Below are 144179 nucleotides of genomic sequence, written 5' to 3' on the forward strand. Positions count from 1 at the left end.
AAGCATGGAGGAAGAGCAGCTTTCTGCAACAATACCATCAGGCATTCTACTGAAGAAAAGTTTCTGATCACTGACTCATGTTGAGGTTGGATGAATTGGTGGGAAGCTGGCTGGGTTAGGAGGAAAGTCAGTGATAGACGTCCCCATTATTCCCAACAGCTCTGAGCAAAAGTAATCCTGGGATTAAATGGTTCCACCAGCAGCTGAGCTCTAAGGAAGCTTGGTCTGTGCTTGCTGTACACCCCTGTGCCCCTCCAGCAATCCCAACTGCTCTGTGACACTTCCATAAAACTGGGCCTTCTCCACATCATTCCCTAGTCCCTCATCTCGTGCCACACTGACATGGGCTGGCAGAGGAGCAGCAGTGTCTGCCCACCCCGTCCCACCATCCAGAGGCAGCTGGGGCAGGAGGGAAGGGGCTGGCAAACAGGCAGAAATAGCCCTGGCAGTCAGCACTGGCAACTGAGGACGGCTGTGAGTAAATCCAGAGTGAGCCGCGCTACGTCAGATGTTAGAGACACTTAACTGATCTCCCAATATCCTGCTAAGTCTCTCAGGAAATGCTCAGTAAACCCAACTGCCTGTGCACTGGAAATGACAGTCTTCTGCAATTAAAAATGTCTGGAAATGGCACTCCACTCCTCTGCACAAATAATCCAGACTACAAGCAAATAAACAAAATAAAATTGCTTTCTCGGAAGCAGCTGTGGGGCATCTGGAAAAAAGATGCTTAGGAAGCCCAAGCAGAAACCAGTGACCCAGACTCGCTCCTCTTGGCAGTTCCTACCCCACTGCCTGTCTCCTGCTTTCTGGAGCAAACTCTCCTGCTTATCCCTTGTACTGAGCTGCTCTGAAAAGGTCAAAAGATGCAAAAAATGCACCTTTACCTACCAGCATCCCTCTGCTCACATGGGTGCTTGCTGTGCTGGTGATGGTAGAAATAAAGCCAATTAAAACCGAACACCAGAAGTCAATCAAATTTTTTGCCCTTCATCCCTTTGTTGTGAGGGAACACTGCATGTTCTCCTCAAGTTACCTCCCCAAGCAACAATCCCATTTACTTTTTGACCTCTGTAAATTAAAACAAGTTTGGAGCTCTCTTGGTTCAGAGCTGTGACTCCATTTACTTGTGAAATTGTTTATTCAAGCAATTCCCACTCTGTAGCATCAAAGTTTGTTGTTAATAGTTGCAGACCACTAATCTACACGATGAGTATAACAAAGCTTGTGGGAGAATCCCAAATGGACGGGCATGATAAGAGATGGGAGAAAGAGGCTGGCAAAGCTCCAGGTACGCGATATTTTTGTGCCTGACCTCTTTAATTACTTAAACACCAAACTGACTGGCAGATGAGCTTCAGAGCTACTCCAGTGACTACCAAGGACTTTCATTTCTCTTGAAAAGATGAGGCTTAATTTTTATTCCACAGTATGGAGGTACCTCCATCCAGAACAATACACCACAGCACAAAGAGGAAATTATTTTAAAATTAAAAAAAAAAAAAAGAACTTCACAGCAAATGTGCACATAAACCCCTTCTGAGTGCCACTGCCAGAGAAATATCCCATTGCTGACAGGAGATTAGGGGTTGCATTGCCACCTCGAGGTCCCAGATGCAGGAAACTGAGGATGAGGATGCTGGAATGATGTTCTGGCTGCTTGTTTCAGCCCCTCATCCTAAGGGACCATCATGGGGACCACGTCTGCAGCCACTGTTCCCAGCCCTGGGGAGACCAGTGGCAACAATGTCTGGGTAAAAGGTTATTGGTAAATGAAGGCTCTACCATGTCAGAGCTTAGATTCTTGAATCTGGAGAGATCCTGACTTCTGGACCTTCTCCCTAAGTAGCTGGGATTTTGCCTTTCCTCTCCCAGCTCTTCAGGAGCCTGTCTCCACTCCCCACATCTTGGTGTACTCTATCATGCTGAAGTTTTAAAATTTCTCAATAATTTTCATCTGTAACTCCCTTCACCCTGGAATTGGAAATTGGAGAGGGAAAAAAGATTTTTCAGTTGCAACTTGTCTCAAATCATGAAGCCAAGACAGAATCCTTCACTAGTTTTTGTGCTATATACCCTCTATTAAAATTAGCAATATCTATTTCTCCAGAAATTCACATTTTGGAAGCAAAAAAAATTAACAAATCACGATGTAATACTATCTTGCACTTCACAATTGAAAAGATCTTGCAAGAGTGAATTAAATGTCACAAAGTACAAAAAGTTGTCATTAGCATGCACATTTACTGAAGAAAAACATTCAAATGACTGGACTAATGTTACTCTGTTAAATGGCAAGAAAATCACAAGAGTTTCTGAAGCAGAGATCCCTCCCAAAATCACTGAAAACTGCCTGGTTCAATGTTACTGATTTGGGTGAGCAACTTGGGTTTGACTGATGCTCATCATTTTTTTCACTGCAAAGTGGAGTTCTTACTGACCCTCCAGGCTGAACTGGAAAATTAATTCTTTATTGAAGTCTCATCAGTCCAGAAAGTATCAAGACCTGAGTCTGAAATTTCACTCTGAACCTGAGATATGGAAGAAAACTACTGCTGGTGAGAGATCCACAAGATGGATTAGGAAGAATTTTGCTTTTGGTTTGATGTTCAAATTAGATTACTAATTCACAGAGTCCTTTTACTGTTTAATAAATTCAGATGAAAAGGAAAGATACAAATTCTCACAGTTCTCTTGCTACTTAATACATTCAGATGAAAAGGAAAGATAGAGCATAATCAACACGTGTTAATTTATGCAGATCTTTCTGTAGCTCCATGTTTTAAAATGTCTTTTTTAGATAAAAGGCCAATAATACTCAGCATTTTTCATCTTCAAAGTGCTTTGAAAATATTAACTAGTGAATCGGCACAGCACAACCATCAGGGTCCATGAAGATTAGAATCCCTGTTTAAAGAGCAATTCCAGGCAGAAAGGTTATGGGATTTCCTCACTAACCAGAAGCCTGTGCCAAGGATAGGTGCTAATTAGCAAATTACTAACTTGAGGTGCAGCACTTAGATTACAGCCCGTGCTCTAAATCCTTCAGCACATGTGATGTGTCTGCTAAATCTTGATAACGCCACACTACTTGAAGCTTAAAAGATGCAAAAAATGGGCATCTTGTAGAAAAAAGGTGCATGGGGGGGATGTTTCAGCAGTGCATCATTTTGTTCAGGAGCAGTGCTGCGAGATAAGAGAGACTGTCACCAACGGGGGGCTACATGCAGCTCTTACACTGGATCCAGCGGCTCGCACTGGGCTGCTGCCAGCTCCTTGGAGCTGTCCATACCCTTGTCATACATGAAATCCCTATTTGTGCTTGGTCTTTGCATATTAAGTGCTTTAATTAATTAATTTTGAGTTAATTATTTTAAAATTGAATGTTACAATAAACCCATCAGCCCAGGTACAAAAATCCAGTTCCATTATCAGTGTTTTCATTTGTTTAAAGTAGTTTATTAATAGAGTTGCACCCTTCCCAGTTAAAATTTTCCCAGTTAAAAATCACAAACTTGCCCCTTCTCAAACTTCAAACCACCTACACACCATAAGAGTTACCTTTCCTGTGTTTACTGTATACTTTTACAAGTGTTTTGAGGTGTGTTGGATGTATTTTAATACTTTTTGTAGGTGTTTCACTTGCATTTTGATTCCAAGGCCAAAACCCCCACCCAGTCTTAATAGCCAGCAGCTATTTTTAGCTACAGAGCCATTACTCTGCAGGCAAGTTCCATGGCAGCCTGAATACCTGAATTTTAATGAAGGTATTGTATTCCCTTATCAAAAACTGATACCACCCCCCCCCCCCCGACAACGATAAGCCATTGGTAGACAGAGATGATCCATCAAAGGGAAAGCACCAATCGCTTTGGACCGAAGGGGCGGGCTGTGGGCGGGCTATGGGCAGACGGGGGGCGGAGCAAAAACTATAAAAAGGACGAAGCCGAGAGGCGGGCTCTCTTCTCTTTTCCCCTCTTGCTCTCTCCAGACTAGCTGTGGGAGACATCGGTGCTGGGCATTCAAAGCCTTACCCCTTTTAAGGGGCTTTTGGTAATTTTTTTAAAAGTCAGCCCAGCACTGCAAGTTCTTTTTCTCTACCTGAGGTCTAGTGCTGTCTCAGCCAGAAGATCTCATATCCCTGCGCTCCTGGGGCATACCATCTACTGAGCCATAGGATCCCGAATTTTTATATTTTTCTGATTTCTGTAATTTTTCAATTTTTCTGTTTTCAATAAATTAATCTTTTTAAGAGTTGTCTCATTTCTCACACCCTGCTGCCACACCTCGCAGGGATGAGGTCCGGGCAGGGCACCCCACACTGCCCTGAGCACGGAGCTCAGGCAGCAGGCCCAGGTGAAGCCCTCGAGGAGCTCAGCGAGTGCCGGGCAGCACACCGAGCTCCGCGCCGCTCCCTCGCAGCCCTCCCGGAGCACGGCTGGTAAGCAGGTTCAGACTTCTGATCAGCGCCCAGGGTTACGTGAACAGATGCCTGTCCCTCAGAGAGGGCATAAACACACTGCAGCGAGGAGTTTCAGCAGCTTGTTTGCAAAGGAAGAACACTTTCTAGCTCTCCCACTGGCAGGTCCTTTCTGTCGCTGTGGCTGAATCAGAGCTATGCTGCTGGAAAAACTTTCACTAGGAGCAGTTTCAACACTTCTCCTTTCAAGTTCATGATTTCCTTCCTGTTCATTATTTTCTGTCTGTAAAACGAAGGCACTTTCCCGAAGATCATCAGTAAGGAAACAGAGACAGAGGTGCACGAAGATGGGTGTGCATTAGAGCCACCTCAGCTGCTAAGGGCAGGGAGTGTGAGAACTGGGAATGCCCCACAGAAAGGCAAAATAACAAAGACACGCAAGAGCAGGCCAACGTGAAAATCATAGTGACAGTGGGATTTATGCAAGGACGTAATCCACAGCTATAGAGAAGCCTTCTTTTTGTGCCTTTTGATTTTCTTTCCTTTTTAAAAATGGAGAGTGCAGGGGAAAGCATGGATCTCTAGGTGAAAAAAAGCAAAACTGAAAACATTCCCAGGCTGTAAGTGGGTTACATGCAACACCAAATCTTGCTGTAACATCAGCATACCGAGGGCTCTGCGAATTCATGCAGTGCCTGGTTTTTTTTAGACACAGGGTGTTGTTGTGAGTTGTTTTGGGGAGTGCCCCCGGCAGCAGCAGATCTGTAATGGCACTTTCTCCAGTCATTCATAACACGGCTCAGTTATGCAAGGGTAGACACCGGCATCGCGATGGGCTGCGGGCCAGGAGGTGAAATGCCACAGCAATGTTCTAGCCCAGGGCCTCTAAGACAAACAGCCGAGTGAGAAAGACGAGTTGGCCAGAGTTCAGCGCTCAGCAGCCGCCGGCCCGGCCTGTCCTTCCCCACAGCCTCAAGGGCCGGGGTCGCGCCTCCGCCTTCAAAGCCTCTCCAAACCATCAGGAGACCTCCGAGAACGGTGCCAGAGGTACGGCTGGCAGTGCTGGAACTGCTGCTGAGGGCTTGGGTCCCCGATAACCCCAACCCTTCCTGGCCGAGGAGCCTCCTTCCTCTGCCTCTTGGGCCGTACCTCCCATCAGATGCGAAACCTCTGCAGCAACAGCAGCTCTGGCAGGAGGTGTCTGCTCAGCCCCCAGCGCACCAGGATCCGGGATAAAGGATGGGGCTCTCTTCTGCCATGGTGCCCCACCCCACAGCCACACCTTCCCACCTCCCGTGCCTCCTCTGCCCCTCAACCCTTCCGACAGAAGGAAGCCGCACACCAGACCCAAGCACCGGGGTTCTGAAAGAGCTCAGGACTGAATCAAAGGCTGAATGTTGTGTGTCAGCACTGTCTGTAGTTATAACTGTTTCTCACTGTGTCTCTGAGAGTAAAATGCTCATCTGTTACAAAGAAACAGGCCCACCACCAAACATTTAAATGCTTTCTGAATACAGTGCCTGGCTTACAAAACACTTTATTAAAGGTCTGGGCTACCAAAAGGAGGTTGCATACTCCACGGGAAAAGTAATATCCTCTTTAGCTTTTAAATATTTTGGCTTTTTTTATTAAAAATCTGTACAACAAAAGCCTTACACTGTTGTCATATACAAAAGAGATAACAAATGGCACATACAAAGCAGATAAAAAATGCTAAGAAGTGGAACTCTGTCAGCTATTAATATCAAAAGGCCACACAGACAGTGAAAGGCATGAAAAATTTTTCCCTACATGAGCAAACCATGTTACTGTGTTTTCCAAGCAGCATGCGAGGGGACAGCCATTCCTACAGAACTGTGCAGGACAGAGGTGTTATCTCAGCTGACATCTGGGAAAAGTGACACCAGAGCCAGCACAGTGTCGAGGAAAGAGTTCTGTCCACTCCCACAACTGAAAACGGGGGAGCCCCTATACCCCACATCTGGCAAATATTCACCAACTCCCAGCACCAGAGTGAAAACTACCCCCCTGAAAGATGTGGCCAGCAGCAGGGCAAAGCTGGCAGCCACAGGGAAGCCATAGCCACAGATCCCTTCCTCCTCCACTCCCTCCCTGCTCCCGGATCCAGCCGCAGCTGTGAGGTGCCGACCCCAGAGAGGCAACGCTGGGCAGCACCTCCCCTCTTAGGGAGGCATGTCCCAACTTCCACAAGGTTATTCTGGCTCTGTAAGCTCTAAACTGGTGCAGCAACTTTGAACAGTTCACTGGTTTCAGTGCTGTAAAATCCCACACACCCACTGTCAGATGGCATTAGACTGATCGGCTTCTGACTCCAGTCATTTGCTCTTGTACATACAAAGGCAGAAATGTCTGTCTCTGGTGATTCCAGACGTGCAGAAAAACAGAAATCTCCACAAATTGCAGTAATTGAAGGTACCAGGGGATTTAATTAGTCTTACAATAGGGGAAGGCTTTGGGCAGCATGAAAGTTTGTTGGGGGAAAAAAAAACTTTAAGTCTGGGGCTAGTGCTTTAATTTCTAATAACAAAAATGAAAGAAAACAAACAAACTGGCAGCAAACAGAAATTTGCTTTAACTTTGCATTTCAGGTAGGGTAGAAGAGTGATGTATCATTGCCTCTCCAGCCCAAGTTAAACCTACATGTTGTTTAAGTCTCTATTTTTCTAAAGACACTGCTTTTCACGTAGCACATCTGTACACATTACTTGCAATTTAAAGCAAAGCATGAGAACAGAAGTGGAAAGCATTTTTTTTAATAGGAATGAAACACTCTGAAAGAGGAAACTACCAACACAGGCTGTGTATAGAATTGATCAGATTTTTTTCCCATGGACAGGAAACTACATCGGGAGGAAGGAGGAATGGGATTCACAGCTCTGGAAGCAACCAAGGCAACGAGTTTAAGAAACCTTTGCCACAAAACTTCTCCATTTCCAGGTCCCTGGTGAAAGGAAGGCAAGTTCTTTTCTGAAAGGGTTTTGTGAGCTGTGAGCACACAAGCACAGAATAACCATCACTTTTAGATTATTTTACAGGAAGATTATTTTTCCCCGTCATTCAGAAAGATAGATACAATTTTTTTGTATCATTTCACAGTTAAGCTGGGTTTGGAGCTTGAAATTACCCTTTTTTTCTCATTAAAAAAATCTGATGAGGCCACAAAGAATCAGACTTCATCAGGCATCTATGAAAAATATTTCCTACCTTTTGTTCATCTCTATTCCTGTGTAAAGGACTTATGTTTTCACACTTCAGGATCCTTTAAAAGGTAAATTACTTTTGACAACCTATGCTTCTTTTTTGTTAGGGAAAAGATTGATGTCTGCTGGTTTACATCACTATCATGGACGATTTGGAGGCCTATAAAGATAGAAAATGAAATTATGTTTGTTGTTTTTTTTCCCCTAAACTGATATTAAACTTTCCTTCCTTTGACCTTTTGGACTGGCTTGCACGTGACACCATTTCATTTGCATTCCAGCCAAGCTAACACTATCAGTGTCATATCAGGTGGAACAAAGTCAGGCAAACTCAGAAAAATAGGTGGTTTGGATTTTCAACCACTGGCAGTGACATCAAGGTTGAAAGGATGTCATTTGTTTAGGACAGCACTCGTGTCACAGCCACTGTGAAAACAGCGACTGAAGGAGCCAGGCACTGGAAAGCTCTCAGCAGAACCAGCTATTGACAGAGAAGACTGATCCAAATGAACATTTCACCAGTTTCCATCTTTCTGCTGGGAAAGTTCAAAGATGAATTTCTTTGTATTTGGGTAGAGAGTTTGCTCAGCAAGTTTGCTCAGCTTGTTAAAGCACTGAAAGGGGAAGTACACAACAAAACGTGCTCCTGTGCAGCGATGTGAATTTTGTGGGCAGAAAGGAGGAAGGAAGAATAAAGCTGGAGAAGACTCAAACTAGAAGCATGGGCCATTGCATTCAGAGTCCAAATATTTGGCATTTATAGAGCAATAACTGACCTATGAACAGGACGATATTTAGAAATTAAGAAGGGCTGTGTACGAAACGTCAGTCTCAGACGAGCCAATTAGTACCATATCTGGTGAAATGAAATATAGAAGCTCATGGCTTTGGGAACCAACATACATGGAACATCTTTAAAAAAAATTTTACGTGCCACTGCTTCCCTGAAACAAAGGTAAATTCTGCATCAGGTATTTGTCATCCTTAGTCACCAACATAAAGTTCAATTAGTGACACTGCAGCCACACAACTCCAGCAACCAAAGCTCAGGGTGTCCTTTGCTACCACAAGCATCCCAGCACCCACCAGAACGTCACAGGAAGGCTTGCCTCATCTCCCAGGGCACCTGGGGGGAAACTGAGCACATGCCCACAGTGTTCACATTCTGGCCACCTCCTCCCAAGCCCTTTCCCTGTAGTCAAGCCTGCATCACTTTGGTTTCATTGATGGCCACCCCTTTCTCTCTCTGTCTCTCCAGAGAGTGACATTTTAATTGCGAGTGTCCTTTCTTTAGTCCGTCTGCTCCCACTCTCAGCTAAACAGCTGGGTAACTTTGGCTGGAGTCCAGAATTAACATAAGTTGTTTTTAACCTCTCCATGCAAAGGCATTTCACATGGTTCCCCCGTGTGACTCCGGGCACAAGGATCTGCTATTAAAAAATGCCACCACATGCAAACCACCAATGTCTCAAGACAGCTGTGCAGAGCCTTGGCCATGGCCTGGGCCTGGGTGGCATCTGGCCACTGTCATGGAGCAGAAAATTATTCTCACCACTTCCGAGCCAAACACACCCTAGTACAGCACTGGAGACATCTCCAAAGGACCCCCCCACACACACATTTAAACACTGTTCAAGTTTTAGTTTTTACCAGTTTAGTGCCCAAACCCCCTTCCAGTGCCAGACAATCAGGTTTCCTGTCTAAAGGGGGACTGTACTGCTGTGCAAGGCAGGCAGGGCTGCTGCAGGGTGAGAGGAGGGTTTGAAGCACAGCTATGAACTTCACCATTTAAGAGCTTGGCCATGATTATCAAACACAAGCTGCCAATGATCAGTGGCTCCTCTTTGCTCAGCAGCAGCAAATCCCTGCTCCCAAGCACTCAGGCACAGCTGGGCCAGAGCTGTGTGGAATTTGCTGATGAAAGGACTTCAAGACTAAAAGTTAGTCTACTTTTCCCAACTTTCCAGCTCTCAAAAGGAGGTATTACTGCTTTCTACAAACCCTTGAAACATCAGGACATCTCTGCTTGAGAGGTTAGTTGAGGACTCGGGTACAGCTCCGCAAATGTTGACTTACATAACTCCCTGAGCGAAAGCACGAAGCGTGGTGTGCACGGGCTGTCAGAGGGATCCAGGTGCTGTGCCACTGGCACAGGAGGCATTAGTAAGGGCTTAGCAATGCAGGGTAGGCTGCTCCTCTTTAATTGCAGGGAGGCGCAAAGCATGAGTAGTTATTTGCTCGCATGAGCAGCTCTGTCGGCAAATGGTTATCCAGGGAGCAGCAATCCAGCCTGCCCCACTCTCGGAGCCTGCTCTCCCTGCTTTGGCCATCAGGACACAGAACATGAGAAAACTACACCCACTTGAGCCTGCATGCTTGACAGGGCCCCCAAATATTTGTGTTGACTCAGTAATTCAAGAGTTATAATCCCATCGCTAAATATCAGCTGGGCCTCGTCATTTCTCATTTGGAGAGGACAGAATGAGAAACCATTAGTTTGCTTTTGGCTTCACTACAAAACAGTGCATTCTCCCAGGCAGCAGCCACCCATTCCATCAATGTTAGCAGAGCACTCACAGCAGTGAGGTCCTGGTCCAGGACGGGGGTTGCTAAGCAATATGGAAATACAAATAATAAACTAATAACAGCCACCTGCAAAAGATTACATACCAAGCTGTACCTTCCCGTGAAAGCCCACGTTTCAAACCTCATCTCATTTGGATTCAAATTTGCCAAAATCAAATTTATAAAGAAGGAATGATTATTGTACAGAATGTTTTGAGAGATGTAAACACTTCCTCTTCCATTACTGCGATTCACTTTGGGTTGTTCTCCACTGTTAGGCATTTAAAGCATGCAGCTCTGTGGAATACAATGCCTGGTTTAGTTATTACAGCACGCACTGGAAACTGCTCAAATATATTTTTCTGTCAGCACGTATTTGTGATTCCCATATTTAAGGAGTGACTGCTACTCTGTGTACACGTGTCGTCAGCGTGATTGATGTCAGAACAGTGTTTGCACACCTCCACATCGGCGAAGATTAAAAGCTGCTCCTAAGAAATCCTCTTTACAGTGCCCAGCTATGCAAACAGCCCATACTAGGATATGTCACCACAGAAACTTCCTCTCAAGGCCACCTCGCACTCACTGTATCTGCCCTGAGCCTGAGCAATAGTTCTGCTACTGTGCAGAGGGCAGATTCCTTCCCCGTAGGCTTGGTTTGTGACCCATTGGAAAGGTTCCCGTTGCCTGTAATAGGAATTTGGAGCTGCTCTGCACCACATCCCACGCCGAGGGCTGGTCAGGGCGGTGGCGGAACCGCTGAGAACATGCAGAGATCAGTGCATGCAACAAGATCCTCAGATAGGGGTTCAGGATTCAATTATGCCTTTGGAATGTGATGCAGAGAGTTAAAAAACAAAAGATGCACCCTCCTGTCAGGTTTTCATTGCCCAAGGACCTGTGAACCAGCACAGGTATGTGATTCTGTGTATTCCCACAAACAGAGCTAATTTGGGGCTTTTCTGGTTTCGAGTGAAACAATGGGAAATGAGGAAAAAAAACCCACTTTTTGCCAGGGGAAACCCTGCAACACAATTCACTCTAAACCTTGGCATCCAGCTCAGCCACAGCAGCAGTCAGAATCCTGTTCTGGCCATGTGGGAGCCACAGTGACACCTTTTGTGCACTTCCACAGCAAAACCCTGGGGTAGTTTGACTTCTTTTGCTTACGGAGAGAGGGTTTAGGTTTGCAGCCGCTGTAGACCAGTTGCTCTCACACACAAACACAAAGCTATGATTTGCTTAGCTGCAACAATTTAACTGAAAATTTGAACCTCTGTCATCAAAAGATTATCCTATCTGGCGCTAAATGCTCTTCTCAGCCTTTGTACACAACTGGTATAGTCTTACCCTGTACCCAAAACAAAAAAACAAAAGGTAATTTGCCCAGTTTTGGTGGGGTTTTGGTTTTTTTTTTTTTTAAAGTTAGGAAGCTTCCAGCTGAGCTTCCTCCCTGGCCTGGGGGCAGGAGGGCGGCTGCAGAGGATGGACAGGTAAACCCGTGTGCAAATCCCAAAGGGGCAGCTTCTGTGGGAACATGTATGGTGTGTGGGATCCCGGAGAAGTGAAGCAAGGGAAGGCGGTGCTGAGGCAGCAGGGGGAATTAGACTAATCCCGGCTACCAGGGAGGTGCCGTGTTACACAGCCGGATGCAAAGCTCAGCGATCGCTTTCTCAGGAATGTGCTCCCTGTAACTCGGTTACCGAGGAGATTTCACTCCACATTATTGCTTAAGCTCACAATCACTCCATGCTTCGAGATTAATCTGCACAATAAACACAACAACAAGTAGAATTGGGGGCATCAGGGAGCAACATGGACATTTGGGGAGGGCTTTTTCAGAGATACCGTGCATGCAGCTCAAGAGTTAGAAAGTTCAAAATGCATCTTGCCACGAGTCCTCAAGGTAAGTGCCACTGAAACAGCAAATACAGATGAGTGTGGCATTACATACTATCAGCTCAACTGAGCTACTCATCTTTAATAAATACATAAAGAAAAACAATGATGAAGCTCAGTCTGGTATTGCAACAGTGTCCAGGAGAAGTGCAGGTACAGTACCCAAAGAAATCAGATCCATCAAAATATCAGTGGCTAGAATATCCAGGCTTCACTGTTTGAAGTTACCCAAGAACCTTGAAAAGTCAGTTCCCATTACATTTATCTTCCAGAAGGCTTTCCAGATCCCAGCCTCAAGTTTGCACTGACATTCCCCATTTTATAAAAGCCTTTGGATGGCTTCCTGATAAAGAGCATACAGTGTTATTTCACTTCTAGAGCAGAGGACTTGGGATTGTGTCATCAGTGCTCATTTCGGACTAAAGGCATGATGCTGAACAAGTCACCAGCTCCCTGTTTCTGAGAACTATCAGTCATTTAGTGGAAGGAAAACTACCTGCCCCACTGGGAAAACATGAGGCTTCATTAAATGTTTACAAAGAGTTTTAGAATGGGTACAAATCTATATAAAAGCAAAGGCATTTTTCATTTATGCACTGGTTAAGGACAGACCTGAGAGAGACAAACTAATGGCACCATACTGGGAGGTAATATCAGTATGATGTGGCAACAGACAAATATCAGATGGGAAGTAGAGATCCCTCCAGATGACTTTCAGAAGCGGAATAATGGAGGTGAGATTAAGTTTGACAGCAAGTTCCTACAGTGATAGGAAGTCTGGTATACATTAACTCAAAGGAAGGATAACAACCTCAGCAGAGCCATTGATTGCAGCTGAATTATGAGCCCTCAGCATGACAAAGCCATGAAGATATTTCTAGAGAAAGGCATTTCTGGAAAGATAATGTCTCTGTAAAATGTACTGTTACCACCCAAGATAAAACTCAGCACAAAAGCATCACTGATGGAGAAAGATCAGACAAGTGCAGGAGACACAGAGCAGGATAACAGCAGATGAATTGGTGAGTGTATCTCCCAAGAAAAATTTAAAAGACAGGTCAGCCTAGCAAAGGTAAAGTGGATATGATCTCACATAAACTCTTCAAAGATAGGAAAAAAAGCTGCTCAAACTTGGCAGCAACATTTGCTCAAGAACAAATAAATAGACTGCTGCTCATGAATAAATTCAAACTGGAAGCTGGGTGGGGGGAAACAAAATAATCAAGTCCTGGAGAACAATGTTCTCACTTTATCTGCCATTGTGTAGAGAAAGCAAAACTGGAACAGATGAACCTGTGGAACATTGGGACTTCAACAGCACAGGACCAGTAACTTCAATCCCATGTTACCAGTCCAGCAGCAGGTCCAGACACTTCCAGTGCTACAGAATGATGGAACAGGTATTCTTGGAGGACTTTCCAAAATGAGCAAGAAGACCTTACATCTTATAAATGCTTCCTTTCGTAGCAGACTGTAATGTTTACTTTAACTCACCCGAAATATCATCATCTCACTCCTCCACTAGCCCAAGCCTTCCAAATTAAACTGAACTATCTGACATATTCATGCAGTTTGATTTGACCTGCAGCAAGGCAATCCAGGCTACAGCTGGAATGATTATTTCACTGTTTATTCCCTCTTTCAAGAAAAACCACATATATATGATGATGTATGAATTCCTGACTTGATAAGGTGCTCTTTTTAACACATCCTTCTCTGGGTTTCAGTGTAATAACACACCCAGTATCCATAATGCTCATGACACCACTCACATTTTCTATCATCATCTTTAATACAGAAAATTCATTTGTATCCTTCTACAGGCAAAATAATGTCAGATGAATTTAGGCAAACAAGAGATTGTCACATAGCTTCCAGCACTGGGAGACAGCGAGGGATTAGCAACAACAGGACTTCCTATCCTGTGCTCAGGCTCCACTAACCAGTGCCGAGGGATTCACGGCTCTGCAAGGATGTAGGTCATGCCAAAGGGGACACACACAGTCCTGCAGGAGCCTGCAGGCAATTAAAAGTGGTGATGCAGCTGAGCATCACCACAGGCAGTAAAAAGGGACTTCCCCTGAGACTGGAAATCGCAGGCAGGAACGATCTATTCATCTTCCATGTCCCTGACAAGAAGGGATGACTTGGTTATAAAGCCTTTAAAATGCAATGAGTCACTTCTCAAAAGAGGTCACCGGTTACTGAAATTTTGCTGAAGTATTTAATACAGAGAAAACCCTTGAATAACAAATATGAATTCCTTTAATCATACCATATCTGATTCTTCCAGTAATTACATTCGGGGTACCTGACAGTGCAAGTAGGTGATTCTCACATGCAGAGCAGAGGCAATACTGGCCAATAAAGCATCCCTCTGTTAAAAAACTCCACTAAAGTTTGTTTCCCAGACCAGAAATGGGTTTATTACTCAGCAATAAAAGATCCCAAAATTCTGCAGAATTGCCTGTATATTCCTTGCTCAAGGAAGAGAAGGTGCCATGCCTGAGGTGTGGGCGAGAGGGGCTGCTCACAAAGTACCACGCACCCTGGGTGCATTTACCACACTCTGCAGCCTGATCAGCTGCTGCAGCTGAGCTGCCCTCGGGAGTAGAGCCAGTGGGGCTCTCTGCATCTCAGCACAGGTCAGGCATTGATGAGAAGCAGATTTCTCACACACGAAGGATGAAAATCCAGCAACATCTTGCACCACAGAGGTGAAACCTCTCAGGTACAGGTTCTACCTGAGCTCCAGAACAGGAAATCGGATCAGTCAGGTAAACAAGGAGACCTCGAGAGCAACTTCTGCACCACCGATAACCCTGCAAAACATCACCAAGGCCTTGCCCAGAGTGTTTAATAATCCTGCAGCACTGGGATAAGGGCATCAACTGGTTTCTACCCTTGGTATTACAACATGCACTTAAATTGCTCTGATCTTACTCCTCCCATCATTAAGTCACTAGCTAGTTAAAACCTACACAACCCCTCCCAAAGCAGGTGGGAAAGGGCCACCTTCCACCAGCCCCAGAGAGGGAGGAAGCCCAGACTAGGCAGAACTTTGCCAGTTTTTTTTTTTTTTGAGGTCATCGGATGAGAGTCATCATTTTAACTAGATCAGCTCAGCAATGCTGTCCTGTCCATTCTTTGAAAGCTGGACAGACCAGCATGTGAGCTTTAAATTGGCAGAGATACTAATTTCAAATCAATAGGAAGCCCAAAAATATCAATAGGCATTTAGGAGTGAAACATTAATTACTTTTCAAAGGGTGCAGTACACAAATTTCCTGGTGCATTTACAGATAGAAATAAGTCAATAACATGATTTCATAACACTTATAAATGGCTAAGTTAATTAACAGGGAATCTTCAGAGAGACGATGAAGGAAATTTAGAAGAACCTTGTCTGGTACTATTCAAAATTCTCAAAGGAAGGAAGCGACTTCCTAGAAGAGATTAATTGTAAGTTTTTTTACTTTACCTTGATAGAATATCTGTTTACATATTTAAGCTGGTTTTGACCTTCAAAATTCTGGCAAAGAACAATTTTCATTAAACCATCTCAGTGGAGAAACTTGGCAGTTCCTCATCTTATCTGTGAGGTCAAGAGAGGATATTAATCATTTAGCAGGAATGTTCAAACAAAATGTGTGTAAGTCCTACCCAAAGCAACCTTTAATTTATCACAGCAGACACAGCAAGGGCTGATGCACAGCAAGCTCTTCTGTCAGGTCTGATGCCTTCATAGGATTTGGTTGGAGGCTCCAGAGTGAAGTAATTCCACAAAAGTTGAAGTTTCTCCCTAAGGATATCCTACCCAGTTCTGAGAATGTATCACAGCATAATGGTGATATCTCTTCACCATCCTTTGGCAATTCAAAGGCATCCTCAACCAAGGAAACTCTGCAAGCATCTGGAAGATACATTCCACAGGAGTAAAATGGCTCTGGCTTCCCTTTCTTCTAAGTTTTATTACTTCAGTGTCCTATTTTCTGTGAAACTCTGTTCACCTGCTGCCCTTCACAGCCCGGTTGGACTCCATCACCCACCTGCCTGGCCCAGCTGTGAGTACAGGAATAAGCAGCTGGAAAAGCAGCAAGAACGTGCTCTGTCTCCTCACTGGCATGTGAGTAGTGCAGAGTCAAAGAGGAAAGTGTAGTAGAGATAAACAGTGATTTGAAGAACAATATTTCCAGGACAGAGCTATACGTAGTAATAGCGTAAAAAGGGAAATACACTGGGACACCGAGTGGTTAAGAATCAAGTAATATCAGGGGTTTTTTCCAGAAAATTAAATTAAGGTTGGCCCACAAAATGAAATTACTATTGTATAACACATTCTAATACAAAGTGATATGTGTCCTAAACCACCAGATCGTATCACATTAACTAAACCAAACACTTCTATAGAAAGTATTTCCACAAAATTAAAATGCGTTTGGGTAGACATAAAGGAAAAGTATTACAAAAATGAGTTAGTCATGACCTAGAAAATCTGTGGTGGTAGGAGAGTGAAGGCACTCAGTCTATTGAGGTGTTCATGAGCTGCAGAAATACTGGGGGAAGATATTAAGACAGGCAAATCAAGAACCAGAAATAAGAAGTTAAGCCAGAAAAACTCACTGAGAAGTAAGGCACAAGTCAAGCAGTAAGGGTAGCGCTAAGCACTGGAATAAACTACTCAAGGAAAAGATGGATTTCACACTTTGATGGATTTTCAAGAATGCTTGATATTCTGAACAGCATTGCTGTGGTCCAGCCAAGGCTTCTCTTCAAGGGAGCAGCTGAACTAAGTTTTGTGATGTGTTCTGCAGGGAGCCACACCAGCTCATGTAATGGCCCAGCAGCTGCCACAGCCTGCACAGCTTTAGGCACAGCTAAAAACGTCCTTACCAAGAACCACACTTAGATCATAGAACTGGAAACGGCTCTTTCTTCCCCAGTTCACCAGGTGACTGTTTTCACACAGCAGCTGGGAAAAGGAAGTAACAGAGGGCAGATTAAAGCCATAGATCAGAATAAATCTGTCAAAGTGCCCAGTGCTTTCTGCCACTCACCTGAGCACTGCCATTAGGTGGGAAACTTCCAGGCCACTGACCCTCTGCAAAAGCAGGGGAACTTCTGAGAAATGAATGTTTTTAAGAGATAGTGCTGAAAGATTTACTTATTCCATCTTACCACTTCAAGACCTTCACATAAGAGTGAAATTTTCTTTGCTACCGTCTAAGCATTGGCAGTGCAAGAAAAAAACCCAAGAAAATGCTGCTGTGTGAAGTCCCTGAATGGCAAAGTCTGCCTTACGGTGACAGCAGCACTACCAGATCTCCCAAGGAAATGCTCTGGTTCTGTGTCAGTCACCCCCAGGAATAACAAGCAGGTATTTCACTTCAGAGCCCTGCTGACAATCTGCAAGGCAGGAATCATGAAACGCTCCCGTCTCATCCCTCTGAGGCAGACACAGAGGACAGACTCCCATTTGCAGAAGGAACAGCACTGAGAAAGGAAGACCAGGAAAACAGGCAGGGCTGGGCACCATCAGGAACATTATCAAGTTGTGGATTTACATGGCACAGACAGATTTACACCGAAAACCGGCACATCACATCTGTACACATACAGCTGTGTACATGCACCAGAGAGAGGTCCTTGGCTGCAGAAGAAAATGCTGATTTTGCTACTTGTTAAAGGTTAGATTCTGGGAACATTAAGAGTGATTGGACTTTTTTAATTAATAAAATTTCTCACTGATTGAAACCTTAAATGCCAGTTAAAACTTCTTGGGATTTTGCTGTTCAGCTACTGACTTCACCTAACCTGCACATACTCTGTGGGAAAGGGGAAAAGGCCTATGTGACCCCTCCACAACCTCTTCCTTGGCTTCCTGCACCATCAGACTTAGGATACTCCTCCATATTAGGCTGGATGAGTGAATCTCAGCTACTCTGTAAGTTCAGGAAAGCCACAGAGTGGAAGTTTCACATATTCACCAGTGTGGCAATAAACAACCTTTGTTGGATGAGCTGCATTAGGGGACAATACCTAAAAAGAAGCCAACCCTCGAGGCTGTCCTTCCCAAGGGTGGCTCCTTGCATTGTCCTCCAAAGCAGAGATGATCCTACAACAGCACCTTCAGCCTTGTTTAACCCCAAATTCCACACGCTTGATTGCTTATTCCTGTAAGGATCTACAGCAAAAAGCAGAAATGGGTCCTGGAAGATGAAAGTGCCCTTGCAAACGCAAAGAAACCAACGAGTGTCAAAGAATTTTAATATAAAGTGCAGGGAAAAAAAAGCAAAATCCTACTTCACAGAGTTTTAGTTTTTCATAAGCTAAGACTCTTAATGAAATGAAAACACAGAACATTAACTTGGAAGCAATGCTTTGACCCATCCACCTCCCATCCTACACATTTTGAGAATTATTCTCTAAAGATACTTCCATAAATCCTGCAGAGGCCTCTGTAAGGAAAGGTAAAACCATAGTTCATCTGGCTCACAAATCCAAAATGTCCAAATGGACTATTTTCAAGCATCAGTGGCTTAATACCCCAACTTAAACATGGAGAAAGATATCTCCCAGAACACTGATACCCGGTTAATGCAAGAAAAACGGGAAACACATGAAAGTACATTTTTTTTTAACTAAACTACAATTCAGTAAGATTTACATAAACATTTGGGCAGACATTAAAGATATATTTGAGTATGAAAGAATGTGAAATTCCCACGGAAGCTTTTTCATCTGAGTCTCCTGCAGAAGGGGCTGGTACCAGTGTGATATGGCACTATCAAGGCACATTCCCTCTGCTGCTGTCCCAGGACATCGCTCACCAAAGGGTGTTCACAGCCAATTCTGATAATCAGCCTGTCCCGTGAAACCTGCACCCCTCTCCACTCCAAAAGCATGAAAGCTCATGCCAACTATAAAGGATACACAAGCACCAACACACATCGTTTCTTATCTTCTATTTCGCAGAACTTTCAGCAATTATTACACTACAGTAAAAGCTAAGTCACCCCCAGCCTACCCCTCTCTTGGGTTGTTCAGGAAATTTTCTGCAACTCTTTAATTTCAAATCACCAAAGACCAAAATTCAGCATGACAGTAGGTAGCCTGATGCAATAAACATACATATCCATAAAGACTTTAGTTCCATTAAGGCTTTACTACCAATAAACAAGGAACATAAAGTTGATATTCTGCTAAATGTGGAGGAAACAATTTCCTTTGTAGGAAGAAGTTTTCTAGCCAGAAGGCAGCACAGAAAAAAATCCTTCAGGCTCAGCTTCTTCCTCCCCTCCCAGACTCACTTTCACCTTTGTTCTGATCCAGCCATAATATAACTTCATCTGATGCCATAAGTGAGGTATTTTCTTCTTTATAGTAAACAAATGATCTCACAGCCACAGGACCATGATTTCACTGCAGGACAAGGGGGCATCTGACGCACGGAATGGAAGTTATTGTTCAAACATAAACAGGAGAAATAATTGTAAAACAAATGAACAACCACATAAATTAATTCCTTTTTGAATCACTGTTCCTGTTTTCCAAGTCCAAATGATTCTCTTTTCCTGTTTAGGAACCCTGAGGGGATGAAAAAATATCCAAGATGGTGAAATTAAAAATTAGCTATTGAGCATGAAACATGCAATGATTGCACTTCATAACACTTTTATTGCCTCGGTGTTGTATGAATCACTTCAGAGTTCCACACTGTTATGATGAAAAAAATGACACCAATAAAGTCAGAGCAATTGATGTTATGACTTCATCAATCCGAGACTAAAGGCACACACAGAATCACAAATATTTCCAAGAGTATGGAGAAAGCTGCCACCTCATTCTGAGGAAGCACAAGTTGTGTCTGTCTCTTTCACAAGACTGGTTATTCTCATGTCAAAAAGATGGAATATTGAAATAATCCTTAGTACAGCTCCATGTGACACAACCTTGCTTTCCCTTTCTGAAACCAGCCAGATTTGGTGTTCTGAAGAGCTATGAACACAGCTAACACACAGTGAAGCTACAGCTAATACACAATGTTCCCAGCTCACACAATTCTCACTCCTCTGAGGGTCTGCATCAAGATTGTATCATTTTAACAATGACCTGCACTTAGCTTTAATTTTTTAACAGTCTATAGATTCTGGAAGTAGGAAGTAGAATTATCTTCACAATTTCACTAAATCCCAAAAAATTCAATTTATTGCTACTTAAAACTTTCAAGAGGACAATAATCTCTGCTTAAGACAACAAAGCGGCATCACAGTAATCTCTCAGATACAACATCAAAGGTAGGGTGCAAAGAAGTGACCTCCCACAGGGAGAATGCACCTGCTTTTGACAGCCAACAACAGCTAGCCAACGCAGCCTTGAATTCCTACTTAGAGTTCAACTTTGACATAACTATTTTACTATTTAAAAAAAACCCTCCCATCTCTATAAAGCATCAGGAAATCCAAATCTGTTCTGGAACAGCAGAAACTAACAATCTTTCCCCCTCTCTAATAAATACAAGCTTTCTTTTTTGAATTGAGTGGCCAGACTTCCTGACTCAGGTATTAAAGTCCTTGGTAGGATTCTTTCCTTTAACACAACAGCTCACATCCCTTACAAAATCACTGATAGAAAATAAAGCCCTTTTTGTTAACACTAATCTTGCTTCCTTGCAAGTGTGCCAGAGGCACTTTAATATGGATCAGATCATGAATATCACAAATTACAGCAGCAATGTGTGGCAACAGAAGATCAGATTATTCATATAACAGTAATACCTCCTTCCTGCTTTGATTAAAAAAAGAGTAAACAGTCACTTCCTCTTAAATCTGTGTCTTTCTGATCCTTAGAAATCCAGGTTTACAGTATGAGGTAATTGCACAGCACAGACCTTAGAATGACGAACGAGGGGTATTACAGGGTGTAATAAAACCTACTTCATTTTCTGCCAAAACTCCCTCCTGTTTCTCATGAGGTACATGTATGAAGTTACCCTAGAGTAGGAAGAAGTCAGTAGGGACTATTTTCTATAAAGTTTCCTATGGGAGATTCACAGCAGATGCAATATGAACAAAGCAAACTATGTACAGGCAGGCACGATTATGGAAGAATTAATGTACCAACAAGAACAGCCCTGGCCATAAATGCAGTGTAGGAAAATGAAATGAAACTCACAGTTAATTTATACATCAGTATTGCAACGCAGAAAAGCACACCCCATTAAAGTTCCTATTTTTCTTGGGCATTGCTGGAACACGTAACTGCAGCCTATTTCCCTCCTTCAAACATAGGGAAGCAATTGTACAACCTTGATACCGGCTCATGGGGAGGGAAATGAGTAATGACCAAATAGAAGTATAAAATGTTATTCGCACTCCCATTACCCTCCGCAGAGCCCCCAGCACGCTGCCACATAACCACAATGTGCAAAAATTGCTTATTCTTAGCAAAAACTTATTTCCAGTATCCAAAGATTTAATTCAAGTTGTAATATAATAAAGAGGTGTTCTGCCTTTAATATGTCCTATTCCTTTAACGTGACTCAACAAAGTTTCAAGTGACACATTAAATGCCACTTGTCCAGTCCAATGGACACATTTCTTAGCCCCCATTGGCACTACATTTCAAAGGGAACTGAACTTTTTTGTGCCACCGAAATGCCCGTATTGAACTCAAATAGAAACTAACCTGAGCTGATGAAATCTCCAGGAAAAAACTTATTGAAGCCTTCCAAGACACCTTGCCCAAGGACAACATTTAAATTCTTCAGCAAAATGCAGTATTAACATCTGATGGGACGAGCATGTCAAGGAGCCTTACAAAGGTGATGCTGGTTTTGCAGAAAGAATTAACACCTCTGATTTTTGGGACCAGGCTGGAGTGCTAACTCCAATTAAATTCTAATCTGCTTTTTCCAGGTTTCATAAAATGCTGTCTCAAATAGGCTTATCTTCTAAGTAGTACAGCGTGATCTTCTCATTAAAGAATCTGTTACAATGGAAACACATTAGTACTAAAGCCATAAAAGACTGAGGAAATTATGGACATTCTCCCCAAAATAGTGGGTTGCCTTAGTATCACTTAAAAAGAACCCCCTGTACATTCACAAGCCTGCTTGAGAAGTGGGAACTTGCTGTTTAAATGTTTCTTCAGTGTTATCTCTGTTTTGTTCTTTTTAATTAATAAAAGGATACATGCATTGACATTTTAAACACTAATTTGCTATTTAGCATCCCAAATTGGGAAGCATAAACATTTATGCACTTCATTAAACACTACCTAAGAACACTTTTGATATTAGCAGGAGACAAGGGAGGCTGTTCAAAGAAACTTCAGGGCACACATAAGACACTGATAAAAGACGCTCCTGCTCCTTCCCTCCCTCACCAGGAAAGCTTGGGCTCCATCCTATGGGAAGCAGCTGTTGTGAAATGGACCCTGGAAATCACTGGGATCTGACACACCTGTGCAATCACAAATGCAGGGTTAAGGGAAGGGACAGGAATGTGGTGAAAGTGGGTGTTCCTGTTTGGCAGTGCAGCATTAGGCTGGTGCAAGGCAACTGTGAAAGTGGACTTTAGAAAGCATAAAGAAAACACACCCTGAGTTAAGATATTATTTACATACAGGTGACGTACAGGAAGAAACAACCCGGTGTTTTTCTCATCTCTTCCAAGAGAGGCATGGCAGTTCTAGCACACTTCCTCCTCCCCCCTCCTCTTCTTCTTCACCCACCCCAGCCCTTTAAAGAATTATGGAACCATTTAGGTTAGAAAATACCTTTAAGATCATCAAGTCCAGCCATTCACCCAGCACTGCCAATTCCACCACTAAACCACATCCCCAAGTGCCACATCTACACATCATTTAAATACTTCCAGGCATGGCGAGTCCACCCCAGCTGCCTGTTCCTTTCCAAACTATCTACATTTACAGGACACTGAAAGAGGCTTCATGTCAGGGTGAACCAGTGCTACAGGATGGTCAGAAGAAATAGGATGTCTTTCAAAGCTACAGGAAACAGAATTGCAGTGGTAGAAAAGAAACAAATCCTGACACTCAGGAACAGGCAGCCTGAAAGGCAGATAATGGCATCTGTGAGCACAGAATAAATGGAAGGTTAATCAAGATCAATAATATAACAAACGCTCAAAATTCATCAACCCAGACCTCAAGTTATCTCTAAATCCTTCATGAAGAGAGACTTCAGGTTATTTTGTTTCACTTACAGACAATAAGGTATAGTTCAGATGACGAATTATTTCTAAAAACTTTTCATCGCAAGTCTAACTTCAATGTAGAAAATTATTTTTATTTGTAATTAAAATTTGTGCTAAAAGTGTCTATTGTTAAATTATGGACTCAGACAAAATGGTACTAAATTTTCTACTGTACATAATCTTGCCATAGCATGGCAATTTTAAAATTGTTTGAAAATACAAATACACTAAAAAGATAGTATTTCAAGAACAATAGTATGGACACACTGAAGAGCTTTGTACCACAACCAGAAATCTGAAGTGTCTTGGTCCCTGAAAAAGAACTGCTTTTAGACGTATTTATTAAAATGAATTATGATGATTTTACAAATTACAGCTTTGGGTTCTTTGTTGTTTATTGGTTGATTTGTTTTCTTTTTAAACTGTGATGGTAAGAATGATCTACCTACAAGATAATTGAAAAAGAAACGTTCTTTGTGTATTTTTGATCAAATATATTGTTAGAGATCAAAACAAAGATTTATAAAAACAAACAATTGAAACTTCAGAAAAAACACTTTGTAAAATACAATAAAACCCTTTTCAATAGCAAAGTGGATTTTGTACAGTTCTTCCTTCTAAGCAGATGTTTTACTGCAGCTCAGATCCACTAACTCCAGTAAAACTCAACGTAGGGCAAATGTGTCGGTGTCCGCAGAATCACAACCTATGTACAGCCGCAGGTACCAAACTGCAACTTGCTGGAGAAACCTTGGAAACTTCAGTTTTCATTGTGAGTGAACTTACAATATATCTTACATTACTTAAAAGCAGTTTACACCATGACAGAGCTGCTCAAAAAACGCATCAGTTATAGGAAGAGAGCAACGCTTCAAGTCAGCTTCTCCCATCAGCAAAAATGCCACACAAATCAAAAAACAACACTTAGGTAAAACACTAAGACTTTATTAAAAATCCAAAATTTATTGCAAATTGTACTTTGCAATTTCCCTCCTTTCTTCATTTTTACATGATTTATTGATATCCATGATTTTTTCACAGATGTACTTGTTGACTTTGGAGAGTCTCTGTGCAATTTCAGTTTCATCCACAGTTTCTTGTGCTATTCTATCATACAAACATTCTGGGGAGAGAAAAGAAGGAAAGAGTCATTAGGATATTTTTAGAAAACAATATAGCCCTGAGTTGGGCTAACTACTCAAGAGACAGCAGTGAGTAAGCACTGTGTATATTTGTTGCAAGACAAGAGCAGCTTTCTTTGATTCACCGGCTATCTTGTTAAAGTCAAGATTTGTCACCAGGCTTGAATCAGTGGCATGACCAACTTCCAGTTATGCTGTGACTACATTAATAGGCTTCCCATACAGAAACAAGGCTAAACCCAACCTTTTACAGTGCCAGTCTTGCCTGCCTGACTCCTGCATTTGTCTGAATCTCCACAGCAGGTTTAGTCTCTTCCCAGGTGGACTGTCTCACCAGAGCTGTGTGCACAGTCACTCCCACCTGCACCCCTTCCAGAGGGTATGGAAATGATAATGCTTAGGAAGAGAAGCAGTAACCAGCAGGAGAACACTTTAACCCATTTATTTCATTTTTTACATCTCTTCCACATTCGTTAATGTCCGTGTCTTTATCAGCTGCCCTGTCCCTGGGCATATTTCACTTTTACTAGCGGATTATTCAGGACAATAGCCATCTCCTTGCATGTTTGAACAATAAATACACTTTGTGAAATACACGTTATCTGGAATACAAAAAGCAAGTGATAGCACTGCAAAAGCCATGTGGGCAGTGAAAGCTGAGATAATTTTTCTTCCCAGATGGGTAGTTTGGTGCCAGAATGCTGCAGAGGTCACTGAAATCTGAAGTGGTGCAACACACACAACTCCTTAGTGACAAGAGGTTTGGGGTTTTTTGGTTTTCATGAACAGACCGATGTATTTTGTTGTGTAGCCTTCCCAGACTGGTTAAACAAACTCTGTTCTGCTCTGCCTAGTGATCTATTCCATTAGCTGTTTATTGCTTCACATACAGAAAGCCATAGAGATTATTGCTTAATTAACATGGTTTACAACATTTCTAATGCACCATATTAAAAAGTTATGAAAATTAAGTACTATGCATGCTTTGTAGTTCATTTGGAAACCTCTGAGAAGTTTTATAAAAGGTTATTTTGCATTAACAAGGTTTATAACAGTGCACATCCATCATACTTTTTATCATTTCTTTATTACATACTACACAGTGGGGATTTTAAAGAAGCTATAGAGATATCAGACACATTAAGAGCTAATGTTGTCGTTCAAAAATCTATTTTAAATAAGTTAGTCTGTGTCCACAGAATGATGAGAACATCTAAAGCAATGTGAATTTTATGTTGTAAGACGTACTGAATACAAAATAAATGAAATTAACCAGCATGCAGCCTGATAGCTGAAATGCTGATCAGCAGTAAACTATGATTAGAAATACGACACCTAAGAAGAGGCACATCACTGAGAGCCTGAAGAAAGCCAATGTGTTTGCAGGACATAAGCTGGCCCTACAGCAGTGTCAGGAACACTCCCAGGCAGATACACCCAGTAAGGTGAACTCCCAATGAAAGACTGTGTTGCTCATTTAGCCACAAAGTCAAGCAAAGAATCACTTGACAGCACTCATTCAAAAGCTGTAATTTTAAAAGTCCATGGGACCCAGACAGATCCTTGCCCACAGTTTTTCCTCTCCATCTCTTCCAATTTCTGTGATGGGGGTGCAGAAATAGTAGTTTATTACTTGCATAAGGATACTGGCTTAGGGCTTCAAAGAGTACTTTGGGGGTTCTGCTCCTTTGTCTTTTGGCTTTACAGGAGCACACAGGCATCCCTTTGTACTGCTAAATACCAAAGATTCAAGTAGACCTCAAAGGCTAACCAGGAGCTTCACTACTTTTTGTGATGCCTGATCCAAATCATTTGAAAACTCCCTCATATTTCACCTATTTGTCCCCTTGCTGGTCATTGTTTTGTTTTGCTTTGCTTTCTCCATCACGGGGCAAGACCTGCTAACACTGACGCAAATGCAAAGGACGTGACAACATGGAAAATCATGGTTATGAGCTACGCTGTCCCACTGCTATGGGCAGCCTGACACCTGCAACACTGGCCGTGCAGTTTAACTGGTTCAAGAGGAGACTGTACAGGCTGGAGTCTAACAAAGGGGAGTCAGAGACAAGGTGAAAGAAACACTAAAAAGAGGAACATGGAAAACCAGGGCATGTAACAGTGGAATTCAAATGAGGGTTGAGGCTGGAACCAGAAGTATGACAGAAAACACAGAAAAATGAGGCAATAGGGAAGGGCTGAATTGCTGGTGAGTGTAAAGGTATGGAAGAGAAGAAAGGGAAGGGCCCCATCTGCCTCTCACCATGTACCTGTTGGAGCAGACGTCCAAACTCACTGTAGTCAAAACAAGGGAAATTTGAAGAAAGCTGTCATCTAAATGGCTCAAGCAACACAGAATAGCCCTGACAGAAGTAGAAGAGGAAATTCTCACAGAAGCAACCTCGCCAGCAGTGCTGAGGAGCAAGAGCCTCCAGGAGGGAAACTGGAAACCACTTTGCAATGGGCCAGTGGAAAATAACCCCTGTTTGCTGCGTGCTTGTAAGCGCACACCAGGGCAACCAATTCTGCTTCCCATCTGGAGCTGACAAGGGGAGCCACCGCCACAGAGTGGATTCCTTATGTGGCCAGTACATCATTACTCAGCTACATGTGTAAGGATTGTACCAAAGGCCCCAGACAGAACTAGAAAATCAGCATGGAACAGCTTCCACATCCACATATAACCTTGAAGCAGATTAGTAAAAAAAACCCATGTATTTTACTCATTTCTTATAAACTAAGAAAGATGACAGTACGGAGATAAGTTTCCAACTTTTCCCCACACAACACAGACACAGACACACGCACACACTCAGAGGAATCGTATTTCTTACTCCAAACATGGTACTTTCATGGCAGATTACAACGCCTCTTTATGAGTTCACAGTTAAGAGCAACTAAGAACAGGAAATGCAGAATAATGAAGCTCTACCAAATGGGGAGATTTCTTTCAACCCTACTACAATTTAGTATGGACACAAAACCTAAAAATCCAATTTCAGTATGTATTCCATGAGGAACCAACTCAGTTCTGACTTAAAAAGAAGCCTGAAATACCAAGAGAGACAGAAATGATGCAACACAGGCATGATGATACAAAGGGACTGAAATTCACCATTCAGTTTAAATAAAGGAGAAGGCTTTCTCTTTCTCAAGGTACTACACACATGGACTCAGGCTTGCAGTTACTGAAAGTGTCATTGCAATTTTCCCTACCAGATGAGGTCAGCGATTTACACCTCCTGTCCAAATTCCAAATCAAGTGCAACAATTAATTTTTACTATTTCCATTTTCTCCACTTAAAAGGGTAAAACTATTCTTTCTTGCCTTTGAAGGTATGCATATTTTTATAGTCACAGCTATAATGGTTTCTGTGCCTCATGCCAGAGCTGGTTATGTTCTGGATGAAAGAATGTGGTAAAGCTACTCTCAGTCTTGTTTAAAGGAATATATGCACTTTAAAAAAATCATCATGTTTATAAATGAATTCTAGAACAACATGTTGTTCTCCAGGCTCAGAGTCCTACCCTGCAAGTGGTCTAAAGTGATCATCTTCTCAAACCTTACTGAAGTCAATGTACAACTCTTCAGCTGTGGAGGCCTGCACTGTGCACAGCTATTGCAATGTGTTTTACTGTTCCTGGGTACGTATGCACTTCACAATGCAATAGCAATCTGAATTACAGTTTTTAATCAGTTAATTTTAAATGAGCTGAAAAGAAGCATCTTTCAACTCGGTGATTAATGGTTAAACTCCAAAGCAGGAAGCAAAAGTTTTCAAATAACCTACCTCTGACAATGCTTAATTTGTGAGGTGAGAGAGGTGGCTTGGGAACGGCATCTTTCTTTTTTTTGGTTGCAACTCCTGTGACACTTCTGTTCTTGAGAACATCTGTTCCCCAAATCATAACCGCTAGATTTTTTGTATACTTTGAATCTCCTTGTGTTACTTGCAGCTGGTGCCATTTCTCCTCATCTACCCAAATTCCACTGCCAAGATGGACCTAGAAGGTAGTAATAATAACAACTTATCTATGGTATGTAGCACACAACAGTATCCAAGTGCTGTAGGAACATTAATATTAGGAACTAAAATAACAGTAATTAGGGCTGAACAAATCCATTTTGCCTAACTCTGAAAGTTCTCCAACTTTGTGGGTCAAGGAGTTCAAGTCAACCTCAATATATATTTCCTTTTAGTAATCTCTACTTTTCCCCCCCACATAACCTCTCTCCTGAAAGACTGTGGTCAGGAACAGAGATTGAAGAAGGAAACGGTGAACACATTCAGTATTATAAATTTATGCACAGCATATAAACCAAGCAGTTGCACCAGCCTAATTCAGGAGCAAGATGAAACGCTTCCCCTTGGCTAAAACAGACTTTACCCAAAGCATATTCCGGAGGCAGTAGAGAGGGAATTACTCCCTAAGTTGTATTCTGTACCTGTTGGCAAAACCCAGCCTGATTGTTTGAAGTAACTGGAAGGGAAGAAAGGCTTTTGAGAGCTCCAATTTCAATATAAGTCAGGAGAGTTTGGAAGCTTTGTAAAACTTCCAATTCTAACACAAAGTGTGTCTATCATGTACAATCAACGTACCACATGAATACTGCTTTGTGGTTAGGCAATGACCCATTGCAGCAACATCATAAACCTTCCATTATCCAAGCAATGGGAAGTCGAGGTATTTCACTGAAGTAGTAAAGCAGGATAATATGGGTACTGGGAAATGCAGTGTGAAGCCATTGGAGTCTCCAAAAGGAAGATGCTCAAGTCCAGTTTTGCTTATTAGTCTTGACTGTGCTGGCTTGTCTCCCACAGGGCTACCCCTATGTCTCTACCCCAAGATTCCCAGTGCTCCAGTCTTAAGCCAAATGCAGGACAAGAATCCGAGCACCATCCTAAGGCTGCCACTACGTGTTTGAGCTGATAGTCCTCACGCTCAGGACACCTTCAAGCAACAGCAAGGACGTAACTCTACAAGTAACCAGCACAACTCTGACACCAGAGCAACCAGAATGCACACGCTGGCCCTGTGCCCTGCATGGAACCACAAATGCTTTGTACCCTGTATGTCTGTGCTCCAGTTTCTGGAGTACAGTGCAGACTCCTGAACTACCTCTGCACACAGCAAGCTTTGTTCACGTGGTGATGAACTTCATTCAGTGGGACACACACTTTCTCATCATCATAACAAGCTAAGGTGTGACCTGCACCTCCCAACTGCTGATCAGAGCTCACTGCACTTACCTTCAGACCTTCAGACAATCTGGACAAGCGCAACATACCAAGCAGATCTATCAGTCGGACTGCTACATATCCAAATTTTACCTTTGATTAGATCTGGTCCAGTGGGGGGGTCTTTCTGTAACATTAACACTTACAAAAAACTTTCTGCCCCCTTATGGTTAAAAAAAAATCCCATCAACAAAATCCCATGGCAAAACTGCATCAGAAGGCTCTGTTTGCCTAAACTGTTGTGCCCTTAGTTTTCTGTGGTTTTACTCATTTCATCTGGCTTTACATAAACTCTCCCATACAAATCTGAGCAGTATCACTGAAGTCCCATTAAATGCAATGAAAATTGGACAAAGCTACTGTAAAATTTTATATACCCATAATTTTACTGCCTGTATTCAACTGAATACCATTTTTCCTTTAAATGGAAACCTGCTTTAATTATTAACGAGGACTATAACCTCAAGAAATTTTTTATTACAACGGCATCCTTCAAAAGCAACTAGATGTTTAAAAACTTAAATAGAGTAATATGAATGGTTTGGCTACAAGCTATGTTATAAAAAAAAATTAAAACTCCACCTTCCTTAAGGCATAAAACCATACAGCAAGCTGCCTCTCCTGCAGAATCTTCTACACTAAAGGGATTCTAAGAAGCTTTTCACAGGTCTGCATGGACAGAAATTAAACTAGTAATAACCACAATACAAACACTCCTTTTTTTTTCCCTTTTTCTCTGTTGTTGAGCCTCTTCATAAATGATTTTAAAAAGGCACGCTCTTTTGGTGCTTTCTACATATTTTGTAAAGCAACTTCAATCAGGAGTGAGCAGTCTGTACTCAGGAACTAACCACAGTACATTTTTTAATTCAGTTATTTCTGGTTAGATCTTGGTAAAGTTTTCAGGGAAAATGTCTGAAAGTTACCTAGAAAATCACTAAGATTAGGAATGTTGTGACATATCAAGTTTTGGGTGTCTGTATTACGTCAGTTGTAGAGACAGTTGTATTTGATCAAAAATCTGATTCCCCTCTGCCAAAATTAGGGTTTGCCTTTGCCAAAGATTATTTAGTCTCTTAAGATACTACATTATTCATTAGCTTGAAGTTACTCAAAAGAAAAGAACAGGTTACAGGAAGTATTTTTAATATTTATGCTTCAGACAGATCATCTCTTCTTTTAACATGCGCCATTTATTAAAAAAGCAATTGCTGGTATGAAACACCTATGGCAACAGCAACTATGTGACAGACAGCCACAGCCACAGCAATCTTACGTCTCCCTTTTTCTATTTCTAGCGCTGTTATGGTGCAGAATTCAATCTGCCCGTGTCTCAGTTTACCTCTCTACAACAGGCCCAGCACTGTTTCCTATCAGTCCCAAAGCTCTGGGAAGCTCACTGTACTCCACACTCAGAAGACATTCCCTTCTTGCTGAAGAGCTGCCCCATGAGCCAGACTCTTGTCTTGATGAAATCAATGGGAAATTTACTCCCAATTTCAGCAACTGCAGATCAACCTTCAAGCACAATGCAGCAGAGACAGCAGCGAATTCAAAGCAACGCGCAGCAGCGTGGCTGTGCTAACATCTGCAATAGATCTAAAACGTGGCTCAGAAGATGAACTCTGGGCTTTTTTTCTTTTTTTTCCCCCTCTTCTTTCTTTTCTTTAAATGAATGCCATAGGCTCTTTCTCAGTAACTCAGTTTTCCCTCTGGAGGGAAGAGATTTATCTGCTTTGAAAGAATCCTACTAAGATCAAATCTGGTGCCACAAAGGGTAAGATTTGTAAAAAAGTATTTCAACTACTCTAGTGGTGCATATCAATAAAGGAATACTGAAATAAAGCCATAAATAAGGAAAACTGAAGAAAACTACCCTCCAACACTCCAAATACATTGTTAGTTCACATTTCTGGCATCTGAGCTGGCTGTAGCCCCAGTAAATAGGCCAACCAAGAACCAAAATTACAAAAAGAAAATTAAAGAGATACTAATATCTGTAAAGACAGAGAAAACTTCAGCAAAAGAAGTGCCAAGAAGCTGACAGATGAAAAAAGGGTACAGGAAAAGCTGTATACAACTACTAAAGGATGTGCCCTATCCCACAGACCTTAAGTGGAAGAGAAGGAGGTAAAGGAAACTCACGCAATAATACACCTGAAGTTTTCATTGCACAAATATACACAAAATAATCAAGCAAATGACATCTTTAAATATATTAGGCAAGAAAAGCTATCTGAACCAAATACCTGTCACTGTCAAGATTCTACTATTTTTCATGTACATTCTGTCCTCAACGATTATGTTGAATTCATCTTCAAGAAGGACAGACATTGTGCAGTCAATCTTTTAACACAAATCTGAGAATGCAGTTTCATGCTATTCCATCAGTAACTCCACTGTATGGCAAAGCTGGAATGGATGTTTCCTCCCTAAGGTTTCTCAGATTAGAGTACCAAATGCATATATACACCAAGAAACAGGATCTGCACAGGCAGTTCTGAAGGACTTATAGTTTTGTATAAAGAAACATCACAGTTATTTAATGATAATGGAAACAGCTGTAAAAGCAGGCCTAGGTAGATGAGCAGTTAATGTGTTAAACATGCTGAAACCTGAAAAGCTCTCAGTCAGATTCTGGCAAACTAGAGCTAGATGGTGTTTCACCAGCTTCACAAAAGTCTCTGGAAAGTAGCACTACGTCAGCTCAATTCAGTGGCAATGCTCCTACCAGCACCAAGGGAGCCCATTTTCACTCCAGGGTTCATAATTACCTCCTGCACTCCACTTCAAACCAAACATGAGGGCTTCTCTGCAACATGACTACAGCACATTGTAAAAATTAAAAACCTTTTAAGAAAAAGTATTTTGGTTAAGTAGACTCATGTAACTTTATAGTGAGGGCTACCGACTTTGGTCAATATTTGGTGTATTTATGGATGTCACTAACTGAAGACTATGTCAATCTGCCTCTGCATGCATATTTAATAAATGCCTCATGTTGCACAGCATTCAATGCTCCCACCACTGAAGATATTTTTCTATGCTCTCCATACCTGTGTAACTTCACAATTTTCCTCAGCATAACAGCACACCTTCATGAAAACTGAGGAAGCTTGGATAAGCTGCTACCATGCAAAATCATGAAAATTCCACAAGAACATCACCTGATGGACATTTACACATTATTCATGCTATATTTAACATAAAATACCTTTCCATTCTCGAGAATATACTTGTCCATTACTGGAACAGGGGCAGGGTAGTATGTTGATGTATTTGCTTCCTCATTGAAGGTCTTCTGTACCTCAGGTTCAGGCTCAATTGATTCAGGTTTTACTTTTTCAACCTCAATGGCAGGTCCTAGACAGTTAAGAAAAGAGAGCTGTCTGCTATCCCAGAGAACATGAAATCAATCCCTTCATGACCCATGATTAGCATAAAATAACACATTAGTCATGCTCATTTTAAAGTTAGAAGTAATCTAAACCAAAATCCTACTTCTGAACATCAATACGTAACAGCAGGATAAGTATTCCTGCCTTATAAACATTAAAATGTTTAATTTTAATTTAAGTGTTTAATTTTATTCTTAAGGCATAAGGACAATTATAGATATGGGTAAGATTTCTCCAATGCACACTAAGGAAATTATGTTAAAATGACACTGAAATTATAAAACAAAAGCAACAATAGTAATTCTTCAAATAAGAATTGCTATATAGTTGCATAGGAATCTGCATAATTTACTGTGATAATTACATAAATTATCCACACCACATAGAATTACAAATTTTATAGAAATCTGAAATCTCTTTAGATATAATAGAGGTGTATAAAAATAGTGAGGATCTGCAGAAATGCTATGAAGGAAACAGGCTACTTATGCTAAAGTGTCATGCACAGAAAGAATATCAAAGGTTAAAAAAACCCACATAAATTAGAACTTTGATTGTCCAATCCATCCAACACTGATTTTTATTTTTAATGTAATCAACAAAAATTATGCACAGATTAAACAATGGAATACTACTAAGCATATGTTTGAGACTTCAAAGGAAGATAATTATTTTGTCAGTCATCAACTTTTCTTTTCCAGATCCAAGTTATAAAGTGTTCCTAAAAAGATAGAAGAACAAACTAAAAATAATTTGTGAACTGGATTTCATGACTCCATTCATTGCAGGGGTTCCACCAGAAGTCTAGGCTATGGCCCCAAGCCTATCAGTGCCCTGTGATGTCTGGCTCTAGGATCCCAAGAAGCTCCAGCAGGCACTGAAGTTTCATGCAGGGCCGGTGGCTCAACAGCACAGCAAGGTTTCCAGCTTAGACTCTGGACACCATGGAAATACCCCATGTCCAGAACCCTAAGGATAAACTCACCCACTTGTCAGTGCTAGATTGCATCAGGCTGGTGCTGAGAGCACTGCACCACTGTGCAACCCAACCCTGACATCTTCAGCCAGTGACAATTCAATCATCAGGTCACCCTTCAGCTCCCTGCTCAGTGTTTGCGCACACAGACTCAGCCTTGAACTGATCCAACTCTGCAAGTCACGCTGGCACCACAACTCAGGTCTTAGTCACACATCTTAAATAGTTCCTGTGCATTCATCCCTCCCACTTTGTGCAGTTTCATTTAGAGATTATTATACAGCGATAGCAGTGCTTCCTCCGTTGTCAGCATTTGACATTTATCCTATAGCTTACTCCACACCTACATAGCCGGCTAAATGTTCTCAGCTGGCTGCCACTCCACGCTCTGCAACGACTGAAAGTTGTCTTGGCAACTCAGACAATCCTACACTGCAGTGCCACCAACAAGAGGGTCTTAAGAGCCAGCCCCAATGCAAGCAGAATGCAAACAGAGAAATCACAAAAACATCCCATTTGCATTATAATTTCATAGTGATCTTAGTAAGCACCTCTAGTACCATGAATATACAACAGTAAAGCCAAGACAAACTAAACTTCCTAAGCTTGAGACTGTAAGGCTGATTCAGACTGGGAGAAGATCCAGACCGGTTAAAAACCCAAAGCCTGCCCACAGCATGGGCACACCTGAACAAGCAGCTGCAGGGGTGTAATTGCCAGTGGGACCTTAGGACGTCATCTCTGAAGCTGCTACTTTAAGAAAACATCCTTCAACAAAGGGCTATTTTCTTACACTTTGAAAGTCACTTCGAGGAAGACACCTAAGTATAACCACCTTCTTCCTAGCAGGAAACGTTTATTTCAGTTTAAACACTTTTGCTAGTCCCTATTTAGAAGTCTTTTACTGTTTTTAGTCATATATTGACACAGCTGGAATTTGGTTTCCAGGACTTTCCCAAGAAAAAAGCTGATTAAAGTCCACAGAAACCACAGCTCTCACAGGCCAGAATACCTCTGCTGCAATTCATGCTTTACTACTTGCTTAGAAGTCACCAAAAGAAAGCCTTTAAAATATCTTTTTTATATCCTGATTTTTGATTCCCAAACAGAAACCTGTCTCTAACCAGGCAGGCTCTACAGCCACTTCTACCAACCACTAAACTCTGTGTTTTCAACCCCGCATGCTGTGAATTGCACATGCGACCTGCACTCCTGCCTGCCTGCTAACGAGAGCTGTGTGCCCCATGCACTACACTCCAAGTTCCCCCTCTCTGCAGCTCTGGTGCTCTGCATCTTATTTTAAAGATGATGAATGGGATATATAAAAATATATACCTCTATCTAAAGGCTTAACAATGACAGCACTTACGTAATAAGGATCAGGGAAAAAAAAAATAGGCGATTTTCGGAATGCAAGAAGGAAACAAATGTTTTATTGCAAAATCTTTCTCCTTCTAACTGAAGTTTTTTCATAATATCCGAAAGGCTAGCAAGTTCAGATCAGGATGAAGAGGTAGAAGGCTTCCCTTTGCCATCCCTTTTCCTCAAAAATGTGTCTTAGACTACATGCTACTCCAAAAATTACTAAGAAAGTTAAAATAAATTGATTGGTCAAGTGGTCAGCATACATTTGTAAGCAGCAAGTTTTTCTACATGGTCTACCAGAATTTGAAAGAAAACAACACAAGTCTGACAATGACAAGTGGTAATATCGGTACTTTCTGTACTTGACAGAAACCTTGGGCCTTTAAAATTTTTTTTTAACATCCAAAAGCCAAACAAATCTAGAAAAGCTGAAAAGCAGTAATTCTTGACATGTGGTAAGACACAAATCCCATTTCATTCTCCCTACTCTGGTGTCAGTCCCAAGACACTATAAACTGGATCACTGAAATTGAACTGGGATTAAAAATAAAACCTTGGGGGTCTGTGTGCACGTGCTGATGAATCAATGTTTCTGAAGGAATGTGAATATACTCCCTGACTTTGGAGCAACACTAATTCTCAGCAACGTAACATGAAAATGAAGAAATTATCAGGGAGCTAAAAACACCCAAGCATTATCCCTATACAACTTCAGTACTGCTGACCATATTTCCAGCCACAGGAAACTACACAGATCTTGCCCGGCAGACAATTATTTTTTTAAGAAGTTATTGAAATTCTTCTTTTGCAATCCAAGGGCTATATAAAGTCCACAGAGGGGAGAGTCAGTTATTAATTCTTTAAATCATCCTACCCTCTACTGATAAAAAGAGGGCCAATTAGTGTTTTCAGGTGCAACAAAACAAACTGCAAAGCCCTACAACTGCTGGGGTTCCAGTTCCCCAAGTGGGCAAGGCAAGAGGCTGCACACTTTATTCCAGGAGCTCAAGAGGGACACCATAACCTTTTCCACAACAATCATCACATTTTTCCACAGCTCTGGTCCCTAGAGCCCTGGTGAAATGCCTGCCTCCTCTGGGAAGGGATCTGCTGGGAAATAACATACTAAAATCATAAAGAAGGTATTAAGCATTTCTCCATGGATCAGTACTGATTTCACTACTGTCATCTGCCAAAGCTGCCTCCAAGGCTCTTTTGTGACAAAGAGCAATTCGGTGTCACCATGAGGAAGAAGAACCTCCTCACTCCTGCCACAAGAGTGGCTGCAGTGTAGCAGCAGAGCTGAAGGCCTGAGTCTCAAGTAGAATCCATTGACTTCCAGCTCTTCACTGAATTCAACACATTGATGGGAAATTAGGAGACTGACTACTTGACTGCACGTTAGCTCAAGAGGCTGTTCTATATCTGATCTGCAAGTTTAAAATGGCAACAGGCACACATTTCCCACAGCTGCAATTCATCAGCACAAACCAGCTGTCATCTCATGCAAAGAAATCACAAGTCTCTAAGGTGAAACAGAAATGCAATTAGTTTGCATTAAGTCCAGCCTGCTAGAAGTGCAGTGTAACATAAATTACATGTAATTTGAAACTCTAGGTTTAAGAGATCACTGCAACTGCAGATGAATTCAGGATGTAATTTATTTTCAGAACAATTTCCAGAGATTATTCACATACCCAAACATACCTCATTTATAGCTGGAAAAGTAAGGAAGACTAAAAAAATCTTTTCAGATCTATTCTTGATTAAAAGTAGCACTTTTTCATACTGTCATCAGACTCTCTAATTTATAACATGCTGAAGATGTCTCCCTTGCTAATTATTCGTAAGTTTTGTATTGATCTTTTTAGAACATGGTTGTTTCTCTGCTGTGAATGAGACTACAAGGAAAAGCAACAGAGTAAGCAACAGTTAATACACTGAGTCTTGGGAAATACAAACCCTGTGAAGGACACAGCCAGCACAGCCAAATTCTACCTTTGTTACCAACAAATGTTCCTTACAAGTAATAATAAGGGATTTTTTTTTTTTTTTTGGAAGTGTCCTATAGCTGATATTTTTCCAGGTATGTGATTAAATTTCAAGAACTTGTCTTCAATGTAATTGGGATCTGTTTTCAGTTGTCAGACTGATACAATGAAAATTCATGCCCATATTTAGAGTCAGTATTTTTTTCCAGGGCTTCTTTTCCTCTTTTTTTTTTTCATTTTTTTCCTAAGGTTTCTTTTTTTGGCTCAAGTAAAAAACACATCTTCTTTTTCTTAAAGAAACAAGACAGAATGCAGTAGCTGTCTTCATTTCACTGCTGGTCTCACCACTCCAATTGCTGTCAAGTCTACAAACTAAATTGGTACTTTACACTGTTCAGCCCCATTGCCTACCAACATCTGGCTCGTGCTCCATTCCCATAAATTCCAGCTAACTACTTGCAGATGAAGAAACATCTTTCCATCCAAGGAAAATTTTAGAAAGCTCAGTGGAATCTCCTGCCAACCACATCGTGTTTCCCAGGCTGTGGCAACCTTGCCTATTTAGTTTTATTTAGAAAGTTAACTAGAATGTTTATGGTAAGTAACGACATTTTAATTATGCACAGTGTAACAGTGATGAGCATTCACAATCAGACACTCCGTTTAGGTTGTGGGACACTCCAAGAACCTGGCTCCAAGGGTGTGGGCACACCTTAACACATGCTACAGCACAGGCACATGCTCTCCCAGGTCCAGCTCTGTACGTGAGGGTAACTCAGACCCACATGCAAATTGCATGCACTCGTTCCAGTCCAGGAGAAGAGCCAATATCCAATTGACATGCAAAAATTAAGTTTCCAGATACACAAAGGCAGACGTAAGAATGGCATGCTAAGGGTTGGATGCACAGATTTCAACCAAGTTTCAGTCACCGAGCAAATCTTCAACACACCAGTACCACATTCTAATAGCAAATAAATGTAATCTGTCGAATTTTTGAAGGTATTCCAAAGGTACCATCTTCAATAAAAAGGATGAACTTTTTATTTTGTCTTTTTTCCCATTTATTCCAACATAATGCTTAAATAATTGTTATAAACCCAAACAAAGGAGCAATTGACCCAAGATATTTAAAATTGAAATCCAAATTACACAAACCTGCATTTTGTAACAAGCGTTGATAAACGGGACACTAATATAAAGTTTTTTTAATTACGCTTTAACAATGCATTGTTTTTCAAATAGCACGGCTGTTTAAAGCCACTGCTAGAAGTTCAGGAATATATCACATTCTAATAAGCTACTAGTGGGAAGAGGAGTCAGAAAATGGAAGGTAACATAGTCACATAACAATAAACAAAATCCCTAACTGCAAAGGATAAATTAGTTTTAGCCCAACTATTTGTTCCAGCGCCTTTTCTTTTTTTTTTTTTTTTAACTGTAACATATTGGTATATTTTGCAGATGATGCTTTATTAACTTTTTCAGCATATATTGGAAGGTCAGAGACTCTTTTTAATACAGCTGCTTAAAATGGAACTCTGATTCAGCCATACCAGCACAAAGACCTCTAGTTTTTAAAGAAAACCCCAGACGTACATAGCATACAAATTCGACACGTATTGTACAGCCACGGCAGAAAACCCTTTTAACATTCAATGTCCAGTTTAACAACCACCGTTATTCTTCAAATATGTCTCCATTACTATTGATCACACTTGCAAAATGCATTCAAACTAGTCCCACTTAAGTCCGGCACTTACCACTACCTAGTCTTAGGAGCAGTACATCCTGGAGCCTCCTGTTCAAGTCTCTGAGCTCTTTCATTTCTGACACGAGTGCCCCATACTCCTTTAGCTTCTTTGCCTGTTGCACAAGCTGTCTCCGTGTTCTCTCAAGCTCCTGTTGAATGTGTCTCATTTCTTCCTGTTGCTGCTGGTAACTCCTCAGCAATTCCTCATAGAGAATCCGAGGAACTACAGCATCGTCCATATTGTTCATGCCTTCTGTAGTCTCCATAAAAGCCTCCTCAGGGCTGGAAGTATTACTGAGACTCATCCCGTTCTGTTTTTCAAGGCGAGCAACAACTGCTTCAATGCTTTTGTGTGTACCTTCACTTTGTTTCCTCCCATCTTGTCTCTGCACGTTACAATAAAAAATAAATAAATTAGGAGAGCAGCAAGACAAAATAAAATCAAAATTCTACAGTCTTGGGAACTGTTAATATTCTTGTTTTCCAAAAAACCGAGACAAAGACAGTCTGCAAAAATATTTTGCCTAGCAGATTCTTATGGATATAATATACATCATAACTAACATGCAGTTGTAACTCAGCTAAATGCATGTACAAACTTCTGAGGCAGTTAAGGGCATTCGTGCAACACTTACAAAGCAGTGTACATGGGTCACCTGATTCCGTATCATTAATTTCTTTTTTAAAAAGTGGATCTAAATCTCTTTTTCTTTAAAGTTTACCCTTAACATTCAGATTTCTGACAGCAATTGATTTTCTGATAAGCAAGAGAAAGAACCAACTGTGTGCTCCATTTATCACCTGTGACGACATCACAGGTGAAAGCACCACAGGCACAAAGCTGTTCTGTGAACTGAGGGCTTGTCCTTCCCACACTTTGGGAGACAAAACCTTCTCTGACTCTCCCTACAGCATGTCCACCCAACTGCCTGATGCAAGTGACTAACGCTATCAGCAAACACTGAAAGGGATTTGAAAACACTAAAGCTGGAGACAGAATGTATCATCCAGCCTCATCTTCCTTATCAACTGATTCCTTCTATATTAGTGCTGCATTGCAGAGGCTTCAGGTCCTGGGAACTCTCAGTGGAATTTTACCTTCAGTCATCCGCACAAACCCTACAAATTAAATCACACCACTTTCCTGGGGCCTGGATAGTGGGATTGATATGTGACAGTACAGGTAAAGTCACTAAGCTTTACTGGCCAAATATCAAAAGGCATTTGAATTTCCAAGCAACTCCAAGGAAAGCAAATGCAGCTCGCAGATTAGAAGTGAGAAGCTGACACTATCAAATTCCCATACCACGATATCCATGAGTAATGTGGCAGAAAACAAAATTATCTGATGTTACACCTGCGGCATTCATGTTCTAAAAAAATTTTAACAATTAAAAAAACAGCTGGCCCACCACAAGGAAATGTACTAATATCACTCCTGCAGCTGCAAGACACATGAAGCCATAGAGCAATATCTTACTCTGAAGGTTGGCAGACTTTTAAAGAAATAATTTTATATCAAAAAATAAATACATTTCCATAGTGGGTTTCTGGCATTTGAACCTAAAAAGGCAGCTGGGAGTTATAATGGAGTGATACATTCCTGTCAATTCTTCTTGTCAGTCACTGCTGTATTTGGGCAGTCTCAGAGCACCCCCTCCAATTCCAAACAAGCAGTGAACAGTATGTCACAAGTGCCACCAAGAACAGCTGGTACTGTCAGGTACTGGTGACTTTTAAGGCATTCTGGGCCAAAGTGGAAGAGCATTGTTCCACCAATCTCAGATGGCTGTTACACTGTGCAGACAGTATACACAGGAGAACGTTTGATTGCACTTAAGTCAGGTTTTGAAAACCTATACCCCACCCCCACATACAATGTGACCCAATTTCACCAAACACAATGTTTTAAGGGGATCAAAAGCAAGCCTGGAATTCTTAAACTAAGACGTTTGTAATATGCCCGAAGCACTTGCAAAAAAAGATTAAAAAAAGGAAAGGAAGAAAAAAAACAAAACCAGAAAGACTTCAGTACCTTACTGTGTCTAAGCTCCACATCTTCTTCCCCATAATCTGTAACCTCCCCAGCTTCTTCTATGTGATTGAGAGAGAGTTTGGGGATTTTAATTTTCTTCTGCATCACACTGTTCTCAAGGTCAGTTTTGTCCTCTAAAATGCATATTAAAAGTAAGATTTTGTTACATTAATCAGCTTTTTTACTTCCAAATACTACATGACTTAGACAAGACCAGTTACAAAACCCCAGCCTCCCACGATCCAATCCCCTCATAATACCATGATCAAATTAGTCCATGGTGTAAATCCACTGATGCCCACTGGCAGTTCCAGAGTTTCAATCAGGGATCAATCTGCCCCAACACACGAATAAATACTGAAAAATGACAAGCTAAATTCAAGTGATCAAAGGTGTCAGAGAGTGGCTTGTACTATCACCAAAGTAAGAGCTGAAGAGGCTGTAAATCAAACTTCCTGAAAACCATCTGTATTGCTTTAAATTATGTTTACCACTGGTATTTTCATATTCATAATCCACTGCTGCAGTTCAAACTCTGCTTAGGGTTAAAGTGAAAATAAACTTGGTAATTCACCCCGTACTCTAAGCATCATCTGTCAGCAGCACAGATCTATTTGCACACATGGCAGACTCTGCTGTTCTGCAAAGGGCTGGAAAAAGGAATGTTGCTGGAGAGCTTCAAAGTGCATTACACAAAAGTTGCATAAGAACCAAATCTGTAACAAAATTACTGCACAACCCCTATTTCATGAATTAATAGTATTCGTCCTTTTCCTTTAGATACTATTGGCAAAGCCAATAAATATTTATATGAATCTTTGCATCTCATTAAAAAATTGAAGCAAAACATTTTCAAGTCTGTAACATTTTGACATATCTCAAAATTAGGTATTTAAAAATATTAATCTGAAAATACATTGAAAATATTTTAATATTCCTGAAAAGGTAGAGAGGGGTAGTGAACCAAGAGTACAGTCTCCCAAAATGTGCCTGTGACAGGTAAAATTCTTGTAGAACAGACAAGGTCTGAAAAGATTCCCCTGTTCCTGAGAGTGTCAAGGAGAAATGCATTTAAACTGTCAAGCATTGTCTTCGTACACTGAGAGATTATGAACAGGAAAACATTCTGAGTCTTCTTATCCACCTGCAAATTGTATTCTGCAAAGTGTCCCATGAATATTTTTGAAACTGCCAAGGAGAATGGCCCCTGTGAGTGCTTAGTTGCATTGACTTTTGCTTCCTCAAATTAGCATCTCTCCACAGGACCTCAAAATGGTTTGTGTTGACAGTGTAGGAAAGGGAAACAAAGGTAAATCACTGTTTAATGAGGAGCAAGGCATTCATTAGAAATGAATTACACAGATGAATGCAATTCATTTTGTTACAGATAGAAATGGATCTCTTGTAGGCAAATGGTGATATTACAGCCCAAGGCTATGTAAAAAGAATAGGCAAAGAACATGCAGAGTAAGACATTAGACAACCTGAAATGAAACGCAGATGGTAGCAATAAATACTAAGACAGATGCAAAAAGAAACAGATAAACAACAAAAAACAGCTAGGCTTATTTTAGATCATTCTCCATTCCCCAGAGCATTGTGGATGCTTATCCCAGTCAAACAAAAAGGCAATCCAACCGTTTCAGTTTTGAAAAATAAACCCCTATGTTTTCATTTATTTGGAAAATGTAGATTCATCAGAAAAGTGAGATAAGCAAATTCTAATGCCAAAGAGATGAGAAGAAAATAAGGGAGCCCTTCCCAAAAAAACCCAAATAACACAAACTTCCAGACTAAAGGATAGACTGATGGGTATTGGTATTTTCTTGGAATTTAAGAATAAATGAATCCATATTGAATGGGGCAAAAAAAGAAAACCACCAACTTTTTCTGTGTTCATGTATTTCAGGGTACTGGCTAGATTGAGGAATCCTTTGCTAAAATATGTTCTTTCAATTCCTTGGAGGAAGAGCAGCACATGGATACTGCAGAGCCAACTGCTCCAGACTGCTTTGCCAAAGCACCTTCCACAGGACATGCAGATGACCTCCTCTATTTGAAGAATTCAGATCAGTTTCTATCCTCTGAAATAACCCTTGGCTTCACAACCAGATGGACACAATCCATTACTTGACAGAGTTAACAAAGTTGTCTGCTGACAGCTCGCTGAGGTCACCAGAAGCCAGAACCCCACACTGAGTAGACAGGGACATGAGCCATCCTTCCCATGGCGGGGAAAAGTGACTCTTGGAGCAACCACAGACAGGGGTCACAGAGGAGTACGTGCCTGTGCAGACTACAGAAGTCAGCGAATACTTTGCAGTGAATAAACCAACATTCAAACAAAAACTATTTAGAAGAACAGTAATATTTATCTTTGATTTTGGCTTTTAAAGTCAATTCATAAAGGTTAATAACACATTCTGTGCACTTAACACTGAAAATGAAAGAAAATACTTAGTTTGGGGTCAAAGAAAACAAATGCAAATTATCTGAATTCTTCATTCTCTTCACTCTCCACTCAATTCCAGTTTGCCTATGAAATCTATGTTTGCAAAATTTCACTGGTTTTGAAGTTTGTTTATACATCTCCTTACAAATGCTTAGTTTGTACATTGCTGGCATGTAACTATCAACACAGTTCTCTTTCTGTTCATTTGACTTTTTGGTTTTACTGCTTATCTATACATGAACCAGTAAGCTGAAAAAAGGAACTCTTTTCTCCACACACAAAATTTGAAGAAACAATGAGTTTATGTAAGTTAAAGCTCAGGAACTTTAAATGTAATCAGTAAGCAAATAAATGTTCCTCTGCCTTCCAACAACAATACATTTAATATTTTTTTACATATGCTCTGGTCTTTGAAAGCTTATTTCTACCTAACACAATCCATTCAGTGTGTTGAATATGAAAAGGCCTTTTGTTCTTTTTTTTTTTTAAGTGCATTTCTAACCTCTGTTGTCTTCTGCATTAGCTGCAGACAGAGCCAGAAAAATCTCATTCTGAATTTGAGATTAATGCTGGAGTTCTGGCTCTTGTTCTGTTAATATTAATGGAATTTGGGAAGGGGTGGGAGGGAGAGAGTGGAGACATGGGGGAAGGGTAGGAGAAACATGAACATGCATTTATAAGCAGTTCTCCTTAGGATTCTCTGTCTGCTGTTGTGCCATCAAACAAAAGATAGGTACGAAATAAAAATCCAGCAAAAAACAACACACCTGTGATTTTGAGCCAGAAGAAAACCAGGATAGGAACCAAATATATGGACAAGCTGCAATTCAGTGCCTGGGGCTACAGAAGAGAGAGAGGGGCAGCCTAAAAGCATTGTAGCTCAGAGCCTCATTTTGAAATGACCCAAATCACTTATCTGGACTTTGTTCCCAGCCATTTAAACCTTGCTAGAAGTTAAAAATTACACCTTCCCCTAGGTGGCTATGATCAGCTTGTTATAAAGTTGTGTCTATGGTTTTCCTTAGATATGCAATGAGTTCAGTGATATCAATTACTGAGAACTAGCACTTAACATACTTAATTAGGTACTTGTAACAAAATATGCAGGGTGGATGCTCGATACAAGAATGGATTCCCTCTGTTCTTTAGGAAGGGACATTCTGAAAGACACATGTATATTAGGAAAAATTGCTTTTGTTCACAGAGAACCTGGTATTCTGTGATTCAAGATAAAGAGTAAAGCATGCTGGAAATAACTGTACTCCAAGAAAAGGTCAGACTTGGAGAGATCTTGGCAGTCAACTCCTCACCATAGTGAAGCGCAGGCCTCAAGAGCCAGGGCACGTGACAGCGTCTCTCCCCATCCAGGCTTCTCCCAAAGCTGAACAGGCCGTCAGAAAAAAAGTGCCTGGGGAGATTTTTGGCCTCAGCAGTGCTCAAAGAAAGAAAAGCCAAAAAAGCAACCCTGCATTAGAGAATCTATCAACTAGCAAATGATAAACTGATCCTGGAATGCTTTCTTCAATGAGGCCCTCATTTCAGTGTCAGGATAGGTGGATCCAGACCAATAGGTAACAGCTTCAAGTCTAGAGGGGCAGGGAACTGAGGCAGAGAAAGCAACTTCAACAGGGCAGGGATTTGGTTAAATCCAAGGAGAAATATGTTAGTGCTCTAAAACTGAAAACCCTATTGTGGGATGTAAAATAAAACTATGAAAATCTTAAAGTCTCCTTAAAGCACTCCTTACTTTCTAATTTAGAAATAAGGACTGAACAAACTAATCCCTTCAAAAAAGAGTTCAAATGCTGATTTTTTTTTCCATCTTTGGAATAAAAGCTGGAAAAATAAAGGAAGAGCGATCTGCACTCCAAATGGATGAGGGATGGCAGGTCTGGTATCAGTCCAAAGAAGGGGCTTGGCAATGCTATAAATCTTACAGTAATAAAATGAAAGAACCTTGAACAGAATTCGTCCTTCCCCTAAGCCTTCAAAAAAATTCCACTCCTTGTGAAAAATGATATGCTGACAGATGAAAAAACTTACCATCAGCCTTCCCATTTCCAGGCATGTACCCAGCACATATGGACAACACCTGCACAAGATTCCCCACACACTGCTGCACTGAACTGGTTTGCTACTGATTCAGTCAGGTTGCTCCTACAGAGGAGCTAAGTTCACCTGCCTTTGCAGGCTGTGCACTGGTTACAGGTCAGAAGAAGTAAAAGATGCAAAAGAACCAAAGCACAGATCCCATAACCAAAGGTGTATGTGGTGTTTTAAAGCAAACACACCAAGCACAACAGGGCATGGATTCCTAAGTGCCACTTACACACAAATAAACAATATTCAATACTGCTGTGACTGAGAAGGAAAACAGCATGATAATAATAATAATAATAATAAAAAAAACCCACCTAGCTTATTTGAAGCTGGGAAAAAAAAAAGAAATATAAATTACTTTCTTACTTAATTTAATGCACACATTAAAGGAGGACTTGAACAGGAAGAAGATTTCAGAAAATGTAATGATCCTGCAGGCTCAGAAGATATTCAGGATACAAAGCAAAAAGAAGTGTGCCTCATATAAAACATGTCTGATCTAGGAGTACACTGAGATTACAACCACTACCAAAGAAGAAACTGAGAATGACAGTAACAAACACAGGGCAACAGACAGCAGTGGAAATGCAGCAGTCATTTGAAGAGGACAGGTGCCACCAAACTCAATGCAGCTAAAAAAGGGAAGAATGTGCAAAAGAGGGTCAAGCAGGTGCTGGCACAGTCAATTCAGGATTTGGATAGTAAAATTTACTATACTGTTTTGCTTTTTTTTTTTTTTTTTTAAGACTAGAAGAGAGCTTTGTTGGAAGGACAGAGAAAAAGATTCCATAAATAAACACTGGGCACAGTGAAAGCACTTCAGAAGTATATTTAGTTGGACAGAAAGGTAGAGATGAGTGTAAGCAACAAAGCAGATGAGGAGCATGTAAGAGACAGCCAGATTTTGGGTTGGGAATGATAAACGAGATTATTCCTCCTCTTGACTCCAAATTCAAGATAAATGGACAAAAATTGTAGGAAAATATGTTGGGACATCCTAAGCATAAGCTGAAAAAGTTTTCTGCTAAGGGTGTCAGAAAGGGAAGCTGACAAAAAAATATAAGTGAGAAAAGTTAGCAATAAAAAGGCAGAGCTGAGAGATGCCATAATCTGGGCTTGTATCACTCCCAAAAACTGAAGAACTAAGCAGTTCTGCAGCACTTTGCCAGAAAGAGAAAATGACAGCAACACACAAATAAGTGACTGGAAGGTTGTCTTCAGAGCATAAAGAAGAGTGAGCAAAGAAGTCAGGGAAGAACAACACATCAAGCAGCAGTGTGACAGGCAGGGCCGATAAGCACAGGAAGGTGAAGACATGCACTTGAGGAACTGGCCCAAAAGCCTGCTAAATCTTGTGAAGTGAATTTCAATAAAGTCTAAAGAATTGGAAACAGAGTGAAAATAATTCTTAATCAAACTGGGGAAAAGCAAGATAGAAAGGTCCTAAACCACTGCTTGACAGGTTTAGAGATGATGGGTAAGAAGGATGATGTGCCAGGAGCCTGAACCAAGAGTGCTCACTGATGATGGAGAGAAAGCCACACCTGCTTTGTACAAAGGCACTAAAGAAGGGAGAGAAAGATTAAGGAGCCAAAATCCTACAGAAGCAGAGCACAGATTACATAAACCTCTTAAATTCTCTCTGAAGTCCTAGATCAAGACTGGCTCTTGTCCATTAATATTTAATACGAGTAAATGCACAGAGCATGGACTTGCTGCTGCTCTCACAAAACCCAAAACAAACGAAAACTAAAAAAAACCTATCATGCCAGCTACTGAAGCAAATAATGTTGAGGTGTCAATGAGATACCCAGTTTAATTCTGGTAGGAGTGAGAGCTATTGATATGGCCACCTATTTGTAGTCAAATTTCTAGTGCACATGAAGAAACTCAAGTATTTTCTAACATTCTCCTTTTTCATGTGCTCACTCATCAGCAGATTGTTCAGATCTACAGTCTTGAATATCAGCCCAGATATGTCAGACCTGTGCTGCAAGAAAAACTTACATGTATTTTCTTCCTTAATTTCCATTATTAATATGAAATCTATTTTTCAGTTCAGAAGTGAACACAAAGTCTCATCAAAAATAATTAACCAAAGGCAACATGACTCAAACTAATACAACTAAAAACAGTCGTCATTCTTTGTCAGCAAAACTCTGCCTTTCATTTAACTTTTAGTGGTACTAGAACTTGGCTGCAGCACAAACAGATGGAGCTGGACAATCAAGTTAAGAAAAGACTATGCTGAGAAACAGGAAATCATGCTCTCTACAAGACTGAGGACAGTTTTAATCTTGGATCCAATATTTACTTAAATACTGACCTTGAATAATTCAAACTTTTCATCTTACTGTCCCCATCTAGCCCACTGAAGTGTTGTACGGATTGTTAGTATTTGTACAATACTCTGCACATGTCAAACACAAAGGATTACAGCTCTTACCAAACAACTCTCTTAATCCTTTCTGAAACAAGTACACTAGTACAGCATTACCATTAAATTAAAAAGAAACCCTGAAAACAAGCAGGATGTGAAAATGCCATCCTTTACCATCCTTTAAATCTTTCTTCTGCACCTACACATGAAACCTAACTATGGAAATTACTTTTCAAAAACTGGAACATGATAAATACTTCACAAAAAATCTTTTATAGCAAATGCTATATATTTCTTCAGAAGTTCAAAAGTTCATTCAAAGAGATCATCAGTCTCAATGACAGCTACAATTCATCAATCTGGCTGCCCTCACCAGTCCATCTGTATTAGACTGTACAATTATATTAGGACCAAACCCTGTGATGATTTCATGATCACACAGGCCACAAAGCCACAGAGATGCTGCCCACAAGCTGTCCAGCAGATAAAGCAGAAGCCTACAGAGATCACTCAAGGAAGCCTCCACAAGTATTTCTGCCCAAGGAATAAGCTTACTATGGAAATAGTGGGTAGATTTATGCATTTTTTCAGTTTACATACAAAAATTACAATGTGGTTCAGCCTCTACTATTTCTAAAGGAATTCTTTAAAAACGCATATAATTGACTGACTGGCACTTACACAATAGACTGGAAAAAAAATGTTTTACTGTTAAATTATGAAAACAAAAACATTAACTTACATTTTTCTCCTTTTTCACTCCCCTGCAAATTTTAGCATATTTTAATTAGTTTTAGTTACCATAGCTACCATAACCATATTATCTTTGAAGACAATTTTGTTAAAATTCTGAAGTTCATGTTTTTACTGTACGCTAGCTAAGCTTATACAACATTTACAAGCATAACTAGTGTTAAGTGGTGCAACATAAGGTACTAAGACCAAGAAAAACAATAGTGTAGGTCACCTGTATGTCTTTATGTTATAAAAATAAATTAGATGATGACTTCTGACTATTAAGGTGAAGCAAAAAGCAAATGTGACTGAGGAACAAGCAGGTCAGTTGAGAAGGGTTAAAGACAAACAAACAAACAAACAAACAATGTACATTCAGAATAAGCAGGGTAATACAGGAAAGGAAGAAATTAAATGTAAGTGCAACATCTTCTTCCACAGAAAAATCCCAGCTTTTATATTAATTTTTACTGGCATTTTAGCCTGCTGATGACATCACCACTCTCATAAGGGTTACTCCAAACCACTACTTAGCAGCTACAGTTTTAAAAGTTCCAAAATCTTTTTGCTGCTGCCATTTAAGCTTTGTGTCAATGTGGCATACTAAGACTCCAACACTAAACAAACAGAAACTACACCCAAAAGACCCCACAAAATTGTGCCTTTGTACAAGTCCTTCATATCTCACGTATGCTCCTACACTAGGATTTAGAAAAAGGGAAAAAAAACTCCACCCTTCATCTTACATGAGTTAAAAATAAACCAGAAATGGATCAAATACAAAATGAGTGTGAAATCTAGCTTTAAATATTTTTCATGAATACTGCCACACTTGTGTTCAGGACTATATTTAGGAGTGTGAAGTAGTTAGTTACTCTGTTATACAAAATGATTTGCTGAACCTCTGCCTACAGCCAGCTCTTTTACCTGCTGAGAAGGTAACACAGCAGTAGCACATCAGCTAAGTATGTGACAAAGTAGGCCATGCACGTCAAATATCACAGTAAAAATTTAAAAAAAAAAAAAAAAAAAAAAAAAGCTATTATGAGCAAGGTTACTTCAGCACTGCCTAAACTGCTGAGCTTAGTTCCTGTCAACAACTGGAGTGGGCCCTTGGCATGGCAAGACCTGATGCACAGGCACAGGAGGTGACACCACCATTAGGGACAGCTGGACTTGCTGCTCAAGGGCAGTGACACCAAAGCTCTTCCCAAGTACTCCCAAAGCAGCCCAGGAAAAATCAAATACATTAAAAAGAGCCTGTGAGGAACCACTACCAGGACTGGGAGGTTTCCCACAGCCTCTTCCTGGCACTTCTTTACTCAGGGCAACCCTTGGGATCACCTGAGATGCAGCTGCAGGTGCTTTGACTTCTTTCCTGGTGCCATTTCTGCCCAGGTCCCTGTTGCACACCATCCAACTTATGCTGATAAGGGACAGACCCAGAGATTCCTGGGAACAAAAAGTCAGCTGTCCCTCCTACCACAATGGTTCATTCACCCTACTGACTGCCCTGGGAAAGGAAATGGGACACACGGAGTGAGCAGGAACATGGGAGGGAACATGGGTACAACGGCCACGGCTATGACCTGCTTTATGTACTCCAACTCCCCAAGCTGTTGGAATGATGCAAGGAGAAAATCCATGGAGAAGCCCAAGATTACAGAAATACCAATAAAAGCTTGGACTTAAATATTACGCATCAAGACAACTTCCTGACCTGAATTTTGTAAATTCTTGATATAATCAAAAATCTTGTATTGCACATTTTTCACCTATTCCAGAATTTGACAAAGGGTCTTTCCTCCATGAATGATCCATAGCAAAGAAGCTTGGATACGCAGTAAGAAGCTGAAACATTCTTAACCTTACTCAAAACTCAGTCCTAGAAACAATTTAAATTTTTTCTATGAATAGAGATTTTACATCCTTCTGAAATACACAATAACTTATCCCACCGTGAGCTGCACAGGCTCTTAAAACTAAAAAAAAACCAAATCACCTAACCTACTCCAATAAAAAGTGGAGCATAACATTTTATAAAGGGGCAAGAAATTACAGGGATGCACACAGGTATTGACACATTTGCTGTGGCAGCTAAGGAATTGCTGATGAGAATCTGATGGAGATATGTTTGCTATGATAGTGTGCGTGGGAAATGTTGAGGGCAGCAGCTAGAGAGCACAATTATTTACTGTAGTCAGGAAAGAACACCTCCTAGGAGAAGAGAGTCATTATCAACTTGTTAACAAACATAGCCTGAAGTAGGGAACTTTTAGAAGTCCCTGAAACTCAGTTCATTCCACCTAATATTCATCACTTTGAAAAGAAAGAAAAAGCTCCAGTGGAGTCATCTAAAGGCCATGCTCCTATAAGGTGCATATGCTCACAGACAACATTCTGCCAGTGACTACTGGACAAGTGTGGAAAAGCTGCAAGTGGCATAAGTGTGCAAAGAAGAGGGACCAGAAAAAACAGCTTTGGAGAATTTTGAGGAGAGGACAGAAAAGAAGAAAAAGGAAGGGTGTGGATGATCAGAAAGACAGACTCAAACTCTTCCTGGAAAGCTGCCTGCTATTTTTATATTCTCAACAAGACAGACCAGCTAACGTCACCTCAAGAAACTGCTCTGTAGTCAAACTCCAGTCTGCTGACTTCTATTTTCCATTCAAGAGGCAAGTAAAATTATTCCTTTATTACTACATAGCATCAGCTGCTGGTACCCAAACGGTGAACTTGTTAAGGCACAAGACATTCACTTTCATGTACCTTCTGTGGCTGGAAGGTCTAGAACTGAGTCAGGTCAACCTAGTCTTTGGCTAACTTCTGAAAAAGTGGAAGGTTCCCAGGCCAGCACATCCCAGCAGTCTCAGCAGTTCCCAGCCACGCACAGAGGGACACAAGGGAAGGCACAGCTGCTCAGAGCTCATCTACCACTCTTCTCTAACACTATCACATACTACTCACCACAGAATAAAAGACAACAGCATTTATGTCCACAACACACCAAGTCTCTCACAGTTACTTGATGCTCTGAGCATGTCCCAACACACTTCCCTCTTTTATTTTTCCTTTTTAAACTTAGGATGCCTTTTCAGCAGCTCTCTCTGCTCTGCAGCAACAATATCCCTCACAACTGCATTGCCTTCCAACCATCCAACCTCACCACAAAGGATCAAAGAATTGCTTCTAGACTCTCTCAAAGGAGGACAATTGTTTTATGAACTCTTGACACAACCAATGCTCCAATAAAGCTATGTATTATGGGCATAAACCTGTACTTAGGCCTGTGTGAATTCCTAAATTACAAGGGTAGAAGGTTGAAAGGTATCTAAATTTCTTCAGACATAATAGGAAAGAAAAACTATTTTCAAAAGAAAAAAAAAAAAAAGGACATTAATATGGGTCTTGTATCTGTGTTCTTTCTCTTCTCCTTTTTTTTTTAAGTTGCTAGAAAGGAAAAACAAATGGATCTGCTTCTCAAACTATGATTAATTTCCACTGCATGGAGAGTGTTTGATCATGAAAATATATATAAAAAGCTAGAACTTTTCTTACTTGAGCAGCCTTGGTAAGTGGAAGAAAATTGGTCACCATTCAAACTGTAAAAGAACAGGCTTAAAAAAAGCCATTTTCCCTTTTTATTCCTTCTTTGTTGTTTGTTTAATTTAATATCTGTAGCCTAAATTTGATCCTGAAACCTGTTCCTAACAGAGAATTCTTGGACCAAGGCAGTAAATCTTTAGTCATTGATGTATGATTTGTGCAGTTAAGGGTTCCTTCCGAAAAATTCAAAATCAACTATGTATATTTTAAATATAAAAGCAACTTTATATACATTATTTACCTTATTACTAAGATAGGCTGGAAACCTTTAGAATTAAAAGTTCTGTACTGGTATGTGAAAGGTTATTGCAGACTTGTGAAATTATTTTTAACTAAATAAGCAATTTGTATAACATAACACTTGCAATGTTTGCCATAAAAACTTATCTTAATCTGAGTTGGTCACTATAAAGCAAAAATTGTGCTATGATGTCTTCATGCAAGACCAAGTTTTTTCTCCAAAGTTTTTTAACCACAATAAAAACAAACACCAATATTAACATTTTGGGGAGAAATGACAACTTTAGAAGTAAGCAACCCTTTGTATACAACTTCTGTTGAATTCACCTAAGGTATTTTTACATGGTGCAGCATGGAAAGAAGCACAGAAGGATTCATTTGGTGTTCAGGTGAGAAGTTTTCCAAGCATGCAAAACACAGATCTAGTCAGAATATTGAGATGTGACAGCTGTAATAAAGATAGCTGTGTGTTTCCTTGTGTTCCTGGCTCAACAGGAGAGCTTCCTGCAGAAATTGGAATCTCTGGAGAGCAATTAGAGCAAATCACTAATACAGGTAACAAGTCCTGTTCTCTGGAGGAAACAGCATATATTGGTTTGTTCTGGTTCAAGAGACACGAAACAAAGAGAAACTGTACAGAAGAATTCAGGAGAGCACGTCTTGGGTAGACACAGGCTCTGCCTGGAACAAGGGAATTGGCAGAAAGAAGCACTTCCTGCTGGAAAACTGAGGCAACCTGGTTCAACATGTGACCCAAGTGTCTATTTCTAAGTATCTCTCTGAAGAACTTCAGCTGTGTTGAGATGGACACGAGGAACTGAAAGGGCACTGCTGCTGCAGTTCCCCACTGGGACAGAGGAAGGTGGAGTCCAATGGGATGCCGCCTTTGGGAAGAGGCCATGCAAACCCTGGATGCTGAGATCGTTGTCTTCCATGGATCTGACAGGAAACCTGCAAGAAACACTTCACATGCACTCCTCTGCCACACACAGGACAGACAAAACGTGGGCTGGCACAGCACAACAAAAACTTAGCAGGAGACTCCACTCCTCTGCTGGACTGCCTAACTGTTAAGTTCTCCCGAACTTCTGGAGTTGCAAATACTCAGAAACTGGAAAAGCGTTACAGAGAAACTCATGTTTGGCTGTTCCTTGTTCTTTTGGGGTATCAGTTTATGGCCAATACTAGAAACAGGATAATGGCAAAAGTGATTGGCTGAGCCAGGGACAAACTGGACCACCACCAGGCTAAACTGGCTTAGGAACTGTTAACTTTCAAAAGTAAAATTAGAGAAATAACAGTTTTGCATGACTTTAACACCAAGTTACTCTATTTAGATATCAGAATTCAGCACTGCCTTCCAAGAGCTCAATACTAAACAAAAGAGTTTTTAAGCCCATTCCATATTCGAGGAAACAGACATAACCAGTACTTCTCCCAAAGTGGAAAAGTCAGGATGAGAACCCAGTGTCCTCTTTGCTACCCAGGCTGACATTTCAAATGGTCATTGCTGTCCTTCAAAAGCCCATTGGGCAAACCCACACTAACCAGCAATTTGCTCCAACCACCGAACTTCCTTTCCATGTCAACTATGACTATGGCAGCAAGAAAACTACGCAAAGTCTTCAAGGAAACACTCCGCCAAAGAGTCACTGTCTAGGGACAATGTAACAACAGTACTATCTCACAAGGGCTGAACTCCTTCGAATGGCCAAAATAGGGGGTTCTTTCTTTAGTGTACGCTTTAATTGGTCCGCTTAGCGTGGAAACATTTGTTATCTTTAAACATGAAACAAACCAAATGCAGCAAGCCCACGCTTAACAAGAGCAGTACCTGGAGGTCTGGTTTCCACTACTGCCTTCCAATTTATGAAGTCACTTAAACTAACAAAGCGGACACAAAACAGCACCCCTCAAATTTGGCAAGAACTGCAAAGGTACACAAATGACTCCGTGCACTATAAATAAGCCGTGGACGAAAATCTCAACTTTTTTTCCTTTTTTTTTTTTTTTTTTTTGTTATGTTTCCACGGTCCCCTTCCCGGGTATCACGGAGGGCATCACGGGGCTCGCGGTTATTTTGGAAATCGACCCTTGGGCCCCCCCCCCCCGCCCGGGGGCCCCCGGGGGGGGCCCCCCCCCCCCCGCCCCGGCCCCCCCCCCCCCCGAGCCGCCCCCTCCCCTCCCACCCTCCCTCAGCGGGGAGGGGGCGGCATCGGGCCCCCCCCAGACCTGCGGCCCGGCCCGCCCTCACCTGCCAGCGCCAGGATCTGGGCCTTGTGCAGCAGCAGGCGGTCGCCCCACTCGCCGGGGCTCTCGTCGTCCTCGTCCGCCGCCTCCTCGGGGTTGCGGTACACGGTGTAGACCTTCTGGTTGTCGAAGTCCTGCTGGGAGGTGGGGCTGAAGTCCCTCACGCGGGACACGGGCAGCGCGTAGCACACGTTGTCCTCCAGGAACCGCACGAACGCGTACATGGTGCGGGGCGGCCGCGCGGCTCCGCGCCCGCCGCCGTATTGTTCCTGCGGCCGCCTCTGCGCTCGGCTGAGCGGGCCTGGCCGCGCCGCCCGCCGGGCCCCAGACGGCGCCGGCCAGGCGCGAGCAATCCAGCGCGGAGCGACGCGAGCGGGGCGGGCCCGGGCGGGGGGAGCGGGAGCGGCCGCGGCCCCGGCCCCGCTCGGTGCCCGGCGCAGCCATCGCCCCGCACGGATCCGCACGGATCCGCAGGGCACACAGCCCGCACGGCCCCGCACGGATCCGCACCGCCCCGCAGGGCACACAGCCTGCACGGCCCCGCACCGCCCCGCAGGGCACACAGCCCGCACTGCCCCGGCACCTGTGCCCGCGGGACGGGTCCCGGCTCCTCGATCCCGACCCTCGGCCTTGCTCAAGCTCGGCCCCAGGAAAGGCCTCGGGAAGCTCTTTTTGCCCCCAGGTTGCGAACACCGTACACGTGTGCCGCAGAAATAGGTTTTGTTCCAGAGAATCGTGGAGTGGCTTGTGTTGGAAGAGACCTTAAAGATCATCGTGTTCCAGCCCTGCTGCCATGGGCAGGGACACCTTCCACTGGACCAGGTTCCTCCAAGCTGTCCTTGAACAGTTCCAGGAATGGGGAGTGCATGACTTCCCTGGACAAACCTGTACCAGGGCCTCACCACCCTGACCACCCTAAGGAATTTTTTTCTAGTATCCAGTCTAAAGCTACTCTTTAAACCTGAAGCTGTTTCCCTTTGTCCTGTCACTACATGCTCTTGTAATAGTCTCTCCCCATCTTTTCTTTTAAGTTCCTTTCAGGTGCTGCAAGGCCACAATTAGGTTACCCTTAAGACTTTTTCAGGCTGAACAATCGCAATTCTCTCAGTCTTTCCTCATTGGAGGAGTGCTCCATCCCTCTGTTCAACTTGGTGGTCACCTTTAGAGGGGAAGCAAGAGGAGTGACACACAGTGAGATTTGTTCCGAGGGCCAGGACAGGGCCAGCGAGTGCAGGGAAAAGCGGCAGCAGGAGGGACCTGAGCCAGGAGAGCAGATCCTTCCTGGCCAGACAACACAACACAGAACCCCACACTCATCTGCCACTTGGCAACAGGACTTGAGCATCAGTTTTTACCTGAAGGTCCTCCTGGTAATGCAGAACCACCTGCACTCCATCATTTCGTGCCCTAGGGATTGCTGGAAGAGCACAAAGCTCCCTCATCCTCCCCCAAAAGAGCACAGAGAGCTGAAAAATGCTGTGCAGGTGTGTCAGAACAAGGGTTAGAGACGGCACAAATTTTAGCACAAATTCCCAAGCCTTTGCAGACTCTTAGATACCGAATATGGATGTTTTGAGCTTTATGTATGAAAAGCGTAACGTGGCAACATTGCTTATGGTTCAGAGCAAACTCTTACTGCTGTTTCTAGTCCTGAGGTCTGCTTTACCCAACCAGACTTAAGAACAGAACAATCATATGTGGAGAACTGTTTAAAGTAAAAATAAAAATTTAAAAAAAAAAAAAAAATCACAGAATGAGTACGAGAGAGGGGCATCACCAGTTTTTTGTTTGCGAAAAACCAACACAAAATGAAACCAAAACACATTGTCTTTTCTGTTTTTCATATCCCTAGGCGTTTGTAGTACTATCTGTGCCCATTGCACTGGGTAAAACCGCACTGTACTTGTTTTTCCTGGTTATCTTTTATAGACTTCCTCATACATGGGGACAGACCACAAGCTGGAAAACATGAAATTCAGTTTTGACCGAGCACTGGCACAGGTTCCCAGAGAGCTTGTGGGGTTTTCATCCTTGGAGATAACTCAAAAGCATCTGGATATGGTCCTGGGCAGCCCCTTGAGCAGGGGCTGTATAAGGTGAGCTCCTGAGGCCTCTTCCAACCTCAGCCATTCTGTGAAAGGGCCACAAACATTTGGTTGTGCCCAGCAGAAATGTATCTTAAACAGCACATGAAAACATAAGGAATCCATACAGGTGTAGTTAAGCCAATGTAAGTATTTCAGCAACAAGCTGTAAACTTCCCATACAGTAATGGCAGCTTTATTATTTTAGCAATTACAGAGTTTTGCAAATACTTCCGTTTAAGATGGGGGATTTAAATGGCAGTACTTTATGTTAACAATAAAGTATTGCCAGACTGGTGTGTAATTACAGGCAAATATAAGTCTGCTACAAAGTATGGATGACAAATGTATTCTAGTAGCACGTCTGCAAGGGAAATGAAATTCCAGCAAGGACTGTGTTCCTGATCAAACAATAACAGCTGCTGTAGCACTGCTGTCTCCTCTACCTCGTGTTTCAGTGGGGTACAGGGAGCGGCAGAGAGACAACAGGACAGGCTGATTGCTGGAATTACTCCATGGACACTGGTAAAATTATGCGAAGGACAGTTTTGTCCTGCTAAGTTCAGTGGGCAGTGAGGGATTGGGTACACTGCCTCCTGCCAGGAGTGCATTCCCTCCACAGCTGAATTCTATTAGTGGGGTGCAAGGCTGCTGTCAAGAGAAAGGAACTCAGAAAAAGGGTAAAAGTGGAAATAATGGGAAACAAAGAGAAGCTCAGGACTCAAAAATTAGGTTTAGTTGGAAGGGGAGAGATGTCTTTGAGTACCAAGGAGGCCTGGGTAATTTGTCCCAATGAAAGAAAACCAAAAGACTTCATGTGAAGGCAGCTAGCACCATAGTGAGTTTTTTTGGCTGGTTGGTTGGTTGGCGTTTTTTCAGGGAAAAGAAACACTCTAAACTGGTATTTGCAATATTTTACATTTGAATGTTCAATTACAGCAAAGACTGTAAAGGTCTTTGTATCAAAAGCAAAAAAATAGAAGGTCTCAAATCTTTTAGGCAGGCTGTTTCACAGTTCTCCACTGAAGGACGTTTTTGGGAACAGATAAGGGTCAGGATGATAAATGCATGTTTACTCTTGGTCCCTTGCACACACATTGAGCCAGAAGGCATTATAATGCTAAAGAATTAATAATGATCCCATACATTTCTCCTCTGCCTACAAGGAACAGTGTTAATTTCTGGCTTTAAAATCTATAAATAATCTGCACTGGTTAGCTGTGAAGCTGAGGAAAAAAACCATTAAAGCACCAAATGAAACACAAGTCACTTGTCACTCCTGTCTTTTGGACCTTTCCCATTTCTACTAATGGTTAGCCAGCTGCTTTAACATGGAGTTGAGCTTGAGGTTTAAAGGTGCAGAGCTATTTTAAAGGTGTGGATTTTTAAACTCATTGTTAAGGGAATTACTGGAACCTCACTGGATTTAAATCCTCGAGCCAGTCCAGCCTTTTAGAAACAGCACAGCGCTGCTGAGAAGTAAATTGTTGTACTTTCAAAATGCAAATGAAGCCTCAGCTTAGAAAGTAATATTATCATTCCAAGAGTGGAGAAACCACAAATCACAGTCCCAGCCCTTGTGGGACTCCTGAGTGGCTCTTTCTTGGAACACTACTTATGTTTTGCTGGTGTTATTTTTCTTGAAAAGTAAAAAAATGTTGAAGCAAAAGTTGATGCCCTCAGCTTTAATGTACACGCTGTGTTTTCACTTAAAGATACAAAATGAAAAGCTAAGAGTTCCAGTAAAAGTTATGCAGGTGCTAAATCTCTTTTCACAGCAAAACACTAAAATTAGGCTTGTCATTCACATTGTTCCATATTTAGTACCAAGTTCTCAAAGGACACCATATTGACTTTAAATCTACTAATGAAGAAATTCCCATGTTCTTTTACTGTTCCAGTGGAGGTGCTTCACTACTACCTGACTATTCAGCAGTAGCCATACATTGGACTATTACTAGAAATCCCTAGACATTGAATATGTGGCTTAGAAAACTATTGTTTTCTTGTGGATTTATTTGTCCTCCGAGTTCTGCAGTTCTTACACAGTTGTTTTCAAGCTTAAATATACCTTGTAGGAAAGATATGTTCACAGTTTTAAAAGTAACACCATACTGGAAAAATGGCATTAAAAGTCATAGAGGTTAAAGAAGAACTCAACTAACGGTGCACAACAACTGAAGACTCTTCAAAGGTTTATGTATGTCCAGGCATACAATATACTCACAATCTGGTTGGTTTTTAGCAAGAATATGATCAGTAGAGTGGTCAGAAGATAACTCCATTCCATGGTTCACATTTTTGATCTTACAATGAAGTTCAAGACAAAGACATTTCCATGTATAAATGAATCTCCCTCTGGACAAAGTCATGTACAGCTTCTAGGTGTTTTGAGAGAGAGGGTGGTTGGAAGGAGGGAGTCTACTATCCAGACAGAGCAGGGTAAGCACTCCAGAGGGCTGTTCCCCTTTGTATTTTAAAGTAAGTTTTAACTCTCAAGACACTGTTGCTACACTGTGCTTTCAGTGTCACAGTGATTACATATAAAAATACAAACAACAACAGAAAAAAAGAGGTCCTGTTCCTGTGTGATCCTAGAAGATGGATAAGAAAATATGTGTCCATATATAATTCTGAAGCACTCCGTTACGAAGAGTAAGGGAACCTAGATTACACAAATAAATTCTGAAGATTTAATCTTTTGAAATCTATGGCCTTAAACCATCCTCAGCCCCAATTCCTCAGAGTGATCTAACTTTTCTCAGGGCTGTGGATAATACTCAATCATCTTTTACAGTAAACTCTCACACCCTCACAGAATATTCTTTCAAAGAAATGAAACCCAAGGAACACTTTATGGATCCATCCGCATAGGAGACACTTATTTCCCAGCTGGTGCATTCTGTAGCATGAAAAGGTAATGATTAAGCCAAAGTGACCACAGGAGAAGGCACTTTTCTCACTGTTAATGACTGGCTGGAGGAACTGAGGACCAAAGAAAAAGCCAGACAGTCATTAACTGCTGAAAATTCCTGACCTAAAGGTCATTATTACTATTATAAAATTGGAAAATGAAAAAGTAATTATTTTCTTTGGGTTCTTATATGTATTAAAAATATAAAATTCCAGTCTCTGTTGCTGTGGATACTGGTCTGTAAGGTACTTATCTATCCCATTCTGGCAGGCTATGCAATGGATAGATCTGGGACTGGCAACCCTTCAGGAATGTGTGCCAGACTGTATTTTCCTTTTCCAAATTACAGGTTAAACGTGCCCACAGAAAGTCAACAGGAACCAGGAGACGCTGCCAGTCGGCACCATCTCTCCTCAGTGAGAGCAGCAATTCCCCCACCCTCACCCAGCCTTGTCTGGGAGCTGCAAATGACTCTCAAACATCGTGGCTTTCAGCTCCTACCCTGATGTACACCATTCCAGATCTTGCTAAATGCCACCTTCTGCACTCAGGCACTGTGCTGTTTTCCATGCTATAAACTCCTTTCCTGAGAGGAAAGTAGGGAAGGCTCTCTGTGAGCTGACTCGTGCATGGACTCACCTGTAAAACGCGTCCTTCAGGTGCCATTGCCACCGTCTGCAAAAACTGCTCTAGAGATGGCATTGCTCGTGCAGCCCAAATGATCTTTATTGCTGTTACCATCCACTGATGGCTTCAGCCTATATATTTTCACTCTAACTGGAAATTTTATTCGAGATTTGCCCTTTCGTTTTATAAACCAGACTTTCCCCTGTCTTTTGACAGGTGTTTTACTAATATGACTCTAAAAGTAGCTTTACATACATAGATTTTGCACCACCACAAAAATTTGATTCCTTTTGTACTTCAGATGAAAAAGTGACTTTCTTTTGGCAAAGACTAAAGTTTTTTTGTAACCTTTGGGCTTCAGTGTAAAATATCATTACTAGATACTGCCTGTGATTATGTTATGGTTTAGACAGATCCTCTAAGTAAGATAGTATTAATGACCCTTTTTCATAATATTATCATTTTGGTTTTCTATTTTCATGTCTGTAAAGCACTGTTCTGTCTTGAACCAGCATTTATCTGTCATACTGACAGGGAAAATGATCCTGCAGCCCTTTTCTGCAGAGATCTATGCTGCTTGAGAGGTTCACACAAGTAATGTGGGATAGACACAGAAGGAAAGGAGGTCAGCTACTAAAAATGCAGGACCGCATTTTTTCCAGAAAGGTACCTCCACATAGTCCCCCGTTCCTTTAGAAATCTGATTTTAGGAAGAGTCTGGACAGGCTCCAGAGATGCTTCTTGCTGTTTTGGAAGGTTCTGGACAATCAGCAGCTGCAGGAATGGGATTGAGTGATGACAGAGTCAAAACTTCTTAAAGAGATGTTTTCATGACGCAGTCCTTTTTAATTCATACTCCTGTCATATTCCTTCTAATCCCTTTCAAGGCTGGTTATATTTCAGTATAAAGTGAGTTTTTAGAAAATGTTCCCAGGACTTAGTGCTCACATCTCACTACTTCAGAAGGTAGAGTTTTCTACTTCTAATGAAAGTCACAATCAGAGATGGAGCAGCTGCTCTTCTGAAGAACATCAACTAGCATGAGCACATAAAATCCTGTTGTGGAAGGTGAAAGGGAGATAATGGAGCAGGAATAATCCTCAGAATATTTCAGAAAAGTGCCTTCCTCAGCTGTGTGTTGTTAATAATCATGTTTAAATTAAAAGAACAGAAAATGAATGCTGAAACTGCTGGCAAGTGAAAGTGCTCCCTGATCTAAAATCCTTCACTATGCTCTCTGAACCTCTCCACTCTAAGTAAAACCAGACATCCTTTATGAGTTACAAATGAAGCTGCACCTGGTTTGCTCTAGTAGGTGAATTAAAAAACAACAACAAAACCAACACCCCATAACAAGCAAATGTGAACTGGAAGGAGTTGCTGTGACCCAGCTCCCAAAAATTCTTACAAGGGGGTAACTGTGATAGACCTTTCCAAGAATTCTTTCAGTTTTTCAAAGCAGAATAACTCCTTTTATCTCACGCAGCATAGATGATTGGCATTCATCTTTGTCTCACTTACAAGGAAGGTGTTCCCTCAAAATACAAAATGGCATAGGAAACTGATAATCCAAGAGGTGTTTGAAACCTCAAGGGGCTTCTTGCTTTGCTGGTATTTTCCACAAAAGCCTGAGCAACATCTATTGTGCAATATTATTTAACATTCAGGGGAATCAGGATCTTTTTTAAAGTGTGATCAGGAAGAAGGGCTCTTCCTAGGCTGTCCCAGAATTCCACATAACAAAGAAAGCTTTGTTTCATAAAGAAATACCTTGCACTGGAATACCCTAGGGAAAGCAAGAGTTTTGGTTTTTTTAAACAAAGACTGGAATGTTCGAGCTGGGGTTCCCTTTAAGTACTCTTCTAACATGAATATTTTTAAGGATGTGCTATCAAGTTCATGCATGAAATGTCACCCAGCCGTTAGTATATTTCTATGCAAATACAGCTGTGAAAGCTAATAACTGAAATCTACATTTTTTCCACATTTCCAGCGTATTAAGCAACTTCTCATTCTTTCCTGTTTTGGAACTCACATTAGCCTCTTGTATCAATAAAACAAAGCTCAGGTTATATTGCTTCCTGCTCAAATTCCCTGCAAACATCAAAGGTGGACATTTGAATAAGCAATTTAATGTATACATTTTTATTCAGTTCAGTATACTGATTTTCTCCTGGTAGGAATAAGAATTCTGCAAGACAACTGCAGAGAAACACACCATTCAGAATATGAATTGGAATATTCTTGCAACGCTTTTCAGTGAGGATGGTGTGATATTATGATTAGAATCCTGCATATAATCAGATTTTGATGCTTGTACACACAGTCTGCTATTTCTTTTCCTTTACAAGGTTTGTATGCAAAAACACAGCAATCCAATATGTGGAACATGCACTGTCTGCATATACTACACAGTCCAAACTGATGAAAAAATAATGTCAAGAAAATAAGAAAGTGTCTGGGGCACTGCAGCATACAAACTTTGATAAATTCATCAGAAGTAGTTTTACTGTTCTGAAGACAGACAATATTGCAAAACCAGTCCTTCCAGAACAGCGAGAGTGAACAGGGCTTGTGTCCATCCCTATATTAAATGTTGGACTGGAGATTGACTCTTTGGGAGCTGTAAATATTTCTGTAATCTTTATGATACACACAGAATTTCTTCCAAATGGCCTATATTTTCCAAATTCCCTCTCATTATTTACCAGTATGTATAAGAGGTAATCAAATAGAAAAGATAAGATAGGTGGGGATTTTACTAGAAGTAAAAGGTGGCACTACTGAGAATATATCACAGTATTTAGGGAACATAAATATAAGGCAACCTTCAGTTTTTATCCAAAAATGCAAGAGAGGAAAACCCACGAAGCAAAGGAAGTCTGAATTTTGTTAAAGGGCTAAAAGGAATCAGCCCAGTGCAGTAGCTCAAGATTCTGCTTCAATAGTTAACTGATTGGGAAATAAGCTAATAGTGCTTTAGATAAATTTTCAGTGATGAGAAGTGATGAATTGACACATTTCTTAACAAGTAATGAGAGTTCAGTAGACACCATTATCTGTCCTGCCTCTGACCTGGAGGCACTATCTAGAATCACAGAATCATGGAATCATTTAGGTTGGAAAAGACCCTTAAAATCATCAATTCCAACCATTAGCCCAGCGCTGCCAAGCCCACCACTAAGCCATATCCCTGAGCACCACATCCACACCTCTTTTACATACCTCCAGGGATGGTGACTCACCACTTCCTTTGGCAGCCAGTTCCAGGGCTTAACAACCCTTTCAGGGAAGAATTTTTTCCTAATACCCAGTCTAAGCCTTCCCTGGTGCAGCTTGAGGCTGTTTGCTCTTGTTCTATTGCTTGTTACTTGGGAGGAGTGACCAACCCCCCCAGCTACAATCTCCTTTATTTTTTGGGAGTTTTAGGGATTGCTAAAGTCACTCCTGAACCTTCTTTTCTCCAGGCTGAGCCCCTCCAGCTCCCTCAGCTGCTTGCCACCAGACTAGTGCTCCAGACCCTGCCCCAGCTGTGTTGCCCTTCCCTGGACTCACTCCAGGCCCTCAATGTCTGTCTTGTCATGAGGGGCTCAGAACTGGACACAGCATTCGAGGTGTGGCCTCACCAGTGCCCAGCACAGGGGGACAGTCACTGCTGGCCACACTGTTGCTGGTACAGGCCAGGTGCCCTTGGCTTCATGCCCCCCTGGGCACAGTTGGCTCATGTTCAGCCCCTGTTGACCAGCACCCCAAGGGTATTTTCATGGTCTCTCCAAAACTCACTGAAATCACTCCTGACAGCTGTCATGGGTTTAGTTTGTTTTGGGTTTTTTTAGACTCTGTTAACCAAAAGAATAAGGACAATAGCCATTCTTGCCCTCAGATCATGTAGCCAAATGAACTCAAAGAGAGGTTGGACCTAGCAAGGTCTCCAGTGGACCTCAGATGCCTATATGCAGCTTTACAGTCCAAGAAATCCCACAGAGTTATTGCTTATCCTGCAGGGCTGTCTCAGAACAAGATCTCAAATACCATCTGTCCTCAGTGTGGAAGCTGCCAAAACCCCATCCACAGAACCCGAGGAGCACAGTGTTGTAACTCCCATCTTGTTCTGGAGCAAAGATTGAAAAAACACACCTCCATCTCACTTTTAACAGCCTGAAATTCTCACCCCTGGTAGGTGCAGATATAAAACTCCTTTCCAAACATAGGCCAAGGGAGATTTCTTTCAAAACCCACCAATAAGACCAGGAGGACATCACAGTGATGTCTCCCATTTTTCACTGATAAGCTCCTCGCTGGGACCCTTGCCTGGCAAGTGAGGTGCCTGGCTTTGGTTCTCCCATCTGCCTGAAGGGGTTCAGCCCTCCCACTCTGCACATCCACTTGTAAAATCATTTTCTTCACCTAAACACACATAATTTCCTCTAGTCAAAACCCCCAGGAGAGGAATGCATCTGTCTCCCCGTCTCATGCTCAAAGTATTACACTCCACATGAGTTCTTACTGGTCACTTGTAAAGGTAAAAGCACAGCAAGTAACCAAGCTACTGCAAGGTCATGTGTTTCTTCCACTGAGAGCAAACTACTTTGAACTTACTTGTGTTCATAGAATCCCAGGATGGTTTGGGTTGGAAGGAACCTTAAAGATTATCTAAAATCACCTCCCTCGACCTGCTGACCACGCTGCTCTTGATAGGTTTGGCTTTCTGGGCTGCAGGCACACATGGCTGGGTCATGTTGAGCTTCTCATTAACCAATACCCTCAAGTCCTTCTCTTCAGAGGTGCTCTTAATCCATTCTCTGCCCAGCCTGTATTTGTGCCTTGGATTGCCCCAATCCATGTGCAGGACCTTATTTTAAGAGCACATACGTAAGAGCAGTCACTGTATATCAGCAAATTTGCAGAACACTTGTTATTGCTCAGTAATTTCTTTAGGGGTCTGTATGCTAGAGAGAAAAGTGTTGCTGAAGTGGGAAGTAAAAAATATAAGTAGCAATTAGACTTACTCTTAAATAGTCAAATAGCTCCAAGGTTATGTTTTCTCTGAAAAATATTCTCAGTGAGTGTATCTGGTGCTCTTGCAACACATGACATATTTTAGCTTCTTCAGGGATTTAGTTTCTGAAACCTTCAGATTTTAAGACAAATGGAAGTGAAAAAAATGTTTAGATATGAATGCCTCACTTTAATTGTTTTGCATTTTGGGGTTTATTTGATTGTGGTCCTTTCTCAAATAGCAAGATCAATATAAATGGCATGCTTTGGAAGACTAAGAAGAAAACTAGAGTTCCCTCTGTCTTAAAATTTTGCCTAAAATGGCAGCTATGTCTTTGAGATGCTATTTAATTAACATCAGTGGAAGACTGTTAGTAATCAGTATTGCTGAGTGGTTTATTTACTTGGAAAAAAATATGGGTTTCAGTGTGTAACTTTCATCTTTTAAGTTTAGAAATTTTGGTACCAGTGATATAATTTGCCAAGTTATCTCTAGGCAATTAAAATGTATTCTATCGTTTAACCTTTGGATGATGTATAAATATGCATAGACACTCCTACAAGGCAATTTGTCTGCCAATCTGGAAAATGCTAACGCTGTAGTCAATAAGTCAACAGTCTGCAATGTTAAATTATGAAATCAGAAAGAAGGGCAGTTCGCATTCAATCCAGATATAAAGATCCTAAGGATTGCCAATTTTCTGTGTGGGACAATAAATTTCAGAGACGACTGTATTCTGCCCCAATAATCACGATCTGCACAGCGTGTTCAGGTATTGTTGGAGAGATTAAAACCACAAAAACAGAGCAGAACAGCTCAGCATCAGATAATCACAAGCAATTCTTTGTCAGCAACAGACAGCTGGAAACATATGCCAACAATATTGTAAAAGTGGGAAAATGGAGATTTCGTGACAGCAAGGACATGGGTTTCATACATTAAGCTAAATGTCAACCCAAAACATTGAAATTGTTGTTCACAAGTTACAGCTCTCTGTCACAGTGTTCAGAAAGTCCACCATTTATCATAAAAAAATATGTAAAGCAGAATTAAGCAGAAGAAAGTGTTTCTCTAATATTTTGCATGTTGAGCACCTATTTGATTTCAGTATTATTATCACGGACAAAGAGATCAGAATATTTTTTGCCAGATCAGCTGGAAGAGCTATCCAGTTATGGACCAGACTAATGATTTGTGAGAATCTTGTGTGAAAAAGCAGTTAGGTGGAATTTTATCCACAAATATTTGTCTAAAGATTTTTGCTTCCAAGTACAGTTTAAAAGAAAATGAACAAATCTTGACATAACTTGAGTTATTCTGTTTTTCCCTTTCCCTTGAGTTTCAAGTGTCCCTGTTCTTCCCTGATACTCATTCCTGTCTATCCCGGCTTTTGTCTTTCACTTTTTTAAATTAAACGTCTATTAAGAAGTAAGTCCAAGAATAAAGGCTGAAAAAATCCTATTATATTTATTGCTGTGAAGCAGAAGAGAGAACAGGGAAAATACTTAGACTTGTGCAGCAGAAATTAATCTACCTTTCCACTGTTTTCTGTCAGAGCCTCCCTTATAGACACATGAAAACCTTTTCTTTCTTTTTCCTGTAGTTGACCATGTAAAATCAAGATAAAAAATTCAAGGCTCTGAGCCCAAAAAACCCCAAGTTTCCTATTTTCACAAACAGTTCTCAGAAAACCCTTTGTGTGTTGGATTTCATATAAAAATGGGAAATGGCTTGAAAATATTAATGAGGAAGTAAAAACCATTCTGATGAGTGCACTTCCCCTGCATATGAAGAGCAGTTTCAAAGTGATGTTTTATAGAGGTGGTTGGGCCTGAACGTTTTCTGGTTTTACTGTTGAAGCCCTGCCTTGGTATCTCAAGTGTTTTGTCCTGGGATCTCACCATGATTCCTGAAACTGTGACTCTCAGGGAGGGTAATGGAGACAAGTGACTTGTGAAGGAACTCAGGCACAGGTCCCTGAGGTGTTTGTATTTTAGGACTCGGAGCCTGGCGCGGATTGAAGAGAGATGTGTAATGCTGGAGGCGCCGATGAAAGAGTTTGAAGAAACCAATGCAATAAGAGGCGTCAGCGGGGAATGGCAGATTGATTGCAGCAACTAATGCCAAAAAGTTCTGAAAAGAAGAAAAATGTAGTCTGAGTAAAAGAAATAAAGAAGAAAGGAGGGAAAGGATAGTAAGAGCTTGCACGCCTCTGGCAGCTTGCCAGCAGATCGATGTGTATCTGGGACAATTAATCGAGCAAAACCTGTGACTGGTTTTTTACATTAGTGTGTAAACCTTGATGATGCTGTTCAGTCCAGACCAGGAGGCTGGATTGACAGGATCTACCCTAAAACTTGACTTAGTAAAACTTGAGTGTCTTGGTGAAGCTCATCTTTTGGGTCAATGGAAGGCCAGCACCTCCAGATGAGAGAGAGATCGATCATCCATCGATTTAGGGGTAGGAAGGACCCTTCCCTCCTGAAGTGATTATTGGTTCCTCAAATATGTAGCACAGACTGGACATGTGGTATTGGTGTGCCTGAAGCAAGATAAGGGTAAGTTTTAACCTACACCTTCTCCTTCGCCCCCAGATTAATACCTGAGCTTATGTGGTAGCTTTTTTAAACAAACAGGAACAGAAATTCTAATTTTGGGGTGTAGTGAACCACTCTGAGCCACAAACCCATCTGAACAGAGGCCCAAAGCCAGCATACCCAACCCTGAGAGGCTCAGAGAGACACAAAGATGATACTCCAGCCCCACAGAGCCCATGCACAGCACCCATCTGCTGTCACAGTGGGATGTGGCTACAAAAATCCTACATCTGATGATTAAAACCTGCTTTAACTCGTGTTTGGGGTCACTACCATGCAAAATACATTACAGCAGCCTCCATGTTCCTCTCCAGCTGGAGAACAGCCCATCAGATCGACACTACTGGAGGAAAACTAAAGCCACGTCACAGTCTCACCTTACCCAGGCCAGAACACTGACTGCTGCAAAAAACATGAATCAGGAGTAAAACAGAGCTCTGAATACATTAATCAAAATGATCACCGTTGCAAGATCTGCTAAGAACAAAGAAAACAAATCCAAGGAAAGTTCACACTAGAAACCATTTGCAAGGCTGCACGAGTCAGCTAATGAAATAACTGTCAATTGTAGACATAAACCTTTTGTGCTTTCACACAATTTAAATATAAAGTAATTTGCATTCAGGTATCCAAGTCTCCCTGAAAAAAAGATTAACAATAGGATTCGCTTTCTTTCTACAACCTTTTTTCTCCCTCCCTTCCCCCCAGGGGTGGCTCTGATAAGGTCACCTTATTAATGCAGATCTCTGTTTTTCAGAAAGCAGCCAGGAGTTTAACTGTTTCACTGTGAAATGATCTATGAGATGAGAACAGTCCATTTTTTATCCTTGATTGATCATTTCAGCATGTATAACAGCAAATCCTAAGGGACACCACTCAAATCCCTGCCTCAGAATGACCTAGAGACTCAGCTCTAAAAAGTGTTGCGCTCCACTACACAATCCTTCAGTGTTTTTTCTTAACTTCACATTTTCCACTGAACATAATAAAGTTGCCTTGCATCATTACAGTTCTCTATAGAAAAAAAAACCATCTTATAAATAAGTTAAAAGTTTTAACAGCTGAGAGTTGGGTGCCACTACAGCCGGCTGAGGAACTGAGGCATCAAGCAGTTAATGCCTTTTCCCCAGACACAAAGGCAGGAGCAGGTCTATGATCTCAATTCAGGTGTCACGGCTTCTCATTTCCTTCCCTGGCCACCAGACACCTGTTTCCCTGCTCTTAATAGCCTGTGATGGGAACTGCCTGGTGCCAAAATCACAGGCTCTGGCTCCTATATGATGAGTTGAAAATAAAGCGATTGCCCTTTATTTTTTTTTAGTTATTTACTGTGTCTAAGCTCTATCTCAATTCCATTGTTGGGTTATTCTTCTCCATTCTGTGTGCTTCCAGCCAGCTAATCTTCATTTTGCTTTTTTTGATGACTTTATGCTGACATATACAGAGAACTTAAATAAATCATTACGAATATAAATAGCAATGGCTGGATTACAAAGGATTCTGGAACACTTGTGATAGTAAATTAGCAGGCAGGCAAACCTACAGCTGCCAGCAGGTGATGTAATATTTTAGAGAATTGTTTTCTAGATTGCGTAAGGGAGAATTGTCATCCTCTGAGCTTCATTCTTGGTTTCTTTCAATCTGTCAAACAGTTCAACAATGTGATGCTCACACAGAGTTCACAGAGAAATAACTCATAAATCCCAAATATGATATACAGAGACTGGGGAAAATGCAAGTCTGAGACACAAGTTAGAATTTAGGAAAAAACAAACAACTCCACAGGGATATCTCTCTATTGCTAACAGGACCCCTAAACAGATAGACATTATATCCACAGAAAGAGCTTCCACATCAAGGAACATTTGACACAAATTTCCTCCTTTTTCTTCCTATCCTTTCTTCGTAAACGTTAAACTCCAACAGGCTATTGTATTATAATGGCGCAGCCTGTAAATTCCTGTAATCAACTGATGGAGCAACATTAATTATGGAGACTTTGTACAGGCCACACGTATCTTTACGTCCCTTTATAAAATGCTGACACATTCCCCATCCAAAAGGGATTACAATCACAGAGGATGATCCTGCAAATGCCTACTATTGAATGTAGCATTTGCTATCATGAGTAAGCCCACTGAAGCTACCAGAAACTCACATGGCCGGACAAAAAGCTCTGATTCACATATATGACTAACAAAGATATTCAGACCACAACATTTTCTATCTGACCATGCTTTTGCAGACTGAGATTTAGAGGGTTGATGCTTTCAGACTTGAGAATCAGGTTGGGACAGCAGGCTGGCTGTGAGATGACGCAGGTAAGAGGTGCAAGAACAGGTAGTGGTCTCCCTCAGAAAGAAGCTTAAAGAAGGAAGACAAAATTTGGGAAGCTGAGTCAAGAAGGCATCGGGTATTTGTCTTTTAATGATGGTGAAGTTGAGATGGGAGGGGTACATGACATAGAAGGGATACAGGAGATAATAGCAGAGATGTACTAAAGACAAGATTTGGATTAGGTGGGATTTAGCCAGCAGGGACAGAAGGCTCAGCGCTAATATCGAAAAGATGGGGAAGCAATAAAAGGATTCAAAGAGCAAGAGGCTTAGTTGTGAGCAGCAGGAGGAGTGACTCTTAGCCAATCCATTGCACTTTGGTAGTAGCTGTTGCTCCAAAGGCAGCATACAGAAGGTGACGTCCACAAAAAGTCTCATAAAACTCCCTGATTACAGCCAAGAGTCGGGTTCCTGATCTTGTGCCGGTTTGGCAAGTGAGTCTGTGATGTGAGTCATGCAATGAAGCAACCTTACGAATATCATATAAAAGTAGCTCATGTAGTGAGCACCCTGAGCTGGAATGCCCTTGAATTGAAAGGAAAACTCTGTTCCCTGGCATAACATGTAACTGCCTTTCACTTGTCTCATTTGTAGAGAGTGATTTTAGTCTTTGGCAGCAATGAGTGGCACATGTTGGAGGTGTTTTGCCTAAGGTGTGCTGTTTCATTAGCTGAATGTTGCTTAACAAAGTCTCATCATTTCAGAAGGCACACTATAATGAATTATTTGCAGGTTATCATTGATGGGTACATAAAATCCACTGAAAGCATCAACTGTCACTCAGCAATGGCATGGCCTGAATATTTATCTCCTTTTATTTACTCTATGTCTATTCTATATCATGGACAGGTAAGAATTCTAAGACACGTTAAAAATCATTTCCTCTGATAAATATCCACAATGTTAAAATCAACCTCTTTTCATCCCCACCCAAAATAAAGCAACTCTCTCTCCTCCTATGCCCCTGTATTAGTAAAGGCCTGAGTTTAGGGAGAGTTCTTGCTGCAGTCCCTGGTGCTGGCCAACTCATATCCTTCCACATGCAATAAAAGCATCCCTAAAAACTCAGCATTAGCATGCAATGATCCAGGGACAGAATAAAGCAAGAAAGCAAGATTAGTGTAACAATGATTAGCTTTAGTGTAGAGCATTATAAGGTCAAATTTCTGGTTGCTGGTCTGGGTGACTATTTTTACAGCAGTGTAACTGAGAAAGGGGCTGCTGACTATTCTCAGGTTTGCGTTAAGGCTCTTGGTATGCCCAGTGGGAATGAGAGCCTTCCCAGCAGTGTGACACCACACAGGGCTGCTTTCCCTTAGTTTTCCAGAATAAATTCCTGCCTGTTTAATATTAAAGATATACCTTCAATTGCAGGCTATGTAAATATTGCTGACATTATTTTGAAAATCTTATACTTCCCAAAGTGATTTTTTAAAGGCTATTAGTCAATTACTGAGAGATGGGGGTCTTTGGGATTACACAGTCCATGCACAGCAACTTTGGGATGACACACCAGAGACAAGTATGTCTGGCAAATATATAAAAACAACGAAGACAAAAATATTTTTAAATTACTGCAAAATACAACTTGAACCACAAACATCCCTTTTAAGAGAAGGAATGAACGATTGTCTTCAATTTTTTTTTTTTTAAGAATAATCTGAATGAGAAAGGGATTAATTGAGATCTTAAGGTAGTTCAGAATAATTGTAACACTGCATTTAAAGGGTTCTTACTCTTCACTTTGCAGCAACATGAGTTTCCATAAGCTTGGGATCCTGACAGGTACAAACCCAGGAATGGCAACAGCCCAGAACACAACAAGGCTGCAAATGGGGAGTGCTCACAGCAAGCTTGGATCATGAAATATAAAGCCCTCCTGCAGAGACAAGGGAGCTGGAATAGTTGCACTTTTTGTAATAAAACACAACATCTGACTCACATTTCTATCATCAGGTTGTTTTTTGGTTTTGTTTGTAATTTGCATAAAATATCCTGAGTTGAGCCTGGATTTCATCGAAGTAAATAGACTGATTTTTTTAATGACCTTCACCTGCTGCTTATATACTGGTCTCTTAGGTCCAAAAGGGATTTGAGGATAAAGGAAAAAATAAAACCAAACCAAATCAAAAGAACAAGACTAACTGGATTAAAATAAATAAGCCTACATACACTGTCCTCAATTATTGACAACTCTTTGGATTATTACTTCTGAATTGAAGCTGACATGCCCCCATGTGATGCACTAAAGCAGTTTAAAGCTGATCCAGTAATTTAAGGGCTCAACTCCTTCCTTAACATAGAACTAGAGTGTTTTGATTTGTTGGAACTTGGGCAATTAGTAATGATACATTTGCTGACAGGTCTTGAGCAGGAACAATCACAAACACTGTACACTTGGTACAAGATTTATTTGTCAGAGTGCATGCTTTTTAAATCTGAGTAAAAATGGATTTTGTAACCTGATTGAGATTAATTAAAGGTGTAACTCGGGGAAGGAAAAAAATGACTCACTGCACATTTATTTTCAGATCATTTTTCACTGGAAAGTTTGCAGGTCTAACGAGCAGAAGCTACTGACACAGCGTGCAAATGGTTCTGCTTTCACATCAGAGAGAGAGAGGGATTTTTTTTCTCATTTTTCTTTTCTTAGCTTGTCTGAAACCAGGTGTCCAGTCTGTGAGATTCCTGCGAAGGCATCAGGGAAAAATGTATATTTTTGAGGAGACGCTGACCTTACCTACTTCAGAAAGAGTATGATTCTGGAAGGTCTGGGAAAATAGTCTCTGTATGAAATTTCTCAGAAGTCAGGAGGCAAATATAGAAGAGCTTAAAATATAAATTTGCTCATGTATTTTTTTAATGCTTGAGTCTATAAACACCAAAGAAGAAAAAGAAAGTGATGTAAATTATATGGGCTTCAGCAAGAGGTCACAGGCTGCAGTGTCTCAGTGCAAGCCTATGGCTTTAGCCACTTCCCAAAAAGGCTTTTTGTGCAACTGCAGCTTTTATTGTAATTTAAAACAAAACAAAAAAATAAACCCCAATATATTTGTATTTCAGATGATTCAGCTACCGTAAATTGATACTCCAGGAAGGGGCTGAAGTGACACCAGTTTACCCCATGCAGATCTGTCCCATATCACTGCTCCAGTACAGCCTGGTGCAGCTGGTGAGAAGGGTCCAGCCCTTTAATCCCTTACCCAAACCCCTGCTTTTTGCCTGGAGAAGCTGGGGAACAGCTTCCATACAGCAAACACCTTTCAGACAGATGGTCAAGACCCCTCAGCCCCAGAAGCAATAGTGCCATAATACCTTATAGCAGCAACAAGCTGATTTTTTTCCTGCAAGCAAGGGCAGATATTCCATCCCCTTCCTGAAGGAACATTTTCTGTGGGACAACATAGGGGAGTTCAGTGAGGTAACTTGGAGGGGTGGGATCAGGATCCCTGGGAGAGATGCAGTGGGAAGTGAGTACCAAACCAGCCAAACATGACTGGTTCTCTTATTATCCAGTGTGAAACCCAGCAGAGATTTCAGGGCTTGACATGATACTGTGAAACATCAAAATTATCCATTGTGTCCAGACCTAAGGACGAAATATTATTTGCCAAAATACTGGGCAGAGCTTCAATCTTAGAATGGGCAGCTGGAAACAAGGTAAAAGGACATCTTTTTAAATGCAATGTTACTCCAGGAGTTCCTTCAGGTATTTTCACTCAGTGTTTCAAAGAGCTTGTTAACAGAGAGACTTCTCAAAGTCTGCACCATTTCCATCCACACCACTGCCCCTGTCAAAGGGCCAAGTCCTCAAAGCAACACATCTGAACGACAGAAATTAATGGAAAATGAAAAGAAAGTTCAGTAGCCAGAGCTGCTGCTCATGCTTGGTTATTCTGGTACGGCTCTCCTGGGAACACTCTGCTCCCAGCCAGCATCTGCAGAACAGGACTCTTGCTACCTTCCAGCCAGGCCAGAAAGGATAATCTATCTGAGTGCCTGTGAAAATCACATAATCCTTTTCCATCAGGATTAATATCCAATGTCACACTAGTCTGATACATACAGGATGAAGTCTGACACTTCTTGTTATAAAGGTCACACAAAGAAACAATCTCTGCCATCCCCAGAGCAGAACCCATAAGTGACAAATTTCCACTCCCCCTCTGTGTCTGTTAGAGGCAATCTTCATCATCACCATTTTTATTTATTCCTGGGAACAATTTCTACCTGATGAGCCTAGAGCCTGAATCTGGGAAGGTTTGTTCCAGCTGCAGCAATGGTTTAATCGGAGTAAAGCTAACGGCAGCATCCCTCCTTCCCTGTGCGGTTCAGCTGCTGCCTGTCCCCCTGCAGAGATACCTGTTGTGATTCTTGCAGGAGAAAAATGACCCATTTTCAGGTACACACAAAGAAGCATTACAAAATAAACCAAACTGCTGCCTGCACTTCATCACAAGTTACAGCAACCTCATCACCTACAGAAAATGTGTTATTACATATATGAGACAGATCATAACTGGAAGTTGGAGGCTCAATAGTCATAAATTCAGGCACAACCAGTAAGGAAATGTATTTTTCCTCATTCATTTTTAGCCAACAGTATGTGAACAGCCGTTTGAAAAGCTAGTGAAGCAAGGAGGCTTGGAACAACTACAGCACATTCAATCGACATAAGGACGGGATCAGGTCTTGTTATGTATTCATCTTATTCTACCTTGTTAAAATCTAATCCAACTTGCACCAACTTCAAGACCTGGAGCAGACCCAGAAGAGCAAATCAAGATTTCCTAGATGGCATAGAGCAGGCAGGTCCTGCCTTTTGGGATTATTAAAAGATCCCATTTTACATCTTGACCCTGCAGGCAGGAACAAGTCTGCAAGTCACCTTACATGAAGAAATGAAGGAAGGTGCTACATCATTAAAAACTAGGCTAGTATTTCTAAGTGGAGACACACACATTAACTAATTGAATTACTATCTTCTTATCTTGGGGAGCCAAGCTGCTGTTACTCCAGATTAAAATGCGAATGTTCACCATCTTTCAAATAGTAATGAAAATTTGAAGTTGGGGACTAACCTTTCTGTAAGCTTTAACTGCTCTCACTGCTCTCCAGGCTTGCAAACAGACAGTGTTATTCTGATTGCTCAGACTTCTGAACTCAGAATGTCTATCCATACCAGTATTTTGCCAATTTTTGCCATCCTTAGCTTCAATGTTTTATAATTTTTCATAACAGTTCAATATTTCATAAACAATGTACCTTAGGAAATAATAGGTATACATACTGATCATATAGGAATCAGCTTACTAACAGCCTTTCATAGACACCAAACAATTCATAATAAATTACAGAATTAGGAAATAAGTCATCCAGACTGAGTATCCTGTTCCTCCCCCTTCATCATTTTCAGGGATTCTTTCACTGGTATCAAGCTGAAAATACCACCAAAAAATGTTGTAGGAGAGGATTAAAATTCAGAATGAGCATGACAAATTGGAGAAAGAGCCTGATGAAAAAATGGTGGCAGATCAATAAGGACAAGGTTATACATTAGGAATACCTAACTGAACAAATACAAGCTAGAAGATGACCTGAGAGAGAGATTTTGTAAGAAACTGTGACATATCTTAAATCAGAAACTCAACACAAGTCAACAGCATCAGACTTTACAAATGAGGCAAAGATGAAATACAGGATTTGATCTGCCCACTGTGTTCAGCTTTTATACGGCCTTAGCAGGAGCAGTGAAGAAATTGTTGTGCAGGGAGTCCAGGGCAGAGCAAGGACTTGTACAGGGGTGACACACGGGGAATGGCTGGAAGGAGTGAGGTTGTTTGATCTTAAAAAAAGCAAACTTCAGATGTTTAAAACCTGTTGTGGAAAAAGAAGGAAATGATTTATTCTGTGTTGTGGAAGGGGTAGAAGCAATGGACCTCTTAGTTCAGCAGGGTCAGTTTAGTTCAGACACCAGTAGGCTGCTCTGACCTGAGACTGCAGATGGGGATGGGGAGCGTCTGTCCCTCGAGGTTACAGAAGCATTCCCCGAGCACGGTGTGTGTTTCCTTGGCTTGGGTTGGACCAGACAGCAATCCAGGAATCTCCTGGGAGAACTGTCCGAGGCTTTGTGGCACAGTCTCTGGTTAGGATAACATAAAGGTGCTAACACAAAGGAAACAACTTCCAGTTACACTCTTCTTGCAAAATTCCAGAATTACACTGTGTATTGCTGAGCCCAGACACCTGGCATTTCAGGGGAGACCAAAAGTGTGACAGAGAGATGTTTGCTCCTGTATTTTGCCTGCAGCAAACCCTAATAGATCGCTGTGCTACACGGCCATGCACATCCTGCAGCATGGTATTGTCACAGAACCATCGGGCAGAGGAGTTAAACAGGCTCCTCTGGACACTGCTGGGCTTTGCAGGCAGCAGAGTTAAAGACTACTCAGCAATGTGGTCACACCAGTCACAGGCTGAGAATGCATCCCAGGCTTGCTCCCGTGGGAAGGGCAGGTGTGCCTCATATGAGAGAGGTTGCTCCAGCAGCAGCAAACAGGAGGAATATAAGCCTGTGGACTGAAACAATAAATTGCTGTCAGATGTGTCAACTATTCCTTTTATTTAGTCAACAATAATCCAACTCAGTATATTTGCTGTGAAGGAGGGAGAGAAAAGCTGGCAAAACCAAAATGAACTCTGGAGGGGAAAATATAAAAGAACCTTTTTAATGTGGTTTTTTGTTGTTGTTTTGGGGTTTTTTTGGTTTGGTTTTGGTTTTTTTTTTTTTTTTGTGACCCATATTTTTAAGCATTTATTCACATTGACTTTTTAAGGGAGAGAAATACACATAATTTGCACTTTGGGATAAGTTGAAGGTGTCCATGCAATTTCATGGATGGCAGAATACCAATTTTGCTTAAATGATAGAGTCCCACCACATGTCTCTTATTTAAATGACCTGAAAATAACAGATATGAAGGCATAAGCAAGAACAGAAAATGAACCTAAATATATAAAACTAGTGCATTGTGTGATATTTCCTGGTGTGTGTTTCACCGTGAGCACCAAGCCCACTCTTGGACATTGTTATCCCTGGCATCAGCCCCCTTCAGAGTGGTCATCCTCATCCCAGGAAATCCAGAGTTCTGCTGGGTGTGTAAAAAACAGACAAACACTTCGGGAAAACTCCCAACTCACTAACAAAGCCAGGAGACAGAATTTTTGTTCATAAAACCCATACTGTGTTGGAAGAGCAATATAGCCCTTTTGTGGGACCCACGGCGCAATAAAAGCAGCAAAAGCTGGATGCCATCCAAGATTCCCATAGCATTTAAAATGTTGGCATCACAAGAATTTTATTTCCGAGTTGCAACAAACAAATGAAGACAAAAAAAAATTTAAAGAATTTAAGAGTGAGGTGTCCTGAGGATAATAATACTAGATTTTGTTTTCAAAAACTGAAATATTTAGGTTTTATATCATTAAAAAATATTTCAAACTTAGCATCATTCCATGTTTTCTCTCAACTTCATCAAGTCAGATTTGGCTTCATCTACTTTAACACATCTTCCCCTATTTATTTGCTTTATTATATAGAATAATTTGTTTATTATATAGAATCCTGAGATCTGCTGTGTCCTCTGTCGCTTTTCCTTTTCCCATTTCTCAGAGGAACAGATGGTAGCAAGTCTTAATACATTTTCCCCCTCCATCTTTCCCAGTAACTACTCTGAAAGCAACTGTCTATCTGAAATGCCACACCACAAAGACTTCAACATCAGTGTTCTTCACCTCTACTTTGCCCAGGTACTGTCTCCTCCGAGCTTGTACTCTCACATCTCCAGGAAAATAAAAAGCCTCTCCTGATTGTTAGGTAACACCTGACTTCTGAATGAAGTTCCTTGGCATCCAAATCAAACTGGGGTGTTTGACTCCCCGCAGCAGCACCCAATGTGCTGCTCTTACCCAGCAGGTCACTGTCTTCTCAGTCTTTTAGACCCCAGGCACATCTGTCCATCAGCTCCTTGCCAGCCCTTAATCTGAGCATGACTATGCCCACACATCCTTCATGCAAATAACTTCTTAAAAATACTTTTCCAAGAAAGTACATCAGTATTAGTCCAGAGAAATAAATGACAGAGGCAAACACGTTTTGAAAATTCAGAATGAGTGAAGTGTAACCTCCTCTGCTTGGAAATTTAATCATCATTAAATTCTCTGGCATTGTGTACCTTTATTTATTATTCCCATGTAGGTTCTCTTCCTGTTTCCACTCACCTCAGTGGCATCTGGGTGGGTTATGAGATCTTAACTTTCACTGAGAAGAGAGCAAATGTTCATTTACCATCAGCCAAAGTGGCAGAGCACATGTATTATCCATCACATTGTCAGTACATAGCTTGTTCCACCTTTGAAGGGGGACATTCTGTTGTGTGGCACATGGAATCCCACTTTCAGATTGGATCATTTCATACACAACACCTTTCTGAATGCCCAGGGGGCCAAACCTGCGTGAGCTCTGACTCAGGATAGGTAAGACATGAAAGATGGTGCCTCACTCCCCAGCCAGGAAGCTGCAGTCAGCAGCTCTCAGAAATGAATCAGTGGTTCATTTTTTCCTGCACATTCTTTATCACTGTATAAGTGTTTAATAAAAGCTTTACAGTAGTGCTTTTATTTCGCCTAATTCTTTTTAATTTTCCTACTCTTTAATTAGCTGCATTTAATTCACACAATATAAAGTAGGAGGTTTGTGCTTTCCTTTGGGCCAAGTCATCGTACTTCCAGGAATCATTAAAGTACACATGAGCCCAGCAATGCAAACTTACTTGTAATATTAAAAGGACTATTTAAAAAGAGCAGTAACTGTTGATTTCCTTTCCAGATTTATCACAGTTCAAATGCTGAAGGCGAGTAAATAGTATATTTCATTACAGACATTATTCTGACATTTGTTCAAATACTATGCTTTGTTTTGTATGACCTTAAGAAAAACAAGTTCCTTACTTCAGAGCAGGATATGTTCCTTTGACTTTTAAAGAGCAGCAGATTTCAGCATGGTTCAGTACTAAGACATCCTTGTGCAATTCCACTGTAATTAGTTCTGAGTTTGGGGGGCTTTTTGAGTCTTCTTAGTTTATTTAACTATGTAATCTCTGTGGGCTGCAAAGTAGTTGCTCTGGTCATATTGGAAGGAAAAGTGTGTTAAGCAGTGAACAGTAGAGTTTTCAAGTGTTCATTCCACATACTGAAATAAAGGAATGCATTTGGTAAAGCCACCCTAACAACAGCACCAAGCATTTCTGCAGCACTGAAACACCTACCCATTCCTGGGATGGGGAAAGGTGTAAAATCTAGAGGATTTATACAAATATAGATGGGAAATTCAGAGAAAACTAGGACAATAAAAACATCCTGTTATGCACAATGAGCACAGAAGGAATTTCATATGCACGTTCTCTAATTGCTCTGAGGGAAAAATAAAATAACCTAACCTTGAATAGTCCCATATGACTGGGAAATCATTTCTTTTCCTGAATTTCTTGTTGATAAGGGTAGCATGCCTTGACTTTGCTGCTGTTGCTGAGTACATTAATTGTGGTCCTTGCACAAAGCCCCACTCCTGCAGTAGCACTCCCCCTCCCCAAGTCAGCACGTCCTCTTTGAAACAAACCCAGGGAGCAGCCCACAGCCCGAGCGAATCGCTCAGTCCTACGGAGCACTGCAAACCCACCCAACAGTAACATCCATCACGTTATAAATATCCCATTCCCATTCTCTAGCAGATGGAGCACAGCACTTGCCTCGCTAATCAGCAGAATATAATTCACCTAAACTCTCAAACCGAATACATTCTCGCAAAAGGAAATTACTCAAGTTCACCTACTGTTTTTCTGAAGAAGTACAAACCACAGAGGGGAGCGTATGCCTTTGCTGACAAAAGCTCAAAAGAAAATACTGAAAATTAGGGAAAGACAATAAACAGAAAGCCCCATATGTTGTGGGGGAAAAAAGGAATAAGCTGACGTGCTTACCAGCTTACCAAAATATAGACTTAATTTACTTCAAGAATTGAGGTATTTTCTGTATTTTAGTTTAAACAGCACAGAGAAGGCACTATGAGGCAGATTTTTGAGCTATTTAAACATAAAACTTCTAAAAAATTACAAGTTTACCAGTCTGAGTTCCATTTGCATTTTCTGGCTGTTCACATACCCTTAGAATATGCAGCAACTAAAGGTGAGCAGCAAGAAAGGAATGTGGGGAAAGGGAAATGTAAGTTAAAAAAAACCAACACATCAGTATTGTTGATTTGGAAACAAAAGGAAAGGCAAACCTAGAGAGGTCCAAACTCTGAAAACCGACTGCTCACCACAAAAAAAAAAGGTTTTTTTTTTGTGGAAGCTTCTTTCCTATTTCAATCCAATTTTCAACTTTTTAACGCTACTGGTTCATTCCATGGGGTACCATAGTTCTTTCTTCCCTGGATTCTCATATTTCTGTACCAGGTAACACCAACGGGCACCTCTCAGATGTTCAAGAGAGTAAGTGAGGAGCACAGTTCTTCTCCCCATGATCAGCAGCTGGTATTTCAAAATCTCCTGACCCAGGCTTTGGGACCCTCGTGCAGAGGGAAGTCATCTAACAGTGATAATTAAAACAGAAATTTCTACCCCACTTTATGCAAAACAAGACAGATTAGGAAGGCAGCTCCCTGTGGGTATTGCTCAGTATCATCTGATCATCCCCTATCTGCTGAGACAAATGAATTTCTAGTAAAAATCATGAACTACAGGAACATCAAAAATTCCTGCAAGTAGAACATTCCTAGAAGTGCAGAAATTGCTTTTGACCTTGAAAGGGAAGTATTGAGAGCAAAACTGTATAAAATTCAGAAGTCAGGAAAGAGCCTGATTTGAGGAATCTATACACCTGAGTGGCTGGCAACTTTACAAAATCAGCATTGTAATAAGTGTGCCCACATGAAGGGCTCAGTGGCAGCCTGTGGTGTGTGATCCTTGGGAAGAGGAGGGAATTCCACCTGGAGGTGTGCTCAAGGACAATTTACAGTCCTGTGTAAAGGACATATTTTATTTAACTGAAAATATGGTACAAAAAGCATTACCTTGCCTTATCCAAGGAACTTCTGTGCAATGATATGTCTGCTTCTCCTGCAGAATTTTAATGAAAATGCCATTCTGCCTATTGGCTTATTATCATACCAGGACTGAGGAATTAAAATGACACATAGGTCTTGAGCATGTGCATGTACACTCTTACCTGAATTTAAACCTTTTTGTAAAACTAACATGAAATCTGCCTGTTTCACAACAATTTCTTTAAAAATGCCATTCTGTTATCCTGTTTATCTAATCTTGATACAAATAAATAATAATAAAAAAATAACCTGATGCTTCAAAAGAACCAATTATTCACAGAAAGACAATCAGGCAAATTTGAACTGTGGGAAACCTTTAAACTTTTGAAATGACAACGAGCTGACTCCTCCTGTAGGCAGCCTGCAGCTTTCAGCCACGCTTGAAACACTGGTGGGATAAACTGCCACCAGACTGGAAATGGCTCAGAAAGAGCTGGAAAGTGAGATGCCAAGAGAAAAAAGGGACTGCACAAGGTGGGAAAGAAAGGTCATGCTAGTGTTGGGGAAAGACCAGGAGAAATTTTTGAGAATGTTTCTCTTTGCACATGAGCCATAATGAGCTGGGTGTAAAGCTAAAGGGCCAAATGATGTATTATGAAAGAGTTCTAAATGACGGAACATATGCGTTAACATATTTCAAGTGATATGTTTTAAAAACATTATCAAGCTTTTATGCACATGTTGCATCGTTCAGCTCCTAAATTCTGCTGCTAGATCTGTGGGAGGAGGTAGCCTGCTTGCTTTGATTCCCAGCCTTCACTTTGTGTGCTGCCTGAACACACTCCCAAATGTGCCTGGAGAACAAAATTAACCCCTGACGTGCAACCACACAACACAGTCGTGTGGTATCTGCTTGTTCAGTGAAACAAGGAGATCTGTGGCCTATTGCTTCATCACCAGGTAACTCAGAAATACCTGCACTGCACTTATGGGAGACCCAGAGATGGCTGTACAGGTGCCCTTTGTGCCTAACTGCTCTAGAGATATATTAGGAAATAACGTATGTGCACAGTAATGTTTTAAGGCGTTTTATATTTATTGTCAGCCTTTTTATATGCTCAGAAAGGAAATACCCCAGACATCTGAAAGCACAAAGGCCAGTGAATGTTAACCCAGTCCTGATGTGCAGCTCCTTTTTTGCTCAGTGCACCCTCGACCAGACTGCTCAAGGGCAGGAGCACTCCCCTACAAAAACACTGCTCAAGCTGATCCTAAAGCACACTGACACACACAACTGGTATTCATATCGAGCATTTCAGCATCAGTTATGGAGATCAAGGGGTTTGTTGGATGAAACAATTTCAGGGCTCTGACAGGTATTTACTGTACAAGTCAAATAAAAGACATCTGAGAGCTGCAAGAGCACAAACTTGCAGTGACGGTGGGGCAGGACACAGGAATTGGCAACAAAACTTTACGGTGATTTGAAACCCCAAAAATGGTCGTTAGGGATTTTAGGATAGAAATAACTGTACAAGAAAGCCATGAATGCCAGCCTTGCTTTGTCTTTACACGGGCACTCAAAATAGAAAGTCTAATTTACTTGAAGGAAGCTGTAAGAAACTTGAAGCTTATGTGTAGTGAATAGGTTCAAAGAGAGAAGTTGTGGTTACAGCAACAGGCAGTGGATTTTTCATGTTAGCAGCTGTTGCAATACCACGAGATTATCAGTGCTGGGGAAGAGTGATCTGACAACTGAAAATGGGAAGAGAAGTGGCAGCAAGGTTAAGACATGATCAGTACTGTGGAGAAAAGGGCTCTGGCTCCTGTCTCAGTAATTTCTTTGCTAGCATTGGTGGAAGCAGAATAGGGGTCTTATCTGTCAACTTCATTTTCCTAAGGTTGTGTTTCTCTTATGAGTAGGAAATTTAAGCTGGTATGTGGGTGAAAGCAAGAACTCATGAAAATGAACATGAAACAAACTGAGCACCCCACATGTCTGTGGTTTGGTCCTGTGTAGAACATGCTGCTAGAGCCTACAAGGAGAAGTGATGCTGTGCACAGCCCTGCTCTCCCATCCCTCTCCCTGAGCAGCACCGGCTGGCATTGCCGAGGGCAGGATTTCTCCTTGCCACGTGAATAACTTCCCTTCTCTGTGCGCTTCCATTTTTGCCACAGTCCCAAACAGGTCCAGAAAACCTTTCCCAGTGGGCTGGGATAAGATGCAGAGATTATTAAACACAAGACTATTTAGAGGGAAGTTTTAGCAGCTCAAGACCATGTGGTTCTTCATCACACACTGGACATCAGCTACTGCCTTTAGCTGCAATGACACATCAGTATTTATTGCTGCTGGGTGCTGGTATCCAGTCATCAGGATCACCTGCAAGCTCCAGTTTAACACCCAGTTTGCTGCTGGATTGAGAGCCCACCTCCAGCCTGCTCTCACCAACATCTACATCACTCACTAAATCTGCCCTTCACCGCACAATTCCACTGGCTCCCTCCCCAGCACAGAGCAGCCACCCACCTTGGAAGAGATGACAAACTTTGCTCTTCACCACAAAACTTCAAAAGGGTTTGTCATTCAGGCGGCTGAATAGTTCATGGCAGCTAAAATTGCTCCTGTGACAGCATTACCTGTTAATCGCCTACCTACTGATAGAATCTCTCCTTACAGTTATATATGCCCTCTCTTTAGGAAGCAGCCAGTTTCAGTAAAACATCATTAATATAATTAATATATTTCATTACCTTTGTTCTGCTTCAGTTATTTTTCAATGGAAATCTGAAGAATTTCAATAGCTAGGAGAAGAAATAATGTCACCTTGAATATGGAATTTCTTCATTATGATTCCTGAATTTGATTTCCAGCATGGAAGTAAGAATGTATTTGTCAGGATAATGGCAAAAAAGGGAAACAATAGGAAGCCTTTGTTATTTTAAATAGTTAAGTTGTTACACATATGATGGACTTCTTCTGTGGTACCTTAATGGATAGTAACACAATCAATAAATGGCTGTAACAATTTCATTCTGCTTCACCTGCTGTAATTGAAAAATAACTCAAGCAGAACTTTGGAGTAGTTTGTGATGTATATATTTTTTTTCTGCCCTGCCCTGCCTTTTTTTTTTTTTTTTGATTAAGATAAAGATTACACTTTAGTCATTGGAGTAGGTGTAATTGTTATTATAAACACCTTTCAACAAGCTGTTCTACCCTGAGAACAATCCTGCAAGGCTACAATAGAATGAATGAAATCAAGGGGGAAAAACATGGATCTCAGCGGCACGAACAAGAATGTCATTGGTGGAGAGAAAAAAAATAGAAAGGAATGAGGTGCTGGCATTCACTGCCTAAGACTGTTCAATCTAGAGTGGACACCACTTCCTCTGCTAGAAACTGACTAACAGAAAACTATTGAACCAAAGTCTATCAGTTCTGCTTGTGACAAATCTGAAGGATCTCTAGGAATTCCAGGCAGAGGATTTTTGTGTTGTAAATGCATGGGGGAGAAACTGTTTCAGCTGTGTTTTTACCCAGCTGCAATATTAAGACACATGTTCTGCAATCACGTACAAAAAAAACATTTATAAGGACTTATGCATGAGAATTCCAAATGGTGATTCAGCAATCACCAAAAAAAAACCCAACCAAACGAAAAACTACACACTACGGAAATTTGGAATGGAAGTTATATTTAAAAGCAGATATGGAAACATTTAAACAGCACTCAGCCCTCCATGTACACTTCAAGTGCACAGGAAAGATAAAAAACATGGTAAAAATACTGCTTGGTTTTTAAAAAGTGTAGAGTAACTTGGGGCTATGAGCACATCCCATTTTCAAAGTAGGAGCTCCTAACTCTCCTCCCTAGTACAAGAGCCATGCCAAAAAGATCCAAAAGCTGAGTTTACATTGGTTACAATGGGTTGCTAATCATAGAATCTTAGAGTGGAAGGGACCTTAATGATCATCTAGTTCCAACCCCCACAATACTGGTGATAAGAGAGAAGAGGTTCCATTTATGCTCTTAATTACTTTGCAGGGTGATTGGTTTTGGATTTTTGGGGTTTTTGTTTTTTGGGTTTTTTAATAAACAAACACTGCCCCTCTATATTTTGTACTAAAGAAAATAGGGCTAAAGAAATGTGACCTCAGCTTGGAGCAGACAGAGATGTGATAGTCTTGCACTCCTATGGATTTGTTTCACCACCAGCATGAGAAAGTTCTGCCCTCCACAAATGAGTTTTCCTGTTACTACAAAGAATGAGTTTTGTTGTGTGGAGAGACTGTCACTGTGGAGCTGCTTCAAAGTAAGGGGCAGCCTGATCAGGGAAGTGTTTGAATTTAACGTTTCCGGATTTGACCTTCCATCTGATGTCTGGAAGCTTTGTTTGGAAGAAACAACAGTGGCAGTTGTTATATTTCAGTGTTTCACAGAGCAGCCATCAGTCATGTAAGGTTTTCAAAGGCAGAATGATTTGCTGCATTGTAATATAAAGGCTGCTAATGAGCAAGTCTGAGCTGAAGTAGCCAATGAAGACTTTGGTGATATCATAATGAACCATAACACTAAAAAATGACGAAGCTGTCAGCTGTTAACTGACAGAGTTAACTCCTATAGTAAACTTAAATATTTGAATTCCAAAGAAAACACAAATGTTGTCTGTCGTATTTGTCAAGCATCAAAGCTGATTGTTTATAGAGTTTCTGCTCCTATTTAAAGAATACTTGGGGGAAAAGAATCCGCTTAAAAAAACCCTTCCAACTTAAACCCTTCTCTTTGGGCACTTCAGTCCACAGCAGTCTCATTTTCTGGGTTCCCTTACTGCTCACTTCTCTCTAATTAGAGCCAAGAGAATAGATCACAGCAAGTAACTTACTCAACAAATTTAGCTTCTTTTCTGCTCTCCAAATGTCTGCAAGCAGATTGCAATTTCCTCAAAACTGTTCATTATTCAAATTTACTGTATATATTTTTTCCTCCCTCTGAGTATTTCTCTATGGATTGATCAAGAACAGTTTGCTTTAAGTATTCTGTATTCAAAATCCCAGCTGCCTTCAGTAGTTGTGATTAAATATAGAAGTCATGTGATATCATCCCTGCTTCTCAAATGCAAAAGCACAACTCTTTTTTAGACCCCAATTTGGCAAAGAATTTAAGCATGTGCCTAAAATTAAGCCTAAATGTTCTGCACCACAGAGATGAGACTATTTACTTCATTAAAGTTTAACATGCTTTTAAACACTTTCTTGGATCCAAGCCAAACTGTATCTCCTCCCCCTGCAAGTAACACAAGGAATTTTACTCATTTACTTGGATTATTTGTTCCCCTAGCTCCAAGCTTTTACAAAACATTTAATATATAGAACACTGCTGAGTTCATGGTTTGCCTTCACTGAGTCTCCCTCCCGGCCACAAAAGTGCTAGTTCCAATGATCTTCACAGTCTGGGAATTATTTTAACTAAATTCTATTCTTAGTTATATGACAAGGCTAAGAACACATTATATTTAACATTATTATGCACAAAAGCACTGTCCATATAGGAAACCAATACCCACGGTGTTTCAAGGCATATTCAGGTGGAACCATCACAGGGCCCTACTGCCTGAATCCCACTGGAGCAACCACTTGAAAAATCAGATGGAAATAATTTCTGTAATGATGGATAGCAGCAGGTCTCCAAGAGGTTCCAGGAGAGTCCATTTGATAAAGTTTAACACCCTCACGTTGCAAGAGTTCACACATTTCTTCCCGTACCTCTGCATCAGAGATCAGTGTGTTCCTGGTGGCCTGAGGTGTGAAGCTGTCTCCTATCCCATGGCAACAATATTTTCAGATGCTTAGTAGGAAGACTTATGTAGAAGAAGGTAACAAACAAAACCAACAAAACCCTCACCTTCCAGAAAGAGAATTAACAGCTGTGAGGACAACAGGGTTTATTATTATCTTGACTTGTCAATGGGGAGTTTTAGGAGTGATTTACTGTTCTTCAGCAGGCTCAGGACTGTGCCCTGACAAATCTCCTTCAGAAGTTTCTTCTGAAGCTCTTCAGCAGTTGTTTGCTAAAAGGCTGCAGCAACATTATGTCAAGACTGTATCCAGATTAGGATGCATCAAAACATCCCCTACAAAACAGTCATTGTTCACATGGAGTAAATATAGGAATCTGTGCTTACAGGTAAGGCAAGCATTTGGGAATAGCAGATGAGGTGTAGTAGCTCTGACATGTTGCACTCAGCTCAAGGAAGGGCAGCCCAGAGAAGCCCAGTGGTGCAGCCATCCTTATATCCAGGACCAGGAGCATGACAAGGATGGGGAAACAGCAGTTTGCAGAGGGCAGGTCTGGGACACAAGGAACTGTCCAAATCCTGGCCTAATTCTGGCAAAAAGCAATCAAATTTTTTATCCTAAGTCACCTACTGGTCTAGTAGCTCAACCCATTCTGGCTAAAGAGACCTTTAACTAGAAATTCAGATTAAACCCAAAAATTTTTAATCTAACAACAGCTCTGGTGTAGCACATCCACTTGCAAGACTGAGAGGAAGACCTTGAAGGGGAGGGTGAATGCAGAAGAGACAGATTTTCCTGTTAAACTGGTTTTTTCATGACTTTCAATAACAAAGGACGCCGTAAGGAGTCAGACCAGCTGAATGCTTTGAAGATGTAGAGAGACCATATCCAAGCAATGCCCAAGTGGTCCAAATTATAATCATTAATGTATTACGTGCCCAACACAGCATACATTTATTTTTAAATAGTGTCTAGATTCTCTGAGAGGCTCTGTCATACCTAATGCACCCATGCTGTGTGGGACAGATGCACAGATTCTTCATGATTTCGTGTTGGTTTTATATATTTATTTTGAAACAAGATCATGCCCTGGCCAGTGTACACCTTGCCAAAATAACAGTTGATTCTCTTTGACTCAAGTTATGCACACAAGGGGAATTCTGAGGGTTTATGCTGGATGTTATGTGGGAAAGAGCTGACTGTGTGTTTTGAAATGGGCTGTGTAGTTCATAGCAGGCAATTTCCCTCAAAAGTGCAAGGTGCCACAAAGTAGAAGATGTGAAGCAAAGTGCAAAAATCTCTCTGATTTTTTCTCATGCCTCCTGCTGTAACTGAGTCATGCCCATCATTCAACACATCTCACATCTGGTCTTTCAGGTGCTGTCACTGTGAGCAGGACAAGCAGCGGCTGCAGGATTCACTTGGAGGGGAGATTGCAAAGTGACTCAGAACAAAAACTCACTGACAGACTGGATGACAAAAATTCCCAACCCAAACCAAAGCTTTAAGGACAGACAGACCCTGGAGTCATTCAGCTTTTGATCTTGGTGGCAACGTGCAAAGCCTGTTACACACGATGATTCTCACTGCATGGACCAGTGTGTCCAAACTTATCAAATCCAGCACAGCTTACCTGGACCTGGCATCTGATGCACATGCTGAGATAATTTGAAAGAGATGTCTCACGTCACTGTCTCAGACTCTAAGTTCAAATGAGCACTAATTTCCAAATGTATCCTTAAATAAACATACACATAACACAAATAGGCCTTGCAAGCTCATTTAAAAATAAATTAGTGCATTCAGTGGATGACCAGGAGAGGGTGTCTTCAAAGCCTTTCAGCAGTTCTATGAGCTACCCAGACATTCAGCAAGAATTGCAGTGCTGAAACAGAAATTCTCATCTGCTGGGGGTTTGAATCAGTAGGTAAACAATTTAAAGGTAATCATTTAGCAGGAAAAAAAGAAAAGCTATTTTTCAGTAAATATGGAAGAACAGGAATACACAGACTAATGAACCTCACATCTCATCGTTCTCTTGAAGACCTGGAAGGGTACAGAGGTGCTGGGTAGTGCTGAGCAGACGATGTCGCACAAGGCGCCGTTGCTGTGGTGTGAAATGCAGATTCTGATTACGCTGTCAGTTCTGAGCCGAGCTTTTTCTGTAGCCTGTATTTCTAGATCTCAAAAATATTTATATAGCATCCATTTCTGTCGCACCTTCCATCCCACAGAATCCCAGAGTGCGAGCCAAACTGAGAGATCAACTCTATGCGGGGATCTCTTCGCCCAGCTCCGAAATGCAGCAGCTGTGGAGCTGCACATGGCAATCCCCCAGACCTTGGTGTGCCAGGGAATGGCACCGAGCTGTGTGCAACGGGAACAGAGGGAGACCAGCCCAAATGCCATTGCTGAGGCTGAGATCTGGTGCCAGCAGCCCGCGCAAGGGGCTGAGCAGCATTGCTGCGTTAATGTGCTCCAGGCCAGCTTAAAATTCTGCAGGTAACTTGGAGATTTTGAGGATGGTACCCTAATTTATCTTCCACTGTCTTTCATCTCTAGCCTATAACTCCTGCATATTTTGGAGCAGTTGTAATCAAGTGCACATGTCACTTTAAAGCAAGAACTAATGATAAAGCAGATTCCATTGCTCTGGAAGGCACAGTTTCCATGATGTATTTTGGTGAAACCTTCAGCAGCTAGAGGTCAGACTGCTTTAATTGTACATCAGCAAAGAACGAAAGGACTAATAAATATATTCACACCTGAAAAGGCCACCAAAAAAAAAAAAAAAGGAAAAAATGCAAGTGTGAAGCAGTAAATTTTTTAATGCTTATCAGCTGCAGAAAGGTATTCACATAACAGACTTCACAGGACAAATTTATGATTCTGCAAATGTTCCCTTCATTTAAATCAGGATCACAGTGACTTGATATCTGCAAATCACCCTAAAATCCTGATGGCCTGAAATACTAAATGCCACAATGGACTATCTCATGTTCATGCTTCCCAGTAAACAGGGAGGAGGATCTGTCATAATGACACTGAGGCCTTTTTGAGGAGCCCAAGGTCTGGCAATTATGCATATTAGGCTGAGTGTTTAAGTCCAATAATGGGGTTTTAGTGATGGATGGATCATCCCTTCCTGTACTTCTAAGATGCTTGTGATAGCTGAATTGTCCCCAAGTGGCACCCATAAATTTTGGCCTTTCAGAAAAGCTCACATATTGTGTAGGTATCACCCAAAGCCCTCATTAGTTAGACTGTGACCTTTGGTGCATGACTATCAGGCAAAAGCCTACAAAAGGCCTGTGTTCGATTAGCACTGCAATTTGTTCATTATCTCCTGACAGGAATTTGCAAGTGTCCAAGACAATTCTGTTATGAAAAGGTCAAGATCTGAATGGCAGGGAGAGAGGGCATCACTCTCAGAAATTCTGCCCCAGAAGTAGAAACCACCACCTGATTCTCACCCACCTCGTTCTGGGTACCAGGAGCCAGGAGCAGGTAAATTGCAATTGCACATAATTCATCATCACAGGAGTTAAATCACTTCAGTATAAAAACGGGTTTTCTGCTTTTTTACTTAAAATTATGGAAATTGTTTCTGACAGCAAATTGCTCCTAATTAATTTACGGTCTCTGCTGGGAAAACGCACTGTACTGTTGATTTCTACCTTCTACAGACTTAATTATTAAAAAGGCAAAATTTTCCTAAACTATTAACTTCTGTGCTGCCAGAATCAAGAGTTATAGGAACTGGAAGGGAGGCTGGGTCTGGCGTGCAACCAGTCTGAGGTTACCCAGCACACCCGCGGATAAATGATCCCTCCAGTATCACCCTGGTAATACAAGGAGGATTACCGCCATTTTAGAAGACTCGACTTTGTTTCATTTTGGAAAAAAGTCAAGCTTCTACAGTTGCAACATTGGCTGTCACACCATTAAGCTGCCCTGTACCCCTGGCATCGCTTGACTGTTGCCTTGGATGAACTGAGACCTGCAGTGGATGATGGACACCCAGAGCTGGTTTATCCTTAGCCCTCGGTTTTCCTGTCCCCTACCTGAGGCTGTGAAGCAGTTCACAACACTATAAATATTCCTCTGATGACAAGCTGTCATGCCACTAATATGGGAAGGGGAAAAAGTGACTGTGCTGAGAACTCCAGGTTCTCAAACTTGTAGAGGCTCTGAGACAGAGCAGGCAAGATGGAAAAGATGGAAAGACGCAGGCTCATGGTCAGGTGAAAGCCAGACTGCTGCAATACAAATTTCATCAGCTGTGCCTCACTAGAGGGGCTGCAGAGAAGAGAACCATTACTACTTCGGGAAAAACGGGCATTGGATCTTTAGGGCTGGGGACTGCAACCAACCAACAAAAAGGAAAGAAACAGAAGGATCACAAAATCTCTGTAATTAAAATTAGGGGAGTAAAGAGTGAGAGGCGAATGGCCAAGATCAGGACTTGGCCACTAGTACTTGAGGGGAGAAAAGAGAGAAGAAAAGCTCCCTTTTGAGCCACATCCCATATTTCCAGTGCAGCCCACCTGCAAATCCTGGACACAACAGCACAGCCTCAGACTAGCAGTACGGAGGTCTGAGAGGGCATTGAAATATATCCTAATCCACAAGGATAAAATTCTCATCTTGAATGTTTTCATCTTTGCCATCTCGATTCCAGCCGTGCCTCAGTGCCAAACTTCCTCATGGCAGCACAGAGGTGTAACATGCACTGTGATCCATTCCCCCCTGTTATTTTCTTGAGATGCAGGACATTCAATTACACTCTTTATTGGAATTCAAAACTTGTAGTTATCTCTTTGGCAACTGATGATAAAACCTTTGATAGTGCATACTGGCATTGGCAAAATGTCAAAAGACCTACTGTACAAGCACAGAAAATTTGACCCACTTTTGTAATACTACAAGGGTCAGAGTCTTACATTAAATCCAGTGGGAAAGTTTGGCACAAGCCCATTTGATCCATGATATTTAGTTCTACGAGTCAGATTTACTCAGCTGCTATCATTTTCCAAGCTGTCCCTGCTGAATGATTCCCATCACTTGCTGCGTGAGAAAAAGTAGCAGCAGATCGCAGAAGAATCTAGAAAATGTTGTTCTAATATTTTTTACATCACTCCTTTGCTGACAGCTGTGACATTTAAGAGGAGAGAAGGATTGGTGAGTGAGGATTCTTGGTTACCGTCAGGGAAACAGCAGCATTGGCACAGAGGGGATGTGCATATTATTAAAGTACAAACAAATACACTCAAGCCTGATACACTTTAAACCTGAGACTACACGAAAAGGGGCATTGTTGCCATCAGAGAAAACACTTCATATTATCATAAAGAAAAAAAAAAGTAGAGTTTAAGAGTTTGAGGGCAAACAAACCTTGCAACAACTTGCACAGCTATTAAAAAAGCCCAAAACAAACCTCCAAACAATTAAAGGAAACAAACAAAAAACAAACGAAACAAAACTTCACCACAAAATCAAGCACTAAAAGGCCAGAAAAACACAAATTAAGGCTAGTAGCTAGTAGAGAATTACACAGCACACAAGGCAACCTTAACTCTCCCCTTTCAGTAGCAATTTGAAAAAGAGTCAAAATAAAAGAGGAAAATTGTTAGAAATCAGGATATGCAGGATTACTGTGACAAATAATGCAAACACCATTAAATAGTAATGCAAAATTGGTCACTCAATAGTCTCCGTTCTTTTCTTTGTTTCTTATAAACAGACATTACTCCAATTTGCTTGGTGTAGGAAGAGTGGCCAATTTCAACTTGTGGTAATAGTTTCTCTTAAAAATGTCAACCAGTGATCAATACTGCTTCCTGCCCATAAAACATTTAAACGTGTACCTCATTTAGAACTGTAAATAAAAATTTATGATGCTTATGAGGACATGTTTGATGTTCTTCACTGTCTCTTGAAGCGGGCAAACACCACAATCTGAGGTCATCTCAGAAAATCATAACCTGTGAGTACAGGCAGCTCAGGCTGGAATGTTACCTGAGCTTACTGCTGCCATTGGAGAAAACACCCGAGCTGAATGACAGTGGAGTGTCACACCACGAGTCCTGCCAGTTCAGCTGGGAAGGGAGCACTGCTGGGCTTGGTGGTTAAGACAAAGAGAAGAAGTTAATAATTACAGAATGTAACATATGGTTTTGAAAGGACTTAAGGGAAATTCCCTTCTTGATAAAGGGAAGTGTACTGTTCCTATGGATAAAATGCACAATGAGCAAATGATTCACTAAAGATAATAATCTAAATAGACATCAATGATAGCTAATGTGCTATCTCATCAGATGGAGAAAAATAAAAATTTAACATGCAATAGGAGACTTCAACTCAAAACAGGTCCTCTTTATCCTGAGGGCATTCCCTAGGATGCACACAGAATTATACTGGGAGTTTTTTTTACTGACGGGCTCAGGTAGTGACCCTAGCAGGAACAGTCAACAAAAGCAAGCAGCAAGTAAAACTCTTGACTGCTGCAGTGCGTGTGATGTGGGACTGACCTGAAGGACATCTGGCAGCTTCAGCTGGTGCAGGAGATGGCTGCCTGCCACAGAGGATGAGTAAATGGACAAGAGCATATTGCACCTGCTCTTGGGCTCCTGCTGGCTGCCAGTCTCATTCCAGGTGCAAGCTGAAGTGCTGGTTATTAACTATGAAGTCCTTGGTGATGTAGCAACTCGGCAACCTCAGGACGTCAAACACAATGGCTCGATTTTCTTGTGATCTTTATGTGTGGTAAAAGTACTGCCCTAAATTAAATGTTCCTTGATCACCATCCAACCCAGCTGCCCAGCATGCCCCATGGCAGCCTTCTGATGCAAGTGGTGAAGGTCCCTGGACACTCTGGACACACTGCTCCACCTAATGGTCCATCAGGTCATCTTTCTGGCCAGCATCCTTAGGTGAAGCATCCTGGATCTGACCTTTCTGTGACAGCAGTTTTGATCCCGTGAGGAATCTTCTTGATAAAAATCAGTTTTTCATCAAAACTTCAGCATGAGCGACAATTCTAATGGTAAAGCAGATGGTGTTGAGTATGCACTATTTATTTAGAGTTAAGGTTTTGCCTTCCATTTAGTTCTATGACACTTGAGTGCTTCTGTGATGGGCTTATAAATGTCTGCAACTACAAAAATGCAGCAGGTAAGGTGCAGCAAAAATCTTTACAAAGATGGATGTGGAAAGAGCAGAAACATACTCCTGTGACACCATTTGCTGGGTAGAGGTCTGGGACAGAGGCCATGACTCCCACAGCCTGTTCCTGAATGTGACACTGAGTGACACCGTGGGAGTTGTGTATCTCTGCCAGTTAATCATAAGATATGAAAAATCCCTGATTCTTGCATAAAGACTGAGATCGTGAAGTGACAAGCTACAAACTATACTGCTAATATTACCACCATTAGCATTTGTGAATAACCAGCTTTAACGTGAAAAGATTTCCAACAACCCAAATCCCAAGTGTCAAAACAAGAAGTCATTTTACAGACAGAAAAGAACAACCACCAAGTCTTTCTTATGCTCGGAAGAGAAACAACCATCAGGCTTGCAGAAAACTCCCCACTTTTCCAAATGCTCTCCCCATGCAAGACTAGGGGACCTGCTGGCCAGCTATATCTCCTTTGCCACTAAGGCATGGCTTTATAAATGAATTTTAAGTGCTGAATTCTAGTGGGAGCATAAAGTTTCACAGGTACAGTGAGTGAAGACAGCACTTTTCATGGTTATTTAAGTAAAATATCCTAAAATAAAGTGTTAGGCTGCCAAATTCACTAACTTTGTCAAAATCTTCTGAAGGTGGATCTTTATTATTTGTTAGCAAGAGGAACATTTAGCAATAATTAGTATTGGAGAGAAATCATTGAAGAGCATTGCTCTTTGCCAGCACAAATGCTCCAGGACAGTGTCAGCTTGGCAGAGGTCAGAAGCAGCATTCCTGTTTGAATTTTTCCTGCCTATTTTGACAGATTAAAGAAAACTGTATTTCCTATTAGGTTTTTTTTTTTTTTTTTTTTGGCCTGGAGTATGCATGCTTACTCTTACTGTTGAACCTGTTGAACAATTTCAAGCTCTTAGACAAAGGGTAGTAGCCTGCAAAATCAGAGGTTTCTTCACTTTTAATGAAAACAGGCAGACCGTTCAAGGAGAAAGAGACTATTAAAGTGTCTTCATCAGGGGAAAATTTGTAGTATGAGCTCACTACTTATTAAAGATCAGGAAACCTGTAGCTGCAAGCAGGCATTATTAATCTTTCTGCTAAGAGAACTGCTTATTCTAAAGGAGTGCATGGTGCTACTGTGCTTCCAAGATATAAGATGACAAATTCATTAAATGTCAAAGTAACTGTTTATACCTCAGAAATGGAGCAGACACAGGTACTAACAGGGCTCTTTGTGTGCCTTAGGTGAGCTGCTTTCTCTCCAAACCCCCACCCCGTGCAGCTGAATTCCTCACGCTTGTTTGTGGATCAGAAGAGGGTACACGAAGAGAGGGTGAGGAGCAAACCTTGGGGAAGCAAAGCAGAGCCTCTGCTAGAAAGCTTTTTACACAGACCTCACATGTCTCTTGCTGGAAAAGAGGCGAGAGCTTTGCATCTGGCCCGTGCAGCTGCCAAAGCCACCCCAAGAGTGAGAGAGAAAAACAGAGATGAGCAATGCCAAGGGCAGCACAAACATCTCCGCCAGCACGAGGACGTGATGCCAAGTGAGGAGCACGATTGCCTGCCTCCACCTTGAAATGGCATGCCTTTTTAATAAAGGAAATTTGGATGGAGGAACAACTTGCCTGGGCACATTTTTAACATGTTTTTAGACTATGTAAAAGGAATAAATGACCAAAACACTTGTGTCTGCACCTATAGCAAGCCCAGTGGCAGTGTGAAAGCTGCCAGCATAACTAAATGAAATCTGCATTGATGCCAACCACAGTCCTCAAATGAGCAGAATATTGCAGGGCTTGGCAGCTGGGGTCTCTGATTGCCATTCAAACAGGTGGAGAGGAGTACAAATGAGACCTCCGTATCTGGTGATCCCAAAGAATCAATGGATTGAAATGATAGTGCCAGAGATTGCAGAAAACAGTAAAGAGAAAATAAAATGGACAAGAGTGAAGCTAAACTAGGACATGAAAATCCAGGGTAGGCCAGAAAACCTTGCATCTCTCAACAACAAAATAGCAAAATCATACTGTATTTCCTGTTTGTATTTAGGTCATGGACGTTTTTAAGGCGTAAAAGCACATTAGTATTAGAATAGCCTCTGAAGCAGATGAAGCACATTAACTCTGCAATTCACTGATGATATGGCATCAATGTTGTCATGTATCCACTTGCAAAAATCCAGATTATTCCTTCCTTTGATCCCTGAGAAACAGAAGCCTCAGATGCTTTTGAGAAAATATCCTCATCAATACTGAAGCACTTACAGAGCAGTCTGCCACAGGGAAGGAAAGGACTGAGACTGACAAAATGAAACGTGAACTTCAGCCTTCCAGTATTTCTTCTAAAACAAAGGAATATGAGAGGGGTGCAGAGTCCATGGGGAATAGCAATAAATTAGACAACTTTTTCAGGCCCACCATGACTTCAGAGCCCAGGTTGGTAGCGAATGAAAGTCATGTCCATCTGTGAGCTGTTTGCTGGCAGAGTAGTTCAGCAAATGCTTTTGTGGCACAGGTCCTACTGCTGGCTGTCACAATTGACGGTAATTAACACCCTTGCTGAAAGCCTTGGGGGAAAAGGCCAGGGGCTGAATGGGCACAAAGGCTGGATTGTCCTCTTCCTCCTCCAGCTTGTCTCCTTCAGGGGAGGAGTGGAGGCACACTGGGACATGCTTGGCCTGACAGGGCCTCGTTGTGTCTTTTCTGGGCATGAACACACCAAACTCTGCTGCTGGAAATTTCTGGACTGCTTGGCTTTCTCCAAATCCATTCAACAATAAGAGAAGAACCAGAGGGCGTATTTTACTAACAGAGCCTAGAAGAGACATTACGAAGGTAGCCATAATTTAATTGTCAGCATTCAGCATACTCTCCATTAAAATTCGAAGAATAACCCAGACCCCAGAAGAATTATGGATAAGAAGTGTGGTTTATGTAATGTTATTTCTATTTCTTATGCACAGGAGCATCTTTCTTCTAACACCGTGCTGGGAGTGTTAGGTTACCCTGTCAAATTTTTCAAGTCTGCCACTGAGAAGAAAAGACCAATGCTGTAATGAAACGGAAGAAATGTTCTCAGAGGTTTTTAATGTACCAGTTTTTTGAGAAGATAGTGACTTTGGTGTGTCATTGAATAAGGCCTTCACACTCTAAGAGCTGATATCCAGTGTGTAAAAGTCTAGAGCCCTTATACAAACACAGAGTAACCCTGGAAGCTGGCCCTTGTTTATACCAACTAGCAAAAGACTGCTAGCAAGTGAGAAGTCATACAAACAAATCTGCTTAACAGAGCAGTATTTCTGGGGTAAATCAATCTCTCATTTGGCTTTACTTCAGGCTTCTGTCAACTACATTCTCTCCTTACAGATCATTTCGGGAACCAAAACTAAACAGATGAATGGATAACACAGCGTAAAACCCCCCATTTTTCATTATATGCAATCCACTCCCTGGTAAAATTTTTGACCATTTCCCCCATTGCAGGCAAAACAAAAAATATCTTCACGCTGTTCAGTAAGAATTTGTACAAGTTCAAGGGGAGAAGAGAAAAAAGTGCTTCATAAAAGGGAAACCTCTAAAAATAATTCACAGAGAAGAAGCCAAGATAGTATCAAGGATACTATTCAAATTGTTCTCGAAGTGAGATCAATTGATTACTGTGAGTTCCACAAAAACAAAGCATTAACTTTAGGGAACAATCTCCACCTATTGCCTCTTTTCCAGCACCAACCCATGTCAATCCTTTCCCAAGAAGGAAAATGCATTTGGCAGTGGAGAGTTATAGTATGCTGGGGCACTGTGTATCAAGCCCTGGTGCACAAAGTGTGACAATTCTTCATAGTTTTCATACTAGGCTATAGCAAATACAGCATATAAAAGTGTGATATTAATTCAAATCAGAAAACTAAAAAAAAAAAAAATTTAAAATCCTGTTTTGCCAGTTTTAAGAAGGGAGACTGCTTCTGGATGCTCAAGGATCCACCCACAACAGGCTATTACCATACAGATCTCATGGCAGGCTGAAGCCTTAAATATTGCATCCAACTTTCAAGGCTTGCAGCCACATTGCAGGGTAGCAATGTGTAAATTCCTAGAAGGCTAGTGAGCTTCTTATTCTCATGTCATTTGTCTATTCTGATTATTATTGGCCCTTTAAAAATGGTAAAATAGTAGAATATACTTCCAGGTAAAAGAATTCAGGACATGAGCACATATTTCATTAAGACAAGTATTAATTAGCATTTCTGAATGGTTTCACATTTAATGGCAACACCATTTTGCTTATCAAATGCAGAAGTCCAACCTTCCAGCAGTAAAGATCACAACTACTAAATACTGTTCAAAACTTAAACCAGCAAATACTTAGAGGCTTGCCTTTCCTTTCCACATGATGCATTATAATAACAGCTGCTATTTTACTTTGTTAACAGCAATTTTTCTCTCACTAAATTAAACAATACCCAGGCCAATTCAATTTGAGTGCATTTTGGTGGTGCCCTGAGTTAAAAATAATTTGGGAGAAACATGTTTGACAACTAGTAAGTTAATGAAACATTTATTTCCTCCACATGACATCCTATGCATTTTAAGTTTTGAAGCCTGTCATCTGAGTATCTGTGCACCTCATGCTTTGGTTCACATCACAGAGCAATCCTGAAGCACACAAAATGGATTCTCCTTGGATGAAATTAAATTAGAAGATGTGCTCCAATCACCAACAGGCATTCCAGCCACAGGAGCAGACTAGAGATGATCCAATGGGAAAACCTCAGGAATGCACAGAATAGGTACAATCGTGTCTTCAGTGCCAAATGTTCTGCTCCAAAAATCCAATTCTGTCAGTCCACATAATTTGTTAATCTAAACACAGTTGGAGCAACAGGAGTTGGGATTAGCTCTGAGTATTTATCTCAATTGTCTCCACTCCAGAGTTTCTTTGATGCTCAAAGTAAATATTTTCAGATATTTCAGTTGCATGGGGCAAAGAGGAATGAACATTTTGGTACTTTTCACTTCTTGTTGCAGTGACATAAGTAGTGGGTGATGGGAAATAAAACAAATACTGCAGGTTGTTCTGATTCTTGTCAAGGCTGTTATTACACTGTTCACATATGACTTCTTTTTATTTTTCTTTTTTTAAAACACTTTGCAAAATAACATGTCTGCTGCTTCACATTGCTGTTGTCAAATAGTCCAGATTATCTCAACATTCTCCCTGTCACATTCCAGAGTATGGCAGAGGATGGATCGAAATGATTTTCTGGGTTGCCGAGCTGAGAAAAAACAGGGATTCCCGGAATGAATGCTCTCATTCTTTGGGAGCATCCCCAATCTTTGAATTCCAGTTGCTCTTCATAACTGCTCTAAGGATGTGCACAAAAAACCCAGCTTTTTTATTGCATTTACAATAGAAAAGGGCTGTATGTGTAACTTTTAAAGTAAATCTCTCAGGCACAGTGATTTTCAGTACATTGCTTTAATTGTTTTGAATCTGAAAGTTAAATTCTATTACCTCCACCACAACTTGAATATGAACTCCTAAGAAATGCTCTTATTTCTCAAGTTGGCTGAATGAGGAGAGCACTATCCTTACAGGGATTTCAAAGCAATCTTACTCCAGGAGGTAACTGCCACTACTAATAAGGATTTTCTTTGCAATTTGCTGTACGTTTCCTCAGGATGTCACTTTGCTCATCAAGCAAGCCTGCAGGCACTCACTCCACTCCAAACAATATAAAGCCATTAAATTTTTTTGCCTTGTTAAGGGCAAACACATACTTCCAACCACCCAAATAGAAAGCAAAGTGGAAAAGTAATCTTCAACCCCATGCAAGTGACTTTCTTCCATGTTACCATTTTAGCAGTGTGAGCTCCCAACTTCCAGTTTGTTCTTTTTTGTGAGATGCCGTCAGAGTTCCACCTCTAAAATAAGAGTAATATGGGGTTTTTTCAGAAGCATATCTGCTCTGTTCACTCCTTATTCTCCATGCTTCCAACAGGTTTTTCTTTTCTGGGACATTGCAATGTAGCCCAAAGACTTCCAGGGGTGGTTCATCACACTGGACACTCAAAGTGGAAGAGGAGGGAAGTACAACAGAAATGTCATTTCTGGTAGACTGCTCAATGCTATGCCTGATCCAGCCATTTTTGGGGGTCTCTAAGCATCATCTCATTTGTCCATGTAGAATTATTAACTTCAGCAGATGAATTTTTGTGCTTTACTCCCCTGTTCTCTTGTCTCTGTCTTTCTTGCTTAGCACGGCATGAAATGTTTTAACTGGTTTACGTGGTGTAATTGGTCACGTTGAAGTCAGGAAAAAATACAGTGTTTGAGAGTTGACTTGTGAGCTCTGCTCTTGTGTTGAAACTACAGACTTTATTCTAAAACGTCACATATTCTGTTAAACTCTGACTGTTACCACTTCTCCTTGGTAGCTTTTCTAACTCTAGTGCTCTCCACTGGCATAACTCTTCGCTGTGATCACACCCTTGTAGCACTTGGATATGTTTATATCCTCTGACTAAAGGGCAGATCTTCCCAGAAATCCATCTCTGATGCTCTGCCCATTTCGACACTGTCTGAGCACTGTAGAGAGATTCTGAGCAAAACAAAGCAGTAAATTATTTACCTACTTGATTCTAAACCCAGGCAAGCAATGATTTCATCCCTCCACAACAAGTCCATATAATTTCAAGCAGCCTTGGAGAACACCAGTCCATCTCATGCACCACCCAGTGCAGTTCAGATTACTGTAAATGCTGTGCTTTAAAGTCCATATCAAGCCATACAGAAGACCTTTGCCTGTTGCCATGGGATTCTGGTCCTGTCCTGATTGTAAGAGATACACAAAATATCTTCTCACAGTTCTTTGCTGTAATTATATTCTTGCTTGCAAATTGACCTCTTATTTTTGTGTGCCCAGGAACATAATTTCCATTAAAACCTTGGATTGTAGCTCTCCCATTTGTGTAGCACAAACACACACGTGCACAAAAGGCTGCTCTACAAAAGGCAAATTACATATGTGATTTGGAAATGGTCTGTTTTAAAAAACAAATACACACATGCTATCAGTAGGCTCAGAGACTACCTTCAAAATGCATATCACACCATCATCCCTGTCTCACTTTTGATGACCTAAACTGAGTTTAAAATCTTATAATTTAAACTGCTTTCTCAAATTCCAATACTTCAGTGCCTTTTCTTTGTAAGAGGACACCAGAATACCACGTGTTGAGGTATAAAATATTTTGAGGTTGACATTCCGATCCATTCTATGTCCCTGTGTGTATTCCAGAAAAAAAAAATAAAATCATTTGAATATCTTTTTTTACAGGCTTCATCCAACTTAATTACTAGACAAACACAATCCCAAATTCTTTTGGTCAATATTGCTCCATCAAACAGGCTTTGGCTGCATTCCTGGCTTTAAGAAGCAGAAGTCTAGGGGCTTTTTCTATGCTGAAATGCATTGTTTCGTGTGAAGGATCCAGCCAATCAAGAGATCAAGGTTGCACTCTGTGACAAACCTTTCTACATCTTCTTTACCACTCAACAGTGATGTTTTAATCACCGACAAATCATCATTAGAGGTCACATTGGGCCCACTACCGTGAAAGGAACCCATTAAAGAGAGCCCCATTCAAGTGAGGTTCCCCCATGATGAGTGATGTGTGAGATGTGCCAGTTGACTGATCTTTAACCTATTTAATGCATTCTATATTTTAAAAAGTTGTAAGGCACTAAATTGAACACCTTAAAAAGTTTATGCAGCTTCATCAACCATATTTGTGATATACTCAAAGGCCAAAATGCATTGTTTGACAAATCCTTTTCCTCATGAAACACTGACTGCCTTTCATTAGCATTTAACTTTTGCTAACTAAACCTCTATCAATCTTTTAATTAGTTTCCTGGGGGTTGTTGTCAAAATACCAGTCTGTGCTAACCTGAGTCACACAAGCTGCCTTTCTGAGTATTTGCACAATAAAATGGCATCCCCCCATATCCAAGACACATTCATTTAGAAGAGCATTGGGTCTGAGGTGATCCCAGCTCCTCCTGTACTCCTGATTTAAGAGTATTTATCCCTAACAAAATCCCTCTCTGTTATTGCTGGACTTGAAAGCATTTCACCCCAAGACAGAAACTAAAATAAACTTTTACCAGGCACATCTGCCTTTTGAGCATCATCATTATGAACTAAAACCTGAGTTTTAGCTTATTTAGAATAACAGAGATCCCAGAAAATATACTAAACTAGAACTTTTACTTTTGCCCACATGGATTTTTCCTTCATGTCTTTTATTTTCTTTTTTTCCCCTTCTCCTATTTCTACTTGAAAGCTATTTATGTCCCCTATTCCCATTAAGACTAAACATTTGCTAATAATTTTAAATGCTTTCTTCATTGTATCACTGAACCAGAACGGATTTTTAGCTAAATTTGTTTTCTTTCATGTCAAGGGATGTGGCTTTGGAGATATAAAATTAATACATTTTCTTACCAAAAAAAAAAAACCACAAAAAAACCCACACAGAAAAAGTATCAAAAAATACTTCTGTTCAAATATTTGCTAAGAAACTTCTACAGCTGTGAGAATTTAGTCCTTCTCAAGCACACCATAGAACAGCCTTCTCTTCTCCCTTAATGAAAATAAAGTTGCCATGATCCTTGGGCGAGTAGTAACTTGCATTTATTGCTGTATTTATCCACCATCACGTGGTTCAAAATACAGTTATGCAAGAGTGGATGCAGCATCTTTAACTAAGAAAAAAACCCCATAAACTTTAGAAACTCAGTTCAAGCTCCATTCTCACTAGTGGCAGATCCTACAGGAAAAAAATAATCATAGTTCTACTTGATTTCTTTTCAGATGAAGTCATTTTACTGATCATCCTCATTGTCTTTCCAAGTACCTCTGCTGGCTCTGCCACCTATTTTGTGAGCAGTGCATTGTACACCTAATTCGTTCTTTAGTTTTGCTGATATCAAACACTCTGCCTTTTTGACTGCTTTTGTGCTCTGAGCCGATGTTTGCAGAGGCTCTGGGATGGCACTCCTGGGGGGTAAAAACTCCTCAGGTCAAGACAACTGCACAGAAGTTTGGGGCACAGCATCCATTTTATCTTAAGGAGCTTTTAGTTTCTCTGTAGTGAAATGCAATGCTGTGAGCAGTGAGTGCCTCTCTGGATTTCTTTGTCCAAGGTAAGTCCATCACAGCTGAACGTTGCTCTTGCCAGCCACATTTTAAGGAAATCAGGAATATGCCAGTATTCTGGCTTTGGATCCAAATGGACCATCTGCCTGAGCTGCCTGCCCAAGTCCTGGACAGAGCAAAAGCTCAATTGCATCTGTCTTCTCTGTGTCACAAGAGCACACGACAGTTTCAGTTACAACAAAACAAAATTAAAGAAAAACAAAGCCATATTATTGTCACATCCACAAACATATTTGTAATTCTACAGCACCTGCACGTGCATCTGAGCTGGGCTGTGTGTCTGTGCTCCAGTGGGGCAATTTTTGAAGGTAACACCAGCATGGACAGAGTGTTTCTTTCTGGAACTGATCATCCATGAACAGTGGATACAGATAAAACATGGGAGAAAATGTTCTGGCTTTCCCAGCCATTGATCTGTGACCCACAGAGCTGCCTCAGGTGACACAATGGTATCGTTTAAAGTTTCAGGAACACGCTGCAGATTTCCAAAGTCATTCAGCTGTTTGCTGGGTGAGGTTTGAAGCTACACTGATGAGCTCTGCAATCTAGTGCCCAGCTTTTCAACTGTTCATATAGATAAGTCCATATAGATACTGTTCATATAAACAAGGGCTCTGTTTTGCATTTAACTTGGCAAATAAAGAAAGACCTAAATACACAAATATACAAAATTTAATCCAAAGTGTCTCCTTTGCTGTTGATATAAAGTTTGCAATAAATAAGAGATAAAACATGTAAATATTTGAACAAAAATATAATTAAAAGCAATGAGAGAAACTCCTGTTTTCACAGCTGGTCATTGGTGCTAATTGCCAGCCTCACATTTCATCTTCAGGACTCAGTTGATAAAGGTAACCATGACATATTTTCTGTCAAGAAGCCATTCATTTCTATAAAGATACATATCCCAACTTCACTCTCCCAAAACAGCAAATTCATTCAGATTTTGCAAGACATACACGTGCTGCAGCTTCACTGATGCTCATGTAAGGGATCTGCCTCACTTGGGATACGTGCAAAAGCTTTTTGTTACTTGTTGGAACTTGTTTTTTAATCACCTGCTATTGCTTTTTCAGCTTTTCGCTTTCCAATACAACTTAAAAACACTCAACCTCCTACTAAGTCCATTCCCCAGCAACAATAACTCTGTTAGAATGAAAGTTACAGGAAGGATGCTCCTTTACTACCAATAATTTAATTGTAAAAGCCATCTTGGTATCCTCACCCTCTGTACCCAGCACCAAGTGGACAAGGCTGGGAGGCTCCTCCACTCCCTGGTATATCTCAACCTTGGTGTTGAGGAACTGTCTTCTCCTGGGATAAGAGGCTAATTTATCATCTCTATAATGATGCATGTTTCTTGTTTCGTCCAGCTGCCTTCTTTGGAAGAAATGGACAGCTAAATAGATTTAAATAGATTGTATCCTAATTAATAATTAACATTTAAAGCAGATATACAAAATGGCTCATAGCCAAGTGGGAAATAAACCCCTTTTCTTCAAGCTACGATTAATTTCTTCTAGAGATGAAATGATAAGAAGTACAAGAAAATATTTAGAAACATTTATCTGCACATTGAAATAGAGGTATTATGACCTGAAAAATGTATGGAAAGTTTCCTGACATCTGGTCCTCCTCGATAATATTCTTCCATGGCACTCAAACAAAATGCTGAATATCAAAGACACCACAAAGCTCTGCCTCCTATACCATAAAGTCTGCTTTTCCTTACTCTCCTTTTTCCTCTCCTTTTTCTAAAAATTAAATAAAATATATTAAATTAAGCCAGTGGAGGAAAAAATCCCAGGATTCAGAGGAGAAATGCGTACATTTCTGCTTACTCTCAGCAAAGTCTGAAGAAAAGTGAGATTGGACACTGACCAGTGCTACAGACCCTCTTATAGCAAAGATTGCAGGGCCACTTTGCTGCCACTTTTAAGCTCCAGGCTGCTCTTCTGTGAATATAGAAAGGAATATTCCGCGGCATTTGAAGACAAGCCTGAAAACATGCATTACAGATCTTTTTTATAATAAATAAAGCATTCTTCCCCCCAGAACTCCAGCAATGCAATTCAGTACTATTAAACTCAGTGCTCACATTTGCATTTACTCAATCCCTTCCTATCCAGAGAGTATTTCCTCTTCCCTCCAAACATGGCTGCTTTAATCCCAAAGCCCAGAATACAAATATGTCTCAGCACTGACAGCAGGAGCAGAGGCCAAGGAGCCAAAGCAAGACCTGTTAAGTCTCATGGCTGTTGTCACTCCCTCTGACTCAGGTCTCCACAGATGATATTTCCCTCTAGCCTGCATATTTTGGGAACAACAGGCAGAGATGGGATGGTACCATGTGCTCCACATGGCTCTTGACATATATGGGGCCCTGAGGGACCTGATCTAGGGAAGGGCTGGCCTCCCTGCACACGATGATTTTTACTGTCCCTCCCAGTGCAAGCCATTAGATGATTCTGTGATGCATTTCATGTGGAAAAAACATGAAGGATTCAAGTTCCCGAGGGAGACTGCACCCAGCAAAGGATTCAGCTGCTGATGGATCCACTGTAATAACCCATATAATTATAAATTGTTATCTTGAGCCAAAGCCTACAGGTCAAACTGGCCAAGAGGCTTCAAATGGAAGCTCACATCATCTTTGAGTAAGTGAATATTAAAAGAAAGGAAACAGACTTTATTTTTAAGGCTGTGCTAGGCAAACATCTCTTGCAGAAAGTGAATAATAAATATGCTGCATGCCATAGTAATGTCCGTGGGGGGAGGTAAGGAACTGCTATAAAACACAGTATTCTAACTACTACAGATGTTGCTGCTAGAATTTACAGCTTTCCCTACGTGCTTATCTCTCCTCACCAGTTTCTATACATTGAATCACATTCAAACATGGGCCATTTTAAGCCATCTTTTTATTATTTTAACCTTTTTTTTTTTGAGCTACAATTAATTTCTTCTGTGCTATTCTGTAATGTTAAATAGATTCAAGACCTGTATTTACTAACCACATGCAATCCTATTTTGGCACATGTAAATTACATGCAAATACATTCTAAATTAGTTTGTTTATCACTCCAGAATTCTAATCCAAAGGTTTTGTTTTTTAAATTTAGTTTTTATTCTGACATGTTTACAAATGAGTTTGACTCTGGAAAATAACTTAATAAACTCAGGGTTAGCTATGCAATTAGAGGAGGCATCTGGGAACCATAAAACCTGGAAAACAATATTTACATCTTTTGTACATCCCAGATTCCACTTTTTTTTTCCCTCCCTTAAATTAATCATTTCAAAATATTGCTGTTATTTTCGTATGAGGACAAACAGCAAGAACTCATTTTTATAACCAATGACCCCTCTCTCCAACAAGCAATTCATAGGGTAGCACTGGATAAAATGCATAAAGTAGAAGATTTCATTATAAAAAAAGAGAAAATGAAAAATAACTGAATTAACATTGATCATGACTTTTCAACAGCATTTCTTATTATTACAGCCAGGCAAAGTCTCCTGTGGGCAGTAAAGCTTTCCCATGTATTATTAGCCCTCTACAGAAAGCTATGAAAAGACACAAATCTGTTTTGTCAAAGGACAGAAGAGCATTTAGTTATAACAGAAAGTATGGTCATAATCCATTGTGGGGTTAAAGGTGAAGAAAACAGAACTATAACACAAAGCCTTGAGAGAGTAATACCCCTGCAGTTAATTCCTGAGCGCCGCGGCAGAGCCGCCCGGGCTGCGGGGAGAGCTCGCTCCCAGCACAGCCTGACACCTGCACGGTTTGTATTTATCAGCAGCAGCACTGCTACATGGCAGCTGTGCTCGTGCTGGGTGCAAACACCACGGCTCCTGCTTCCAGAGGCATTTGTTGGGATGCCACAAGTGGCCACGCAGCCGGTGTGAAAATCAGCGCCGTGGCAGAGGTGTCCCCCGGAGGTGGGAACGCCTTGCTTGGCTGTGCTGCTGCTGGTGGTGCAGCCCAGAGCCCAAGTGAGACCATTTAGGAAAGTTTTCCAGTATATCGAAAGATATTTGAGTGCTCAGATAATAAAACTCGAGTCCGTCTGCTGGAACGAGGGGGTTCAGTCCAGGATCAGTGTGAAGTCGCTCTCGCTGTCAGGTTTGCCCAACCTTTGACAAGAATTAGGGGTTTGGGCCAAGTCAGCTGCAATTTAAGTGCTCTGGATCAGATCCCAAAGAAAATGTGCAGCAGGTCTAAGTGAAGGTTCCTTTTGCATCCAGCCACAGGCCCTACACCCTCACAGCTCCTGGAAGGAAGGTGGGTTCAGCACAGGGGATGGGCAGCAGCACAGCAGAATTTTGCATTTGATCACTGCGAGGCTCCCCAGAGGATGAGCAGGAAAATCAGGGTCTCCATGGATAATCCTTCCTTCCTTCCTTCCTTCCTTCCTTGTGCAACAGGGCAGGTAATATAATAAAGCATCAAGAATAACACAATCTCCTGCTGTCTCCTAGGTATTTTGAAAACACTTACTTTCATTTTGATTCCTATGGCCCAGAAATGCAACTCTCCAGTTTATGTTTCCTCCCCCTTACCCTCTCAGCCTTGTGCCCCTTCCCCTCCTCTGCATGGCTCCTCTGGCAGCACTCTCTGTCCTGGCACCCACAGCATCTTTGCAGTCCAGTGCAGGGTCTTGTGCAGACACCACACCTCCTGCAATGTCAGGAGCAGACCGTGGTGTTAAAACAGTATTTCACCTTCCTTTAACCCGCTCCTTAAGGACACTGCAGTGATACCACTGCCTAACAGTCCTCACGTTATCTCATTTAGCAGCAGCTCAAATGATTCCCTCCAATACTGCACTGAGCTATGTGATGAAAAAGTCACTTTTCCATCATGGCTCATGCTGCACTTACAGTCTGAATTCACAGAACCAGCACACCTTCCCCATTCAACCTAAATTCATTCTGAATTCATAGAACCAGCACACCTTTCCCATTCAAATCTCTACAAAAAATTCCTTTGTTACAAGCTCAAAATAATAATAAGGGCTCTGGGTTATCCTTTCTTGTGGGTTTCCCTGTGACCTTGGCTGCCTGCTTTAACAGAAATGTTCTGCATACAAAGAAATGAGCCTACTGGCAATCCTTAGAAACAAATGAGCTTAGGAAAAGTCCTTTGTGCAGTTCCAGCTCCCCTCTTCCTCAGCCCCACTTATTGTTGCTGTATAATCACCACTGTTTTTGCCATTTTCTGTTACATCAGAGATTGGAGGAAAGGGGGAGCAGAGACACAGTTCTATGAAAACTATATTTTATTTTTGACATTCTCTTTCCATGTTTCCCATCCACTGCCCTGAGCTTTGTCTACTTAAGTTGCCAACTATTCAGGAGCAGCTTGGTGTCACTGCATCCAGCAGGATGACACCCCTGTGGTCTGGGGTACGTGGATGCTGCTAAAATAGGAGTGAAGCACAGTTGCTGCATGTGCCTGGCTGGATTAAAAAGAAGTCACAAGCTAAGATTCAGGCCCAGGTGCAATTCAGCTGTGCTGGAATGACAGCACTCTAAAGCCAGTGAAAAAAAGGACTTGGGGTTATCTGTCTGTGGCACAGCACCCAAGTAACGGGGCTTGGAGGCATCTGGCCCCACACTGGTGAGTCTGCAGTGCAGCTCTGCTGTTCAGGGCTCTGCTGGCTCATGCATTTCTGCACTGTGTTCTATTTTGTAGTGTCAATATAATCCTCTGCTGCTTTCTAGATATTTAATACACTGATTTCCACTTAGTCTTGTTCAGGTCACTCAGCAAGAAGAAATGTGCCTAAGTGAAGAGTGACAGGTGACCTTGAAAATTAAAATTTCATTAAAAAGGAAGAATGCTTTCCATCTTTTCTGAAAACATCTGATACTGAAGAAATAAGGGGTTTATGAGAAAAAAAAGTTACTGTTTTAAGTTTTCCCTGAGCTTACACAAAAGGAGGAGAACAATACACCTGTGCACAGACTTGCTCATTTTCAGTCCCTCTAAATGAGCGAGATGCTCATTCTGCACATTGTGAAGTAAAACAGAAAGCATTGTGTGCAAACATTTACAGCATAAAAAGCCTTGTCACCTGGGATACTTGCTGCTTCTGAAAATTCTGATCAAAGATAAGAACCAAGGCAACTCACTGTAATCAATTATGCACAGATAGTCCTCAGCCTATGTGCAATTCATAAAAATAATACTAAAAACATAACTTGGATTTACATGCAGAAATGAAATATGGACATGGTCAGAACACTAATCTTCTGATTGCTGTCTTAAATTGGCAATCCTGGCACTTTGAGTGACGCTCTGGCTAGATACTGTTGCCTTGAAGAAGTTTCCAGCAGCCCTTCAGCAGCTCCTGCTTACACAGGAGGAGCTGCAGAGCCACAGCCCAGGAGGGGAGGTGACAGGAGGCAGCACCCAGGGAGTCAGTGCTGCAACAACTTGGACACGGGTTTTATGTCTGTGTAGGCAGAGATGATTAACCCACACACCCATCCCCAAAGCCCTCATGATGCACAGAAAGCCATTATTTGACAATCTGACCGAATTTAGCAGAACAAGACCCAGCTATATGCCATGCATAGCAGAGGGTCCCCTATATCTGCACCCCCTTTCCATGGACTGACCAGAGGCAGTGGTCACCCTCCCACATTAGCCACTAAATCGAAAAGGGAAGTTGAAGATGTATCCAGGTGTCAGACAGGTATGAACATGCTACAGTTGTCATCCTCACAAATACCGAATTCACACTTCGAGATCTTTTCTATGTCTTTTCCACTCACCCTTATAACAGTAAAGTCAAGGAATTCACATTGCAATATCAATCCTCTCATCAACTTTACACCCCTCAAAACCTGTAAAATGTTTAGATTTCCACATGGGGATTTGTTCTTGTTTGGCTGTAGCTGACATCCTTTCGTCACAGGTCTTACACATTTCTGCCCAGGTGAGCCCCGAAGAGTACCTGGTGACTTAATGAGCAGATCAATTACTGTTCATAAGAAAAGATACTGTCTCTTTAAAGGTTATTTGAAGGTTGATTGCTATCTTATTGCTTATATCCTGCAAATCTATTCAGCCTTATGAATGAATTTGACCTTTTTATACTTACTGGGGGAAAAAAACAGAACAGAAGTTAATTTAGAGCTCTATAATACAACACTTTTTCCCAGAGAAATGAAAGGGCATTCAAATCGATACCTGCACAATAACACTCTGATGAATGTTTGCACCCAATTTTCTCATTTTGCTAACTTGAGATTGGGCATTTTGAATAGTTCTCAAAGAACATATTCTTTATGTGCTGTGAAGTATGTGGTATTGTGTCCAAACAATGCTAGAGGATAATCATTATAGGAGTGTCACTGGGCCTGAAAAGGTCAGTTAGTTAGAAATGTCAGCTTTCAATGCAACTGTGCTGGACCTTCCCATGTAAGGATCCAATTAAAGGGACATGCCAAGGTGCATGGAAACACCATGGTGACCCAGAATAATAATAAGGGATTGTGGAAAAGCTTGATATTTTTCTTCAAAAGTAATGGATTAGCCTTTAGAATATCTTCTCTGCAGTCTTATTTTGACTTTGCAAATATCACTTCTTCTACATGTATCCAAAAAAAGGTCACTTTTTTAAATGCAAAGGTGGGGATGAAACAGACTTACTAAGAGTAAACGTTCTACAACCTAATGGGGATAAAGTTCTGGTTTCATTATTGAATCAAAAAAAGTGTCATTTCAGTAGAACTCAAAACTGGGATATTTGAGATGGATGTGGGTGATGTTTGGGGACACAGGTGGGGGATAGGTCAGGGGACAGGCAGAAGGATCAGGGAGAACTTATTCTCTTGGGACATGGTGTGAGGGAAGGGAAAAGACAGTGGGAACAGCAGCACCATTCAGTGAGTAGCAGGCTTCTCTGCAATTATTATTCTGGCAAATGGAGAAGTATAACTGAGAATTAGGAAGGTACTGATCTGCATGAATGAGTAATTACAAGCAACAATATTATTTCTCCTTATCACAGCAAATGGAAATTCTTACAGCTCTTCAGATACTGTAAAGATGAGAAATTGGATATAGTAAAATTTCCTAATTAGCCTCAGGACAGCTGAAGCTAACCTAATGGCACAAAAAAAGGAGAAGGAGTCCGCGTCTTCTCTCTGCTCTCTGTTAGTACAATCATCTTGCTAAAGTTTCATCAAGTCTGGAACAAACTTATTCCTGTAGCTTTATGGTTCAGCTAAGACAGATAGCATGGGGATTTCACTTTGAGCTGAGATTTTAGCATTTACATTTTATTTTTATGGTAGGGAAATTCTGTACTCTGTGTTCATCCAAACCATTTGGGGTCTATTGCCTTGCTGAGCAACAAGGTTCTGACTCCCCCAGTTATCTCATATTATTGTGGGAAAATGGGTGATTAATACCCAGTGTCTCAGCGATATGGGAAATAATACACTGAGCATGAAAAGACTCAATTATTACTGGAATTCTAAGTAATTTCTTTTCTCCACCACCTTTGCAAGTAAAACAGCATGTGAAGCCTCACTAACAAACATGAGCAGTGGTTATGTTAGGTTGTTTAAAATCTTCAATGCCATCCTCTGACACAGACCAAAATCAATGTGCTATTAATTAATAAGGACTTGCAAAAAAAATGTCCCTGAGTTTTAGCAGCAAACAACTTTCTGTCACATTTTATTACTTGGTATCATTTTTACTAATACCTGTCTCATAGCTTCATGACTTTGAGTTCATATTATTTTCATGCTTCAATTAGAAAGAAGTTGATAGCCAGACTATCCAGGAAGGTAATGGAAAAGTCTTGTAGCAGGGCTTAGTGGTGGAATTTATAGTTAAATGAAACTTTGAAATATACTATAAAACTTCTCCTTCCTTTACGTACTTTTACTTGAGGTCTCATAAGCAGTAATATGTAGAAATGCAAAACTTAATCAGCTAAAAAATATAGCAAATCCCACATATCACTTTATGCAATGCCAGAAGAGCAGAAATATATTTTCCTAACCAGAGGAAATTAACTAGGCAACAGTCCTATATCTATAATTTAAACCAGTAAAATATGTATGGCAGAAGCTAAAGCCACCTTAAAAGAATTCAGGGTAGCAGTATATCACAAATTAATGAAATGGAGACATTTTTAGAGCATGCAGCACTGATGATATTAAAGGGGGGAGAATATTTCACCACATAGATCAGACTGATAAATACTTTTAAAATCAAGCTTTTTTTCCTGTTTAAAAGTGTAAGAGCTTGAATATTAGGAGGAAGCATGCATAAGTCATTAACATTTCTGATCAAATCTCAGTGGAGATTAGGATTATTTTACTCTGTCCCTGCATGTAAACCTCTGATGTGGTTTACACATTAGGAAAATCTGAGTACATCAAAAAGCAGGAATTATGGAGTCAGCACTTACTTTTTTTCACCTAAAACAGAGCTGAAAGAAACTTAAAAAAATTACTTTATATTCCATACTGTAGCCAAGCTGGACACTACAGAATATTCAACTACCCCAGGTTTGTTAAATGCAATCAATTTACTGCTGCCAAATGTAGTAGGTTTATATACATCTGGGAAACATGCACCTATGGTGCTGATGAATTTCTCCTGACACTGCACTGATTTCAAGAGAATGTTATTTTAAATTGGCAGTAGAGAGACTCGTAGAGAAGGATAAAGCCCTGAGGATGGCTGAATCAAAGAGAATTTCAAAAGAATTTTCTTGATGGTTCTTGGATAATATCACATGTTAGCTATTTTCAAAGCCAATAGTTTCCAACACACTTCCATTTATGGTATCAATAATTAAAAAATACTTCAGTGGGAGAGGAACTTACCTTACTGAGAAGAGAAATTGGAAAGCTGTATTATTATCATAAAGACAGGAGATGCAAAAAGCTGTGTCTCCATGGAAAAGCTATGGAAACAGGGGTATCTTATTTGCAGCTATTGAGTGGTTACCACAAAATGTGATGTGACTGCATGTGCATGCTCAGAGTGCTACTAGAACACGATCACACAGAAATGAAGGGCAGATCCTCATCTCCTTTGTGCAACAAGGCCAAATTAAACTACCTCAAGCTTTGGTCCTAAACCTCAAAGACAACTAGAATAGCATTAAGGAAATGTTTTGGATCCAATTCAGAGGTAAATCTGGGTTTAAAGAAAATTTAAATTACCAAAACTTAAATCTCATTATGTCCCACTCCCTGCCAGCATGTCTCTGCCAGCTCCTAATGAATTTTTAACATCCTTCCCCCACCCCACTGCGCACATCAGCTCTGTCTCGGGCACCCTGAACTGTACAGCTGCACTCGAATTGTACCTCACATGTCAAGGGGCAAGAAGAAAGGAGTGTGGCGAGAGCATTGATAAATTTAACTTAACATTCCTCCAGCTACTCAGCAGCAAGGCAGAGCAGTGAACTCCCCTCCACATTTTACAGGGGTGTCAGTTACTTCAAAGGAATATATCTGAGCGCGAGGGAGCCTGGCTTGCTCCCAGCTTATGCATCATTTGTGTCCAGCTGCTTATAGAGATCCACAGCAAAGCAGAGACTTCCTCCAGTTGGAAGCGTGTGGAGCTTTCCATAGCTGCTTTATTAGGGTGCTGGAAGAGGTGAGCACTGCATGTTGCTCACAAACCGTGTAGTTGGAGCTGCAGCTCCAACCATCTGTATTTCTTCCTGTTTCTTTTATTTTTCTCATTTTTGCCCAGACTTGTCTCAGTCCAGGGTATAGATTAATGGTCTATACCTGCTCAGTTTAACATGCAGATGTGCTTCTAAGCCCAGAACCTGTTCAGCCAGGTTTCAGGAAGCCAAGAACACTTTGCTTGGGGGTTGGAAGTCATGTGGAGCAGGGCAAGAGGCAGCGCTGGGTCACCCTCGGTGTGGGTTCAGCACAGCACAGGCGGGGGGTGGTTCAAGGAGCAAGAAAAAGGCACAAATTCTGACCCTTCGGTGATTCCTGAGGAATCATGCAACAGCCATGGCCATGGGAAGCAGTGTGATAACAGTTATTAATGTGATAACATTAATTTTCTGTGATCCCACAAACTCTCTTCAAGTGTTTTGGCACCTGAGTCTCAGCAACACTTAATTTACATTAATGGCATTATTTTACCTTGCAATTAATCTCATTAATTGGCTGATCAGTTTTTGGAAATTGTTTTAGGGGCACATGGAGAACAGCTGTTGCGCTACCTGCAAGGGATCACCATCAATTCTTGACTAAAGGTAGAAAAACTAGTTCAAGAGCTTCACACACACACAAGAAAGAGAGAGGATATTCATCTTGACAGAGGTGCAAATCACAGAGGTCACCTTTACTTTTGAAGCCCTTTGTCTATTCTTACAATTAAGCAATAGTGTTTTGGTGGCAGACGCCCCTTGTGGGACGCAGAGGACTTCCACAACTCTTAACTAAAGCTGTGTGACCTCTGCCAGAAGCAAAGGCTGCCTGCCTGCGGCAAGGTGGAGAACAGAAACAAGTCCCAGAGGATTGGCAGGTGCAACTAAACAGCTCAGCCCCTCATTTGAATCAATAAATTAAGGGTTGACAGTGATTATGGCTGATCTCAGCTATCATAACTGATATCAAGACTTTTGTAAAAGCAGACTGTCAATGTCAGATCTTAGAGCTAGGACTCAAAGAACTAAATATTTTAAAGTAGCAGTCTCCAAAGACAGATAAAAGCCCCAAGGCTATGATTTATTTTATTTTATTTTTGTATTTGTAGGGCTGAAACTAGACCCTTTAATCACAGGCTGACATTTTTCAATCCTACCAGGAACTGAGTGCCTAACTTTTTCAACCCCTTTGAAAAACCTCAGCTTTAGGGTCTTTGGTAAGTTTGACCTGATCCAGCACCAAGCTTCTTTTGAAAATGCCTCTACTGAAAGCAAAACTATAGGCACTTTATTATGTAATCATGAACAAGCATTATTTTTTTTTTCCTATGTGTCCAGTTACTGTAGATTTCTGGTTAAATATCAAAGGGTAAAACTTGCATTTCAGAAAAGGTAAGCATTGTAGAAAGCTTTTCCCCCTTTTAGTGCAGTGTGCCTACATACACAGTTATTGAAGATGCTTCCAACTAATTGCTGTGTTCATTTAGTAGATTGCTTTATTAAACAGAGATCTGAAGCTACAGCTACGTACTGTGATCACATCTATGCACAAACTCAACCCAATCAACCCTTTCACAGTGAATACTGTATCTGAAATTGTGAGGAAAGTATCATAAGTTTATTTTACAGAAAAGACTCGTTTTAAATCATTCTGGTCCCCAATCCTCTTTTTCTCTTATTGAAAAAGTGTCTGTGGACTTTGGTGCCCTTATCCAAGATCTGAGCGTGTGCTATGATTAAGACCTTCAGAGATCTTTTTTTTTCTTTTTCCTGTAGAAACAGGGAATGCTGAAGATGTGGAAAATGAAAAATGTGCCATGTTTGTCCTTGAAGTTACAGTTAGAATAGTGACAATGGCTGTATCACACTGTATTGTTGCTTTTATCAGCAAGTGCCCTGAGCATACATTAACATAATTGCAAACTGCATGAAAAGTGAACATGCAAAAATGGGATGCAATTGCCAATAGCCTCAAACATCTGTCCCAACAAAGTGTTCCTCCTCCTTATTTTAATTCTTATTATTTTAACAAGGTTAGTGAAGGAGAAACCATGTCACAGATTATATCTACATTTAGAGTGTCAGAACAATTATTGATGCAAAATTGTTATCCAAGCAAATGTGTGTCACATTTTGTTCACTTCCCATAACACCTGTTCACTCTGCTAACACATTATTACCAGCTAAGGCCAGAATTCATTAGTCCCAGTTAAAGCCCACCTCAAAGCTTAATTCATACACACATCTGAAAAATGAACAAAGTTACCCAAAATATGGCACTGTTTGAGCAGGGCTTCATCTGAAGCTGATGGGCAGCAAACTTCTCTAGCAGCTAATGGAAAGAAAGTGAGCCAGGCAAATAGAAATAAATTAAAGCCAGCCAGCCTTAAGGGCTGAGATCACAGAGGAGCACAACTGAACCAACCTGCATTTCAACCACAGTGCTGAGACCTTCGAAACTCACTCTTGCCAAAGAGCCCCACACTTTCCCAAGAAGAACAAATTTTGGTTTATTTCCTCAACAGGCAAATGACAAAAGTCATCATGAAGCAGATAGTTTAAGGCATTTTAATTCTACCTAAATATTTTCTGACCCACTTTGGGGTTCTCTGCCCTGAGCCTGGATCTCATGTCTCCCACCTCACACATAGTGTCACCATCTCCAGACTCCCCAAACTGCTCCCGTTTGCCACCAGGGAAAGTCAAGCTTGCATTTCTGTGATACTTGAACACACTTTGTGAATTTGAGGGCATCTGCCCTGCAGATATACCACTAACTGTAACCCCAGGAGGCTTAAAGAAATATCAGCACTCCAATTCATAGAGTAAAGGTCTGAAGAGGCAGCTCTGTGAACGGATAAGTGCCCGGGGCTTTGCCAAGCACAATATAGCTGTCACTTGTTATTAGGTGAAAGATTTTCTGGGGAACAGTGGTTTTCATTTTGCATGTCAGAGACCAGGGAAAAAACACATTTAGACAACCATCTCTTTAAGAGAAGAGAAGAGAGCGGCGCGGCAGAGCTCACTTACCAGGGCTGGTTATTGTCAGGAGGTCAAGCCGCCGTTTCTGCTGAAAAACAAATTATAAAAGGAATTGTTAAAAGGGGACTAATTTTAGTGGGTCAGATTAGACCTGCAAAGTAAGTGCTCTGACATTTATAGCAGAATTAATTACAAGTTACATGGCTCACAGTAACTCTTTTGGAAGGGATCCACATGTACTTTATGAGGAAGAAAAACCCCTTCCTCAATCCTTTTAATGTGTTTTTATTTGGGCTTATAAAGTGTTACTATTTCTTTTTTGGAACATATACTTGAAATGGATAGCTGGAAGCACAGATGGACTGATATATTTATAAAAGTGATTTCTGATTCCACAGGGAAGAAGACATGGAACCAGGACAAGCAACTCTAAGTTCTTTATTCATATCAATCACTGACTCAATGCCTGTATGTGATCAAACACAATTATATCGCCTTGGGGTGAACCTTTCAAAGACATGTAAGAGGATCTAGACAAACTCAAGACTGATAAAAGGAAAGCTTCTTTTCATGCTGAGCTCAGTCAGACCATGGATCTCATTGCCACTGGATATCCCTCACCCCAAAAGCTTGCCAGACTTGATCATCACTGGATATGTGTACAGACAGCAAAATACAGGGAGTTAATATGGCAAATAATCAAGTTTACGCAGAGGACTGGTTTCTGGAAAGGCTGCAAACCTTCACAGGGCAAACAAACCGGTACTATGAGAAAGTTAGGAAAATTTTTGGCCAGGAAAAAGCTAGCCCACCAAAGCCTTTGTGATGGTGGGGTACATCTGAGGTTCCCTTTTCCCGTAACACATAGCCAGCGCTGTTGCCTACTCCACGTTCCCGGTCTTAGGTGATCTTTCCACCATTGACCCTCCACAGCCTGCCACTTAAATCCATGTACTCCTGGACCATTATCATCTTTTTCTGCTTTTCTGTGGGCTGAGAGCTTTCCATCACAAGCAGGGCTTTCCCCACCTCATGGACAGACTGTTACTGCCCCTTCACCACGGCACTTTCCAACTTACTGTCTTCTCCCTAACTTTGCCCAACATCAGTGTGTCTAGCAGGTATTGAAGATTATACTGTCCAGTTTAATTTCTCTCTCCTAATTTGCTCAATAATGTCTGTGTTACTTTCATTTATTGTCAGCCCTATTGATCTTCTTCTAATCTAATTCTCATCACTGCACTCACTGTATTCCCTATGTGACAGCTGAAAGTCCTTGAGGAGGAAACATTGACCTGGTATTCCCTACCCTGAGTGCTCTTCCTTGGAAATCATGACTGATGAAACTCCTTTCCAAGCCCATCATTCCTCTGTGGTAAAGCTTCACTGGCTGAAGTGCATGGACACAGCTGGTCATCCACTGAACACACTTGAGCTATGCTGGGCACAACAGTGAATTTGGCCTGCTGGGAAGCCAAGTGGGGTGTCAGGCTGGAAAAAACACATTTTCTGAAACCTTCCTGGCCTTCAGTACCTTACCTCTTACACAACACAAAATATGTTTGAGAGAAAATTCCTATCTTTCTTTTTCCAGAGGTACTCCTTGTTCTCTTAACTCTGCTAAGTCATTCTGAGCATGACCTTAGCAGTGTGCTCGAGCACATTTGCTTTAGTTTAAAATACTGAGATCAGGGTGTGCCAAACCTTTTTCCAGGTGTGCCAGGGTAAAAGGGAGCAGAATATCCTGCTGCTGCTTTGTGTCATCTGCTGAACTCCTCCTTTCCCAGGGAGCAGCAAAGCAGAGTAAGAAATCCTGTGTGTGAGCACAGGACCCGCCTTCCCCGTGGGAGCTGTGAGACGAAACATCTCCTAATGAGCTAAATTTTTATATAGATCCTGCACCTTAATCCTGATTCATATGTACAAAGCAGTGAAATGCCAGAGCTTAGCCCCCACTGGGCCAAAAGCTTTGCTTACATTTCTCAGCACAACTGGAACTCCAAATGCTGTATATCTAATGAACAGCTAGAGCAGAAAATATATATCTGAAGCCTATACTCCATGAAAGCCTCTCTACTAGGAAAAAAGGTGGAATATAAATATCCTGCATCAAAGAAAGTTGGAAAATGTAAAGATACGGAACAGAGAGAAAGGCATGCAGCCCAACTGGCCCCCAGTTGTCTATTAAAAGGGGTAAAAATAAACATTAAATAAAAACCAAAATAGCTTAGCTTGATACGTCAGGAAAACATAAGCATATAGGACTGGTTAAACAAATGGGAAATAAAATGAAATTATTACAAGTATGTTCAGTTTGTAACTTTTTTCCAGTTTGAATATTGCCTTCAAGCTGACCTTGAAAAAAACAAATTAACTCCAGATCCAGGAAATCTTTGTGTATATGTTGAACTTTAAGCTGAAGTTATTTCTCTGACTTCAAGTGGAGCAGCACTGATCTTTTGCATCTAACACCTAACTACTGCAAGGGATTTGAAATGCCACCAGGTTCTTGGCACTGGCTCCACCCAAGTGCTCCAGGCTGGAGCTCGGTCGTTCCTGCCTGCCTGGTGAGAGAGGGAGGAAAAAATTCTCAGCTCTGACCTTCATTGGACCTTGAAGAGGTTTCTCTGATTTAGCTCGTCAAGGGAAGTTTGTGTACACTCACCCCAGCCCTGGAGAGAAGCAAACAGTAAAGTGCTTTCCAGAATTGTGCATTTAAACATGCAAAAATGCCCTAATTATGGATGCAATCACTTTGTGGAAATTCCAGCCTGCTCTCAGATCTCAGGGCTAGCTCTCTGTCGTTTCCAGGGCTCAGCTGGATGCAAGCAGCCTAGTAACTAGATGGATTAAAAAAAAAAAAAAACAGACAGACTCACTTACGAGTAGCTATAAAAACAGCAGCATTTGAATTTAAAGAGAGAGACATTACAAATGTCACACCCATTAATAAAATAATTTCATCAGAAGAATCGTGGCTGTGGGGCTTTATATATTTTCTTCTTTCTTCAGTGCTGAAAGATGCAAATTGCAGCTGTGGCCCCCCTCTAGCATGATCACCCTCTCCCTGTTTTGACAGATTTCTTGAAAGACTCAGCTCACAAGATGTCTGGCTTTTTTTGTTCTGCCTTTAGGAATTTTCCACTTCTCAAACACCTGCCCCTGCTGAGATGCTTGGGACCATCCCAATCTTCAGGCAACCTACTGTCCCAAGAATGTCTTACAATCTGAGCACTGAAATGCAATGACTGTTGTCCCTGGTCGGGAAAGTGGTGACAGCTTCCCATGTCTCTACGGCTGGATTTCACCTACGTTGACAAAAAGGCATTCCATGAGAAACGCTAAAATGATCCCCACAGCATCAGCCATAATTTATAAGAGACAAACAGAAATATTCCCTGCGTCATCACAGTATCGCTGTTGCTGTAATCCTGTCCTGCCCTTAAGGGGCAGCATCCTCTTTTCCACTCTGCTGGCTGTTTGAGATCCCAAGGGCAGGAAGAGGCCACTGGTGATTCATTCTGCTTCCCACCTGGAGCAGTTTCCATCTCTGGCACTGCCCAGAGGCACCGTCCCTACAGTGCACCAGGGCTCGGAGCAAACCTGCAGCAGATCGTGTTCACTTCCACAAAATTAACACAATCTTTAATTAATGCAATAAGCACTGATGAGTAATAAATCATATTAAAATACAAGGAAGGCAATTTTTTAATAAATTAAGCATTGATTCACTCAATAAATATTAATCTAGCAAGCATCAAGAATTCATGACATTTTAGAAAACCGGTTGAGGAACGTTGCTGGTGAGCTGGTTTGCAGTGTGCAGAATGGTCCCTGTTCACCCATAATATACACTTACTTTTAACTAATTCTTTAATTTATCCAGTTAAACAACTTGCCTGAAAGTGAGTCTGGATTATTATTCCATTGCAAGATGCAATTTTCTCGACACAGATTCTAACTCACCCCTCAGATTTTTTCCTGCTTCTTGGTAGCTCCTTTTCTAAGTACCTCCTTTGTTTTGGAGGTCTTTAAAATATTTGCTGACTGGCGTAATTTAATTTTCACCTCAATTAACTTAGCAAGAGTTGCAAAACTAGGAAAAAAATTGCAGGGGGAGTGTAAATTAACCCATTCATTTAAGTTTAGCTTATCTAGGAGATGTTCTTTCACACTTTGCTCTCTGCAGAGTTCCTCCAACCTTTTATATAGATGTGGGATGTGCAGCACTTGCTTTGACTTTTATCTACAGATTAGCAAAAGAGAAGGAAAAAAAGCCAGATGCAAAGATGCCCCACGAGACTGATATGGAGCTGTTTCTGTAGCAACCGATGATTTTCTTCTCATGTAAGAATGAGCCTCGTCATATCTAATTCTGAATGTATCTGGGCCTTACTTGCCAGCCAAAGCTGTGTCAAATATAAAGTCAATATAGTCAGAAAGAGTGATAAAAAAGCAATTATAAAGTCATCTTCCTACTCCTCCTCCAGCCATGATCCAAAAAATATCCTTATCCCTGCGTACTGTCCCAGCACATCATCTCCAAGCCCCCCACATCCAGCAGGGCAGGTAAGTGGGGATGGAGCTGGCAGCAGCCATTCAGGGATCTATTCCACACATGGTGCCGGAAGCTTCTTCAGCTTCCTGGCCTTCCACATCCCAGGAACCAGCAGAGGTTTTTCTAAAACCCAAGGCCACCTATTCCTGCCTTGCTCTGAGTCTCCATATGAAATTCCTAAGCCCAGAGCTGAGACCAGCTTCAGCTCTAGAAAGCTCCTGTTGGATTTGTGCCCTTTCACTGCCTTCACTCTGTGGGCAGTTTTCGCTGCAGCTGTGAACCCAAAACCAGGCTGCCACTCACTAACAGCTCCTGCCACAGCCCCCACACAGGAAGCTGGAATTGACTCTCTGGGACCTCACAAGGACTTTGTCTTCCAAAATGTATTTTGGTCTCTGCTATTGATTTCTTCTCCCTCATCTGAGTGTATTTTGAACATGTCTGTCCCTCACCACCTTCAATTTACTGTGCAGAGGGGTTAAGATTGAAATGAAGAGCACGATGGTATTTTTTTTCCTGGAAATTTTGCCACAAGTTGTCACTAATAGTGGCTTTTCTTTTTGACTTCAAAACTTTCTGTTTCTTTTCTGTAAACTGTGTTGACACACGAGTAATTGAAACCATTGCATCTTATCACAAAATAAAGCTGAGGATGTACTGAAGGGTGCATTTCACGTTTCTCTGGCCTTTAGTATTGCCACGCTCTGCATTGTCAATGCTTAAGAAATCTGTCCTTTCACATTATGGCATGAAAGAACCAGGGTTCAGAAAAGAATCAGAGAGATCCCAAGTGTGCAACTGGGCACAGTTGGGTGGCACAATGTGGCTGCCCACAGGCATCACCAGGGTTTGCATTGGAGGGACAATGTGCAGGAGGGGGAGGTTAAAGGCTGTATCCCACCCTTCCTTGTTGCCACCTCCTGTTGGACAGTTTAAGAAATATTCAGGGCGGATCGACATCTGGATGAATTTTCTAAGGAAGGCTTAGATGAAGGAAGGTGTTGCAAAAAAAGTAAGAATTTCACATCTCCCTAGTTCCTCAAATGCAAGTTTCACTACTTGTAGCTACCTCCCTTCAGAGAGCAAGAGTTACATCCAAAGAGAAACTCTTGATTTAAATAATGATCCCAAAAAGCTACTAATTTAAATCCTGTAAAAAAGGATAATTTGATGATTTAAAGTTGCCTTTTTTCCCTCCACATTATGCTGAGCAATAATCTTTTCTTTCCATCCTGAAATCACAGGCTTTTGTTCACATAATGAAACAAGATCTCACATTTTGTACTTCCTTTATGATTAGCTGCTAAAGTTTCCTGGTATCATGATAAAATGAACCAGTCAGCTTGTTGACACTTGACTGGGATTTTAGCAAATTGCATCTGCTGTAGCCTACTCTGTGGAATCAATTATTGATAATATAGGTGTGGAAGAACATTTATAAAGTGGTTTGGGATATGTTAGCGCTCATGCTAAGAACTATAATGAGCATTTTAAACCATTTTGACAGTGACCTCTGCAGATTTTTGATTGCTGCAATACGTGGTAACTCGATTCTGGTTTAGAATCAAAACCAAGTCCGAATAATGAAAGACAGTGCCAAACCTTTAAGCTACTTTACTCATTCTTCCAGTGCACATATTCTCCTACTTAATATCTGACACTTGCCTATTTCTTTCCCCAAACCAACGATGCATGGTACCTTCCTATTTTCCCAAAGCACTGCCAAACAGGTAGCTGAGATCTCTCCTTCTTCCCCTTTGAACTACTTGTCTCAGGAGCAGAAGATTCACACATAATGTTCTTGCAGCCCTGTTGTGCTCCAAAGCTATTTAGAATGAACATTAATACAACAAAGGTTAAGGAAAGGTGGAAAAGCCATTTTTTTAGCACATGTACAAACACCCTGAAGTATCTATGGCAGAAGTAGAAGGTTGCAGCTCCTTGGTGAGGAGGTTCCTACCAAAAGCTGTAGATCATTGCCCAAGCCAGGGGAGGCTGAGGTCCTTCAGTGACTGCCCAGTGAGGCCACTGACAATGGGCACTCTCAGCTTTATGGGCCCCACAAATTCATGGTCTCATCCATGTATTCTTGAGTGACATCTACTGGTGCTTCATCTATAGGTTGCCTTATTTACATACACGGCACTCATAAAGTAGTACCCAGACTCACAGTGAACCACTAGGAATCCAAAAAAAGGCGCCTCTCTGTTCACTATAAATATTAACAATCTTGACAAAAAGTTGTTAAGGCTATCTCATCTCTGGGAAGAAAGGGAGGAGGATGGAACTGCTTTGGAATTAACTGGTCCTTAACTTTGCCAATAAAAGCTATGACAACAGAAAACCCCTTGTCTGAGGGAAAAGAAGGGATGATATAGCCAATACCTTTGTTCTGCTCTTTCCCAAAAGCTCTGGGCCTGCAAGAAATTAAGGAAGAGTAGAGGCCCATTTCTCCATGGCCTGGCCCCACATCCACATTGAGATCAAGCCTGGTTTTAGCTGCACTAAAACAAACGTGGTTTGTGCATGTTTTAAATGTACTTACACAGCAAGGGTTCAGGATCTACTCATTCCACAATTTAACTCAGCACTCTAAGGGGTTTGTTTTGGTGAAACACTGCCATGCAGGTTTTTCACAGTTTCTTGTATTACTATGTAAATTGCAGAGCTGTGGTTATAATCCTGTGCTTGTGACATCAATTACTTAATGCCTATAGAGATTATTGTAATGCCACAAACAACGGATTATGTTTTAAAGTACATAGTAAGCAGCAGGAACTAATAAACCCTTCTCTTTAAAATTTATTTATTTTGAAAAATAGAGTAAACAAGGGCAGGAAAACTGTACAGACCCCACACAGTGCCATTAACAACCAAAATCTATCCTTGACACAGATCCCTTTAGGCACAGCCTTGCCATTCTTTAGTTGTGATTCTTATCTTACATTAAGGCTCACAAAGGAAAGGAGCAACTTTTATGAAAGCAATTATGAACTTTGAAAGTTCACCATTTGTTGGGGGTCTGGGGAAGAGAAGCAACAGTGTTCAATGAATGTGTAATTAGAAACAAAGCATATCTACCTATACCAGTAATGGGATATTGACTGACCAGCCATTGTTTATGGGCTGGTTTGGATAACAGACAGCACAGATCAACCCCCAACACAGGCTATTTTTAAACTAAACATACAGTTGTAGGAGCCTGTGATTGCATCATAAGGGAAACACAAATTTGGGAGCTCATGTCCCTGCTCTGGCCCATCTGGACCTTAAGATTGAGCTCTGAACCAGCAGATCATTTCTCCCAAACCTGCTTTTGCTGGCTGTAACTCAATAAATATTTACTCAAATTGGGACTAAAGTTCCAAAATTCATATCTGGCATAAGCAGTTTAGCTACCAGCTAGTACCAGTTTAGTAGCAGCTTTCTATTCTCTCCATGTCAACTAATACTAAGTTTAATAAACTCTCTTCATGCCAGAATAGCCAGCACACTGGTGGGGAGAAGACTGGCTTGGGTTCAAAGGCATTACTGTTTTGGAAAAAAAGGGAATTCTATGAGAAGGAAAAAAAAACCACCTGGGGTTCTGAAGATGTTGGGAAAATTTCTGAAACATGAGAATTTTTCACTGAAAGAGTGACTGACTCCAGCCTCCCAAGCTCTGCTCGGGCTGTCACAGCACCACTACAGCCAAAGACTTTTCTGCAATAGGGACAGGCAGGAGGGAAGGGGGAATAACTCTATGTTTTCACATTTAAATTAGGAGGATTATTGAAAATCCCTCCCCAACCTCCACATATTGTGTAATGTCTCTTGATTACTGTATATAAGTCAAGGCAACATGATAAAAATTGCAGCAAAAAGTCAAATTAGAATCTATTATGGATGGACAAATACATATATTTATATGTCCAACTATTTTGGTCTCATCTAATTTCAAGCTTTTCATCTAATTTCAGTTTGAGTCTGTTTCCTTTCACAATCCATGGCAATGAGTTTGTTTTTCTATTGCTCCAAAAAAAATTTTTTTTTCCCGAACCAGCCCACAGCTTGTCACGTTCACTTTAACAAATGATTCAGAGCATCCAAATCTTCATTCTCCCAAAACCTGCCTGTTTAATTACAGCCCATGACAGCACTGTCTGGAGAAGTCAAATGGTACAAAAGAGCATGGGCTCTTCTGGAGGTAAAAAGAACAATCTGACTTTCCAAACAGACCCATCGCTTTCTCATTTGTCTCTGAAGTAATGTCGTTGTACTTTCCTATGAAATGTGCTAAAATCATTACTAAATCCCTGCAACTGAGTATCTTGAGCCACAGAACTTGTGGAACAAGGTACATTCAGGCTGCAACTGCCATCAAAATTCCTTAGAACTAACAGGGCGGCTCTGGGACTCCTTACAGCCTCTCCCAGGGTCACTCTGCCTTTGTACAGTATCTAGTGTAATTCATGTTTAATCTATGGGTGGTGTCTCTAGAATTGTAAATAAAAAAGTCAAGTGACGGCTACCAGAACCAAGGCAGCATTTCACTCTACACATCTCAATTGGTACAGTTTTATCTTAGTTCTTAAATTTGGCATTTTAGCCCAAATCCTTCACCCTGGTGCTTTAAAGTGTGAAAACCATTCCAGGGGAATTTTCATTCACAGCAGCTGAAGAGAGTTATATATGTTGTCGATAACATGTTATGTTTTATTAAAGGAGAAAATAAAAGTTTGGTTCATCAAAATCAATGAGCTGAATTAGTTTGCCTGAGAGCAGCCTGGAATGGAGATCTGAGAATCAGAGAAAATGAGGCCATCCAGATATTACAAGTTTGCTCCTCTCCTCACTCCATGTCAGGTTATTCTGACTAATAAAATAGGGGACAACATTTGTCCTGTCCACTGAAGAGAGATAAGAGGTCTGAAACCCTCTTTTCATTAGCCTCATTGCTAACTGGTTCAAATTATCTCTCTTTTACAGTTGTTCTATAAGCAATTCACTGGGGATCTGCTACCTGATGTAAATCTGGTGGTGGTTAAAAAACCCAGAGCACGCACTTGTGAAAAAGCTGGTGACTGGCAAACTGGGGACTGCTTTGAGCATGAGGTCCTAGTGGAAGAGAGAAGGGAACCAAACGCTCTGTTAACCAATTTTAACATGAAACTGCCCATTTTTTGCATCACAAATGTGGAGATGCTTCAGGGCTCAGTCCAGCCAAAGGCTGAGTTTCCCCAGTTCCCCCTGGTGAGACAGTCACTGGAGAGAGATCGTGCCCCTCAGAACCAGATCCCCACAGGACAGAAGCTGAGATTTGCTCACATGTAACAAACATTTAACCAAGAATGTGGTAACTTCGTCATGAGATACTGCAAAGCACTTGTCCTTTGGGCTGCACAGAAAATATGTTTCTCCAGGTAATTTGAAATGTGGGTGTTTACCTGTGATTTGTGAGTCACTCTGAGGTTTCCATTTTTTTTTAGAAATAGATAGTTCTGTATTTTAATTGCTACCATTGTCCTTATTTATGTTCTTCATTTTTTAGAAGAAATCTGAGGTTTCCAAGCATCCATTGAGCATTAACCTTACAAATTAATTATCTAGATGTTTACAACAACATTTACACACTGTGTTAGGAAAAGCAATTTGCTTCCCCAAAGAGTACCTATTTTTCAGTTAGCAAAAAAGCTGTGGTATGTCAAGAATAACTCAGGAGGAAGCATCAGTCCATCATTTCAAACCAATTTCACAGCTGCAGGAAAGGTGAACAAAGTTTCCACAGGTGAAAATGCCAGGAAAATTTATCCTTGTTCTTAGCCTGAACTCTATTGTGTCAGACAGCTATATTTCAGGATTTTAAATTTTTTTTCTTTTTTTTTTGTTTGAAAGACCAACACAAATGTAAATGTTCCAATTTATAGTGGCAAAATTAGGTGTCAGATTCATTCTTGTTTTCAGTGAGCTTAAATTTTTCTTTTGGGCACTGCAGACAGAGAACATTTTTCCTTCTGAAATGTGGCTCCCTTGCCCACGGTCCTGCGGGTTTGGGTTATGGAGGAGACACGGGAGCCCAGCTCAGCTTTGCCCTCTCCAGTCCCAGCCTCCCCAGAGGAATGTTTATTCCCCACAGACCACTCCAGAAGTCTCTCTACTGTGTCAGACATCAGAAATATATCTGTGCTAATTTCTAACTGGAAAAAATATGAGAGTTCACATCTTTTATATCCCCAAATAAATAAACTAAACGGTTCAGACAATACAATAGAATCAGTACTTTCAAACGAGCTTTTTCATGAAGCCTGAATAGATTTCCAGCCCACATGAGCAGAAAACTAAGTAAAATCATTGGGGATTACTGTTAAAAAACTCCTTGGAAAAAGAAAGGAAAAAGAGAAAGAAAGAGAAGCTGATCTTTGGGCAGAAAAGGCACTTTGCATACAAGGAGCTGGCAAAGCAAGGGGCAGCAGAGAACAAAGTGTTAAGAGAACAGAAGATAAAAAGGTACCATTAGGAAGATGGCTTTGGAGTAGATTACACAGAAATAAGACAAAATTTTTCTGAAAACAAAATAAGCAAACAAACCAGCTCCCCCAGCCCTCTGATCAGCAAAGAAATCAGAACTGTCAGCTTTCATCTGCCTTGTACAATAAACCTAAACTCGAAAGAATAGTTAAGTTTTGATTCAAGCCACACAAAGCTGATTTTTGCTGGTCATGGCTTTCCCTAAGTAGGTGTTTTGGACTCTGAGGAACATGAGATTTTCTAGGCTGGGGAGTGTTTTAGTATTGCTACTGTGTCAACTTTGAATTATGCACGGATTTTTCAATATGGAACTGTTCCTCTACTTATGATGACAGGCACATTCACATCATATAAAATTGGGAATGAGGAGAGCTTAACAAAGCCAGTGAGTTCTGAATTGATCACCTAAAACATCTGCTGTATTGCTTAGGAATTGCAGCACATATGGTATATCAGAGCATCCAATATTTGGAGGCACACTACCTATGCAGAACATCCATAAAATGTCAGAAACACCCATTTTGGCCATCTCAATCTTAACTCTGAATGTTCTTTTTTTAAAATGAAATGCCTAAAATTATTTCTGGGTTTATTTTTCTGTTTTATCATGTAATTTGATTGCAATCCACTTATCTCCTGCCCTGAGTCTCCCCTGTGTTTCTGTACAACACTGGGAATGCTAATAGTGTTCAAAACAACCACAAGAATATAATGGAAAAGAGAAAAAAAAGTGATCATCTAAATGTGATCCTTCCTATCTGAGTCAATCTATTCCTTGCACTTATTCTGAATCTCGCCACTATTAGGGTACAATAATCCCACAGCAACCCTAGCACAATATTGATCAACAACAAATCAGGAATATGCATTCAGAATGGGATTTTGCTCTGATTTTCCAGTCCTCCTATATTATGCTCCAGGTCTTGCCAAGAGAAAGGATGTGACATTTTTCAAGAACAACTGACCTAAGAGTGAATTATGCACCCAGATACTTTTTAAGCAGTAATGTATTTTTTAAAATGATTCTAAGCATCAAAATCTCACTAAAACAGGTTAGATTGGAGCCTCTGATTTTGTGTCAAAAAAAAATAGCAAGGCAAAATATCTCAAATTATCAAATAAAAGTATTTTTTTAAACTCTACTGCCCAATTATTGGCTTTGTTTTGCAAGTTTGGCTTTGATTTGGGCGAGATAAGAAAGGCTGGACTGTCATATCCACTCCGAGTACATCCCAAAGGAAGAGAGAGCTGCTGTGCAAAACAGAGAAAATACCAAATGGGGCATTGGAGCCACAGAGTCAGAGGAACCATTACATCGAAAATAAATTCTTCAAATGGGAACTAGTCTAGGGAACAGTACAGGTTCAGAAAAGATGGCAGAGATCAGCTAAAATACTTGCAATTTCTCATGCCAGAGTTTCCTTCAACCAGTTCAAGCTCAGAAAGAGGTAAGGGTGAACCATGAATCAACACTCACCGAGTCTCTCTGGTAAACTTATTATTTGTTGTTGCAGTCTCTTGCAGAACTCGAGACAAAGGCTTTCCCTCTGCAGATAAATACTAATAAAAGTGCCTGTATTTTCTCACTGCTTCGAACCTAATCCACAGGTAAAAATTAGTAGCAAGTTGCATAATTCTTAAAATCCCTCCGAATTTTATTGGATTACACTCTACAAGTGATTACAAATAAACTCAGCACTAATTTACCCTTTATATCTTCAGGCAAACTGGAGAGATCCTACTCACCCATCTCAAGCATTCAGAATTTCGGAATTAATTCAGTATTTCGGAATTAAAATATCATTCTGGGGAGGCCAAGAGATGAATCATGTACCAGCTTTGACAATTCCAGCCCACATAAACAGAAGGCAACGTGGAACCCAAATTACAACACACAAAATCATGAACCATTTCAAATAATTTCTGTGCCTAGCAAGTACTGTCCAGCTTAGCAGAATTATTATTTCTAACACTGGAATGCTAAAATATGGAATTTAATGAAACTGTATTGTGTACTTAATGATAGCCAGCTGAATAATTATGAAAATGAAAAACTTATTTTCTCCCTTTATATCATCAGGTCATTGTGAAATCAAAGGGGGCAAAAATCACAGCTCACATTATCTGTGCCATAAACTTATTGTAAACCTAAAAGGCCTCAAATTTTGTAAGAAAAACAAAATTCAAAGCTTTTTCAAAGAGCAGATCCCAAAAGTAAAACTACTGCTGAAGCAGAGAGAACTCTGTGAGGGCTCCCTCTTTTGGCAACAAAATAAAAGCTTCGCAGATCATCGTGAAAAGCTTTTCACAAGAGGTTCTTTGCTTTCAGGAGTACAAACCTCATATCACACACGGCCTGGCCTGATTGTATTTTATCTTCTAGGGAAGACCTCAGCTGCCCAAAAGTCTTCCTTTACCAATACAGAGAATGCTGCTGCTCTTGAATTTTGGAGTTACTTATACTGTTCCTTGATTCTGAAGAGTGCTTGGAGCAAGAGGAACCACTCAAAATTCTGCGTTTTGCTGGGAGCAAAATCTTGCTGGGACCTAAGAGTTATAGAACTGGCCAGGAGCAGGCAGAAACAGAAGCAATTTGGCATTGGCTGGGATAAAAATCACAGGATTAGTCAAGAAAATAGGTCACAGAGGACAGGCCAAAGAACAACTGTGAAAAATGGCTTTTTCTGATTAGTCCCTTCCTGGGAAGTGTGCCAGAAAGTACAGAAGGTCCCCAGGAAATTTCCTCAGGCCAAGTTTCACTGTGCAGCTTTTCCATAGAAGCTGTCAAATGGAAAAACTAGAAGTTTTTTATCCCTCTTGGGATTGCTGGTGTAGAAGGTTTTTATGTGGGCACCGGGTTTCTAAGAGCTGCTGATGGCTTGAGAAGGGGCCCTGCCCTGAGTGTGGGCTGCACTGGCGAGGTGCTACACCTGAATTTGCAATTACCTGGGGGCTGGGATGACGAAGGAACACCTGAGTTGTTACCACATTTCTCAGTAAGATGGCGTTTGGGGTCAGTATGCACAACCTACAGGCAATTTAAGGCAAGTTTTATAGTATTGTACCGACACCCCAGATCCGTTCATATTAATTTGGCCTTATGTCACATAAATATATACATATACTCGATAAAAGATAGGGAAGGCTTTGGATAACTTTTTTTCTTTTGCTTCTCTGTAATTTATGTTACCTGATATTCTGAAACTCCAATTTTTTACAATGGGAGCTTTTTGGAAACTTTTGGTAAGGGTTATTGAAATTTAAAAGTTCATTATGTTATAATTGTCTCATCTAGGCCTCAAAGGCTTTTGTGTTACTGCTGTCCTGTGGGGAAATTGAGCAAGGCAGTGCTGGTCATGAACTCGGGAAAGGTCCTTATAAACATGACAGATATTATGGGGTCTTTCAATTTAAATACCCTGTCTGAAAAAGGCAGATCATTCTAGATTTATACACATAAAGAGAATATCATGGTAACTTTTTATTAAAAATTAAAATCTTTTGAGTCACAACAGAAATCAATATACCACAATTTGAGTGAAGTAGAATGATGATCCTGTGGTTAAGTAATTGAAAAGGGAATTGAGTAATCTGTCATTCTCCCTGCTCTGGGCAACTAAGCTCTGGATGTCTTAAGCACTGCATTGTAGGCTCCTAAAAGAGTCAGACATCATGTTTCCAAAAGCAATTTCAGCAAGCAAGGCAGCATTTTGGGTACATTCCTAAATACAAGTCTTCTTTTTTACATTTTGCACATCCCGGAATTGTGGCCTTTTCTAACATCCTGGAGTAAGAAGGTTCAAGGAGCTCAACAAGGTGCCCAGTAAGGATGGAGAGCATGACCACATGATCTGAGACAATCAAGCACTGCCCACCTCTAACCTGGCAGGTGAAAACCGACCATAGCTGTAAAATTATTTGGAACTGTAAGGCTGGGCAGGAGCTGCTGAGACCTCTGAAATGTGCAGAGCTGTGCTGAACCCAGTCCCTCTGCCTTAGAGCAGTGCTAGACCTGCCTGCAACTGGCTTTGAAAAGCATCCTAAGAGGTCTGATACCTGAAATCACTTTTGAAAATGAGACTAAACTACCTAAAGTACTTATGCATTACAACATAGCGTTGTGGAGTTCTAAATTCAAGTTCTAAATTCAAAAACTGAAAACTGAACGGCTCTGCTCAGCAAGAAGGCTGTATTACCTTTCTTTTGTTGTTTCTCTCTTTTACCAGCATAAGTTTGTCCTATCTGGGAGAACATTGTGCAGTGCTGAGGTGTTAGATAAGTTTTTGTGCTCAGATTGTCCTTTGCTGTATGTGTATACACAATTACATACATCATTGCCTGCTTATCCTGTGGCATGAACCAGAGCGAGGTGGGCAGGGATGGGTAATCTCTAGGATTTAAAGAATAAAGGCAACACAAATGCAAAAAGGTGGATGGTGAAGACAGGCAAGCCATGATGCAGTTCTGTATGAAAATATATCTGTACAAACAGAATAGGCAAAATCTGTCCAGGCTTCAGTACGGACCCGAATAACCTCCAGAATCTGGAATGATGCTTCTTTTCTTTACATGCCATCAGTGCCTTTCTCGCACTCAACTGCAGCAGCTCAGGAAGAGGAGAGTTTGCCTTCATTTGGAACTTGCCTGTCTTTTGTCACAACCTTAATTTCATTGAGTTGCTGAGTTTTGTTTCTCTATAAAATGCACCATTCAAGCTTCCAGCAAACATGCAGATTAGCCTTATCCTAATGCACCTCATCTCTATTTATCCCATGATAATTAGTCACATAAATTAGAAGTCATTACCAAAGGCTACAAAAACCTTTAGCAAAGGCTTGTTGACAGGCTAAAAATGTTTAAAATACTTTTAGGTCTGAGGGTGGGAAGAGAGGGGTATGTGTGTGGGGGGTGGTGGGGGGAAGAGAAATATCATCATCAGAGGAAGGAAATTCTGGCAGAGAAAATGGGGCTGTGTTAATCTGTATTCATTCCTAAAGAAAGACTTATACCACTGTATGCTGCCACGGTGATGTATAACAGAGGACATTTAAAATGCCAAGCCATAAAAGTGTATTTTCTTCATTACATTTTCGTTGAATGCTTTGATCTTCCCATTTTACGCTACAAGTTTGATTCATCATTACTTTCCAGTAAGAAACTGCCACATTTGATTGTGGAAAGAAGAATTCTTATCTAATTGCAATTTGTAAGCACAGGATTTAGTGTATTGTTGCCTGAAAAATGGAACTGTCTAAATTATTTTCCCTGAAACTAACATCCTCAACAAATAAAAGCAACATGTGATAGCTGGGCATAATTAAAGAAAAATGACACCTACTGTTACATGAATAAAGAAAATATGTTGATGACAAGAAAGGGGGAAAAAATGTGATTTCCCTGCAGTTTTGGTAAAACACAAAAGCATCACATTTTAGTTCTTTTAACACATTTGTTCAATGAATTGGAAAAAAAGCAATCCCATCCTCCAAAGCAGCCTGTAATGTACAGTTATTTCCCTGCAGTCAGAGCAGTGCATGTAAGACATTTTGGATTTACTGTGCAGGCACAGCAGCCCTGTCTGAGTGTCCGGACACCCAGCAGCCTTTTCCCCAGCAATGGCACAGGAATGAGAAAACAGCCACGGAAATCTGGGCTTGTAGAAAAACCTCCCTGAAATGTTCCTATTTGCAGCTTCACTTTCAACAGCCATTTTGATCTCTTAAGGTGTCTATACATATTTTATACAATCAGTTTTCAAGCAACTTTCTGCTTCTTCAAACCATTTTTTTATTATTATTTTCTGCTTTATTGCTCATCATCCTTGCTCCCTCACATGTGCTTATCTATTCCCTTTCCCAATATTAAGCAACTCATAGAAAACCTCTGGTAACAAAACATGTAATATTCTGTTATCATTTGGCATTTTACCATCCAAAGCTTAGAGTATTTGTCTTTTTTTCCTTTGTTTTCAGCACTGTCCTGTCTCTCCCCTCCCCACAGCATTCATATATTCATTACAGATGCCTTGATAAACTCGTTTTCGACTCCGTGGGGTATGAATAGGGTTATGGAAATCACCTATCTATAGCAATACTTGATAACAAATATGCAGTGATAGCTCTGAAAGATGAATTATTCCCCATTCTCAAGAGCACCAGAATAGTATAATTTGTAACCTGTTGGAGGAAATGCTATCCTGACATTAGCAAGTTTTCCAGCCCATTCTCAGATCCATTCTGCTCCAGCTACTCCTTCAATGTACTCAAGAAAGTTTGAAGCCAGACTGGATGTTTCTTCCTAAGTTGGCAATGCAGCTTTGACTGCAGAGAACATATAGGCAGACAATAGTGTGTAATGTACTTATAGAAATATACCTAGAATATGACTAACTACTACAGGAGTACTATTGCTGTCTACTATAATTATTACTTGTAAGCAAATATATACACAAGAAACACTATGAATCCCTAAAAAGAAATAATATCTAATTATGTGTCTTCACTGCTTACAAATGATCTCAAGTATCATCTCAAAATACAGAGTAGTACTCCGAGTATAAGCACAGTAGTAATGAAATGATTACTCTGGGGTTGAGCAGCTGTGTGAGGGATGCAGCCAAAACCTGGTTAGAAGCCACTGGCCTTTTCTAGAGATAGAAGAAACACTCTACATGAGTCACCTTCTGAGCCACCTGCAAACTGCATATCAACAAGCTCTCAAAATAGCAAAATCATGCTGGGGGGTGGGCATATGCATCTCTTTCTTGGAACAGGCCCTCCAGTTAGGAATAATAAATAAATAATGAAAAGAGAGCTTTACGCAAGAGTAAAATATGTTTTTCAAACATCCAGGTACTGAACTGGGTGTTTGTAGACTGTGAAATCTGACAGCAGCTGCGCAAGAATTCCAGAGCTGGTGAGAGGCCTTACTAAAGTAATGTGATAATAACCACCCTGAAGATTAGTGCCCATTTTACCAAGATTACTCATCATGGCTACCATGTTGTGTTTCACCTCGATTCATTACCTGGACAGTTGCTCTCTGCATTGCCAGCCATTAGGACAAACCCCGGTATTGGGGCAGAAGAATTTTGCTGTGCACCCCACGTGAATATCGTGTAAGATCCAAAAAACTGAGCTCTAACCCAGTTATTCCAGTGCCAGTGTGGGTGCTGAGCTTGCCAACCAGTGCTTCTCTCCCAGCACCACCGGGAGCAGCTGTCACAGGCTCCTCAGCAGCCCTGTCATTGCCTGCAGCCAGAGTTACCTTTCCTGTATATGGAGGAGGACCAATCAGATTAGAAAACACTTATTGACATTAAGCATCCATTAGATGATCTCCCAAGGTCCCTTCCAACCTCAGTGATTCTATGAAATATTCTTTTATGTCCATAAACACAAGCAGATCTGATCAAATATTGATTTCCAGCACTGCTCTTCCCGAGGCAGCCTCTCTATAACATTGTGAGGGAGGCAAGTGATGGGGAGGATGAGGGATGTTTTCCCCTGCCCTGTCTCTCTTTTGAAACCTCAGGGAGCTCTCTACAGATTCAAGAGAAATAAAACACATGTGGTTTTGAAGAGAGACAGCTCCTGCTTAGGACTGTCAATACTGCTTTGGGTCTGAGGGGTTTTTCTTGGACCATTCAAAGGAGAAGTTTTGTACCTGGATCTGGATGCCCCCTTCAGCATGTGGACTCCACAAGCTTCTCCAAGTCTAAGACATAACAAAAATAAAAGGAACAAACAAACAAGACCATTCCGCAGTATCTTAGCCCAGGAAGAATTCTTGTTGCTTAAAAGGGAAAATTTCCATTTCTCTCAAATAATTTATGGCTATTGCTGCAGATATTCACCTCACATGAAAGATTTTTGGATACTGCAATGTTAGATAAAAGCCCTGAAATATCTGGGATAAAGGACTGTCCCTGGCCCACAGTATTTCAAAATATTTGTCAGGCAAAATCAAAATGTGACCTTCTTCAAAATGCATAAAAAGACCGTTATTTATTTATTTTTCAATTTCCCCTAAAAGTTCCCTAATGCACAAAGAAAGTGGCATTACTGCAGGGCACTTCACAAGCATTTGGGAGAGTAGGAAAGAAAAAGGAAAACTCTCCCACTGAGCTCCTCTTTTTCAGAAGCATGATTCTATGATCAGGAGTGAGCTGTTTTGATTTCTTTACTTTTTTTTTTTCTTTTTTAAATTGCTTTACTATATTATACCAGATTTTTTTTTTCTTGATTGCAGAAAACATTTTCAATCTGGAATAATTTTTAACTACTTCATTAAATTGTCCTAAAATACAAAGAATTTTAAAACAGTGTGCTTTTATGATGTGAAAATCCATTCTAGAGCTTAATGGAGCTACTGCTGTGAAATCATAAATCAGCATGGGCAAAACAATGAACCATAATATTTCGTGCTGATGTGGGAGGAACAGTTTCTGGTCTTTTATATAACTTCTAGTCTATGTTAAGCAAGAAGTATTAAGACTAACTTAGAGACACTGTCAGGGTTTGACAACAGGTATGATAAACAAAAAGAATTCACTATTGCCTATCAAACAGTGTAAACTCAAGCCCTTTTAAAAACTATCTGAGCATCCTCAAATCCAAAATGAAGTCGGTGGAGTCCTGCAGTAGCTCTGTGCTTCTGAAACTCGGCTGCCCATTTTTAATGGAGAATGGCAAAATACCTTGTGGGGATACAGAGCAATTTAAAGCATTATGAAGACAAAATACTAAGTACCACTTCTTACTGTACACACCATTTCATCAGGGCATTTTTAATCAGCATGCCTCTGAGAGAGCCAAGCTCAGCTCCACAATATTTAATGTCAATGGCTGCTGGTTAGCAGGGGTGGCAATTCTGCTTAGTGGGGACATCTTCCAGTGATTTAGCAGTGATTAGTGCTTCTCAGTCTCCTGCTGACTGTCGTTGCTCCTTTCTCTAACAATAGCTGCTTGCTTTCCTCAGCCCTTCTGCCTGCTAGAATATTGCTTTCAGTGTTTTTCCAGCACCCCCTTCTTCCTGCCATCATTTCCTAGAAAGAGCTTTGGTCCCAAGGGCTTGGGACAGCCCTACTGAACAACCAGAGATGCTGTGACTGGCCCAGCTGGCAGCATTGCACTACTGTGGGACCATCCAGTCCCTTTCTCAATGCATTCAGCATTTAATTCCCCCTCCATGGATCTGTCCAGTGGCAACAAAACACTTCGACGCAAGTTTTCAGTTCCCTGGGTAGGAGCATTGTTGTAGGAAGGGAATTTTTTATGACCTACTTCATCCATTCAACAGGGAGCTCAGCAGAGGCTGGCCATTTAAGAAATTCAACAACTTTTTGATATTTTTGTTTGGTCCTTTTCTCTGTGACTGAATTATTCTTTCACACATTCTGTGTTTAGTGCGCTCACACATTAAATCCCAGTAAATGTATTAGTGGTGCTGAAGTCTGCTAAAATTCCAGACCTGCAATTTCAATCCTGCACTTTAAATCTGCAATATCACTCGACTGCTTCCTTCCCAGCGTTGTTAAAACAGTGGTTGTTCTTTTGTGGGTGGGGCTGGCTAAGTGAAGATTCATTAAATTCCAAGAAAAAAAAAAATCTTGCAGTTTCTAATAATTAGTTTCATTTAAATTTAATAACAGTGCAGCTTGAAGAGAATCCTGATTTAGTGACAGAAGATAACAGAAACAGTCCTCGCTTTTTCTTTCTTCTCACTGTTGAACAATATCCTTGTTCCCTCACAGGACACTTTGGGCTCATTATAGCAGCAGCAGATCATACCATGTCTAAAATACCAGTTATCTGTTATTGGTTTTGCCATGAACTTCTTGTGTAATCTTCAGCAAGTTACTAGTTTACCATCTAAAGGAATTAACCTCACACTGTGCTCTACCTGTTCTAGACATTATATGGTTTCCCTAATAAATATAATGGCAAGAACAGATAGTATGATATTTTTTAAGTGTTTCAAAGGAGAGATGATCCCAAAATACTAGGGGGTTTATTTATTTTCTTTGCTAACAAACAGGGAACATTAAAGAAACTCTTTGAGCAATAGCTGCATTCCTGGTATCTACTGCTTTTAGAAGAATTTGCAATTTTTTTGGTATTCAAATGGCATCAATAAAATGATGGTTTATGAACACTCTTTAAAATGCAGAGAGGGAAAGAGAATACAGAAAGATGTAGAGTAAATCAATATTCCAAAGACTGCAGCCTATGAACCCAAGACAATAAGGACTCTATAACAATACAAGTCTACAGTGTACATAGAGTTTTGATATCAGACTCTTTTTTAATCAGAGAATGAATTTTATCAATGTTGGTCTAAAGTAACCTTGGGCACCGTTAAGATTGCTAAAGGGGGAAGGAGCCTGGATAAAATAATTACATATAAATCTCCAAGAAGAAATTGCATTTGATCCCAAGTACACATAGAATATATTACAACCAGGCTATTTTTAAAATACTTACTCAAAGAGATTGAACAGTAAGAATTTTCTTGGGCATAAAAAGGAAAAAAGGCACCTACTTTTAATAAACATTTTATAAATTGTCCTTATACCTCTTTAAAGACTGCAGGAGAAATTCTCACTTGACATAAATGGTTCTAGACCTGCATCTTCAGAAAGTATCTGGAAGCAAGACCCACAAAGTACCCCTAGATTGTAAACTACAAGCAACACCAAATGATGAATCCAATCGCTGTTGGAACTGGAATCCAGCTGCACTGACAGCATCTGGCTTTAGGGGCTCACTTTTAGCTGGCCAGTCTCCATTTTCGTAGTGCAAGGAAAGGCAATTTGGGGAGCAGTTCAGAACACACGAGAGGCCTCTGCTCTGGGCCATCCTCAGCACCTGCAGTCATCCCGAGGTGATCAGCCTCTCAAGATGCCTCAGCACACTCAGGCTTGACACAGAGGTGCCAAGATTTTTCAGCATTGTTCAGGAATCAACACTTTTATTTTTCTGTTCATCTTTACAGTGAACTCTACATGGGTGGAAAGCTATGCTCAGCAAGAGATAAACGTCCACTGGAGACTAAAGCTCCTGAGCTTGGGATAAGGCTACAACTCATACTTCTCCCTCGAAAGTTGCTGCCATGCCAGAGCCACCGAAAACTTGGTATTATTGAGGCAGCCCAAGTGAAGCTTAGCTGTATTTCTTGCTCAGAAGCAATTTGGTGCACTGATTTGCATAATGGTGCACACATTTGCATTGTGAGCAACTTTTGTAGTATTGTATATAAATATTCCATGTGTCATAGGACTTACTGAAGTTCACAGCCTTGGATATGTAGAAACTAATCATCTAATATAAGTTAGCTATCTTGTCTCTCGTTAATATCAATGGACAGATGAAATCCCTTCTATAGGATGAATCTTTTTACTTCTCTTGGATAAATGTCTTAGGGAGAGTGAATCATCTTTTAGAGTTTCCTTGCACACACTAGCAATTTAGAAAGAGGCCAAATTGGCTGCTCAAACAAGGTCTTAACTATGGTTTGTCATCAGATGAAATTAATTTCACCCTAAATTTTGTAAAGACTGGAAGGCACATGAGGACAGCTACTTCCCTGAGCCATCCAGCTGCTGATACTCCCTTCTGGATTAGGTATTTTAAACTTAATCTTTGTAGGAAGATTCTCAACACAGTATTAAAGAAAGGAGGCAGAAACGTCCATTTCTAGTTTAAGTCCCTTTAGCAAGAGATGCTACAGAATAAGAAAAATCTAAAAATAGGAAAAGGAGTTTTGAAATACTTAAACCACATTACATAAGCAGAACTAACAAGCAAAACAAGTCAGATGAATTTCAAATGGTACTAAATATAACCTTGTAAATAATACCATTCCAGAAAGCTGATTTTCTGAATCAGAAAGCCAGTTAGCATTAATGGACATAACTTCTACGAGAGATAAGAAAAGAAAAGGAGGTTAAGGGTTGAACATTTTGTTCTGTTTATCCTCTGAAATCCAATTAACTTCAGGTATGTGAGAAGACAAAGCTTGAAGAACACATCTGAAGAAATATAAGGGATCGAGACTCCTGAAGGGACAGGAAGAACTCTTGATACAAGCATTGCCACACATCCAACAAGGTAAATTCTTTGAATTAGGCATGAAAGAAACAAGAGTCCTTCGCAACAGTCCGGAATGGAAGTGTTTTTGTAATTTCTGATCTTCTTTCTGTGCCTGTAAAGTCATCACCCTCCAGCAGCTTGAAATCCAGCACTGCTGCCTGTACCAGATACCTGTATTCATTAGCACCAGCATCTAACAATTGCTGAGCTTCTGTCATGTGGCACCTGCTCAGCATTGAGGTTAGGGGCTCCTTTGTGCTCCTTGGATGCACAGGCAAGAAGAAAAGTTGAGATGCATAAGCAGATCTTGCACAAAAAATTTGTTAGTCATTTAAAAACCTGGAAAAATCTCCCCTCAAAAGAAAGGAAAACCCAAGCTGCTGTACCAGAATGTAGGTGTGCTACAAACACAGCATAAGTTTGTAAGCTCAGTAACTAGCAAAACTTTTGACAAAGACATATGAAGGTGGATCTGTCATGATGCTTCTGTGGCTTTGAGGGAAAAACATTCAGTCACAGTGGAGAACAAGAGAGAGGAGTAAACTCTGACAGAATGAGCTATAACCTTCCAGTCATCAGGTCCATGCATGCTCAACGTGAGCCTCACATGTTATTCTGCTTTCACAAGAACAAGTACAAAGTAAAAGAAAACAGCTCCATCACACTGAACAGGCAGGACTGACCCAGGAGGGAGGTACACCATAAAACCAAACAAATACATACATACAGGTATATCTCCAGCTTCCAGAAACAGATAAAAACCAGACCATAACTCCACCAGTAGAATTAGGTGTGCCTGATGTTAGTGATGCTTGCACTTGTATACGAAGAAAGCAATCTGCTGGGAAGCAGCTCATGAGCAATGAAAAGCACAATGTTAATTTTTTTCCATATAATGGCTGGGGTGGGGAAGCTTCTTTGTTAATTAAGCCCCTGCAAGAAATCCAGGGATGAAGTGACTTTATTGTACTGAACAGGAATTTCAGCTAATTTGGGGCAAAAGTATTCTCTCATTTTCACCCAAAAGTTCTGTGTCTCCACCATGGAATTTTAGTGCTGGAACCGAAATTAACTTCTCCTGGGTTATTATACTAAAAAGAAGAAATATTAGGAAAACGAGCTAGGAGATACTAGACATCAGTAAAATACAAATGCTAGCACAAAGTTATTGTAGTTTGTGTAGCTGCAGGCAAAGGTAGATAAACACCTGAAGGAAAACCATACAAATTGAGGATTTGTGCCCTTCTGAAGCCAGTAGGATTTCAGCATTTCTTGGCCATCTCTATTCTCTCAAACACTAAGTTTGCAGAAGAACTTTCTAGATATGTTTTGAAAATGGCAGTCTGGCAAGTCACACTACGTGGGATCCATCTCACTTTACAGGATATGCATCAAAGCTGAAATGGTCACTGGGATTTTCTTAAAATAAGAGAAACAGATTTCCCCCAAAGGACTGTTAGTTTCATCTTTTGTAAACAACAAGCACAGGATGGAGTACAGTGCCCTGTAGATGTGCTTTTTTTTTTTTGTCTTCATCTATTCCTGAAGAAATCCAACTCTAATTGATAAGGTCAGACAAGAATAATTCTCCCCAGTAAGACAACACATTAGCATGTTCTCCTGGAGTCACAGATATGTTTCAGAAATAAAGAGCAGCCTTGGCTGAGGGAGGGAATGCAGAATTGGATCCCTGTAGCGCTAGACAGAGTGTCAACAAAATTGGCTGTATCTGAAAGGTATGAAGTCAGCTCTCCATCTCACTGCTGTCCATGCAACTCTGTATTCCCTGTAGTGCTGCTTCTCCTCTTTCACCCCACTATGGTTGATTTGGGATTAAAATATGAAAGCAACTAGGGCAGGGTAGTTTTACTAAACAGCTGCTGTAGGAGGAAGGCTTTGAGCTACCTCCTGTTACTTTGAAAGATACAATGCCAATAAATCTACTTCTGAGTAATGGTAACAACATGCTCAGTGTTAGTACTGGTCATGCCCTGTTTGCTTGTCCTGTGAGAAAGATGAATGACTGCCATGCCTCACATGAGAATCATAAATAGCCTGGTATGAGAAAACGAATTCAGTGTTTATGGGGCACCAGCGCCAGTGAAAGCATTTGTTGGGAGCATGCCAGCTCTGGCTTGCTTGTGAAAACCACTGAGTTTTCTTTTCTCACATCAGTCCTTCTAGTAAAGAGGCCTTTGGAGTGTATGCCCACATTGGCATGAACACTGTGAGAGAAGCAGTGCCTGCTTTTAGTTGGAGAGAGGGTTACCAATGCTTCTATAAAATATGTTCTAAGCCTGTGGCTGTAGAAGTAAAAAACCCCAAAAAACTAAAAAACAAAACCTAAACCACAAAAAAAATCTTTATTCTGCTTCTGTGAAAACTGAGCTCAGAGATTTCATAGAAGTGTTAGATAAAACTGAAAAGCTGGACAGCACTGAAAGCAGGAAAGGAAACAGGATTTCTCTAAAAGGTCTGGGACAAGGGTATCAATCTAGATGGGCAACATTCTTTGATGAGGAAATTGTAGGCAGAACAAAATAAACAGTATGGGTGGCAACTTGCAGTCTCAATTATCTGGAAACAACTGTATTTGTTGAGAATGATTTTGAAATCAGAATGTCTCTCCAAGTAAATATCCAATGTCAGTTATACTGGAGGACTTGTTTACTCTACATTAAGGAGGTTCATATCCATTTGTATCCAGCAAACAGGCAATGCCAGCCAATTAAACTGGTTCCAGTTACTGTCTATAAATCTGTAAATGGCCATTTTTAAAATATATTTGTAAATTCTTTTTTTAATTATGTAAGAAGTACATTTTATGATCATCAAATTGAAACAGAAGCTAACCCATCTCATTAAACCAATCTGAAAGGAAACAAAATGCACACTAAAGTGACAAATACCAATTGTTGAATCATCTCTCAGTATTGAGAGCCAACAAACATTTTCCTTAAAAACCCTGAAAGAAGCAAAGCAGTATTTCTGAAATAAATTAGTCTGGCAATATAACCTGAAATGGAAAGGACAGATTATCTTGCAGATTGCCCACTCCTACCACAGCGCTGTCAGTGTGCCTTGGTTTGGACTAAGTGGGAATGTCATGTGAAGAGACTTCCACAGAGCAAAAAGGAACTCCTGGGACTGGGATTTTCTGGGGTCTATTTTAAGGGAATAGAAATAGCATTTGGCCACTGAACTCCTGACTCCATAGCTCCTACAAATTTGAGCCAAGTCCTCCAACAGGGAATGGTTAGTTACACAGATAAATGTGTTTCTACTCCGTACCCTGCAGCAGCTCTAATGTTGATCATATGACAAAAACCACAGCCCATACTCTATTCTAGCTACCCTGAGTTAAACTGTGCTGAAAATTTCTGAGCTTCTTGGAGTCTGTGGACAGACCAGTAGATCAGACAGCATTTTGAGCCAAATTTTCTGCTGGCTTAACACCATTAGTGTTGGTGGAGTTGTGCCAACAGAGAATTTGGCCCTTGAACTTGGAGTCAGTTTTCTGAAAACCTG

At 40.9% G+C, this 144179-nt stretch overlaps 1 protein-coding gene across 5 annotated transcripts; it reads right to left on the bottom strand.

Annotated features, from left to right (window-relative positions):
* Nucleotides 1–24248: 24248 nt before the first annotated feature.
* On the bottom strand, nt 24249–117563 carry LOC121673410 (BEN domain-containing protein 5). 5 transcript variants are annotated; one of them, XM_042046699.1, is made up of 6 exons: nt 117543–117563; nt 41225–41358; nt 39200–39575; nt 32921–33069; nt 28258–28471; nt 24249–24447 (listed from the first exon to the last, which is right to left on the bottom strand). In XM_042046699.1, the coding sequence occupies exons 2-6, from the start codon at nt 41327–41329 to the stop codon at nt 24287–24289; spliced, it is 1005 nt and encodes a 334-aa protein (XP_041902633.1). In that variant the 5' UTR covers nt 41330–41358; nt 117543–117563; the 3' UTR covers nt 24249–24286. The 5 variants fall into 5 exon arrangements, with proteins under 5 accessions (XP_041902633.1, XP_041902630.1, XP_041902631.1 ...); XM_042046696.1 differs by lacking the exon at nt 117543–117563 and adding an exon at nt 54992–55366; XM_042046697.1 differs by lacking the exon at nt 117543–117563 and adding an exon at nt 54992–55292 and having other exon boundaries at nt 39206–39575.
* Between the last annotated feature and the right edge of the window lie 26616 nt (nt 117564–144179).

The sequence above is a fragment of the Corvus kubaryi genome, unplaced genomic scaffold (assembly GCF_017639235.1).
Source record: "Corvus kubaryi isolate FWS band 111438036 unplaced genomic scaffold, C.kubaryi_AGA036_p1.0 65401, whole genome shotgun sequence".
Lineage (NCBI taxonomy): Eukaryota > Metazoa > Chordata > Aves > Passeriformes > Corvidae > Corvus > Corvus kubaryi.

What these genes read in the sequence shown, in the direction of transcription:
- LOC121673410 (XM_042046696.1), bottom strand. Translation starts at nt 55,211, where the DNA reads ATGTACGCGTTCGTGCGGTTCCTGGAGGACAACGTGTGCTACGCGCTG. An exon ending in GCTCCTAAGACTAGGTAGTG is followed by an intron (nt 33,070 to 39,199) that starts GTAAGTGCCGGA and finishes TTAACTGTCTAG; the next exon opens with GACCTGCCATTGAGGTTGAA. An exon ending in CAAATTAAGCATTGTCAGAG is followed by an intron (nt 24,448 to 28,257) that starts GTAGGTTATTTG and finishes TTCTCTCCCCAG; the next exon opens with AATGTTTGTATGATAGAATA.